Source organism: Vulpes lagopus, chromosome 20, assembly GCF_018345385.1.
Source record: "Vulpes lagopus strain Blue_001 chromosome 20, ASM1834538v1, whole genome shotgun sequence".
In the NCBI taxonomy this organism is placed as follows: domain Eukaryota; kingdom Metazoa; phylum Chordata; class Mammalia; order Carnivora; family Canidae; genus Vulpes; species Vulpes lagopus.
In genome coordinates this window covers 25,834,073-25,978,251 of record NC_054843.1, presented here as the reverse complement: position 1 = coordinate 25,978,251, position 144,179 = coordinate 25,834,073, and the positions used below count along the sequence as shown (strand labels likewise).

General features: G+C 36.2%; 1 long non-coding RNA gene and 1 pseudogene across 5 annotated transcripts; one reads left to right on the top strand and one right to left on the bottom strand.

The window, feature by feature from the left end:
• The first annotated feature begins 65,945 nt into the window (after positions 1–65,945).
• On the top strand, positions 65,946–123,591 carry LOC121479281. Of its 5 annotated transcripts, XR_005984709.1 has the most exons (7): positions 65,946–66,264; positions 77,367–77,418; positions 79,519–79,581; positions 84,813–84,860; positions 100,541–100,724; positions 105,912–106,003; positions 114,858–123,591. It is a non-coding gene; the product is annotated as an uncharacterized LOC121479281 (long non-coding RNA). The 5 variants fall into 5 exon arrangements; XR_005984708.1 differs by lacking the exon at positions 77,367–77,418 and having other exon boundaries at positions 65,949–66,264; XR_005984707.1 differs by lacking the exon at positions 84,813–84,860 and having other exon boundaries at positions 65,951–66,264.
• Positions 99,190–100,550, bottom strand: LOC121479279 (annotated as a pseudogene).
• Positions 123,592–144,179: the final 20,588 nt, after the last annotated feature.

Here is a 144,179-nt window from a genome sequence, read left to right as displayed (position 1 = left end):
ACTCAAGGAGACATTTCTGTAGATTTCCTCTGAGTGTGTGTGTGTGTGTGTGTATGTGTATGTGTGTGTATTTAACCCCATCCTTTTCATATTCCGCCCCACAAAATTTAACCAACTTCTTCCCTTAGCTGCAATCTCTTATCTTCAACTCAGATAGCTTGCTCAGTCTTGTTTGAACGCCCCCTCGACATACTCTGATCCACAAACTGCCCCAGGGAATATAAGGATGGAAACTTTAGGATTCACCTCACTTATTTTCCTAATCTCAGAGATCACAGTTGGGCACTGCCTATTGTCCAATATGTGATACTGTTTATTTTTAGTAAATATTTGGTCTAATTTTATAAATGTTTTGACAGAAAGATAATTCCCATAGAGGTTAAACTTTCATGGAGAGTAGTGGAATTTCATGTGAATGCTGATGAAAGTGATGATAAGATTTCTAGAAAAAGTAACATCACCCTAAGGGGTAAAATTAAGTAGAGAACTGAAGCAGAGAACTCTGGGAAACCAAAATATAAAAATAAAAGACACTTATGGGTGAAAGAAGCGAAGATAAATTTTACTTACTGCCCAACTTGTAAGAATATTCTATTTTAGTTATGTCCATCTTCATGAAAAATTCTATGCAGCATCCACCAAAGCTCTGTAAAGAATCATTACCCCCATGTTCCTCTTTCCAACTTCTGAACTGCTGCAAGACAGGAAGTTTAGGTTTATTTAGCCTTGAGGAAATGTAAGATTGGGTTCCAGTTTCTTCTCTATCCCTCCCCTGCTGCTCCTTTTTGAGCTATGTTTCTTCACACTGTTTGGTGCTTCATCTCAGTTCTTTTTGCCTCTAGCTCTCTGTATTCAGGATGTACAATAGCCTGCCAGGGTTTATTACTACTAAGCTTCCCTGGTGCCACACTTAAACCCATTTATTCGCTAAGAATAGTCTACATTTGTAGCATGCTTTTGCAAAAGGTTCTTATACACATTTTTGAAAAAGCAGCCTCTGACATACATGTTATTTCCATAGCCTCAAATACCACCTATATATTGAAAATTCTCAATGCAATATGTGTATCCAAGGTTTCTATCACAAATTTTAGATCCATACATCCAACAGTTTCCTGGACACTTCCAGTTAGACAAATTCAATATAGTGAATTCATCCACTTTCTTCATCAAATATATTGTTGAAGGCAATTACCATTGAATCAAAACCAAAAATTAAGGACAGGATGGGTAGGAGATTGCTGGATTTCATTACACACATTTTTGTGTTTGTAAAATACATATATGCTGATTGCTTTTATAGAATTTTAAAAACACTCATGGTGGACTATGAATAAATAAAACAGTAAGTTTTTTTCATCTCAAAAAAAATTTAAACATTAAAAATAAACAATAAAAAAGGAAAATGTCATCTCCTACCTTGAAAAGCAAACATATCCCAAATGAAATTAAGGTCCTGGCCCTATGGGAAAGTACAAAGTATGCTACACAATGTTGAACTTGAGCCATATGCTGGCACAAAGGGAGGGGATATTTTCTTTTTCACTTAATGTCTACTCTTTCTCCTTCCACAGTAGTGTTGCGTAAAACAAATCACTTCTGGGTTTTCGGTTTTTTTTTTTTTTTCATTCAAATGTATAGGCCAAATTAAATTCCATGGCAAGGAGACGAATCTTAGCATCTTTTACGTAGTCTTTTTAGTAATGCACTGTGACAAAAAAAAAATTTTAATACTTAAGGAATAAATTATATGACATGATTCTTAATGAATGATGGGCAATGATGAAAACAATCCCTAATGTATGATGAGGCTGACTGTTTTCCCTTATTCAGTTTATGTAATTAAATTTAAAACATCTCTGCAAGGTGAAGGAAATTATACTTTTAATTTTTTAATCTAATGTTGAGAATATTCAATTAAGGCTGTCAACATAGCAGTTGATTCTGTACCTGCTATTTGGAGACCTGCTATTACAGACCTAGAAGAAAATTATGCTCTGGTTAAAGAGGCAGATTTGTATTATTAACTCTACAGAGACACAAGGGAAAGGTTGAAGATTCAGTTGAATAATTTAGCTGTTCACTCTGAATTTACTTGCTTCCAAAGACGCAGGTTAAGTAACTAAGAGTATTTTAAAGTACATGTTGCAATTGATTCTGTTTAGTTTAAATGAGACAGGACTTTGACTATCTGTACTAAATCTTCATTTTGAAATATTACTGGTGTTGTACTGCTTCAAATAGTCAAAGGAGGATGGATAGTTCATCCTACCATTTTCTCCCTATAGTTCTAAGTTATGCAAGAAGTACATCTTATTAGTCAGACCTTATGACTTGATATAGTGATATTGTACCTACTTCTTTATACTAGTTTTTTTTTACAAGCTCACATACTTGTGGTCACTCTATTTCTGACCCTGAGACTTGTCTTGCACATAACAAATACCTCCAAACTAGTTGTATTTTCTTAATGTTAACACATACTTTTTTATTAATGTAAGATTAGTGTATATGGCATTATATGTTTCAAGTGCACATTGTAATTTGACATCTGTATGCAGTACACACCCCTGTGTTCATTGAAGCATTATTTATAATAACCAAGAAATGGAAACAACCAAAGTGTTTCCTGATGATTGAATGGATAAAGTGGTAGTGTGTATGAACATATTTTCTTACATCTTTATCATTCTGAAGCCAATGCAAGCAAATCAGTATAAATGGACCCAAACATTTGCCATCTTCTTTTAAAAGTGCTTTGTCAACTGTGACATAAGATTTATGCTGACATTTTTAGTTTCCATTAGTACATTCCTATCTTTACTGTGGATTATAAGGAGCACTAACCATTTGTTTGATATTTATCTACAACATTTGAAAGTCAAGACAAGGGCGTGCCTGGGTGACCCAGTTGGTTAGGCATCAAACTCTTGATTTCGGCTCAGGTCATGATCTTAGGATCATAAGATGAAGCCCTGCATCAGGCTCTAGGCTCAGCATGGAGTCTGCTTGAGATTCTTTCTGTCCCTCTTCCCTTCCTTCTGCTCACACACTCTCTCTCAAATAAATAAATAAATAAATAAATAAATAAATAAATAAATCTTAAAAAATAAGTTAAGACCAGTTATTTTATTTTGGTTCAACCTATAAGTAAATGGCAGTAGAAGCTCATTTTCAAGATTCTAAGGATTAGAAGTATCCAAAAATGGATTTTTAAAAATACTTTTAAAAATCATCACGTATTAAAAAGTAGCTGTGACATTGTAATAGTTCAAAAATTAAATTATAAAAAGGCACAACTGAAATGTTTGTCTTCAGGTGCCAGAAGAATAGACAAGAAACAAGGTAGAGTATGGAAATAGGAACAAAATTTATTTTTATGTCATTTTTACTTGTGACCATATGATGTATTACCTATGTGAAATAAGCTAAAAGACTTGTGGTAGTAGCCCTCTATTATCAAAAGGCTAATAATGAATGATAAATGTTCACTCAGCAGCCCAATCTGTGTGACCCAGACAGTGTGTTGTCTGTTTTAATGACGATTGAGAGTCTTGTAAAAATTGCATGGATTTCATGAAACAAAGATAATTTAGTACAGAACTGGAGATCCTCCAGATGTACAAGCTGAAGGAAATATTTGAAAAGAAAAGACATAACAAGAGGAAGCAGATGACACTGACGGATGTTTTCAAAGGAACTGTCACATCATCCTGGCTTTGGTTTCTGCAGATGCTGTTAGAACTAATCCTGATGATGAGTGAATTTACTTCAGTGCTATCTGCAGATCAAGGATTCTTTGGTTAATAAAGTTTCTCTCTGTCAGTTTTGTTTGTTTGTTATTGAGCACAATGCCTTTTGCCATTTTGAAGGGAAAAAGGAAATATTGCAAATTTAGCTTAAAGTGAATGAAACACTTGCAATGCAATTATACTTTGCATTTTAGTTGATTAAATATATATGACTTATTTTGCCCCATTTATAGTCAAAGCCTGACATTTTAATATACGTAAAACAATGGACATTTAATATATTCTTCAATTGACTTCATGATATATTTATAGAAAAGGGTGTTTAGGACAAATCTGCATTAACTTTTGGACTACTTATCATATATCCATGTTATGTAAATACATTAACTATGACAATATCTTCTTTGTTATTTACTATTGTGCTCTTTAAAATTTAAGATATCAAAACATAGAAACATGAAATTAGAGCAGGACCAGTCTTAGATATACAAGTAAAGTAATATTTGAATGACATGTAGTATCTTGCCTAATATCCTGCATTCTAATTTATATTTATAAAGAACGTTAGAAAATGTTAAGTCAGAAGTCGCTCATTTTTCAAATGAGGAAATTTAGAGTCTTAAAAATCTATTTTTCCCAACCTCACAGACTGGGTGACGGGCACTGAGGTGGGCACTTGATGGGATGAGCACTGGGTATTATTCTATATGTTGGCAAATTGAACACCAATAAAAAATAAATTTATATTAAAAAAAAGAAATAAAAGTCATGTACAGTAAAGTAAAAAAAATAATAAAATAAATAAATAACCAGTAGATTGAGCACCAGAATGAAGTTTTCTGTCTTTTTTTAGCACAGTGTTCTTGCTTTTAACTCACAAACTGACTTGCTTTTTTTTTTCTTTTTTAAAGATTTAATTTATATATTCATGACACACACAGAGAGAGGCAGAGACATAGGCAGAGGGAGAAGCAGGCTCCCTGTGGAGAGCCTGATGTGGGACTTGATCCCAGGACCCAGGATCACGCCACTGAGCCATTCAGGTGTCTCTCAACTTGCTTTTCAGAAGATTCTTCCAATGATTATGAAAGTTTTGATAGGATTTGAATCTACCTACATAGTTTTAAGGTATACTTGTACGTCTTTACATTGGGCTTAGTTAAATAAAATTTTTAGGTCCTAAGAATGTTTACTACTATTAGATAAAGGGATAGCTCCTGGGCATTCTAAGTTGGAAATCAACAGATAAAATGGTGTGAGGGGAAAAATCATAGTGAGTCCTCTCTAAAAACATTTCTCGAGCAAAACAAAACAAAATAAACAATAAAAAATTTCAAGATAACTTGGAATACAAAGGAAAATGGCAAATAAAGACAGAACTATCTAGGGAGACTTAGATGGGAAATTTTATAACAATCTGAAACAATCATGAATTTAGCTTACAGTTTAGTCATACAGTAGCTTTATGTGAGATAAATTTAATTTTATTTATATACATTTTATTTATATATGTAAGTTACTTAAATATTTTAGAACCAATATTTTTAACACAGTGGACTAGACCTAAGTACAATGCCTTAATTGTCCTTACCCTTCACTCACATTTAAATCTATGCTATTTGGTGCCATACTGGAATAATGAACTCTAAACTTGTTGAAGTGTTTGCTATTATTTCTGGCAATTAAGTCGAGGAGACTATGAGAGGACAAACCTTACTTCAGAAATTTTCAAATTATAATGAACAATTTTTCATTCTTAGAACGTATACAACATTCATGTGAATCTGTGGACTAACCAGATTCTCTACAAAGAAGGTTTTCAAAATCTGTGATGAGAGCTATGACTGCCAAATAATTCTAAATGAGAATATCCTCCCAGCTCTAAAAATACCAAGAAATCCTTCAATGTTTCAGTTCTAGTTTTTCCTCATGTTAATTAGATGAGATTTTAATCTTAGGAACAACCCTACTATGTTCTATTTTTCATTTAATTGGCATATCAGATCTTTATTTTGCTTTAATTACACAAAGGAATGGCAATTACAGCTATTACAATGAAGCCTCACTCTTGGGGTCCATACCGCAGGCCCATTAGAGGTAAATCAGTTCATGAGTCATGGTATGCTTGTGGTAATTAAACTCATCTTCAATCATGTCCCACATGTGTCTTGTTCTGTGTCAAGAAAAACTCAGAATCAAGAAAAAATTTTTCACAAAAGCAAATGTCATTCAATTGTAAGACAAACGTGACCCAAAATTCACATTTTTATTCTTAGGAAATAGCCTTTCACAATCTAGATGATTGTTATGGATAAAATTCCCATCATCATGGGTCATCCTCTTGCACTCATGAGCGTCCTATTACACTTAAAATACTAATAAATTGATATATTTATTGTCTCCAGAAACTTTATTCCTACACATGACTTTACCATCCAAGTGCATAAGTAAATGATCCAGTTGTAAGTAATTTCTCTCACAATAAGAACTTTCTAATTAAAGCTACATTGAACTTACCCCAATGCAGCTAAGAAATAAAAAAAAAAATTCCCAATCAAAAATCTAAAACATATATAACCATTATTTTTAAACACAGTGATTAGTGATGTAATTTGATAAAGTCTTGGGTAGAGTCAATTATTTTTTCCTGAATGTACAATTTGGGGAATTTTGTAATAATAGTTCCTTTAAAAAATAAATTGCTGAGTTATAACATCATTCCTTTAAAGAAAGTACACACATACACAATACATTTAATTTCAAATAGTTTCACATACCTCCAACACAAACCTGTTTGGATATTAAAATTATTAAGGACCTAGCTTCTAAAGAGTCTTATAATTTTTAAATTGTAAAAGTCTAACTCTTGTACGGTAAAGCAGGCTTGGCAGATGGGTGGAGAGAGAAGAACAACACACAAAGCTGAAAGAAATGCTTGGAATGTGATTGATATTTGGACTTTGTGCAAACACATAGGGCGACGCCTACAGAAGAGGCTACAGTAAGAGAGAGTATAATAATAAATAAAGTTTTGCTGTTCTAAATTTAAAAAAGCAATTTTACAACAATCTGAAATAATCATGAATTTAGTTTACAGTTTAGTCAAGAATAGTTCACCGTTAAGTACTCTCAGATATTTCACCTGCCCTTATCACCTTAACTGGTCACGTGCCCAGAATGGGTTATGTTTATAAGTCATAAGATGCTTCTTCCATGACTTTAGTGGCCTCTAAACTCACATGAAATTTATATGTTTACATCTTGTCCAAGATGAATCACATCTGGTTTTCTGGAAACTGTGGCCAGTTTAAAACATTCAGTATGACATGAGTACTAAAAATGCTTTAACTGACTTGGTACAGAAGAAAAAGTTTTGAGAGGATATATAATTTTGATATTATGGACACTACCCAATTATTTTTGCAGTTTTAATATCAGCAAAAAATACTAATGCTGACATTTGGATATATGTTACCGTGTGGCAGAGCTGTTTCAGTTATGTAGTGGAGAGAATTATTTTTTCTCTTATAACAAAAATAGACTTCATTTTAACTATCAAGGAGAATTAGCAAGCAAAGTTTTCAGAGACTTGATATGATGGAAGCTCTCATTAATAATAAGAAAACTTATACCAATGGAGTTATAAGAAATCAATCCTGAGCCAAATAGCCTTGAAGAGCTAAAATACTTAGATGATATATTTCTTTTTTTTTCTATTCAGTCCATATAATTCTTTGGAACATGTTTCCTATTTCATGATTCATTCTTGTTTATAGTGTTTTATGAGATAGGGATTAAAGACTGAAGAAAATATCATAGTACTGATACTATTCAGTTTGGTAGGATAGTCTGCATTAAGAAATATTCCCTGGGATCCCTGGGTGGCGCAGTGGTTTGGCGCTTGCCTTTGGCCCAGGGCGCGATCCTGGAGACCCGGGATCGAATCCCACATCAGGCTCCCAGTGCATGGAGCCTGCTTCTCCCTCTGCCTATGTCTCTGCCTCTCTCTCTCTCTCTCTCTCTCTCTCTGTGACTATCATAAATAAATAAAAATTTAAAAAAAAATTAAAAAAAAAAAAGAAATATTCCCCAAGATAAAGGATCAAAGAAAATAGAAATTATTTTCTCATACCTTTAATAGTTGAAAGAAGGGGCTATATTTTAGCTGGCAGCTCTCCTCTGGTGGTAATTCAAGGACCCACACTCCTTATACCTGTGACCCTGTCAATTCAGATGTAGGGTCCTTCATTTTGTGTATTTGTGCCGTGGACCACCTTGTACTCTGGTAAAGCCTAAATATAACATTTTTAAATACTTAGAAGATATGAGACTATAAAGGTAAGCAATTAAATTGATGTAATTTATTAATATGTGTATAAAATGAATTTATGACACTGTAAATATATGTGCTTTTTCATTAATATTAACTAGATCTAGCACCACAGTTCTAATAACCATGTTGGTTTTGAAGTAGTGATGAGGGTAAATGATATTTCAAAATATATGAGCAGTAGAAATAAGAAGATATAAAATATATGTGATTTTGACTGGCAACTGCATCACAAGTATTAGTACTCATGGGGTTATCATAACTGAAAAGAAATACTAACTTTCAGTTAGAAGCTAACTAAAAGATACAATTTGTTCCCATCCAAGTTCATGAATTCACTGAAATCTGTCTATAAGCCCCCAAGGGCTAAGAACCTCCACCCTAATCTGATCCAAAACAGCAGGAAGGAAAGTGAGCATAGAGCAAGTCTTCCATCTTTCATACTTAGACTGGTATATTTTAATTTATTGATTCATTGATTGAGTCAACACATACCCATGAAATTTACCATGGAACCAGCATGGTCTTAGGTACTGGGAATACTGTACTCAATAGCTAGATAAAGTCTTTCCATTCATGGAGATTTCACTCTTGTAGGGGTAGAAGAAGAGGAAATAAATGCACAAACAAGTAGCTACATAATAAGTCTTATTGTATGTAAGACTTATAGTATGTTAGTATAGTATCTGAAATTAATAAATATTTATCTCAAGTTCCTTGAGTCAAGTCTTTCTATGTCTTCTTTTAAGTTATGCAAAATATTCAGAGGGTCACAGCTATCAAAAAGGGAATCTTGGTTCTGAGACCAGAAAGTGCTGAACATAAAGAAGTCTACTAAACTCTTAGATATAGACCTATACAAGGGCAGTGAGAAGGGAAGGCACATATTTTGTAAAAAAGATTTTCTAGTAGCCTACTCAGTTTACAGACCTGAAAAGGGGGAGTGCAATGGGTCCTGTTAAATCTCTGGCTCTTTAAAATGGTCTTTCTCTTATGTTTTCTACCTTTTTAATAAATGTGTTTGTTTTTTTAGTTTCCATTCCCTTTTTAATTTATTGGTAAACTTAATAAAATGTATCGACAAAATGGGATTAAAAATATTATTATATTAATGTAGTATAATGGAACAAGTATTATTATCTGGCTCTTGAACACGATTATTTCTGGAAACAAGCTGGCTTTTTATCTACTAACAATACATTAATGATTCATAGGCATATGAGTTGCAGAGTAAGCAGGTAAGTGCCTGAGAGGACCCAAAGAAAACCTGGCGGTAAAACCTGGAGGAAGAGAATGATTGTCCTCAGAAATATAAAACAAAATTTCTAAGTGTGGGAAAAGCTTGCTTTGGGATTTTAGGGATGAATATAGTATTTCAACAGGTAGAGATATTTAAGGAAATGGCATCCCAGAGAACACTGTGAACCAAGGAAAAGAAGAAACCATGTTCTGGAAATGATGAATGTCCTGGGTTGACTGTAATATAAGGGCTTGTGAAGGAGAATAAAACAGAAGACAAGCCTGGAAAAAGTTGTAAGGGTCACATCTTGGAAGACCTTGATGTTCTGCCAAGATTTTGGTAGTTATATACACAGACACAGGAGTGTCCATGTGTGTGTGCGCGCACACACACACACACACACACACACACCTGGTAAGAAAATAACTTGATGGTAGCATGAGGAAGAGAGAGGAGGGAGAGCTGGTCTAGAGACCAGCTAGATCACCACTGTGAAATGAAATCCAGGAAAGGGAATAAGCTCCTAAAATAACACATTAGTTATAAAGAGGGAACTGGGTGCATTAATTTGAGAGAAGAATTAGATTTAGAAATAACAGGTCATAATGGTCAATCTGTTTTCAGGAATAAATGAGACAGAGGAAATTGAAGGAGAGTTTTCTGCTTGATTAATCTAGAGGACAGTGATGCTGTATCAACCACAGTGGAAAAACAAAGGCGGACAGGCTGATGGAGGGAAAGAAGTCAATAAACTCAGTTTGAGACATTTTAGGTTTGCTGTATGAGCAAGACATGCTTTTTACATTCAGAGAAATGGTTGAGGGTGTAAATCTGAAACTTAAGAGAGGCCAGGGTTTGGGTCATAGGTCCCCTGGGAACTATTTGAGAAGTGTGAGTAAAATCAGTTAGGAAAGGACTGTCAAATGGAACATAAATCAATTGTAAATCACCTAGGAAAACAGTTCCACTGAGCCATCATGACCATCTCATACTTTGTTGTTTTTTTTTTTTAATTTAACTGATAAATGAAAAAAAAGAAACATCAACAGACCCATTCAAGCAAGGTTTTAAAATATGCCCTGCTTTATTTTCAGGGACAAAATTAAAGGAAGATTTATCTTCCATTTCATGTATTTGTTTCTTTTAAAATGATGACAAGTATGTCGTTCTCAATAGTTTCACTTAAATATTGAAGAATAATTGAGGGTGTTGGTGAGTAAATGCCTCATAAACCTAAGTAGGGTCACATGTCCATTCCTGAGCCAATCGTTGACAAAAGGGATGGGACTCCCTCTTGGACCATCATTCTCTTCCTAGAGGGAGAGTGGGATTTACCTCATCAAGATACCTAGCTGTATGTGTGTTGGGTGTGCAGTAGTAGTTAGCTGGAAAAAAAATTGGGAAAGTACAAAAAATAAGGATATCATGAGGGCAAAAAGTAGTGTCTGTTATATCATGATGACATAGTTAAGTGAATAAAGAATAATAACAACAATAGCTTGCATCTCAACCTTTATTATTGAATATTATTCTAAAATGTATTATTTCTTCTTACTTGAGTGAATAGAATTTATAAAGGATTTTGTCCCCACAGTTATCAATTTGCATTATCATGAATCATCATTACAAAAAATAATGTAAAAGTATAGAGAATTGAATTAATATAATATCACAAAATATATTGGAAGGTGTTTTAATGAATTTTTGTGATATACTTAGAATATTTTAAGAATGCAAGTCCAGAAGGAAATGATATTATTTGTTCTGTTCACTGGTGAATACCCAGTGCCTAAAACAACACCTTATATACAGTAGGGGCCCAATAAATATCTATGAAATGCATAAATGAGGAAAATATGTATATCATCTTAGTTGTGATTTTTATCCCTCTCTGAAAAAAGAGAATTCTCTTTAAATATTCTATATCAAATTATTAGTATTTAATTTGCACTGATTCTACTATTCCCTTTTGTAATGTTCTTTCTAAATTTAACTATGTGTGACTTTCTCATTTGCCCTTCAACTTCATCCAAAGTTCTGGGTTTAGTCATATTGGCTTGTTTCTCCACTTGGGATTCAGATATCCTGGTATGATTTATTTTGAATGGGCAGAACTATATTCTTTTTGATAGCCAATTTCCTTGAACTCCACTTTCTAAGAGAAACCCAAAGATTCACTGTACTAGTTTTTAAACTTGATACAATTAGCTCCCCAAAGTTAATTTTCCTAAGCTTACTGACATTTCCATTCCCTTCCCTTAGGGAAAGGAATTTAATTTCAACCATTTGTGATTGGTTCTTTAAAGTTTCCTTCTACTACTAAAAGCCCATCTAATTTTTTCCCTATGAGCAAGTATTAGACCTGATGTCTGCCATGGAAAATGTTACTTTTATCATAGAAGACCATTCTATGGAGATCTTTTGCTTCCAAACTGCTCTATCATTGAGTATTCTCATTTTGATATGTGCCTGCCAACTCTTATCTTGAAAATCACTATCAGTTGGCTAAAGAAAACCTTATTAACCTTCTTTCCTGGTTAAGTGGTTTACATATTTATATTAGATTTACAATATAGTTATTTTATATGTTCTTTCCATCTTGACTCTAATGCATTTTTTTCCAAATAATCCCATTACTATGCCTTTATTCTAGGTTTATGAAGGCTTTAATTTCATAAATAATTATGAATGCTCTCTCTTCCCTAGGCCAGTCTATCAATTCCATGTGCTATTCTACTACTTGTCAGATATTTTCATAGCATCTTCTCTCTGGCCCTGCTATGGGGCCTCCATATACTCCTAATTAATCCTTTCATTCAAAAGTCACATCAGACCCTATTTGAATAGTTTTATGATCATTTCATCACAAAAGAATATAGCAATGTAATAGATGAAGAGATATTTTAAATGTACTATGTGATGGTCATTGAAGCATATATATGTCACTGTTCATTAAACATAAAAACATTAAAGAAAGTAAGCAAATAATTGTGATAGAATAAGAATAAAAATCTTTAATTCACTTTTTTTAGAAAGAAAAAGGTGATAAAAGATTTGGTGAGAGCCTATGGAGGAGTTAAATGAATAGTTGAATCTACTTGATGAATTAAACAAGGAGATACTGGATGACTACATATGATAAGAAAATGAATATTTTATAAACACTGAAAAATGCCTCAAATTAATTTTCATTAATTCTTTTGATTTCATTAACTAATACGTTTTGAGTGTACAGGTTCAGAGAACACAGGGATAAATAACATGTAGTCTCTGCCAAGAATGAAATTACAGTTTTGGAATGAGAGACAGTTTATGTAAAGCTTTGTTTTCTTTCTTTTGCTGTATGTCTGTGATAGAAATCATAATGAGTACAATGGGGATGCAAAGAAAGTTTGGTAGAGAAGTCAGTTATCCTTAGTATAAGAGAAAATGAAAAAAAATTAAAAAAAAATGAAAAAAAAAAGAAAGAAAATGATTCAGGGGCAAGAATATCTATGTGTAGGTATTTGTAAATAAGATTGTGCTGACTACACAAAGGTAATTGTATTCCATTGCTGTAAAACATCTCCAGCATAGAGTGAGAGAGGATGGTAAAGATTGTGGACATTTTCACTGAAAGTTCACCTCTGAAGTACAGAAGTATTTGGTTTCTTATACAAGGATGCCCAGGCAAATCACCAGGACACAGAGTTGGAGGATGGCTAGCATGTAATTGGGTCAATGGACCATGAGAGAGTGAAAGATGAATTTAAAAAGAGACATTTGCAGTTGCAAGACCACTGAGTTGATAATTTCTCTCAACTTGAAGGGCCATAGCTGATAGAATGGGTCATGAGTATGTTTATGGTGGGGGGAAAAGTCAAATGATATTTCCTTTTGGGCTATTTCTTCTGTTTATGATGCTTGTCAAGACACTTCCTCAAAGGTGTTTTTGTCTACCCCAGTATGTCCTAAATGTTCTACTGGGTATCCTCAAGCTAACTACAATGATATGTTTTATTTTATTTTAAAATTGCATACTAAATTCCTTAAAAGGAGAATCCAATATTTTTGTTTGCTTCAATAATTTTCTGAAAGGTATGTGTTTGACCTTTATGGAAGGTCACTAAGAAAACTATCTTATGATAGCCACACTCATACAAACACATTCTAGTCTCTCCAAAATTAAAAATGAACTCTCAGTGCCCCTGATCTCCACTATACTCCCATCTGTCTCTAACTCTGTTCAAAGCAAACCTTCTCAAAAGATTTATCTGTATTTGTTGTCTCTCCTTTCTCAACAACTATTTACACACCAGTCCAGCTTCATTCCCAAGCATGGCCCCACAATACCCTTTACCCTACTCTTGCCAAGGTCATTTACAATCTATAAAATGCTAAATCCAGAAGATATCTTCTGTCCTCATCTTATTAGGTCTCCTAGTAGCATCTGACAAGATTTATCATTACTTCCTTTTTGAAACAGTTTTCCTCCTCCTGCTCTCACTATCTCTCTCTCTCAAATAAATAAATCTTTTTAAAAAAAAATGAACATAAATAAATCTTTTTTTAAAAAAAAGGAAAGAAAAAAAAAAGGAAAGAAAAAAAAAAAGGAAAGAATTGAGAGTTGAAAATATACACAGTTTATCAAAACAGGTTATATTTAAGGCATAAATGACAATAGAAAACCAAGCAGACAGCCCACGGTTAAGAAAGTGGGAACAACTGGTTTGGGAAGCAAATAACTTCACAGCCGAAAGCAACAAAATGCCAGCTGTAACCAGCTCAGGAAATAATGGCAGGAAAGAAAAAAAAAACTAGTCTGGCTTATAGTCGTTGGAAATAGAGTGGCTTTTCTTCATCAGACTTTAGACTGATGGGGAAGTTAAGAGAAAAAGAAGAATGAGAGTTTGTGCCAGATTGAAACTATAACTCAAAAAATTTTCTTCAAATATTTGATAGAAAACAGTGTTTAGAAAATAGTGTTTAGATAGCAAATGGACTTTTTTCTGCTGCATTTTATTACTTTTATAGAAGGTTGACCATTAACAAATCACCATTGTATATGATAGGCATTTGAAAAGTTTCAAGAATCAGTACTTTATCTTGATAGTTTTATTACATTGGCTAATTTCACTTTCTTTTTGGAAACCTTAAAACTAGGTACTTTTGACGAGAATGCCACTTCCAGGTAAAACAATTCATTTATTCAGTGAATAGTTTTGTGCATCTGCAAGGTAACAGATACAATAACTGGCTCTGAAGACAAAGATGAAAGAGATGGAAGCTTTGTTATGAACCCCCTCGTAGAAGAGGAAATCATGATGTAACAGATAATATTGCAGTATTGTATAAAACACAAAGGATAGAAAGAAGCAGTAGAGTGTAATGGCAAAGCACATGGACTCGGGAGCCATTTCCTTGTGTTTAAACCCTTTTTTTAATCATTCTTTTACAATTTGGGTATCTTTGGACTGATTAAACTATTTCTCGGTTTCCTCATTTATAAAATGGGGACAATAATAATGCAATTGCCTTTTATAATCTAGTGAAGGTTAAACATGAATCGATATGATTCACATGTATGTAAGTCAAGATATGTAGAGCAGAGTGTCTGATGTATATTAGGCATTATGTAAGTGTTAGCTAAAGCTACACACACACACATACATACACATAAATACGTAAGCAGTAGTGCATGAGGAAAGGAGAGAATGTTGTTGGGAAGAATATGTCAGGTAAGGCTTAACCAAGGAGGATTCCAAAGATGATTGCAAACTGGTAAGAATGAGAATTTGATCTAAAATCATTCTAGGTCAGGACACCTGGGTGGCTCAGCATTTGAGCATCTGCCTTTGGCTAAGGGCATGGTCCCAGAATCCTGGAATAGAGTCCCACATCAGACTCCCACCATGGAGCCTGTTTCTCCTCCCTCTGCCGTGTCTCTGCCTCTTTCTCTGTCTCTCATGAATAAATAAATAAAATCCTTTAATAAAATAAAATAAAAATAAATAAATAAATAAAATCATTCTAGGTCATAGAAGTTATTTTTCAGCATGAATAAATAAATAAATAAATAAATAAATAAATAAATAAATACTTGAAACTAGTTTTGCTAGGGGAAGAGGTTGATATTTGCGTATCAAGTTTTTTTCTCCTAGTATATGTAGTAATGTATATTGCATCTGGCTCTTATACTGGGAAAATCTAAGGTACAAATTAATTAATGTTTCACTACCCCCCCCCCATCTTTACAATGGATTGGGATCCCTGGGTGGCGCAGCGGTTTGGCGCCTGCCTTTGGCCCAGGGCGCGATCCTGGAGACCCGGGATCGAATCCCACATCAGGCTCCCGGTGCATGGAGCCTGCTTCTCCCTCCGCCTGTGTCTCTGCCTCTCTCTCTCTCTCTGTGACTATCATAAATAAATAAATTAAAAAAAAAATAGAATAAAAAAAAAAAAAAACAATGGATTTTTACTCTGCCTCCAAACTTCAGATTCCCTAATTAATTTAATCAGATATTTCAATGTTTTGGCCACCTGGCCAGTATGTAAGTAAATATACTTACTTTCCTTTTAAATATGTCTGGTTACTAATAAACCATTAAGAGACAAGACTGTCTTTTGTTAAATTGATTAAGAATTGGCTCCAAGAACTTCAAACGAAGCTTATTAGATTAAAAGCTCTTGAGGGCTACTATAGTACGTTTTTTTTTAATGTATATTTTTTTATTGGAGTTAGATTTGCCAACATATAGCATAACAAACAGTCCTCATCTCGTCATGTGCCCCCCATCAGTGCCCGTCACCCAGTCACCCCATTTCCCCACCCACCTCCCTTTCCACTTCCTCTTGTTCATTTCCTAGAGTTAGGAGTCTCTCATGTTCTGTCTCCCTCTCTGATATTTCCCACTCATTTCTCTCTCTTTTCCCCTTTATTCCCCTTCACTATTTTTTTGTATTCCCCGTATGAGTGAAACCATATAATGATTGTCCTTCTCAAATTGACTTACTTCACTCAGCATAATACCCTCCAGTTCCCTCCACGTTGAAGCAAATGGTGGGTATTTGTCACTTCTAATGACTAATATTCCATTGTATATATAGACCACATCTTCTCTATCCATTCATCTGTCGATGGACACCAAGGCTCCTTCCACAGTTTGCCTTTTGCTGCTATGTTTTTCATCATGGTAGTCGATTCAACAAACACCCACATTATATGCATTTTAATGTAATAGCTGCCAGGTAAACCTGGAGCTCCATGTGGAATAGGTGTTAGAAGAATATAGGTCACACTGTACTGCGGTCTGGTGTTATGCTGATGGGTTTCATATTTGAGTCTTTCACTACTGTTATCTTTCCTCAATTATTTCCAGTAATTTCAGGGATCGTGGGATTGGGGCATAGAAAACTAAAAGAACATGGACCTTAATTTAGACCAACAGCTGGTGGTTACACATGTAATTAATGGGGAAGACTGTTTACTGGTATTTATTTAGAACTGATCCCATCCCTGCCAAAGAAAATGGCAGTGCTGAAACTTCACATTTTCAAACAGCGAGTTCATTTGGCTGCCATGAACTTGCGGCTGTAACAAATTTATCTCAATTTTTCTAATTTCTTATACTGCATATGTAAGAGTCAGAATTTATACAGGGCATCGAGTTTTATTTTCATTTGATAATAGCCCTCTGGTTTTGATACAGATTAAATGAAATCCATGGCATATACTCTGGGATATAAAATTGTACATCTTAAAATATATTTAATTTGTGTTTTCCCACACTGTTGAGACATTTCAGTGTCCTAATAGATACCACAAGTTAGTCTAATGAAGTCTGTGGGTGACTTCCATGCCATAGTCTATGGAACTCTGACATTTCATAATTAACCAAAGTCTGGGGATTCAGTTCTAAGTTGGTCTTTTGCCCAAGCATTCAATTCTTGAATATGATTAAGAAGCTGAATTTTATTTTTGAGTCCTTGGCTTCAGTTCCTTGAAGCCATGCTACTGAAATAATTTGGTCTCTGAGCATTTCCTTGTGGAGGGAATAATTTCCATGAAATAGTGTTTTTTTAGAGATTTTTCAGTTCAATATTCTGTATAACATAATTCTCTCTACATGACATTCCTTTGCCTTTGCACGACTGGTTCTTTATCTTCCAGGTTTCGGCTTCAATATTATTTCATAAGAGACTTTTCCTGAATGATCTATGATCACAACATTTTCCACCTCAAATTATTTTTAAGTCCTACCATATTTGTCATATATGATGTTTAACATTAACATATTTTTAAATGCCCTCAATACATGGAAACCATCAACTGCTCTTATTGTTTTTGCTCTGAGTAATTCAGCTAATCGTCTATTGACATTTTGAAGTTGTTTCCCTTTCCAGACTCTGTGGAATGTTAGGAAAGATTAATGAAAACCAAGAAAATTTGTTCCAATTTTCTTAGCTGAATATATAAGGTTAAAGGATCCAAACAGCGAGCATTTATTTATACTTAGTTATATATTATAGTTTATAAGATTTTCAAAAGAACAGATCTCCAAAGCCCCTAAGAGTATTTTGTGAGCACTGTCTTTTTCCCCCTTCTCTCACCAGAAACTTAATGCAACTGCCTACCTTCTCTGCTCCAGAACTCTGGGTCTCTACTCTTGATTTTCACACAGATCTCTCAAATCCAGCATGTTCAAAACTAAACCCATCATACCCTCTCCAATTCCCATGCCTACAGAATCCTCCTCTGCTAGGCCATATATTGATTATTGGTATCATCTTCCATCACTTCTGGGCCAAGATCTGAGAATGGTGTGGAATTCTCTCTCAATCCTCCGCTCCATAAGTCATTAAACGTCTTTCTCTATATTTCTACAGACATAAGTACTTATCTATCTGTACTAGCTACCATGTATACCTATCTGTATGTAATATCTATCCTTTTATCACACATTTGTTTACCTATTTATCTGTTTTTCTCTTTAATAAAATTGGAATCAGGTCCTCCCTCTCCATCCCCTTACCCCACCATCACCCACCATTGCCACTGCCTGAGTTCAGGTCATTTTTTGGTCTAAGTTATCAAAATCAACCTCTTGCCTTGCCATTTCCAGTTCATTCCATCATCACAGAGTGATTTCTTTTCTAAAATTCTATCCTTTCTGTCTGAACTCCCTCTATGGTTCTTGAATGCCTTCAGGATAAAAACTAGCCTCTTAAGATAATATTTACAATCCTTCATGATATTGCCCTTGCTACTTCTTAGTTATATTTTTTCTTTCTCTCCACTTTGAGCTTTACATACAAAAATGTAGAGCAGCCTCAGCAGTTCTAGCAGAGCAACACCTGAATGTACTCTTCTTTTCCATGTCTCCTGAATGCTTGCACATTCACTGCTTTCTCTCAAAAATGATCTCAGTGTTTTACTTATCCCAGTGCCCTTCAAAATTTAGCTAAGCTATAGTTTCACCTAAAATGAGTTTTCAAGCCTCTCATTTTAGGTAAGTGCTTCCTGTTTCCATGGTGTTGTGAATAGTCCTGTCAGTATTCATTACTCTGTTTTTTTTTTTTTTAATTTTTCTGCCTCCTCCTCAAGGGTATGGGCTTGTTTAAGACAAAGATTATGTTCTTTATCTAAAGCTCTGGTAGTTAGCACAGTGTCTGGCCCAAGATTTTTGTTTAACACTAGATGAATGAAGAAATAGGCATGGAACCAAGAACAATAGATTCTATTCTGCAGCTAGAAAAGGCAATGTAAAAGTGGTTGGTACATAAAATTTGGCCCTGTATTCTGCTTTCTATGTGTCAGGATATGTTCTAGGTGTTTTTCATGTATGAATACATTTGGTCAGTGCAATTATTCTAAGACATGAGTACTACTTGTATCCATTTCCATGTTAGGAAATTTAGACATAGAAAAGTTTATGTGCCTAAGATCATACAGTTTCTTAGTCTGTGTTCCTCTGGAAACAGAGCCTGAAGCAAAGGGTTATGTGCTAAAATTTGATTAGAGAGTGCAAAACCAAGGAAGCAGAAGTTAGGGAAAAGGACTGAGACTACAAAGGGGAGAGTCAATATAAGGTAGCATGATCAGCACTTGGTGTCAACTGTTCTGGCTCTCTCAGGACCATCTCTGGAGAGCCTTTATCATGAATGCATTTCAGGACTGTCTATCTATTGAAGGAGGGGAAAGGGGAAGAATTATCCATGGGTTCATGTGTCCAGTGGGCTAAATGTTTTTGCCACATTTATTTCTGGACTGGGCAAGCACAGTTGTCAAAAGGATCCCCTGGCATTTTATGTCCTTTCCTCAACAAGGGTACACCAGAGGAGGCACGGGGGTGTGCAAGCAAATGATTCAAGGTAGAGTTCATTTATTTCCCTCTGGAGCCGTTTTGAAGCTTGTGCAAAGATTGGTGCAGCAGGATGATGGATGGAATGGCTGGCAAAGGCCCTGGAGAAGGAATGGCAGAAAGAATCTGCGGAGGTGCCTATGAAAAGTTTTATGTGTCCCTCAAATAAATGGTGAAATTCTAATTCAGATGCTAGCGATCTGACTCTAGGTCTTATAGTCCATGCCACCCTTCCATCTGGGCAACAGAGGCCCTTGTCCAATGCTTTAGTGGGACATACCTCACAGAGATATAACAGAAACAAAATTATGAAAGAACACATGGATGCTTCTATTTCTGATACATCCACAAGTCAAAACATCTGCTTTGTTGAACATATACTGCTAAAGCCCCAGGAAAATACTTGTCCACACTTTTTTTCAGAGTCCTTCACCCAAAGCCATGCTTGAGGGTTGTTGGGCTGCTGACACAAAAGAGTATGAGGGGTAAGTAATCTGCTGAAGCACATAACCAAGAGAAAAAGATTTAAAAATTTGCCAAGTCTTTCAGAGAGCATGACCACAACAAGTTCTTATCTGGTAAAATATCATTTCTGAGTGTTCTAATTCATAATATGGAGGGGGTATTCATAAAGAAAGATTGTAATAATTTTATGTGGTGTGTAAGGTTATTCTCTACATGGCCATCTGGTTCCTACTGAATGTTAGAATTATAGATAGTTTTATTTCTAGAAACTAATTTAGTAGGATTCAATTAATTTTTTAATTAAATTAAAAAACTCGGCTGTATATAAAATCTGGACCTGAAATTATTATATTCATCCAGTATAATTTCTATTTGCCCATAATTTTAGTAGATAATATCAAATGTTTTAGAGAAAAATAACTTTGTAAAGTACATATGAAAGGCAATTAAAGTTAATTTAATTTTTAAATTTGCTTTAATGTATACTTCTTGATGAAGATAATTCAACTATTGTGAACTCTGAATATAATTAAGTGTTATTATTTTAGTTCTTTACATCATTAGATATCATTAGAATATAAATTATGTGAAAATCTTGGTAATATCACAATTCAGGATTTGCTGAAACAAAGGCATAAATAAATGTTTGGAATACATATATAAAAACTTATGAATTATGTATTATTTTAAACTTATCCAGATACCTTCAATCAGCAGAATATTAAGCCATATGCATTAATAATTGAATTTAGCAATCTATGGTATTTGGCTGACTCAATCACTCAAAAACCATAGATTTAAATACATCTTCAAGTTTGTTATTATTAATTGTATGTGATAAAACATTGTACTTCACAGTTGGTCAACTATGAAATATAATTTTTCAGGGGACCTGGTGGCTTGGTTGATTAAACATCTGCCTTCAGCTCAGGTCATGATCCCAGGGTCCTGGGCTCTCTGCTTTGCAGGGAGCCTACTTCTCCCTCTCGCACTCCCCCTGCTTGTGCTCTTTCCCCTTATCAAATAAATAAATAAAATCTTTTTTAAAAAGGAAATATAATTTTTCAAATATTTAGACATAATGTATGTATGTGCCCCCATTTCCACTCTTGCCCCAGACTTCACAGATATTACGGTTGGTTCTGCCCATGTTATAGTAAATGCCTGTATTCCGCTCTACCGTACCACACTCCACTCCACCCCACTCCACCCATACAGTACCTACTCTATCTACTCCACTCCGATACTAAACTGCTTCCCTAGTATTTTAGAGATTGGTCCAATTGAGCAATTCTTTCTAGTTACACAGTTATGAAATTGACAAAACTAAGGCATCGCTCTAGTGCAATTAAACTATTGACACTGTATTTAAATAGATAATATTTAACTATCCACATACAAATATGAAAATAATTACAGATGATAAGTACTAAATATTCCAACTTATAGTATGGTACAGTGTGATACTTTCAGCTCTTGAGGAAAATCCTATTTGAATGTCAGTCACCTCCTCAGTCTCCCAACAGGATTTCATTTAAGTCATCTTAATTAATTCCTCCTGTAAGGAGGAACCCTGCTTTGTCCTCTTCCCTCACTGAATGAATAACTCAGGTAAATTGCCTCAGGTAAATTTCACAAGGCATTTGCTTACTATGTTATTTTTGTGTAAGACAAAATGTTTTCTGGACATGTAGAAATTTTATTAGGTAGTGTTAAAAATATTTCTAAAGGGTTGTAGTTTTACTGGTTTTTATATATTCTCTTTTGAATTGATTTCCAATAAGGAGCTTCTGGGGAGGCAGAGGTAATTAAAAGTTATATCACTTTTACCTCAAATGCTATCCCGTCTCTATTTTTCCCTGATGAAGACGTAGACCCTGGGCACACTTTTCAAAGAGACTCCGTTTATTTGCTACCAAGTTGTTGTTTTTATGCTTTTTCCCCCATAATTACAATTTTGGCATGTTATACTCAATAAAAATTCGAAGATTATAAAATATTCCATTCTTGATCTTCCTATGAAAGCCAAAGGGAAAGATATAGCTGCTAAGCAATCATCTTGGGAGAATACTGTTATGATAATAAACTCATCTTTAGCCATGAAGTAATTTAAATATATTTTGGTTTTTCCTAACAGTTATATTTTCATCTCTGACTCCATCATAGAAATCTCCCATGATGTATATTTCGGTATTTTGTATTTCTGTATGGTAAAGATCTCTTTATTTTTTATCTTTTATATATACAAACTAAAATAAAACCTCCCTATGATTTTTTAGTTCTTGCAAAGTTATTTTGCAAAGTTATTGCAAAATAATATTTGGTTATTCAAAACTCTATTCACTTATAGGCTATCAATTTATTATATCCTAAGTTAAACTCAGAAATGTAAATACAGTCTTTAATATATTCTCTGAACTCTTCTATCAGAAGTTTAGTATAATGTAGGTTCATTCAAATGAGATAGCAAAGCCACTAATAGGCTAAAGTATTTTTAATAATAATCCAAATATTCACTCTCAAGTATCCATGCAAATGAGACTAAAGATTGGCCTAGTAATTAAATATTTATTTTAAAAATCTGCTCTACTTTTTATGATGCACAGATGTATTCTTAACGTTAAATCATGACACGGGAGGAGGAAAATCAGGTATCCAAGCTTGGCAGATTTCTCAATGCCAAGCAACTCTATGTCTCCGAAGATGGTCTAATGAACTTGACCTAAGCCAGATGGAATCACCAGGACAGCTGGGGGGACAAGCATACTGGTGAGGGCAGAGAATCTCTCACCCTTCTGGCTGAATTGGTTCCATAACTCATACTTGAACTATAATTATTTGAAAGTTGAGTAAGAAGTCATGACATCCAGACATCATATTTCTTACAAAATCCTCTCTGGTGCCAGAGGCATATAGAAATTTCCTGCTTCCAGACAGATTGATGCTCATAATCATGACGATTTGTGACACTTACTTGACCTCTTCAAGCTACAAATAATCAGAATATTTGACCTAAAATAAAAACTTTTCAAAGTAAATTAATAAATTTCTTTGGAACGCTTAAGAGTAATGAAATGTGTGTGTGTGCATGTGTGTGCATTGTTGCTACTGCTCTATACATCTCATTTATTTTTAGGTTGTAAGATAACCTCTAATACTAATAATATTTATTTACCTTAAATAGCTATTATTGCAATTATCTAAAGTAATCCCTTTATCTGTGAGGAAAACAGCTGCAGACAAACAGATTATGGTTATATGTCTTAGAAGTGGATTGTTCTTTAAAAGAACACATTTTTTTGAGAGCTGGCAATCTCCTGCTAAGGTCAAATGAGTTTTAAAGTCAAGTGGTAAAATTAAATGGCTATGATGTGTTTGGAATGCAAGTTAATACTTAGAAATTTACAAATGAAAATATTTTAGAAGAAATCAGCTAAAATCAGGAATGTTTCATTGAACTCAGATGTAAAAGAGCAGGCAATGCGAAGGGCAAAACACTGGAAGTAATATGTTGTTAGGGTGAAAGAGCAGTTTTATTTACAAGGAGTTCGGAGAATATGACAGTTTACTCAACTGTGATAGATTATTTGTGTTGTCATTTCCAATGCATGATAAATGCAAAGTATTTTCTAATCCGGAGAATATGGAACATCTCAGAATTTCTAGCTACCCCATCATATACTGAGTTCTGGCTACACTGAAAATACCCACCAAATATCTTCTTCTATACCTTTGCACAGAGTAAACCCTTGTACTACCATTTCCTCTTTTTCTTTCAGCCTAAAAAATGTCTTCTCATCCAGCAACAGCAAATCTACCTTGACTTCTCCAGGCAAAGTGAATTCACTTTTCCATTAGTCAGATTATATGATATTATAATTATTTAATCATAGGTATTAAACTCATTTTTATCATACTTCAAAATTATTTGAAACCCCAAACCTCAATATCAAACCATGTATTCCATGACTACAGAAAGCATTTGTGTTCTTTTTTATATCCTCAAAACTTCCATAATACATTTGTATGTAATATTCTTGAATCTCGTTTGTTGAATCCTTGCTGTGGTGTGGGTCTCCAATCATTTTCTTTGTCTGTGTCCCCCACTCTCCCACTATTCTCTCAACTTCCCTAGCTTTCCATCCACACCTTCACCCATGCCACTACTGGATGTGACTCTTATTTCATAAGCTCATATTAAGTTGTCCACTTGGAAGATTTTTTTTGAAACTCAGTTACAGGAGTGCCTGAGGTGGCTCAGTTGGTTAAGCACTTGCCTTCGGCTGAGGTTGTGATCCCAGGGTCCTGGGATTCAGCCCTGTGTGTGTGGCTCCCTGCTCAGCGGGGAGTCTGCTTCCCCATCTCCCTCTGCTGTTCTCCTTGCTTGTGCTCTCTCTCTAATAAATAAATGACATCATAAATAAATAAATAAATAAATAAATAAATAAATAAATAACAAATAAATAAAATCTCAGTTACAAAATTTTGTTATCTAGCTTACTTTTTAAGATTGCAGATAAGACAGTTTTTTAAAAGGCAATAAGGCTATCTTTTAAGAGTCTATAATCTAAACCACATTTTCACATAAATATTTTACACTATATATTACAAGGAAAGAAAAGCAGGTGAATCCACTGTATTGCTGAACCTCCCCTATCTTCCTCCAAAATATCCTGAATGGGATTAATCAATCAGTGCCTGAGACCCTCAGTGCACCCACAGAGAAGTAGGAATGCACATGTCAGTTTGCATACTAAATTTCTATAAAATGTAACTTCTTTCCTTTTTATCTTAATGTAAAATAAATATAAATAAAAGTTTTATTTTTATGTCAACACATTAGAAGCTATTAGTTAAAAATGTTCTCTCTTAATATTTGCATTATGCTCCACAAAGGATATGATAGGGCTATGTTGAAAAACACCCTTAACTATATAAGAAAGTAGAATGGAGAGGCACCTGAGGAGCTCAGTCAGCTAAGCGTCTGCCTTTCACTCAGGTCATGATCCTGGGGTCCTGGGATTGAGCCCCATGTCAGACTCCCTGCTCAGCGGGAGTCTAGTTCTCCCTCTGACTCTCCTGCTTGTGCAAACATATGTGCGTTCTCTCACTCACTCAAATAAATAAAGTCTTTTTTTAAAAAAAAAAAAAAAGTAGAATGGAAGAGAAATCAGAGCAAACACAATTTTCCCCAGTGTTTACTTTTTATTTTCTTGTGGCTATTTTTTAAAACAGCTTTATTTGAGATACCTTCTATACAATTCACCAATTGAATGGTTTTTAGTATATTTATAGAGTTGTTCAATCATCATTACAATCAATTTTAGAACATTATCATCATCTCACAGAGAAACTCCGTACCCATTCATAGCCACTCCCCATTTTCCAGCAACTTCTACCCTCCCCTGTCCCAGCCCTAGGCAACCAACAATCTACATTCTCTTTCTATTTGTCCTTTCTAGACATTCCACATAAATGGAATCTCAAAATATATGCTCTTTAATGAGTTTCTTTTAGTTAACATGTTTTCAAGGTTCATCCATATGTAACATGTATCCACATTTCATTTCTTTTTAGCCTAATAATATTCCATTCTACAGATATACCATTTATGTAGCAGTTGATGGATATTTGGGTCCTTTACACATTTTAGCTATTATGAATAATGCTGCTATGAACATTCATGTACAAATGTTTGTATGGGCATATATTTTCATTACTTTTGGGTATATATACCTAGGAGTGGAATTGCTAGGTCATATGGTAGCATATGCTAAACCTTTGGAGGAACTGTTAGACTGTATCATTTTACTTTTTTCTACATTTTTTTCCCACCAGCAATGTATAAATGTTCCAATTTCTTCACATACCCACCAACATTTGTTATAATTTTATTATAGTCATCTTGGTGGGTGTGAAGAGATATCTCACCTTGGTTTTGATTTGTATTTCCCTGATGGCTAATGGTATTGAGCATCTCTTCACATGCTAATTGCTAATTAGAGTATCTTTGCAGAAATGCCTATTCAGATACTTTTCCCTTTGTAATTGGGATACCTGTGTTCTGATTATTAGGTTTTAAGAGTTCTTTATGTGTTACAGATACTAGTCCTTTATCAGATATATGATTTGCAAAATTACTGCTATTCTGTGGGTTTTCATCTCACTTCCTTGATAGTGTCATTTGAATATGAAGCACATAAATTTTTACTTTTGTTAATATCCAACTTATCAATATTTCTTCTTTTGTTGCTTGTCCTTTTGGTGTCATATTTAAGAAGCCACTGTCTAATCCAAGGTCACAAAGATCTACACCTAGGTTTTCTTCTAAGAATTTTACAGTTTTAGGTCCAGTCATTAGGTCCTTAGTCCATTTTGAGTTAGTTTTTGTATCTGAGGTGAGTCTACTTGTTTAAAAATATGTAATATAACTAAAAATATATATTTGGCCTTTGTCCTTGGTTCCTGGCACATATCTTCTAAGTCTTGAAATCCCCTGAGTGATAAGTGTCTTGTATGCTTATAATATGACTGATAACTGTGGTCCCTTGGGTAACTTCAGAATCAGGACCGGTCTCCAAAGGACCGAGGCATGATTAGAGAGTTGTAATTTTCAGCCCCATCTCACAAACCTCCAGGAAGCAGAGAGGGGCTAGAGACTGAATTCAATCACTAATGGTCAATAATTTATTCAATCATGCTTGTGTTATGAAACCTCCATAAAAACCTCAAAGCAATGGTGTTCAAAGAGCTCTTGAGTTGGTAATATATTGACATGTTTTGAAGGTCCTGTGCATGAGAGGACATAGAAGCTCCTTGCACCCACACACACTGCCCCATACGCTACCTCATGCATCTCTTCTATTTCTTTTTCCTGAGTTGTATCCTTTATAATAAGCATAAGTAAGCTTAAGTAAATTGTTTTTTTGAGTTCTAGCAAATTATTGGACCTAAGGAGGAAGCTGTGGGAACCTTCAAATTTATAGCTGATTGGTAAGAAGTACAAGAGACCTCTGGAACCGTTGACTGGTGTCTGAAGTGGAGGTAGTCTTGTGAGACTAAGGCCTTAACTAGCAGTGATGGCACTAATTTCAGAAACTAAGTTTCAGAATTCAGTTGAATTGTTGGACACTCAGCTGATGTTAGAGAATCAAAGAATCACAGAACTGTAATGTTTTGTGTTTTTTTTTTTTTTTGAGAGAGAGAAAGAGAGCATATGCACACACGCACATGCGTGCACACATTGGCACGCATGAGTTGGGGAGGGGCAAAGAGGGAGAGAAAGAGGGAATCCCAAGCAGGCTCCATGCCCAGTGAACCTCCCAGGCACCCTGCAATGTTGTTTTGACTGTTATTAGGCACTTGACGGGATGAGCACTGGGTGTTATGCTATATGTGGCAAATCGAATTCCAATAAAAAAATACAAAAAAAGAAACTTATTTTCCTCCTCTCTCTCTCTCACTCTCACTCCCTTTCTCTCTCTCTCTCTCTCTCTCTCTCTCTCTCAAAAGCAAATTAAGTACTATAGTAGAAACAATAGTGCTTAACAAAATCCATTTGCTCTCCTTTACTTCCTAACCCCAATGCAATTAAGGGCCAATGGATCAGAGAGCAGCTCAGACCATGAAAAGCCCATCTATTGTTTCTCAGTCTCTCTTCCCTGCTCTTCAGACTTCAGAAGATCTTTCCCAAGATGTCATACTGGCCATCAGCCCAGTCCCTAAGTGATTATGTGAGTAGAGGCCTTTGCTGACCTATGTTAGATATATAGTATGAATAATAAATACACCTTTATTGTGTTAAACCACAGTTTTTATTTAGTTTAATTTGTTTCGGCTGTCACAGAATATTGTAGCCTATCCTAACATAGGTCCTTCTACTAATAATTTTCCATTAGCTTTAAACCCTCAAGAGGTAGAACAGCTTTCATGGGGTAGTTTAGTAAAACTGCTTGCCTCTGCTTATTTAACAGAATGACCTTAAGAGTATGATAATTTTTAAGTTACAAAATATCTTACATAAGTAAGATAAATTTTCTTCCTGGTATTCCTGAGTTAAGCAGAGTTGTATTAATATCCAAACTTTACTGATAAGGGAACGGTTTTAAAATGGTTAAGGAAATTAACCACTTAACATTGCATACCTAGCCAGCAGCACATTTGTCCTACAAATTTTGATCTATTTCCTCCTGGTGAATAAAGTTTTTGAAGCCCTGGGGTTTTCAGGACTTCTAGGACCTTTCTTTCTAAAAAGTTTACTTATGATTTTCTGTTTCTGAATAAATTGATTTTTCATGTAGTTTGATCATTTATTTCAAACAAATAATACATTCAATCACAGTATGGGTCCAATAGATAATGACTAGGTTATCCTCAAGCTTTTTTCAAAGGTTATCTGTGAGGTCTCAAAGAATCAAATGTGATCATGGGCCATAGGTTGGTTATCATCATTCAGGACAGGTGGTTTTGCTTTTTGTGGGTTTTTAAAAAAATTATGTAACTTCATTTCTTTTACTGTACTTGTCTGGTTTTGGTATCAAGCTAATGCTGGCCTTATAAAATGAGTTTGTTAAGTGTTCCCTTCTCTTTAATTTTTTGGAGGAGTTTGAAAAGGATTGGGTTAATTCTTTTTTGAATGTTTCATAGAATCACCAGTTGAAGCCATCTGGTCTCAGGCTTCCTTTGTTAGGATATATTGCATTACTCATTCAATCTCCTTATTCCTTATTATTCTATTCGTATTTTCTATTTCTTCATGATTCAATCTTGGTAAGCTGTTATGTTTTTAGGAGTTTATCCATTCTTTAAAGCTAACCAATTTGTTGGTATATAATTGCTCATAATAATCTCTTATAGTCCTTTGCATTTCTGTGGTATCAGTAGTAAGGTCTCTTTCATTTACAATTTTATTTAGCTCTTTTTTTTTTCTTAGTCTAGATAAAAGTTTGTCAGTTTTGTTGATCTGGGACACCTGGGTGGTTCAGTGGTTGAGCATCTGCCTTCGGCTCAGGACATGATCCCAGGGTCTGGAATCAAGTTCCACATCAGGGCTCCCTGCAGGAAGCCTGCTTCTCCCTCTGCCTATGTATCTGCCTCTCTCTGTATCTCTCATGAATAAATAAATAAAATCTTTTTAAAAAATTTTGTTGATCTTTTCAAAACACCAATTCTTTGTTTTGTTGACTTTGTGAATTATTTTCTTATCTGTATGTATGTACGTATGTATGTATGTATGTATGTATGTATGTATTTTTGAAAGATTTTATTTATGTATGTATTTGAGAGAGAAAGAGTGAATGAGCAGGGTGGAGGGGCAGAAAGAGAGGAAAAGAGAGAATCTCAAACAGACTTCATGCCCAGCCCAGAGGCTGACATAGAAGCCCGACAGAGGGCTCGGCTCCATCTTGTGACCCTGAGATCACGACCTGAGCTGAAGTCAAAAGTGTTTGCTCAACTGAATAAGCCACTCAGGCACCCCTGTTTATCATTTATTTTTACTCTAATCTTTACTATCTCCTTCTTTCTGCTAGGCTGGGTTTTAGTTTCTTCAATTTCTAGTTCCTCAGGGTATAAAGTTAGGTTGTTTACTTGAGAGCTTTCCTTTATTTTATGTATTATGACTATAAATTTTCCTCTGACGTATAGAACTGCTTCTGCTGTATCTTATAAGTTTTAGTATGCTGTTTCCAAGAAATAGAAAGTATCCAAGTTGGAAGGGAAAAATTAAAATTTTCTGTTTGCAGATGACATGATCTTATGCATAGAAAACCCTAAAGATTCCACTAAAAGACTGTTAAAACTAATAAACAAATTTAGTGAAGTTATATTATGATATAAAATCACCATACAAAATCAGTTGCATTTCAATATACTAACAGCAAATGACCTGCAAAAGAAATTAAGAAAGCAGTCCCATTTACAGCAGCATCAAAAACAATATACTTAGGAATAAATTTAACCAAGGAGGTGAAGCATTTGTATACTGAAAACTATAAAATACTGATGAAAGAAATTAAAGAAGACACAAATAAATGGAAAGATGTTTCACACTCATGGATTGGAAGAATTAATATTATCAAAATGTCTGTGCTATCTAAAGAAATCTACAGATTCAATGCAATTCTTATAAAAATTTCAATGGCATTTTTCACAGACTAGAGAAACAATTGTAAAATTCATGTAGACATACAAACGATCTCAGATATCTAAAGCTATCTTGGATAGAAGAACAAAGCTGGGGCATCATACTTCCTATTTCAAACTATATTGCAGAACTATGGTAATCAAAGCCACATGGAACAGGCATAAAAACATACCATTGGAACAAAGTAGAGCCACAGAAATAAACTCACAGACATATGGTCAACTAATCTTCAATCAGGGTGCCAAGAATACAAAATGAAAAAAGAGTAGTTTCTTCAGTCAATAGTGTTGGAAAAACCTAGATACCCACACGTAAGAAAAATGAAATTGAAAATTATCTTACATTATACACAAAAACCAATTCAAAATGGATTAAAACTTAACTAGAAGATCTGAAACTAAAGTTCTAATAGAAAAAAAAAAAAACAGGAAAAAGTTCCTTGACATGAGTCTTGCCAGTGATTTTTTGGAAATGACACCAAAGTGATAAAAGCAAAACTAAACAAGTGGGACTACATCAGACTAAAAAGCTTCTGTTTGGCAAAGAAAACAACGAAATGAAAAGACACCCAACAGAATAGGATAAAACATTTGCAAACGACATATCTGGTAATGGGTTAACATGTAAGAAACCATTGCAACTCAATAAGAAAAGTAACCATATTCTTTAAAATGGCAAAGAATCTGAATAGATGTTTCTCCACAGATGACATACTACTGTCCAAGAGGTATATGTAAAGATGCTCAACATCACTAATCATTAGGGAAATGCAAATCAATACCACAATGAGATCATCTCACAACTTTTATAATGGCTATTATTTTCTTTAAAGATAGTAAGCCGAAAATAAAAAAATAAAAAAAAATAAAGATAGTAAGCATTGGCAGAGGTGTGGAGAAAAGGGAACACTGGTACATTTTTGGTGGGAATGTAAATGAATTCAGTCATTATGGAAAACAATATGGAGTTTCCTCCAAAATTAAAACTAGAACTGCAACAAGATCCAGCAATGCCATTTCTCAGTATTTATCCAGAAGAATTGAAATCAGGATCAAAGGGACACCTGCACTTCCATGCTCACTAAAGCATTATTGAGAATAGCCAAGACATAGAAGCAAGTCAAACGTTCATAGCTAGATGATTAGTAAAGAAAATGTGGTATAATTATGCTAAGTGAAATAAGTCAGAGACAAATACCACATGATTTCACTTATATGTGGAATCTAAAAGACAAACAACAAAACACCAGAAACAGACTTATAAATATGGAGAAAAAACTGGTGGTGGCCAGAGGGGAAAGAGGTAGAAGGATGGGTAAAAAACGTAAAGGAGATTAAGAGGTACAAACTTCCAACTACAAAACAAATAAGTTACGGGGATGAAAAGTACAGCATAAGGAATACAGTCAATAATACTGTGATAACATTGTATGATGACAGACGGTAAATGCTCTTATTGTGGTGAACATTGCATAATGTAGAATAGTTGAATCACTATGATAGGCACCTGAAACTAATAGAACATTGTATGTCAACTATACAGTAATAAAAAATTTAAAAAACAAAAGAAAGAACAAACACAAATGTAATACATACACACAGTAAAATATTATCAAGCCTTAAAAAAAGAAGGAAATTCTGCCAATTGCAACAACATGGATAGACATGGAAGACATTATGCTAAGTGAAATGAGCCAGACACAGAAAGACAAATACTATATAATCTCACTTATATGTGGAATCTAAAATAGTCAAATTCATAGAAGAGTAGAATGGTGGTTGCCAGGGGCGAAGAGGAGGGGAAAATAGAGAGGTGACAATCAAAACATACTAGATTTGTTTCACAATAAGTTCTGGAGACTTCTAATAATACAGCATAGTGCCCTAAGCCAACAGTACTGTATTGTATACCTAAAATTTGCTTGTTAAGTGTTCTTATCACATGCACATAATAATAATAATAATAATAATAATAATAATAATAATAATAATAATAAAAGGTTAGGAGGAAACTTTGGGAGATAATGGATGTATTGTTCATGGCCTTGATGGTGATGGCTTTACAAGCGTCTACTTATCCCCCACTTCACTGAGTTATGTATCTTAAATATAACAGCTTTTTATATGTCCATCATACTTCCATAAAGTGATTTTAAAAAATAAATTATGCAGGGGCACCTGGGTGGCTCAGTCCGTTAAGCATCTGCCCAGGCTCAGGTCATGATCCCAGGGTCCTGGGATCAAGCTCCATTTGAACTCCCTGCTCAGTGGGGAGTCTGTTTCTCCCTCTCCCTCTGCCTCTCCACTCCCACCTGTGCTCTCCCTCTCTCAAATAAGCAAATAAAATATTAAATAAATAAATAAAAAGATGGGTTTGTGGGATCAAGTTATGTATAATGTAAGGCAGAGCATTATTCCACAAAGATGTGGGTTCCTCTTACTCACCCATCCATTCAAATAGTGAAGAAACTAAATGCAATTAGAGACAGCCCTTTCCAGAAGGTTGAATATTAATTGTGTAGTTATAAAATATTGTGTCATCATCTAATATTTGAAGAATTAAACTCCTTGCCAAATATTTAATATTAAATATTTAAAATATTAAATCTAATTCTTAAAGGCTTTCTCTTCTTTTCCAAAGAGATGAACAAGGTTGACAAGAGGCACAGCAATTTATGTACTGTGCTGTTCTGAAATTTATTCAATACTGAATTACCATGTGAAGACAGTGAGTGGTAAAGGGTTTCCAAGCAAGGAAGCCAACTGTGTTTACAATTCTCTCACTTAATGGACTAAGCAAATGTATTCATGAGCTTAGTCCCTGAAAATACAAGTGTGATGCATTGCATCCAAAAATTATATACAGTGAGATATTAATAGTTTGGGACTCACTGAATTAAATAATACTTTTCTACTGAACTGCTTCTCAAGATGTTTAATGTGCTATGTGTGTTTTGAATCTCCCCTAAGAAGATAAAGCCTAAAACATCTAATGTTATTTGACAGTACAAACTTATTTTTGTGGAGTATTCATGATGGAACAGAATTTGAGGAATGTAAATGTATTGAATATAACTGAGGTGGGAATACGGTCACCTTACATACTCACTAATTCTGAAAACTGGCAAGCTACTTGATTCCTGGACTTCTGCTAACGGTACTACCTCTGCCTGTTTCATGAGGAGGGTTAAGGAGATAATAATATCCACATAGAACTGTTCATATGCATTATTATATGCTCATTACCAAGTATAGTGCTGCTATATAGTGAATATTCAATAAATATTTATTGGACATGTCAGTAAAACAGCATGTTTATATACATAACACATAACTAGATAATTATAAAGTACTTGACAAATATAAAATAGTATCTCATAATATTAGAATGACTCATCTTGACTTGAAAATAATTTCTAAAGTTTCATCTCTGCCATTATAATTTGGGGTGACTCATGATTTTTTTCACTGTGTAAAGAGGCATATAATTAGCCACTCCTAATGACTATTATTAGTGTCAAGTCTTACATTAGCAAGAATCTTGGAAAGAGAACAGTAGTTGAATATGAAAAAGTATAGGAAAATTATGATAGGAAGAGACCTATATTATAAAATGCTATTAGTATGGATCTTGTTTAGTTTTTACATGGTCTCTGTGTAGCTCAATAATAACTACAAAAAAACAAGATGGAACATTTTTGTGGCAGGTTACTGATGATGACATAAGTATTTTAAGGTACTAAGAATGAATGGAGATAGTTACAGTAACAAAACTTATAGTCAAAAGGGTGACATTTAGGTCTGGATTTTTCTAACATGGTTTTTCATTAGAACTCTTAATGCTTTTACTTTCCTGCACTACTATTGTAGCCTCCTTTCTTCCTCTAGCTACTTAATATATTTACCTGCACTGTTAGATCTCTCAAACAGCATTTATTTAAATGATCTTGACTTGTTTCAATTAAAAAAATAAAATTATGGAAGATAAACCCTGAAGAGCCTATGTTTTGAATGTTTGACCAGTTAGAGGGTTTTCATAGTCATCATTTCAACCTCAGGAAAACTGCCTTTCAAGTACTTTATATGACGTTCCTGAGAACTTTTTGATTTTGACCAAATTATTGAATATATTGGTTACCAGTTCAGGAGCAGGTTTGTGAAGGCAGCATGGCTTTATTCCAGATATAAATCCCCGAAGAAATCAGCCATGTGTGTTAGTTATACCCACAGGGATGTAACTGATGGAAAACTTGTAAAGAAACAGACAAAAATTGTTTTTTGAAAGTGAGAACAAAAATTAACATCTGACTTTAAAGATACATTTATATTTCATTACTTCAAATAAATTATAATTCATGAGAATGGAGACGGAGAGCTCCAGAGAAGAGGAAAAATAGTATCACATTGTTTTTTCTGGTCTGAAGCCGAAGTACACTTGTGCAGCTGTGGAAAAAAAAGGGGGGGGGGGCGTTCAAAGACTCTCAACAGGCATGCTTCAATAAGACATCCTACTGTTCTAGAAAATGCCTCAACAGAAAGGTCAATTTTTAAGAAATCATTCAAAGGAATAAGCCAAACTTAAAAGAAATTTGTCTGGGATCCTAGGTAACCTTACTTTGCCCCTTCTGAGTTGATTCTGTTTCATGTCAGAGACACACTAGACAAGTGGATGTGAAAGGGAAGGGCATTTGAGCTTTCTTGGCTGATCCACCACAGCCATTCTTAGCAATGCTTCCTCCATTGTCAACACTTCAAACAGAAACCATAATATGAATATCACCAGTGAGAGATTTGGAAAATGCACCACATCAATGACTTACTCTCCTGCCTCCCTCCCCCAACACCTGCTACCCTCCCCACCCACGACAACATCAGAGTTTACTATCACGATACTGTAAGAGAAGTTTCAGACAAATTAAGAGTCCCCGCCAAGCCTCATTGTTACCGTATCCAATGGCATCCTGGCCTTTTGCAACAAAGCCTTTAACAATGAGTTTTGAGTTAGCATTCCAACTCCTGAAAGCATGTTAGGGAATTTTATTTTTTATTTATTTTTAAAAGGTTTTTAATTTTTTTAAATAATCTCTACACCCAACATGAGGCTTAAACTCACAACCCTGAGATCAAGAGTCACATGTTCCAGCAACCAAGCCAGCATGTTAGGTAATTTTAAATAAAAGTCAGTTACCTGTTAAGTATTCAGTACATTCAGGATTTTCTTTGAATATTCTTCTGTCTACAGGTACAGCAGGTAAGAAACTACAATCGTACACTGATGTCAAAACATTAAGAAAAAGGAAAGAGAAATTTTCATTGGATAACAACACTGTGCTTCAAAAGGAAACACATATTCAGATTGTTAAGTCACTGCTATTTCTACTGCATCATGCTTCCCCCTACCACAAAGATGAGTTTTCTCTATACTATTATTGATACTGGAAAATTGCCAACTACTTTGTTCTTTTGGTTCATTGAACTAGGAGTTTTATATGCATTATTTAATATACAATGATTAAAAACTCCCTGTTTTATTTTAGCACCACGGCTCTCCTCTTAGGGTTTGCAGATAGATATACATATCCAGAATCTATATATCTACATATCTTTATTCCAGACAGCTCTGCTCCCAGGCCCATCCTTTCTCCTCTCATTCAAGAAAGCAAGCTGAGAAATTCCAAAAGTCGGTTCTGGAAAGGTTCAAATGAGATGCCATATCATACCAGGACAATTTGAACAAATTTCCAGTCACTTTCACTGGCTCTACCCTTTTTTTTTTCCCACTCTTGTCCATCCAGCATACCATTCTCAGACAGATAATTCAAAAACCTCACTTTCATTGCTTAATCACTTGATGAAGAACCGACCTGGACTCTCATTTCCTACCACAGCATGTTCACATACATCAGCCTGACTTCAGCTCTCTGCATAAATAATGTAGCCACAACATATGTCCCACTCTTCTAGAACAAATGGCAGTCTTTCTGAATGAAAAACGTTCCTCGTCTTCTCCCTTTATCAGTTATATTTATTTCCAGTTCTGTGATTTAGCTTTGGCTGCCACTCTCCAACCTAGATGCTTTTCTTTTTGTTCTTGAACTAAATAAAACTATTTTTCACGACTCCTCTCTTCTGGAAACTGGGGAGAGAACCCCTCTCTCTGTTATAATTTCACTTGGAGTGAGTGACATACGGCTGGTCACTTCATTTTTGACTAATGTTGTCCTGACCCTTAGTTTTCTTCTTCTGTACTTACCGTAACCTGTTCATGGGACTATGTCTAGCCAATAATCATGTTGTTGGTTTGGGTGCCTACCACTGGCTATCTAATTAGAAGGATCTCTATATGTGTTTATTTTTTTAAAAGATTTTATTTATTTATTCATGAGAGACACAGAGAGAGAGGCAGAGACGCAGGCAGAGGGAGAAGCAGGCTCCATGCAGGGAACCCAACGTGGGACTCAATCCTGGGTCTCCAGGATCAGGCCCTGGGCTGAAGGCGGCGCTAAACCGCTGAGCCACCCGGGCTGCCCTGTACGTGTTTTATTTTAGCAAAAATATTTCTTACTCAAGTGGAAAGTAGAGAGAAAATCTCTCTTTACCTCTCTGCCCTGCCCCCCTCTCTCATCCTTTCTGTCTCTCTCTCTGGACAAACTGCACAGATTTTGAGTGAAGGCAGACAAGAGCTACCCATGTGGCTTCCCACTAGTTACTGATGAGTTACTAAAACCCATTTCCTCCTGTGGATAACAAGAATGTCATCTAATTCATGGTTCATGTAAGAAGGAAATAATACAATATATGTGAGGCCATTAGCACTATTCCCACCATAGAGTTCGTACTTGGTAAATGGTGTCTTTTTTTCTAATTTAGGAGGGAAAATCAGTCTAATGATTAAAAGAATAAACCATAAGAAACACAAACCTAGCTTCAAATTCTAGCACTATCATCTATTAATTTGCTAAGTTCTCTTAACCTCTCTGTTCCTTACTTTTTCACTCTCAAACATTTGGGTAATAATTTCTGCCAAACACTGGGAAGATTGAGTGGGTAATAAAGACATGACCAATATGTGGACAAGCATGATGTGTGCTTACTGTGATCACCAGGTAAATTTAATGGGATACTGGGAGACAATATACCTTCTCTGATCCCTGGAGGGAACACTCAGTTTCCCCTGCTTTTCCTCTCATTACAGGGGATTCAACTATGACTATAAATTGAAAACACAGACTCAATTCAGTCACCAGAATGTTTTGTCTGATGTAATAGTGAAAACTACAAATATGATTTAACATGTAACCTAACCCTCAACCATCCGGCACCTGTCTGAGGCTGGAGCTTACAATGGCTCGAGGGCTCGAAGGTCTTCTCCCTTCCCATCCACCCATTCTCTCAGGCCTCAGCTGCATTCCAAAATCCCAGTTGAAGAGAGTGAAAAGAAGTAACATCTGAGGTCTTTCTGCTTTCTGGTCTGGCAGATAGTTAAGGCTGGCAGCAATTAGTAGAAGGCCATGCAAATGTTTACAGCTGCCCCTTGTCTTCATAGTTGCTTTACGGAGTTATTTAAATCTTCTCGTTGGCCAATCTCTCTCATGATTCTCTTGGTCTCAGAAGATACATTTCTATTGTAGGGCCTTGGCTCCTGCCTTCGCTACTACTTACCAACTGAACCTCCTTCCCCTGGAATCTTCTCATGCCTCCAGAAGCCCCAAGACAGATCTTGGAAGACCTAAGATAATCCTATACCAGGGCTCTCTTCCAGATGGCCCACAGCCACCTCAAGCCTCATTCCTTGTTTCAACAAACCAGATCACCTCCCTTCGATCCTGGTTAGCCTCTCTTTAAGCTTACAGAAGTAGGAGGTAGATCTAAGCCAGAGTCCAGTGCAGCTTCCTCAGGCATGAGTCAAATATCAGGCCTTTGTGGCCTCCTTGAGTCCTTATCTTCCCAACCACAAAAGGATGGGGGACTCATAGCAAGGGGACTTCTGTCTCTGAAGGGGTTTATTTATGAATATTTTCTCTCTAACCCACTTTTAGATCTTTTTCTGGCCGAAGGATCTAAGACATATGGAATAGGTTCCTAGAGCTATTTCCAATGCCCTCATATGGCGGGCAAGTTGCTTCACACTCACCTTGGTATCCCAGCAGGTACTCTGACATCTGCCTTGTTGTACTCTAGTCAAACTGAGGAAGAAGGAAAACTGAGGAGGAATCCTTTATTATTCATAAAGCATAGAGCACTGGCACTGGGACTGGCTACAGAATTTCCTAAGCCAGACAGATGGGTATTCAGCTCCTCTTGTTCACAAATTATTAAGGATTTCAGGATAATGCTAGGAAAGCGTAAAACCGCCCGTCTAAGCGCAGGGCCCTGTGTGACGGCACAAGTGACATGTCCATGAAGTCAACCCTCAAAAACACGTGGTAGAAATAGTCATTGCTGTCAGTCCTTTGGTTCATATCCCAAATAATCCCATTCTGCTCAGATGTGCCTAAATGGTCCTAGCAGCACTGAGACTTTATTGATAATCCATTACCAAAGACCCCACTGCGGCACATTTGTGCACAGCTCAGAATAGATTTCATGCTGAAACAAAAACCAGTCAATTTAGATCTGAACCGACTTCCCCCAAATTTACTGGCTACTTCCCTGATAAGAAAAGGGGGCTTATTAATATCCTCTGTAATTGCTTCTTCCCAATTCCAGTCAGTTGCAGAAAGCAGAGATGTGTGTGAAAGGCACATAAAGCACCACTACCTATATGGTAGGCTCTTTGTTTCAGCTTTGAAAAAATAATAACAGAGCAACAAGACAGAAAAAGAGTCCTCTAATCAGAAATATTGAGGATGAAAGCACAATGTGCCATCCATCAAAGCACCTAATGCGTGTCATTATTTCCATTAAAGCATTTTGTATTGGGAGAAAATAAGACATTTCTTGGAAGGGGACGGTTTGCCTCTCTAATTCAATGGCACAGAATCCGGCATCCCCGAGGTAAGGTGCAGCAGGAGCTCAGAGTCGGCGTGGAGATGTAGCCACTGCGGAGACCATCCATCTCCCTGACACGGGCAGGGCCTCATTGTGTGGCTGCCAGACAGTCGGCTGAGATGACAATGTCACAGAATACAGAAAAGCAATCCATGTCGTTGGACTCGTTTCTGCTCTTACCTATGAAGAGTTCCATAAAGCAGCTCGGGAGAGCATTATTCCGAGGCAAAGCAATGGAGATTGGGTCCGTGGCTGTCATAACCAATGCAGGTGGTCAAGGAGTTAAGTGAACACCACACAGCAAGCGTGCGGAAGCTCTAGGTGTTAGCAGTGATGCGGGCACTGCATCTTTTTCAGAGCAATATTTTCTGGTGCAGATGCTGAGTCAGATCAGCTGCCTCTGGAGATTGATGACACCCCAGCCTCTCCCATTCCTTGAATCCAAAAAAAAAAAAAAAAGAAGAAGAAGAAGAAGACCAAATGTGCCTGATAAGAAAGACATTACTTGGTCATCATTGAAAAGTAATTAAAATGACGGTGTATATATGGCTTCCCCCCTGATCAAAAAACAAGAAAAATACAACAAGTAATCTGGAAAGGCCAACCCAAGGAGGACTTGAAGGGCTTTGCATAGATCAATATAGCAAAAAGGGCTAGGGGATGGTCTTTTGTGGACGTGGGACAAGGAAATAGTTTAGGCCAGTCTCAAATAAGGGGCTTCTGGGGCTAGATCAAACCTGTCCCTTAGCACCCCTCACTGCCATTATTTGGAGGATCACCTGGTTTACTGCTATGCTTTGGGATATATGATTTGACCTGTGACTTCTAAATCTGCATAATATGATTTTTCTTAAAAGGATCTCATACTATAGAAGAAGCCACACCTCCCACAACTCCCCCACCTGTTATTTGAAACAGGACTTCTTTCAGGAAAGAGAGCAATTAGTGCAAAATCTATCAGAAGGCGTCTCAACCTGTCCTCCAGTCTCCAGCCAGGAGCTCCCTGGAAGGAGGCCATGCAACTCTCATTATTTGTTAGGCCACGGCCTATTTTTCCAGCCTGTTGTATAAGACAAATCCATTGCCTCATTCCTCATAGCCTCTCTACAAAGGAAAAAGCAGACAGATCTTCCCAAACTCAGACAGAATATTGTGCACAGCCAAGTGGGCTGAAAAAGCACGCTGCCAAATTGGCTAGCACAGTCCCACGTATCGGTCTCTTTCCAGAGTTTCAGCAACAACAACAAAGATGCTGACCCCCAAGAAATGAAAAAGAGAGCTCATATGCTTCTATTTGGACAGAATTAGGGCCCTGAAAAGCAAGCAAGAGATGTTGCCATCAAACTTTTCAGTGCTCTTCAGAAGGATCACAGCAAGGCCCGGTAACCAATATTAAAAAAAACAAAATGAAACAAAATGGAAAAGGAAAAATTATCAAGCCTGAACTATAAATCAGTTAGGTAGCTGAGTGCAGAAATGGTGTAAGTCCTCGCCACATAGAGGACAAGGCATTTACACACATGAGGGGGTCATAGGTCAAGCTCTGCTGCTAAAGCATTACCATTTGTCACAAGCATAATATGATCGTTAGAATCCTAATAAACAATTAATAATAGCTACTACTCTTTATGAGTTGACCAAGTGTGACGCACCATGATAAGCCCTATATCCCTGGCTTATCTCATCCTCACCCCAACCCTGAGATTATTCCAGACCCACAGCTGAGAATACTGAAGTTCAGAGGAGTTCAGATTCTTGCTCCAGCTAATAGTGGCGGAGTCAGCCCTCGAGGTCAGTACAGACCGATGCAAAGGTCTTCCGTGGTAAAACCAGTTCCCATTCACTTCAGCTGCTCTGAAAATCATCAGCTTGCAGGTGGTCAAGGAGTTAAGTGAACACCGCACAGCGAGCGTGCGGAAGCTCTAGGTGCTAGCAGTGATGCGGGCACTGCATCTTTTTCAGAGCAATATTTTCTGGTGCAGATGCTGAGTCAGATCAGCTGTGCTCTTTGATCCTCATTGGTTTCATCAGTACTTGTGGTATGTAATAAATTTCTATAACAGATGATATATTTGCCCTCAGAGAATTAAAAATCCCAAAGAGGATCTTCTAGAAATGAATTTAATTTGGGGGGGGGGTGGATATCTTTGAGATGATCAACAATTAGGGAAGAACTGGAATAGAACCACAGCACTTCAGGTATTCCCTCATCCACCCCAGCAGTGGATCAACCTCTCCCCCTCCCCCCTTCTCTCTCTCTCCCTCCCTCCCTCTCTCTCTTCCTCTCTTCCTCTCTCTCTCATTCATTTGTTTGATCACAGCACTCCTATGCCCATGCTACACAATGTGAAGGCTGACTCCCATCTGCCCTCTTTTCTCAGAGACCGATAGTGAGGCATTCAGACTGCAGGGATCACACCCCCAGTGGCTGCAGGGCCTCTGGTGGCAGTCAAGAGATTGGAAACTCTACAATCTCAAAACACTCCATCAAGCCATTCAGCCAGTGGCATTTCACATAATGCTACATGATTAAAGACCATGAAGGTTAAACATTCTAACCAGACACATATGTCTAGCAATGGTCTTTTGAAAACCCCCATTCTGAGGAACCATCTGGACATTCCAGGTGATCTCCATGCCTACTGATGGGGGTCTACTCCATCATACATAATAGTTTGTGTAATCCAGCAGAGAGTGTATTTGATGGCCTCTTTTGTTTTAGCTTCTTTAAGAAGAGAGCCAAAGATTGGCTTCACTTTCATCAAAAGAGTATTGTTACACATAGATAAGAATGCCCTGGCTCTTTAAGAGTTTTAGAATTTAGAACTTGTTCCTGAGTAGTGTAGGGATTTAGATTCTAAGTGAGACTCTGAAGACTAAGGATAACTCAGACAATGGATGCTGAAATGACACAGGGCTAAATTTTAGCTGAATGTAGGGAATACCCTTCTAACAGCAAGAATAGTACAGGGTTTGAATAGATTCCCTGGCTCTCAGAGAGTGAGATATTCATAAAATCTGAGTCAGACAAGATCTTAGTAATTGTCTCTCCAGCACACTCTTTCTACAGAGGAGGAAAAGTGCCAAAGGCTGGGGGCTTGAAGGCGGGACCTCAGATTCCTGGACTTTAGATTTACAGGACAGAGCATTTTCCTCAAAAACAAACTGGATACACTCAAACAGAGGCTTGATTAAACTTTGTTCAGAATGTTACAGTTTAGATAGCAGAAAAGGGTTCAAGGAATATTTTCAACTCTCATAGTCTATGATATTGTAGCTAACTACCTGGGATAAATGGTATAATGCTGGTAGGTGATGATACACTAGATAACTTTAAGATTTCTCCATCATCCTAACACTGTATATAGACAGAAGCACCATCTGTTATTTTTAAAAAAGAATACATCCAAAAAATCACCTAAAGAGAACTCCTATCTGTCGGTAATCTATCTACCTGTCATCTATGTATGTATGTATGTATGTATGTGGATATATGTATATTGTGTGTATATATATATGTATATATACACTTCATGTGTGTATATATATTACATATGCATTTATATATGCATTTATATATACATATTCATATAACTTTGCTTTTCTACAGAACGTTGCGAATACAGAAGCAAAATATAATGTTATCCTGATCATTTTATTAAATTACCTAAATAAACATTGTGCTAATAAAGAGTGCTACCCCAATTCTCTTTTAGGAAATAATTTTTTCACACATTTGTTGTTTTAGTACATAGTATAAGATCTTCCAAAGAATGTTTAATTTGAGTGAAAACTTACCTGTTAGACACAAAATGGATTTTCATAAATTGTCTCTGAAATGCAATGCCTTGCAATGGGCCAGAGCATTCATCGATTTAATATTTGAGGTTTGGAAACTGAAAAACGAACTCTAGAAGCCAATGCCATTTTATCATGTTCAATTTTGCTGAGTCATGAATATAAAGGTCAGTATGCAAAAAAGGAATCACTTAAGCAGATAAATGAGATTGTCCAACAAACGCTTTTGCTGAGATTCAATTGAATTCAGCCAAGAGTTTTGAACTTCTATTCTTTCACATTATCAGCGAAGCAGTATTTCTCATTAAGCTTCTGAGGGACCACTTAAACATTTCAATAATGCTTTATTCCATTTTACATGGACAATTATATGCCATATTAGCAGTCATGAATCTGAGGTTTCCTGAAAAAAATAAATAAACAGTCTTTGTGGAAGTCCAGGGCCTGATATTAATTTTGCAATAAAAGAAAGAAAATTTTTGAATAAAAATTTAGAATCAAATATAATCTTGCCAGTATTCAGTGTTTTATTTAAACATACATACATATCATCTACTATCCTTTCCTTGAAACATTATTTATATGACTATATTTTTGTCCATAAATTTTGAATGGACAGCAAAATCTTGCCACTTTTAGAATCAAATTCATTCTGACACTAGAACACTGACTAAACCTGTTATTTGTCCATTTTCACTTAAATTTCTTTTTCTCCATTATGCTATATTCTCTAAATTTCACCTTCCTTTTTTTCATAAATTGAGCACAATACACTCTCCAAGCTGTCACTGAATATTAAATTCCATATATTTTCAAAAATTTTAATTGTCCTAGCTCTAGTCAGATTTAATGATACTTTAAAAAGGAGTTACAATAACCCTAGCAAAATGCCCTGGGTTAAGCACAGAGAAAGAGCCCAGAGTCATAGATCTGGGTCCTGAAATGGCTGATCTCAATTGCTTTGTACCCTCCTCCTGGTTCTTTTTCCTAAGCACTGTTGGTTGTCAAAATCACCAACATTTCCATTTATATTCTCACTTATCCTGCCAGCATGGCTAAGATGTAGACCATTCTCTTTATCTTAATTCACTTCTTTGCTTCCGTTTCACTATGCAATGCTCAGATAAAGTGTGGGCTACATCAAATTCAGAACAGAAAGCCTGTATTATTGTCCTCTTTATTCTCCCCAGCTGAGAGATAGGACCTAGATCTAGATATATTTGATATTTCAGAACTCATTCAAAACAATTTAAAGAGTCAGAATTTGTGTAGTCACCGAAGAAATGTATTTTGTAAGTGACAATTATAAAAGCTATGGAAGTTCATTCTCTAGTTTTCTAATTTTAGGAAGGAAAGAGTTATTATTTACTGTCTGTAATGACACAATTTGTGCAAAATAAGAAAATGTTTTATGCATTTGACTGTGCTTATTTATTCTATTGTGGCTTTCTTTCTTTTGGTATGTTTCTTTTCTTTGCACAGAGAGAAGTAAGGATCAAATCATTTGGAGGGTTTTTTTTTTCCCTTATGTTTCATATCAGATGACATTGTATCTGAATAGAGCTGGATCCCAGTTGTTATTCAACCAGTGAGCCAAAGGATGTTGATAATAGAAATTTCCCCAATTGGTTTCTTTGTTTTTAAAGTAGAAGGGTAATTTAAAATAAAACTAGTTTTGTTTTAGTTTTTGAAATTTCAAATAATTACTATGCTATAAAATAGAACTCAAAATAGTTAATTTAATTGAGATGTCTAAGCCTAACACTACTAGACCTTTCAAATGAGCATGGCTTACACTGATACACTGATAATGATTTAATAATATGTATTATCTCCCTCGAAGTTGGTATACTTACATAAACAATGGTTCGAAAGCCATAAGCCAAATTGAAAGTGAACCAGTACAGAAAGTGCTGAATGCGTCTATTATGCATTATTTTAGCTAGGGTAATGAATATTGTATTATCTCTTAATGTCGAGGTAGTTTTGTACTATTGTGGTGTCTGTTATTCTTAGAGAATCCTTAATGTAATGAAATGGAGCTAAGCTTAAACTCTATTTTGCTGGTTAGGTCATTATTTTTCCTTTTTGCTTGCACTTTGGATTATATAAAACCCTGCAGAGGCGAGAAGACACTTTAAAGATACAATAGAAGCAATGCTAACTTTAAAGTGAATCTTTTCCTGGGTGGAACACAAAGTGTTTTCACTCATGATTTCTAATTACAGTATAGGTGACTCAAGAATTGCCACATATTTCATTCCCAGAAAAGGCACCATAAATAAATACTCTGTAGATGAGGAAAATTTAGGGATCATAAGATTAGGTGACTTGCTTAGAACTAAATATATATATATATATATATATATATATATATATATGCATGTATGTATGTATATATAACTAAATATAGGTATATACACATATAAAACTAAATATGTATATAACTGAACATATATACATAACCTATATATATATTTATTTATTTATACATATATAAAAGGGAAGGGAACTAAACATTAATTGTCTAGTATGTTCTAGGATTGAGGCAAATAGGTAAATGTTTTATAAATAATACCTCATTGACCCTCCTCCATGTTTTTCTAAGCATCAAATACTTGCAAAATTCCAAGCCACTGTTAGCAAATCAATTCTACCATAAAGATTATTTCACACTCATACCTCATATAGTGAGCTATACTCCCTACCAACCAGACAAAAGCATGGAAGCAGCATCTACTTTGACTTCTTTTCATGACTGACTTGGGAGCCCAAAATCTTTCCAAGGTCACTGAGTAACTAGTGTGAATTCCACTTTCATACTTTCCGGAGATCTAGTAGCCCCTCCCTTCTCTCTCCATTCATGCCCCTGGTTCTTTCTCTACTGCCTCCTTTTGTCACTGACACACTTAGCAACAGCTGCTCAAATGATGCCCACTTCAGTTCATTATTTAACTCCCTTAACATCTCTCTGTAATAATTGTGTTTATTCAGGAGTTTCATCTTTGAGGATAGTGGATTAATTATAGTCTATGCAGGCACCATCTTCCTAAAACTGCCAATTCATCACCTTGCTACACATGGTTGGACTCATTTCCCAACTGATTATTATGCGTGATCACTAGTGGTGATCATTTCCTAACTTGATTTTCTACATTTTCTGGAAGTAGTTTGCTTATTCACTTTTCCCAACATCTATCCTTACACAGATGCAGATAAATTTGTATCTTGCTTTATAGGCAGATATGAATATAATTTATAAAAAGACCACCTTCGTAGTTGAACATTACTACTTATTTTGAAATTCAAAAATATGTACACATTTCATTAGTCATTTTTTTTCCTTATTTTACAACTACATTTTATGTGCTTAATGTTGACTCAATCATGATTTGACTTATCAAATCAAAGCTTAAAAAATATATTTCCTTTTGGCCAAAATCAAACTTTTGACATTCAACTTATCACCATTAGAGCTCTACAATGTTTGGAAATCCATTTTAGACTGATCTCTTTTTTGTTTTTAGCAGGTATCATTTTTTTTTTTTTAAATCTACACCTTTCAGCAGAGTGGTATGCAATAGACCAACATCTTGGTGCTAAATTGGTAAGTTGGTAATTCTAGAAGCAGTGTGCTTTATTTGATAACAATTTTTAAAGTCATAAGCTGATATTTCTCTATGTCATTTGCTTTCTTCTCCTAATGAGATTTAAAAATTTATCATCTTTTTTATATCCGTGATTTGTTTTCTATTTCCCATGCTATATATTGTCACTCTAATCCATATGTTTCAATGACAGTGTTTCCCAAAGATGTAGAAACTTTAATTTGGGGGATTTACGATTATATTTTATTTAAGTAAACCATAAAGAAACTCCTACGGTTCATTAGTCATCCTCCCCCTTCTTCTTATCCCCCCTAGCTTTGGGAAAAAGTAGTGCAATAATACGGATTATAATTAGATAAGGATACATGGGGACACCTGGGTGGCTCAGCGGTTAAGCGCCTGCCTTTAGCCCAGGGTGTGATCCTGGACTCCTGGGATCGAGTCCTGCGTTGGACTCCCTGCAAAGCAGCCTGCTTCTCTCTCTGCTTCTGTCTTCTCTCTACCCCTCTCTGTGTCTCTCATTAATAAATAAATTCTTTAAAAAATAAAAAAATAGATAAGGATACATGGGTAGAATATGCTATTACTGAGTAATAGTTACATATTATTTCTTTTTGACCAATGGCTAAAGGAACATGGAGTGATTCCTAGGTGAAAGACCAGATAAATCTGCTAGCTATCATTATTCTAGTTGGAACAAGCTCCCTAAAAAAAACACTCCCAGCCACTTTCCATTGCAAGGTAGCATACTGAATACAAAGAAACGTATTTTATAAATTGAGTCCACTCTTTCTTTATATTTTGCTTCTCCCGTTGTTGTTCTTATTAATATTATTTTATCATAGGATGTTCCAGTATTGAATTGTAATCCTTTAGAGGAGCTTGAACATAAAGACAATGATATTTAATACCTTCTGTTTTTACTAATCTTATAACTGAGGTTGAAGTGCAACAAGTTTAGTTTAAGAATAATCAAGAAGAAACGTATCAGACAATTGGAAACAATCACCCCTAAAGATTATGTAGAACAATGTTTTATATATTCTATAAAAAGTTTACAATATTACTTGCAATTTTAAGTACCAATATACAAAAGACCCAGGCACAATTGAGCTATAACATTCAAATTGCAACAGTATAGTTACATTACATTTTGTTGGCCCTTTCATATCACTCCAAATAAATCCACATTTAACAAGGTCTCAGAATGATGGTTTTTTTTTTCAAATAACATAAATCCAGGAAATTCAGAAAGTTGCACTTAGCTTAGTTTGATTACAAACATCTGTCATTGGCATGCACTAGGCACTGCTTACCTATGTCTCCAATTTAGCACTCTGTGGTAGTTGTAAATTGCCCCTCTAAACAATCAGATAAAGCTCAATCACCTTGAAACATTTTTTTTTTCAGGTTTTGGTTTTAAATTTTAGTATAAGCCAACTGTATATTTTTCAATAATTTGACAATTTAAGCTAAGCAAAAGTTCTACTTGGGGAAATGTTACTTTAAGGACACTCCCATTCTGATGTTAGCTATTAAATTTTTACTAAGGTGTTGTCAGTTCCAGTTCAGTAAAATAAGGTTTATACAACTTAAACTCCTAGTTAAGTAATGTAAAACATGTTGTTCAGAATTTGTTTTACTCCAGTAATATAATATTCACAGTCACCCTGAGAAATGTGTTCTTTGATCCCCATTATAGAGGTAAAGAGAGGCTTAGAGAAATTAAGTAACAGGCCTCAAGGCAATACCAGCTGCTATGGGCTTACCCAGGATTTGATTTCAAGCCATTCTGACTCCAAAGACATAAATCCAAGTTAAATGCAACTGATGGCTCTGCTTTCTTCTACTCTTCTCTGTCTTTGAGAGCTGGTCAACGATGTAAGACCTCTTCTATGTACTATCATCTATAGAGATTTTTCTCTTCTAAAATATATCAAGACCATAGACTATTTTATGTTTTTTTAATTGAAGTTTTGTTGACATACCACGTTATGTTAGTTTCAAGTGTACACCATAGTGAATCAACAATTCTATGCATTACACAGTGCTCAGCATGATAAGTGTGGTTATCCTCATATCTATACAATGTTATTATAATACAATTAACCATACTCCCTGTGCTGTACTTTTCATTCTCATAAGTTATTTATTTTATAACTGGAAGTTGCTTCTATAGTTTCAAAGCCTAGGCCTTGCATATAATAGAACAAGATAAATTTTGCTACTTGACCAAAATGCTTTTTTTTTTTTAATTAGTTTATTTATTTGAGAGAGAGCACGAGCACACGTGTGAGCATGAGGGGGGCAGGCACAGGGAGAGAGAGAGAGAGAGAGAGAGACTGTTAAGCCAACTCCCCTCTGAGAAGGGAGCCTGATATGGGGCTTGATCTTATGACTGAGATCATGACCTGAGCAGAAATCAAGAATCAGATGCTTAACTAACTGAGGCACCCAGGTGCCCCTTAAAATGCCTTAGTTGCTTAATAATTCTAATTTTTCTTAGCAGACACAAAGTGACTTAAATGCCATCTAGCCACTGTAAATGAATTTCAGTAGCATAATAATTCCAGGCCTACTTACTTTTATTCTCTATTTTTTTTTTTCAAAAAAATTTAAGCAAAAAACCGAGCTAAATTGGAATTAAATATGGGGTGCTTTTTTTCTTTTTCCTAGTGCATAAATGTGTCCCTGATTCCTGAAAGGATGTAAAATATTACCAGAAAGCTAAGAGAAGAAGAAAGTCACCTACCTATTGAAGACTAAATATAACTAACTCATTTAAGAAGTTTACTAGGAGGTTTTGTTTTGTTTTTCATAGAAATTAGATGGGTGACTATTTTTGCTGTAGGTGGTATCCTGGTGCTTTCCAGATACTTTTGTTAGAAGGGAGGCAACAATTTATAATTATGGAGTCCCTAGATGTGTCTTTCAGGAGAGACACAGCATGGAAAACCTGCTAGCACTTGCTGTGGGTTAGGAATCACCACAGACCTTTCAGCTGCGGTTTCTAACTGTGGATACCTTAGCAGGATGCCAGCTATTTGGTTCCTGGAAAATGTACTATAAGTTTTAATGTTTTCATTCTACCATTGACATATATATTGGAAATTTATTATTTGTGAACCACAAGAAAGAATTGCATTTTATAACTGTCCAGATAAATAAAATTAAAACATAAACCTCATCCAAAAAAAAGTGAGACTCTTTCTTAGCCAAAGAATTCTTTCAGCAGTTGGCCTTAGAAAGAACAGGATAATGTTTAACCCATAATCATGCTTTCAAAGTTGCCAACTGTCCTGGGCCTTTGATCATTCCAAAGAGAAATACTTTCTTGTCTGTTTGAAAGAGAACCAGATACTGTGTACTTTGGTTACAGACCCTATGCTTGGTCACTAGATTCATAAATGAAGTTGTTTAAAATGCAAAGAAATGACCAAAAAAAAGCTACTAGAATTTCAGGAAGTAGTAGAAGAGAACCGAAGAGATTTAAAAAAATAAAAAGCATACTTTATGAATGAGTATCGTAAGATAAAAACTTACAATATACTTATAACTCAAAAAATTTAGTTTGCTCTCAGAAATATTAAACATTAGGTTCATTTATGTCACTGAGAAAGAAATCTCCATGATTATTCAGGGGATAATTTTGGTGATTGTGTGGAAAAAACTACATTTATGAGGGACAATTAGGAAGGAAAGTTTTATAAATACTCGGATTTCAAGAGATATTGAAGTGAACCGTCTGTTTGGATGAGCATCAGAGAATTCTTAAGGGTACCAGAGCATCTTGTCAGTGAAGCACAATACACAGACTTAGATACTGCGAAGAATCTAGTTGCTTTGAAATCTCACTTCCTGAATAAAACTCCATGAAAATCTTTGACTTAACTAGTTTTCAACTTTTAACACTTTGCTATCCTTCAAGTAGAATTTAGTTCTTCACTGGAAAAATATTAAAAACATTCAAGTTTTAGAATAATTTTGCCTCAAAGATAAAAAAAATTCATAAGATGAAACTGGTTAAACTTTGGAAGTTGAGGCAAGTAGAAGCCCATTTTAGGGCTTAAAAATAGCATAAAGCAGTCTAATATAAGTTAACTTCTAGACATTTTCATCTCTCTAGGTTTTATTTAATTTCCTCCTTTCTCTGACCATCATCTGGGTGGACATTTTTACAAGGCGTTCACTTATATGTCTATTCAAAATACAGCTATATTTAATTTGGAAACAAAGAGGAAAACCTGTAGGCAAAACTATAGGCAAAAGATATGGTTAACGAAATTTGCCATCAATGTACCCTAGAATAAGGGTTTGGGAGAGATTTTTCTAGAGAGGAAACAATGGAAGAGCTAAATGATTATAATCTTGTATTAGTGGGTTCTACTAAACATTTTTAGTAAATTGAGGTGAATTTCAACCTACTATTACTATATAATAATTAGAGGTTTCAAGATAGTTCTAAGAAAAGCTTGTTTTCTATTAGGTTCCTGATAGCTATTGCTACTTAACAAATAACTCTGAAACTTTGCAGCTTAAAACAACAATCATTTTATAATACTTCACAATTTGTGAGCCAAGCATTTAGTCAATGCTCAGCTGAGTGATTCTTCTGTTACATATGGTGTTGACTAAGGTTACCCAGTGCTATTCAGCCAGCAGATGGGCTTGTCTGGAGGGTACAGGACAGCTTCAGCCACATGTCTAGTGCCAGAAACTGGATGTGTATGCCCTTTCAAAATTCAGATATTAAAATCCTAACCTTCAATATTATGGTATTTGGAGGTGAGGTATTTGGGAAGTAATTAGGTTATAAGCATGAGGGCCTCATGAATGAGATCAGTGCAGGGTCATAAAAAAGACCCCGGAAAGCCCCTTTGCCCCTTCTACTACATGAGAACAGTGAGCAAATGGCTGTCTATAAACCAGGAAGTGGATCCTGGCCAGGCACTGAATCTACTTGTCACATGATCTTGGAATTTCCAGCTTCCAGAACTGTGGGAAATAAATTTTGGTTGTTTCTAAGGCACTTGTTCTATGGGAGTCTGTCATAGCAGCACAAATAGTCCAAGATATCTGGTGTCTTGAATGGGACCGCTGGATTATGGGTTCAGTTGGAAGTACACCACCCAAGCATAGCCTCCCCGTAATGGTGCCCTCAGGGCAGTCAGCTTTCCTCCATGGTAGCTTATGTTTTGAAAAGAAAGTGGTCTAGGAGACAAAAGTTAGGAGCTTCCAATTTCTTAAGGCTCCCCTAAAGTGGCACACCATCATTTCTGCCATATTGAATTTGTCAAAGATTCAAGGGGAGAGGACACAGATACCTCTTCTTAGTGGCAAGTATTTTGGAAATTTGTAATTTTTATTTTACCATGCTTGTGGTTACTAAAATCAAGTAAGTGTCCCTATTCAAAATCTGTATATTCTTAGGAATGTGCTAGGATAGGGAGTCACAAGTAATGAAATCTATTCCTGAATATGAACTTTTTTCATTTTTAATCATTTATAATTCCATAATGACCAAATACAAATGAATAAAACTTTGTTTTGCTCCTCAACTGTGAAAAAAAAAAAAAAAGAAATTTAGACAAGAGAGGAAATCTGAATATGAACTGGGTATTAGATATAAAGTGAGTACTGAAAAATTTTTTACACATGATAATGTCACAAAGGTTATGTAAGAAAATGCTCTTATTGTTATTTTAAAGAAATATAATGAAATATTTAGTAATTAAATAACATTCTTTTGGAGACTTGCTTCAAAATACTCCATCACAAAGGTGACTAGCTGGATAAAATTAATATAACAAGATACTGATGATTGTTGATGCTGCTAGTGAGCATATGAGGGTTTATTATACTCCTTTGTATATGCTTATAAATTTTCTAATGATACAAATGAAAAGAAATGCTTTGTTGTTCTAATAGTGAGTATATTTCATAGTTACCACTGATTCATTGCCTAATACAGAAATATTTCAAAAGTCATAGTGCAACTTTAAAGATAAAGTTCTTCTTGAGTCCTTTTTAATTTATTATGCACAATTTGTCTCAGCAGATAGCTCTGGATCTTGTCTATTAAGATACTACTAAGTCTATTCTCGGCAGTTCACATATTTTAATTTTCATCATTAATATAACATAATTTTCTTTATAGGTATTTATTTCTTCATCACAAGTATATCTTGAATCCCTCCTATTTGCTATTTCCTTCCTTCTAAAAATCAGGAGAAGCTTTGAGATTTTTAGGGTACAAAAAGGAGCTTTCTTCCTTCCATCCCTCCTTCCTTCCTTTCCTTTCTTCATTCTAAAAAGGAAGAAGCTTTGAGAAACCATGGAGAATAGAATGATGGATGGAGACCAGAATGATCATGCTTTCAGTCTGAAAATAATCTTCTTACAATGTGAAGAGCAGATTCAGGGTAGAGGAAAGGAAATGTATAGATTCACAAAGGTTTCAGTGGACATAGAGACAGTTTAAGAAAAATCAACAAAATTTGGTGAGAGATTAAATATAGAAAATAAATGAGAGGAATTGGAATTTAAGTGCTTGCCGTTCACCAATATCCATTATCTCCTGTTTAATAACACTTATTTTAACTGAGAAACACTTATATGTGCCAGGCACAGTTCTAAATACTTTACAAATAACTTTCTCTGAAGCAGATGAGCTCATTCACCTTTTCCCATATGAGGAATCTAATACAGAGAGAAGCAGAATAACTCATTAAAGATCACACAGTTGGTGAGTGGGATATAAATCCAGTCTGCCCTAAGAATCTACATTTTTAATCCCAAACCTTGCTAGCCCATTCAAATTTTAGTTAGGCTCATGGCCAATCAGCTAGACATTACAGTTCTCAGATTACAACTCCCTTACAATTTGATGTGTTCTTGTGACTAAGCCCAGGTCAGTGGCATGTGAGCAATAGTGATACATGCTACTGTTTGACCATGTGTTTTATTCCCCTGCCTTTCTTTCTTTCCTTTGAGAGATGGTCAGCATTGGAAAAACTGCCTTGAACCCAGAAATGGAAGCCATTACTGATGGATGTTTCAGCTTCCCACTGGCTTGTTGGCAAAGGCCCTGGCCAGTGTCAACACTGGGAGTCTCATCTATAACGAAGGGCTGGTGGAACCATCCCAGCAACTGGGGCCATATCCACAGGAGGTCCTGCTCCCACCACCACTGCTGCCCTGTGTGAGAAGATGGAAGCAAAGAAGAATCAGAGGAGCCCAATGATGATGTTCACTTTGGTCTTTTTGACTACACCTCTTCTATAACCTATTCAGTAAAAAAGCTGAACTTAATAATAATAATAATAATAATAAAAGTTTTTTGAAAGATTTTATTTAGAGTGTGCACGCATGCACATGTGGTGGGGAGGAGCAGAGGGAGGGAGAGACAGAAAGAGAAATCTCAAGCAGACTACCGCCTAGCTCTAGAACTGGAGGCAGGGCTGATCTCCACCCTGAGATCAGGAACTGAGCCAAAAATCAAGAGTCGGTGGCTTAACCAACAGCCACCCAGGTGCTCCAATAATAATAATAATAAACAGAAGAGGGGGCAGCCCAGGTGGCTCAGCGGTTTGGCGCCGCCTTCAGCCCAGGATGTGATCCTGGAGACCTTGGATAGAGTCCCGCATCGGGCTTCGTGCATGGAGCCTGCTTCTCCCTCTGCCTGAGTCTCTGCCTGTGTGTCTCTCATGAATAAATAAATAAAATCTTAAAAAAAATAAACAGTAAAAAAAAAAAAAAAGCCTGCCCCCATAACCCAGGACCACTTATTTAGAAACCATGTGAAAGAGAAATGCATTTTTTTGTTACCTAACCTGTGCTAAATTAGTTACTATTTGTTGCATCAAATTAACCTGTCTCTTCCTTAAAGTAAAAACCATCATAGATAACTGCCTACTTTCTGGAGTGTAGAATTGGAGGCATGATGAGACAAATCGTTAGGAGAGAAAACAAGCAGGTTTGGAGAAAAAAAACCATGTTAGTTACACATTAAGTTTAAGATAACGCTAAAGCATTCAAGTAGAGATGTTGAGTAGGTAGCTATATACATGGATCCAGAGCTTTAAAAAAAAAATAGAGCTGAAAATAAACATTGATACAACTCTGAAATCAGCTGCACATCAGTGAAAATATATTTTTTTCTGAAATAGTCCATAATAATCTCAAGTGCTACAAAGAGGCTTTTTCCTAGCATTTTACTAACTTCCCAAGTTTATATTGGAAAATATACTTTTAAGTGTGAATGTTTAGAATAGATGATCCCTTGAATCTTACATTTGTGAAACAACACTTATCTACAGCCTCTAGAAAGTTAGCTTAGTAATCTTGTATCAGAAAAATTACTTGGTTTAGGGAGGTTGAGGTTATTGGTAATTGTATTAGTTGTCTACTGCTACATAACAGATTACTCCTAAGCCCAGAACCTTAAAACAACAAAATATTTATTATGTTATAGCTTCTGTAGGTCAGGAATCTGGGCACATCTTAACTGTGTGCCTCTGGCTCAGGGTCTCTTGTGAGGTTGCTGTCAAGCTGGAGGTCAAGGCTGCATCTCAGAACTCAACCGGGACTCAAAACATCTTCTTCAAAGCTCACTCTAGTGGTTCTTGGAAAGCTTCAAGACCTTGCTGAACTGAGGACCTCATTTGTTTACAGAGCTCCCAAGGCCTCCCCCAAAGGATTGCTGACAGCATGGCAGCCTGTTTCTCCCAGCACTGCAGGCCATGAGAGAGAGAGAACACTGCAGATGGAAGGCATAGTTTTTTCAAAACCTAATCTTGGAAGTGCTATCTGTTATCTCTAAAACAGTCAAATTCATGGAAGCAGAATGGAATGGTGGTGACAACAAAGTTGCTGTGGAGGGGGAAAATGTGAAGATGTTGATCAAGGGGTAAAAAATGCATTCTGCAAGATGAAGGTGTTCTGGAGATCTAATGTATAACAATATGACTACAGTTAAATACTGCATTACATTCTTAAAATTTGCTGAGAGAAAAAAAAATTGCTGAGAGGGTGGACCGTTAGTGTTCTCAGCATATACATACACCAAAAGTAACTATGTGAGATAATAAATATGTTAATTGGCTTGATTGCGGTGATTACTTCACCACACGCATATCAAAACATAAAGTTATACACCTTAAATATATGCATTTTTTATTTGTCAACTATACCTCGGTGAAGGAGGAAAAAAGGATAGCAATAAAGAAAAGTGAATTATTTAGCCCAACATACTCAGGGAAGCAGGTAACACAGGGCTGAGGGCTAGGAGGCAGAGATTATTGGGGCCATTGTAGAGGCTGTTTAGCATGTAACCAAGAGTGATCGTAATGACATTAATGTAGATTTTGTGAGGGTACTTAAATTCTCTCTTAGAACTTAAGTTCTAAGTTTTTTGTATGTACATTAAATTAACATTAAATTTAAAAATTTAAGTTTATACACACACACATATTATGGTAAGTATTCTATGGAATACAAAGATAAATAATTTATGGAACCTGAACTCTTAACAGTTTCTAGTACAACATGTGTGCTATTTATTCCTTGTTTGGAAACTTATATTATTTCTGGAGTTCAGTTAAATATATATGTATACATATATTCCTCATGTGGCAAAGTGGGGTATGAAGAAATACTGTATTCTTTCTTACATAGAAATAAATGAAATAAAGCCTCTGTATTTAACATTGTAAATGTGCCAGAAATAATAAATACTATTAATGATATGTTTTAAAATTGAAATTCTTAACTTTCATCAATAAGATATTTTTATTCTTAAAAAATGGAAATTGAGGGCAGCCTGCCCAGGTGGGCTCACTGGTTTAGCACCACCTTTGGCCCAGGGCGTGATCCTGGAGACCCGGGATCCAGATCGAGTCCCACATCAGGCTCCCTGCATGGAGCCTACTTCTCCCTCTGCCTGTATCTCTGCCCCCCCTTTCTCTGTGTGTGTGTGTGTCTCTCTCTCGTGAATAAATAAATAAAATCTTTAAAAAAAAAAAAAAAAGAAATCCTATTTAAAAAAAAAAAGAAATCCTATTTTAAAAAAAAAGAAATGGAAATGGAAATTTTTCTAAAAAAATATGCAAAGGTAAAATGTAAAATACTTTTACATTTCATATTTATTATAATCAATTTCAAGATAAGAGAAGTGATGATAAGCTTCTGCAAAGCTTCTTGAAAAATTCCTTGCAGATATATCGTTTAAGTATTAAGATTAATAAAAAGCAATTAAATTAAAATAATTAACACAAAATACAGTGTTCATGCTCAGTAGGGTTACTTTATAGTAGATTTTAATTGAAAATTGACATCTTCTTACCCAGCATACTAACCAAAGGCTTTTATTTCATCTTGAGAAGATTATATATCAGTATAAATCCAGAGATTAGAAAACTCTTTGTAATTACACAAATTGCCTCTCTAATATCATGTCAATTTAAATGTTACATAAAGATAGAGCAAGAAAACTAAAAATGCTAAAGCAAACAATCATTGAACTGCTGGGAAAAAGTCCATAGAAAGGGCATATTGTGTCCTCTACTAAGAAAATATCAGAGTTTCAATTCTTTATTGATCAACTCATTTCCATAATGTGAAACCATGTAAACTATTGAACTAGATGGAGAGGAATAGATAAATTCAGATGTTGCAAATAAATGATTATGCTAATTCTCAGATTCAGATACAATTATAAAACATTTTTATACTATTATTGGTTTATTCCACATTTCAAATTAAATTTCTATGATGAGGTAAATGTACTTCTCATAGCACATAGGAGTTATCCTTATATGTCAGTACTACTGTTGGCTAAATCTGGTCTATCAATGATTATATTTAAAAATACTGCTCTACAATTTAAACAAAAATTGATTAAGAAATACTTGGGTAGATACAGTGCTGACTGGTTAGATAAACTGCCTACTAACTGAGTAGGCAAAATTTCCTTGGATAGGTAGAGAATTACTCATATTTTGTGTAAGATGAACATTAAAAAATTCCTCATTATTTTGATATGTAATATCCACTATTCAGTCATCTATTAGATTCCAACAAACATCAGTTAAGCACTTATTATGCAACAGATAATGTAATAAGCACTCTGTGAAAGACAGAAATAAATAAAAAAAATATGTACGAAGGTAATATTAGAAGTGATCCATGAGGCTGACTACAGATAATGTCAGGGAACCTAACCTCATATACTGTCTGATAAACTGTGAAGGCTATTTATTTCCCAATTTGAAACTTATATTACTTTTCGGAGCTTAGCTAAGAAATGAATAAGGGAATCTCCCTGTGTAAGTCAGCACTTTAGTTCCCTTTCTCCTCCTAGAAATCATGCAAAAGCCACAATGATAATAAAGACCTCTCTGCCATTTTCAGGGAAACTAGGAAGTAAAATTGAAATGCATGTATTGAGGAGAAGCTACATAGAAGAAATTGCAGAGAATAATATGGGAATTCTAGAATTGCTTAGTGGCAGCATATACCAGAAAGCATCAGCAAAATTATATTTCCTCTGGTGAGTGGCTCTTTGTGAATTGTGAAAATATACCCGTCCTCTGCAGTAACAGGAGAAGGAACAGGTCTGAGCAGCTCTCATGGCAAACCTGCCACCAACCCCAACCTGCAGTGGTTGAGATGAAAGAAGCAAAGAAGGGAGAACTAACAAAAATTTCCCAGGAGAGAAATTTTGGCAAAAAGTAGTCTAGAAAGATATTTGTCAGCAGGAGAAAGAATCTGGAATTTGAAATTTTAAAGAATACTCTGGAATATCTAACCCTACAGAAACTTTCTGTAAATACCTTGTCCAGAAAAACTTCAATGCATTCAGTGATGAGAAATACAAAAGGACCGAGAAGAACATCTATACAAAAATAATATAGAAAATGAAGCATAAAGCATACCAGAGAGTAAACTTGTTGCCATGGTGCCTATAAAAATTATGAACAAATATTTCAGCATAAATTGAAAAACAAAACAGACATTAGACTAGAAACACAAATAAAGAAGTCAGGTAAAAGACATCAAGAAAACTTGGATCTGAAGTGATCTTACTTCAGAAAAGAAGTAGAAAAAGACCATTATAAAGTAAGGGGAAATTTGAAGTCCACAAAGAAGGATAGTCACTAAAAAGAAAAAAGATATGAAAAAGTAAGATAGAAAATAAAGAAGTCAAAAATGAAAACATTAAGAGTTAAAAATAACCTAAAATATTAGCTATTTAAATTAGGTGGAGGTCTCTCCAATATATATGCATAGAGTCCCTGATGAAGTCCCTTTGAGAAAGCAAAACAAAACAAAACAAAAACCAGAAAAATATATTCAAAGGCATAATTTCATAAAACTCATGAAAGATCACAAAAGAAAAATGTATGATTGTGTTCATGTGAGGAATCTAAGGTAGTCAAATTCACAGACAGAAAGTAGGGTGTTGGATGATGGTTGTCAGGGATGGGGTAGGAGGGAATATGGAAATTTTTGTTTAATGGGTACAGAGTTCCAGTTTGGGAAGATGAAAAAAATTCTGGAGATGAATGGCGGTGATGGTTGCACAACAATGGAAATGTATTTATTGCTACTGAACTGTACACTTAAAAATGATTAAATGTGATGTTATGTATAGTCTACCACAGTAAAAAAAAAATCATGAAGGAGGATTTATCTTTTCATAACAAAAAGGAACAGTGTGTGTCAGAAAATATTGACCTAGAACAGGCCAAGACATAGTCCGTTAAGAACACTGGACTTTGAAGATACAGACACCAACAAAAGTCTCACAGGACTTGGAAAGGGAAAAACAGATCAAGCTGATCTCAAATTTCTCCCCATTAACTTTCGATACTGGAAACTACCTAAAATATAGTTAAGGAGAGAAAGCATGAACCATGGATTTTACATGCAGACGAGCCATACTGATTTATCAAAATTGCAGATAATTATTTTAAACATGCCAGAAACATGGAATTTTATTTTCAAGAGACCTTTTTAAGAAAATTGCCAGAGGGAGGGACTGACTAATTAAGGAAAGACTGGTGAAAACATGACAAGATAACTGGAAGAAAACACTAAATGCATTTAACTGCAAAACAAATGCAAAGATTACAGTTAAAGTCAAAGCAGGTGAAGTTATATTCCCTGTCAAGAAAAAAAAAAAATGAATAGGAAAGAGAAGGTAGGGAAACACTGGAAGGAGAATTTCTTGATGGTCTCTTCTGATATATCTGGGGGCCAAAGAATATCATCTATAGATGAAAAATAAAATACAAATATGTAAAATATAATATTTGTAACACCATTATATATGTACATTTGCCCATGGTCACAATCATGCAAAAAAACAGTTGTTGAAACAATAATATTTAATTTGCAAGAATCTGCAGTTTGTCTGGATAGCTCTGCTCAGGAGGAATGTCTGTGGGCCCCAGTCTCCTCCATATGGTTATTTTCTTTTTGGGGATAGTAGACTAGCTAGTCAGGCATGATTTTATGCTTGGGCAGAGCTTTAAGAAATCCATGAGTCTCCTTGAGTATCAGCTTTGAAAAAAACCCTCGCGAAATGGGTGAAGGGGATCAAAAAATAAGAAACTTCAGGTTAAAATAAGTGTCCTAGAGATGTAATGTACAGCATGGTGACTATAGGAAATAATATCATATTGCATATTTGAAAGTTGCTAAGAGGGGCAGCCAGGGTGGCTCAGCAGTTTAGTGCTGCCTTCAGCCCAGGGTGTGATCCTGGAGACCCGGGATCGAGTCCCACATTGGTCCCTCTATGGAGACTGCTTCTCCCTCTGCCTGTGTCTCTGCCTCTCTCTGTGTGACTCTCATGAACAAATTAAAAAAATCTTTAAAAAAAAGTTGCTAAGAGGATAAAAGTTCTCATCAAAAGAAAAAAATTGTAACTATGTAAGGTGATACATGTTAACTAGATGTGTTGTGGTGATCATTTTGCAATATATACAAATATTGAATCAGTATGCTGTATACCGAAATAATATAGTGCGACATGTCAATTATACCTCAAGTTCTAAAAGATTAAATTTTTTAAAAATCCCTCACTTTTCTGAGCTCATCTCTTTCTTGTAGTACCTTATCACTTTATCATACATAGCTAAAAGTCACCAAAATATGTTTCTGACATTCGGCCTGACAGCATCTTGCCCAACCTTCCATTCTGCCTGAGATCACAAAAGCTTTGGGGACACTTAAAAACTTTCAATTTATAGTAAGAGACAGTTTTACCAAATATTTTGCCACTAACATTATTCAGTGCTTGGCTAAATAATCCCCCCTCAAGATGTCCACATCCTAATCCTGGGACTTGTGAATATTTCACCTTGCAGAGCCACAGGGTCTTTGCAGATGTGATTAAATTAGGGATCTTGAGATGGGGAGAATTTTCCAGGTCATCTAGGAATGTCCAAAAGTAACCACGAGGGTCCTTCTAAAATGGAGGCAGGAAGATCAGAGTTAGAGACGGTGGTTTGATAAGAGAAGCAGAGAGAGACCTGAAGATATTACTCTTCCGGCTCTGAAAATGGAGAAGGGGGCCATGGCCCAGAAATGTAGGCAGTCTTAAGAAGTTGGACCAGGCAAGGGAACAGACTCTCCCATACAGCTGCCCTTAGGAACCAACCCTACCAGAATCTTGACTTTAGACTAGTGAGACTGATTTTGAACTTCTGACCTCCAGAATTGTATGGTAATAAATGTGGGTTGTTTAAGTCACTAAGATTGTGGTAATCTGTCACTGTAGCAATAGGAAATCAATACACAGGGGTTATCCATTTCCCAAATTTGTATAATAATTTATCTTCTCACCATTACTTCAACCTATTGTAATAAATATGACACAAACACTCATTTTCACAAAAAAATGAACTGGCCATATAGAAAGTTTTTCTGATTGTCTCATCTTAAATACCTGAAAGCTAAATATATTATTTATATTTGGCAAGTCAAGTAATATTAAGTTTATATATATTTAACAGTATGAGGGTAAAGAGTAAAAAAGATAATCATATGTTGGAAGAGACAAAAATATACTAATGTCATTATTATAGGAAACTAATGGGCACTATCTGAATCAATAAAAAAGGGGAGTCAAAATTATAGGAATAGGAATAAAATTCAAATATTCCTAAACATTAAATACACGTGCAGGCATACACCACATATACAACACCCCATAAATATACCAAAATGAAAGAGATCACTCAGTGAAAGTATACAAAAAAACACTGGGGGGTATGGGTGGGAATAGAAAACATAACAAGATAATATGAAAATTTAAAAATGGGCAAGAGTGTACCATGCAAATGCTAAATCAAAAGAAGCAGAGGCAGGATTCATTATCAACTAAGATGGAACACATAGTGAAAACATGAAGTGTTACAGAAGGGGGAACTTTACAATCATATATGATACAGTTCACAATGAAGATGTAATAGTTATGAATATGCATGTCCTAAATAGCATAACACCATTATTGAGAAGTCAGAAATTATAGAATATTCAAGCATAAATGTACTAAACACACCAGCAGGTAGACCCACAATTATTCAACTTAATTCAATCCAGCAATATTGATCAAACCCCCACCAAGCAGTGGGGATATAGCAAAGAAATAGACAAAGACTCCCTCTTTTGGTGTGTTTCATTTTCTAGTGTGGAGAGATAAACAGCAAGTGGAAAAAGGAAAATATACAGTATAGTAGGACATGATTGGTTCTACGGAGAAATTAGAAGAGTGCCGGGGTATGGGTTTCCCTGTAAGCAGAGGAGGCAAGAGAAACCTCAATGAGAGGGTGATTTTGAGCCATGTCTTGAATGAGGTTATGTGGTTCATGGAGTATTGAGAGAGGGATCGATGGTAAGTAGGTAAAATAGGCAAGCAGTGAAAAATCCACTTCTCACTCTATGCCTTTTATAAACGTTGAACGATGTGGTTATAATATCTTTTCAAAAAGTTAAAATATGATCGAGAACTAGCACGATTTGGAAAAACAAACTGAACCATGAGATTTGGGTTCAGGTTCAGTTACTAACGTGCCTATGATTTGGATGAGCCACTTAGTCCTCTGGGCTTCCTTTCCAGATCTGTAAAAAAGGTGGAGGCGATCCTCAAATTCCTTCCTCCTTTAATATTCTGTGGGTCTATGATTTAATACAGTGTTCATCAAACTGTGGTCTAGGAAAATAGTTTTGGAGTCTAGCCATTAGTCAACCTGTTTATCAGTACCCTGTCCTCAGCTTCCCTGCAACACACAAATAATGAATAGCTGTTTTTTCCAATCTAGAATTATGTAATTCAAGTCATGTAAAGAATAAATATTAGAAAACTCAAGAAATATCACTTTTGCAAAGACATTCAAGACTAAATGACAACAGGAAAGTTCCTTAAACCCAGACGCCACACACACACACACACACACACACACACACACACTCCAAACTATCTGGGTAGGCCTCATCATCACAACAAAATTATAATTATATTTTAATATATATATATTTAAATTTATAAAAGGTGCCTTTTTACTCTTTTGGAGATTGTGATGTGGCCTTTGGGTAAGCCCCAGGACATTTTCTGTTCGTTGTAAAATTAAGTGCAATTAAAAATATGGGTGAAATATTTCTTCCTCTAAGTGGTTTGGCAATTCATAAGGTAGTATGATTTATGTTAGTCTTCTAGCAATATACCTAAATTCTCTCTCCTGTCTCTGTATTCTATAGAATTAACTCCTTAGAGTAAGATCTCACTCACTTCCTTGATAACTTCCAGAGCACATACTAACTACAAAGCTCTATGCAAATATGAACTTAAATACAGTTCTTTTTTGTTTTAAGATGTATTTATGTATTTATTTGAGAGGGAGGAAGAGAGAGAGGAGAGCATGAGATCAAGGTGGGGACAGGGTGAGAGGCAGAGGGAGAAGCAAACTCCCTGCTGAGCAGGGAGCCTGATGTGGGGCTCAATCCTGGGACTCTGGGATCATGACCTGAGCCAAAGGCAGATGCCTAACTGACTGAGCCACCGAGGCACCCCCTCAAATACAGTTCTATCTTGACTTACCTATGATATGAGGAAAGATATGAGGTGGAAGGTCGGGTGCAGCCCTCTCGGTGAATTATCACTTCTAAATTTTCCTGCCTTGATGTAAATGAGCAATCAAGAAAAATAGGCAAAGGATACAAAATCTCTCCTATCAGGTCACCTGGGTGGCACAGCCATTAAGCTTCATCCTTCAGCTCAGGTCATGACCTCAAGGTCCTGGGACCAAGCTCCGCATGGGGCTCCCTGCACAGCAGGGGAAACTGCTTCTCCCTCTGCTCCTCCCTCTCCCCCTCCCAATTTGTGTTCTCTCTCTGTGTGTGTCTCAAATAAATAAATAAAATCTTAAAAAAAAAAAGAAAACCTAGCACAAAATCTCCTATCCACAAGGTCAAGAGCCCTTCCCACAGAGAATAAATGTCCTATGCATAAGATCATACCATTTATACAAGAAAATATTTTCATGGCCCAAAACTCTAATAATGGTATTTTTGTCTTCTATCCAAGGGGGGATTTGATACCTGGCTATTTCCCTTAACAACAAGAGAAGGATGACTGTGACTCCTATAAATAGTTTTTGCCTTGAAACGCAGGTTGAAAGAAGTTTCTTAGGAATTAGACCCAACCTCCAGTACAGTCTCTATATATGCTCTGGAAACTCAGAATGTGGCTGCTGTGCCATTTTGGTAATGGCTTACTATGTTTCATTTTTCATTAATCTAAATGTTTTCTTTCTTTTCCCATGGGGACTCTCCTGAAACTGTGGTTTTCTTGTCTAGGAAATGATAAAACCAGTTACAAATCTTGCACCAAAGTCAGAATCAGCATTTCCTAGAGAAATGGTCCCATATATTTCCACTCTCACACAATTATAAGTTGATGCACTATTTTATTCCCCATGCATGAAAGTATGTGTTTGGTGATTTTTTTCATCAGTATCTCCTATAAAACTGCACAACTTTCTAAAATCCAAGTGGCAGAATTGAACATTTTTTAGCCAGAGAGGGATCGTGTTAATCAAAACAAGATTCAAAACAAGGGCAATAAAATTGCATTTCACTTCTTTGTAGGTCTGACACAGCTGCCTTAGCACGTGAGCCAACAGAAATTTGGGCTGCACTCCTTCTTGGAGGAATTCTGTCCTAATTATACTCAATTATCATGGATATCACCTGTTTTGAATTTCTTACTCCTTGACTAGCTTTTTTCCATTAGAGAATTTGTGTTTGTATGTAGCTCATAAAAGATACATGAAATGTATCTAAATATTCTCTTTATATTTGTTCCCCCATTCTTTTTTATTGTGTTAAAATACCATGTTATTCCTGTGTAAATACCTATTACAACCATACCCAAACTAGAAAAATGTTTCATGTTATTACAAACAATTCTAAAAAATGAAATACTAAAATAATGATTTGGCAAATTGTTGTCCTCTCAAGTTTATATGAGATTTTCAGTAAAACTAAAAAAAAAAAAAAAAAAAAAAAAAAAAGCTTCAATTTGCTCAGTTATGTTTTTCTTTTTCTTACTCCCAGTATTCAGAAATGTCAGAAAATTGAACTACAAAATATCTTTATTTGGATAAGTAGCTTTGTAGGAAAAAAAATGTTTTAAAAATCACAATTTGAATTAGTTGTTCTTGGGAAACTGAAATCCCACCAATCCAAAAACTAGTGTTTTCATTCCTGAGAAAGAGCTAAAACTAAAATGTTATTTTACAGTATTAGTAAAATTGGACAGAAGTTGATATAGGAAACAAAATCAGCCACTTTCCAAAGTGGACCAGAAGCAAACACAAGAAAAGTTGAGTTTTAAAATATTATATATTATATTAGATTCATAAAGGAATAATGATACTAGCCTGTGATAGAAAAATATATTATACTGAATATACACCTAATGCTTCCTTATTTTCCACTTCAATAAAAATTTTTCCTGGTTTCACTGGTCAATACTTATTTATGTAGGAAATCTTTATGATGTATATTTTCAAGGAATATTTAGATTTAAACTTGGTACTCTGGTACCTCCAGAGGTGATATAACCTTTGAGACATTGGTGCATCAATATCTTTTAATCACTTAAAACCACTGAATACTTCCTGGGATCTGAGATTTAGAAAGTGATGAGCTGGCTTAGCAAAATCATAGCTAATCATCAACCAACTGTTCTTATTTCACAGGACACATGAATTAGCAAAGTCTTCTGGGGATTCCACATTGTCTGAAAGAGAATGCATTTTGCTTGGAAGGACTTTGTGCTAATCACGGAGTTCCTAGGGCAAAGGGAATAAATTCTGGAAACTTCTTTGCCTTTGAAGTTTAAGAAGTGATCTATTGTGGGAACTGAGCGGCCCTAACCAGCCAAACCAGAACTGTTTCTAAGACCTACATAACCTCTTCCAAGGCTACTTATTTCCAATTCAACTGTTAAATTCAAGACTCTGGATTATGTACAGTGGAAATGCATGGAAGAAAAAGCTACCCAGAAGGACCTAATAGTCCCTGAGCAGAGGTAATAATTCTACATAAACATCTGGATAAATACTGAAAACTAACTCACCTAATCTGGAGCCATCATCATTCTACTTGTGCCAAACCTGTGCTTTCTCATGCATTTCCTGTTTTAGTAATGATACTTCTCAATACAGATACATAGCAACTGTCCTAATCCCTTCTGTCTTTACCTCTCCATCTCTGCTACCTATGTTTTATCTCAAAACCTAACCTCATTTTCCCCTCTAAATAACTGTCTAACTGGTTCCCCTAATCCCATAGCTTCTTCAAAATGACATTCCTACTATGCACATCTGATCGTATTCCTCATCATTAACCAACAAGCTGAATTCCAAACTCTTGTGTATAGAAGGTAAACCTTTTTCATCTCTCTCCTCATGGCCAGTTCCATATTTTCACTTCTTCCTCCATGCAACTTAAGTTCCGGTCATTCTGATTTATTTAGTTGTCCTCAGATATGTGTCAAGCATGTGACTTTGCACATATTCATCTGTCTGGACTGCCCTGTGCCACCCCACTCTATACCCAGTGTGGCTCACTGTGAACTTTTGTTCAGTCTTCATCTAAGTCCAAGCATTTTTTCCCTTTGTAATATATATCATAATGCCTCAGATAATAATGTAGCCATTATTTATACAATAGCAGCTGTAGTTCTATAGATTCAGAGCCTTTTCGACAAGATATATTTGTTCTCATGTCTGTCTCACTACTAGATTATGAAGATCTTGAGGGTAGAGGCAATATGAGTGGTTTTTCCACCTTAACATCCCAAGCTCTTGCTGCAATACTGGACATATGATAAATTCTTGATAAATATTGAATTAAAAATATAATTATAAAGTAATAACTCAAATGGCATGTGGAAAATCCTCTAATAGTTATACCTTAGTTGACAGAGTGTTTGTCAGGCTAAGAAAATCAGGAAAGACTTCACAGTATAAGGTATACTTGATAAAACATAAAAGAATGCATAGAATTTATAAACATGGAAACAGAAGGGAGAAAATGCTTAGGTTAGGGAACTGCGTGATCAATAATGAGAAGCTGAAAAAATATCTCCTGTGTGTGAGGAACTGATCTGAATAGAAAATAGGCACAAGATAAAAAACTGTAATAAATAAGATAGAAAAGTCAGCTTGGAGAATACATTGGTAAAAGTCATGAATATCTGGCTAAAGAGTATAAATTCATGTTTTTTCCCCAGGAAATAAAATATTTAAGGATTGTTATCTTCACACACACACACTGACACACACACATATATATACTCTGTCAGGAAAATGAATTTTAATAAATTAAGGAGAAAAGTTAGCTTAGGGAAAATATTATGGAAATTCACATACAATTGTTTTTCTCTTGAAAAAAAATACATTTTAAAGGGTACTGCCTTCACCATAGCTATAGCTATAGATGCAGACATAGACATTGACATAGATATTCAGACAAATTTAAAGCCAAGAAATGAAATAGTAGAACGTTGACAAAATGTAGAGGGTCTTAACAACCTGAATTTGGATGGCTATAATTCAGAGTGCATAAAATTCTAGGAAAGGCAATATGCATAATTCAGTATCTGGCTAGAGAGAATGGAGGTAAGGTAAAGGGAAAAGTCAGAACAGAAAGAGATGAGTCAAAATTCCCACTGATTAGGCATCGTTTATTTATTATCCAGAACAATTAATTTCCTGTCTTTGCATCAGCCAGACAAGCTTACTGAAGGTGGGGTCATTCATTATCTCTTTTGAAACCCCACCACTCAACAGAGAGTGTAGTCAGTTTTGGGTAATCAACAAAATTGAATTGATCTGACCACAGATGGATACCTTTTGCCTACAGCTGCTGCCATCTATGGCATTTGACTGTTTTCTTTGAAATTTGCATCCCCTGGGCCATGGCAGAGGCATGGCTATGTTAGACTTACCTGTCTATAGTTTTCTTGTGAGTGCTGGTCATATATCAAATATATACACTGTGCTTTTCAAAGACCTGAGACTATCACACTTAGCTTCAGTGTTCTTATATAGTTCAATGGCCCCTGCTGTTTAATCTTACTGCACATGGAAAAAAAAAAAAAAAAGAAGTGTGCCAGCTTGAGGAAGCAGTGTCTTATTGTCACAGTAAATATACTGGTTTATGCTAAACTTAGTGAGATGTACCATGTTTGCCAACAAATTATTCTTAGCAAAAATACCAACACTTGTGCATCCATCTAAAGCTCCAAAAAAAAAAAAAAATACTGTATTTATCTTTCAAATAGTGAAATGCAAATTTAGAAAACCAAGGGAATTAAGACACTGAATCTTTTATGCCCTCTTTATTATGTTTTCTCTTTGTGGAAAACAAGCTGTGCAGTATAAAGTATCACCTCGAGAAAAAAGGAATGCCAAAAATATGTGTGGCTACCACTTTAAAGAATGCGAGTTTGTTCCCTTTTCTTTCCAAACGATGTATATTATAATTTAGACATCTAGAGAAATTACCTCCTCGACTATACCAGTCCTGAATACTGCCTGTTATGTCTAGAATAGCTATTACAAAGCTTTCTAAAAATCCTTGTAATTTCTAGGGGGATATAGGGACTATCTTTAAACCAAGTATTTTGGCTTTTCTCCTTCTCTTTCCTCTGCAAATTATAAAGAACTGGAGTGCATTTGGCCAATAATGATCTAGTTTGAATTTTTTTTAATATCAAAATTGTTAGGGAATTTTCTTTCTGTGATGTAGGCATTGAAAAGAAACTTGTGAATTACTACTGTTCTTTTCTGTGTCTATACATGACAGATCTACTGTTCGTATGGTTAATTCAGTCAAAGAAACCATTTGATCTGAATTTTTGACTGAATGACCAGCGGTTTGACTGAGTTCATAGCCATCATGCCTGCTCTGGCCGCTCATGTCCACCCGGGCTTTGTTTGTGTGCTGGCAGTCTCTGCACAGAGAACACACAGCATATGCCAGGTGGCCATGTGTCTGAGGCAGAGGGAATAGAGAACAAAGCAAAAAAAAAAAAAAAAAAAAAAAGGCTTCCATTTGGACAGAGATACTTTAAGCCATCCGACTGCCAGTAACATATTAAAGAGAGAAGAAAATGCAGTGATGCCTGAATATACTCAACAGTAAACAACTTCAAGCCTGAGATTCAGATCACAAATCTTTCTCTGCTGCTGCTGACAAGCTCAGCTTGAGCATGGCTGTAGGAGACAAAGAAATCTGCTTCAAGAGGAAAATAGGAGAGCAGATCCTCACACTAATTTTAAAATATCTCAAATGCATGTTTTAGGAAACTGCTATATCATAATCATTGTTTTCTTATGTCAGAAATCTGTTCTATTGAAAGTGGGAATGAGGGAAGAAGGTTCTAGAATGACAAAACCAAGAACTTCCTGTCTCTGTCCTCCCTCTTTAATTCTACCCTCCTCTTGGTATTTACCATACTGCTCACAACCGTCTTCCCCATGAACTGAGGAATAGAGTGGGCAGATGCTAATGCCATCTCACAAGTGTTGGAGGCTCCAAAATATTATTTTAGGAAGGGCGTAGGATGGTGTGGGTTCCCTAAAAGTTGGAATGGGTAATTTCTCTAATAAATACTATATTGTCCTCATCCGCTGCATCATGATTTAGGATAATAAAATGTCTTGACTGCATCATTTTCCTATCACTCATTTATTGAGCAGCTGCTATGGGCTAGGCGGTATGCTCAAAGTCTTACCTTCAGTTCAGTATTTTCAGTCTTCCCAACTGTAGCTACTAACTGCTCCATTGTATTCATCTTACAAATAAGAATAGTGGCATTCAGAGCAGTTAGTTGATGTACCCAAGCTCACTCAGCTAATTAGTGTGAGAATGATTTAAGTCCAAAATCATCCATCTTTTTTGTTTTGTTTTGTTTTGTTTTTGAGAGAGAGAGAGAGAGAGACAGTGCATAAGCAGAAGGGGAGGAGCAGAGGGTGAGGGATAGACAATCTTAAGCAGACTCCGCGCTCAGCACAGAGCCCAACACAGGGCTCTTTCTCACATCCCTGAGATCATGACTTGAGCTGAAATCAAATGTCTGACACTTAACTGACTAAGCTATCCAGGTGCTGCAAATTTGCCTGATTCTAAAACCTGTATTAATCATACTACACCAAGCTACAACGCTACACTACACCAAGGTACACCAGGGTACACCAAGCTACTACAACTTATGTACACCAAGCTACATAAATAAGTCAGTTTCGCAAGTCTCCCAGATGCCCTGTCTTCTACAACCTACATCATTTAATCAAGCCCAAATGAGTCTTTCAACGGAGTATTATCCTATTTCAGATACTAGAACACAAAAACTCTTAGCAGCCAGCTGGCCTAAGGCTCAGTCAAAATTCAAGCATATATATATAAATATACTAGTCCAAAAGCTCTTGAGCTGAACTCAAGAGAATGTAGAGTTAGCTTCACCTTTCCTGAAAGTGTCATGTCGTCTTGAAATTTAAAAAATGGGCGCAAGTTTGAATGGATTTAAAATCACAGGACTTTGTATATTTGAATATTTTGTTCCTTCTGCCAGAAATGCATTTCTCTCTATTACATCCTACAAATTCCTTCCATTTGAACTTTCATAATCTAGTTCTGATATATGTTTTTAGATACACTCCAATTCCAAAAGGGAGAACTCGCCGCTCCCTTACTGGTGCTCCAATAAGCACTGTATTTGCACCTGTAATTAGAGCATTTTGTCATGTTCTACTGGATTGTTATTTGTCTCCGGGTGTATGGCTCCTCCAGGTAACCTGGGATCTCCCAAAGGACGCATTCTGCATCCTGCTGACCTTTAAGCTTCTAGTATCCAGGTCAGTGTCCTATCATATAGGTGTTTCAAAACCCTTGCTGAATGGGTAATCAAGTAAATTAGAATGAGAAGCCATTAGAAAAAATAGAGGTGTATATGTGTTTGTGTGTTTAAAAAGCAGTGTGGAAAAGGAAGAAATGCTATTTGTATTACAGGGACAAACTTGTATTACCTCTTATCTGGCTTTTAAGGGGATTTTGCTGAGCAAAAAATCCTATATTTGTAGAAAAGCCTTACCTGAGCCGCCAGTACCATCTAAGATTATTAAAAGAAGGATTTTAAAGATTTAATTTACTTTTTGTCATGCACTGCTTGCTATTTGCATTCCACTCTGGTTGAACATTGAAATGAGACAAGCCTTTATCACCTTTGTGTCTGGTCACGTCTGCTTTCTAGTCTCCCTTGCTAGCACAGCGCTGCAGTACCAGGCTGTAAACACAGCAGCAAAATGGTTCAAGGAAAGAAAAAGAGAAAGAAAAAGGAAAGCTGCTTTGGTTCATAATTGGATGGAAATATATGTAATGTAAACATTTCTATTGGTAGCAGACTTTTTATAAAATTTTTCTTTTCCTTATAATTAAATTTTCTAAAATGTAGACATTTGGCCTTAAGTATCTCATGGATGTAATACTGGCACCAGATCAGTACAGCTTGCTTGCCAAGCTTAAAAGGGAAAATATAATGGGAAAATACTATAATTTTATGGTTCTTGTAAAAATGAGGAAATCACAACCCACACAAAACCCCCAAATAATGTGTCCCTAAATCTGCCCATAGAGAGACCCAGATATATGTTTTCAGTTTTGAGGATGACCCTAGAAACCTATTTGGAGTTTATTTTAGTTTACCCTAACATAACTGTAGATCCATCTCAGCAAACAGATGTGCAGAACATGAACTTTATGTTCATTGGCTCAGGAAATGGAGCCGAGAATTTAAACTAATTTCCATTTTTATTATGTAGTATGACTTTTGCTTCTTTGTTCTCTCATAATCAACTTCAGTCCCCCTGAAAATACCTTAACTGATAGCTTCTAACAGGGTTAGATTGTGTGAGTGGAATGTAGACTTGTTTATGACTGCCTTATCCACATATGCACCTGACATACTGTCTCTCAGTGGAACAACAAATTGGATTTTTCAAGAGCAGGAGAAAGGTACAAGCTCCTTCTAATAAAGTAAATATGATACCACTTGTGTGTGGCGAATCTTTTGAACCGAGTTAAAAGTGCATTTTTGAGGCATCAAGCATAGGAAATTCAGCATCTATAACCTTGCTACAGCATAAATTGCACTGAGCTACCAGGTGGTGATGAAGAAGACCCCGCCTGAGCACACGCACAGGCTCTCCTTCCTTTGCCCACAGAACACATTTCCCTCTCTCTCTGACCTCACTGTGCTTGTGTTGGTTAATCTCATTTGTCAACTTGACTGGGTTGAGGGATATCCAAAGAGCTGGTAAAATATTACTTCTGGGTGTGTCAGTGATGGTGTTTCCAGAAGGGATTAGCATTTGAATCAGTAGATGGAGGAAAGCAGACCAAAGGCCTGCCCAGTGCAGGTGGACATCATCAAATCCATCAAGCGCCCAAGTAGAACAAAAAGGCAGAGGAATGGTGAATTCACTCTCTCTCTACTTGAGCTATCACCTCCTGCCCTTGGACATCTGTGCTCCTGGTCCCTGGGTATTTGGACTCAGACTGGGTCTATACCATTAGGTCTCCCACCCCATTCCAAGCTCAGACCTTCAGATAGGGACTGAATTATACCACCAGCTTTCCTAAATCTCCAGCTTGCGGGTGGTAGGTTGTAGGACGTCTCAGCTTCCATAGGTATCAAATTCCTAAAATAAGTCTCTCTCTCTACATATATATGTGATATATATATATGTGATATATAGAGAGAAATAGAGAACCAATAGGAAATATATATGTATATACATATATATATGCATGTCCATATATATGTGTATAATACATATATATTCCTATACATATATATATACATATATACATATATATATATATATTTGTCTGGAAGACCCTTACTAATATAGTGCTCCTACAGATGATAACTGTGAACTGCATGTCCTTGGCTCTCCTGCAGGATGACCTTCAGTTAGGTTTGACTATTCAGATCATCTACAATAGAAGAGGGTGGGGAAAAGTAGGAAAAAAACAACTGCATTTATCTTCCCTCTCCTCCTTGCTCTGATGCCTGCCAAAAGTATGGCAGTGGCTGTATCCCTCTACCATTAATGTTTTCATCAGAATGTTTCTCCATGGTCTTCACCCCACTGGTCCACCATAACTGTGTCTTTCCAGTGTCCCTTTGGCCTTTGGAACGGCCAAGGCTACCTAATATTGCTAGTGTTTCGGTACCTCACCAACTCTTGTTTGCTCTCTTATTTCTGCTACAATTCTATATGTCATTTCTCTATTTAAAACTTTTCATATGAACTATCTGAGATGAATCCATTGTCCCGTTAGGACCTTAAATGACAAAGAATACAACCATTCTTCTTTGAAGTTAAATAGTCACTTGAATAAAATAACCCATTGGATAGCCATGGATTGATTCATTGGCTTACAGTAGGAAGAACACTGTAAACAAGGTAGTCTAACTGCCTCCACATCTGACATTCATAGCAAAAACTGATAGAACATAAAGCAACTAAATTCTGCATCTTCTAAGGAAACTAAAAAGGCTATCAAAACCTTCTAGATTCCTTAAGGAATCTGCTAGACTGAGTGTAAAGTATTTCATATCACAAAAGGGATTGACTCATGATTCTCTGGGTAAGACACAGCATCAAATCAAAGAGGGAAGGGGATAGAGAAGACCTAATGAAACTAACATCCTTGAACTCAAAGTAGCAAAGACAGGCTGGATTCCGGGACATCTTAGCAAAAGAGAAAGTTTTCTATGACATTTTTGTGACCAGAAAATGAGGAAGTAATTCAAAAAGTATCTAAAAATACTTTAGAAAAAATACTTTAGAATACTTTAGAAAAAATACTTTAGAAAAGACAAAGGATTTAAAGGGGCTCTCACTAGCCAAATATGGCTATTCCGAGCTCAAAATACATGATAGTAAACACAATGAATAAAATAAGAATCCTTATTTTATACTGAGAAAGAAAGAAGGGAAGAGAGAAAAGAAAAGAAAAAGAGAAGAGAAGAGAAAGAGGGAGGGAGGTAGGAAGAGAAGAAAGAAAGTAGGAAGGAAGGAAATGAATCTTCCCTACAGTAGAAAACAAAATAATAAATAAATGAGAAAACAAAATATTAAACAAAATAATAATCAATGAGTACTAAAATAGCAAAGCATTGATCAAGAAGACGTTTCCAGAGGAAATCAAAGGACCTCACCACAAATTACTCGTTAGTTACTAAGCTAGTAACTTTTGTAAGTTATGGACCTAGAACTACTAAAATCACACATGATCATGTCAATTATTTTTCATTTTCTCTTCTAGTATCTTAGCCTACTCCAAGGATTTGGCTAAAGACTGAATTTGCCAGTCATCTCTTAAAAGACTAAGCTTCCATATTGGAGGAGCTTAAATCTCTGACAAGTAATCTAATGAATTGATTAATTTATCTCATAATTCCACCAATTCTTAAAGCAAGATTTAGATGGCCCATTTGAAAGAAAAAGTCTCCTTAATTTTGAATTCCTTCTTTTTTTAAGATTTATTTATTTATTTATTCGTGATAGGCAGAGAGAGAGAGAGAGGCAGAGACACAGGAGGAGGGAGAAGCAGGCTCCATGCTGGGAGCCCGACGTGGGACTCGATCCGGGACTCTAGGATAACGCCCTAGGCCAAAGGCAGGAGCTAAACCGCTGAGCTACCCAGGGATCCCATATTGAATTCTTTCTAATGATAACTCTATCTACTTACTATATTCTCTAATCCCTAAAACGTCTAATTGCTTCCTGTTGAGAGGATGGGTCCCTTTGTTTTATTTTCATTTTCCATCAGATACAATTCGAAGCAACTTTTCTCAGCCTCCATGGTGAACTTTGTCTCCTTACAGCAATTTAATTTTTATTTATTTATTTATTTATTTATTTATGATAGTCACAGAGAGAGAGAGAGAGAGAGAGAGGCAGAGACACAGGCAGAGGGAGAAGCAGGCCCCATGCACCGGGAGCCCGATGTGGGATTCGATCCCGGGTCTCCAGGACCACGCCCTGGGCCAAAGGCAGGCGCCAAACCGCTGCGCCACCCAGGGATCCCTCCTTACAGCAATTTAAAGCAAAAAGACTGCAAATATTCCTCATAAATAACTATACATACTATTTGCATAGTGTACATCAGCCAGCAATTTGGGATTACTATCTTTCTGAGTTGTCTAAGGCTGACAGCTATATCCTGATGCCGAACAGTATCTGCTTTGGAGATTTAGCAAAGGGTAAGATGCCCCCTCTAGAATGCAGCAAAGTGAATTTCTATAGGAATTTTTCTTTCAGGCTATAACATTATTTCATCACTCATTCATTTTTCCATTAATTCTCATTAATTAAAAAAAATCACTTATTTGGAATACTTTCAACTCTTTTTGGATTATAAAGGCAAAACAATTTCTCATACTTGTGTACTTTTTCTACAGAATTCTATGATCTCATTTCACCTCATGGTGCAAAGCCTCATGAAGTCTGTGCTAATTTTGCCAATGGTTTCCACCCAGATCTAATCAGACAGGGTCGCTAGATGAATGGTCAAGGGATTTTTCTAACCTTTATCACAGTGGAGTTTCCAGTTCTTCCTTAAAATGTGTATGTACTTCTTCCAAAATTCTGCTTGCTTAACAGGTTCGTGTTTATTCTGTATGGCGAACCTAAGGAAGTAGAAAAGCCAGAATTACATTTCAGACTTTTCCAACTGTCAGTTTTGTACTCAAACAAACGAGTCATTGCTGTCCCTCAGAAGGAAAGCTGCCTCTCACTTAGAAAGAACCTTCCTCTTGGAAGATTCTGTATCTTAAAAGGTTGTTTTGAAATGTTGATATACATATAAGTAAAAAAATTCTCCAGGCAGATTAAATGCATATATAAATTTATAATAGCCCACTGACTCCAGTTGGCAGAGTTATAGCTTTAGGATAAGTGGCAAAACACTTTCCAAAGAAGTTTGGAGACTCTTTTTTTTTTTTTTTTTTTTTTTTTTTTTTTTTTTGTCTTTCTGCCAAGTCTTCTCCACTGAATCTCATGCACTGACTAATGCATATGCTTGTTTGTGTAAAGGTTCCATGGAATGGTCTTTATTAAGCCTGGTAGGTGAGAATACTGTCAACTAAGGCCTATTGGAAATCTTGACCTGGACAGCTTTTGGCTTCTGCTATATTTCTAGTGGCTGTCCTGCTGTATATACATCAACATTAGCAAAATGGGAGTCCTGCAGCTTTTAATTCATATTCAGTAAGCTCAGATATGAAATATGTTTTATCATTTTAAATGTTCATTATGAAACAATACACACATACTTCTTATTGACCCTCCCACTTCTATCAAGCAATTTCTTTCTTCTCCAGGATCAGTATTCACTGTAATTATTATTCATTGCCGCTTAATATTTCATTATATAAACATATTTAATGTATTTATTTTTCTGCTTATGCATAAACGGGTTGTTTACTGTTTGGGAGCAGCTATAAATAAAGTTAAGGAATATTACCGTGCATGCTTTTTGTTGCTATAAGCATTCATTTCTATTGTGTATACAACTCAGAGAAGAACTGATTATGCGTATATTTAGCTTTGGTAAATACTACCAAATAATTTTCCAACAAAGTGATTTTCAATTGGGGTATTAGTTTGTATAATGTTTGGGAATTCTACTTGATTCATATCTTCTCTATCATTTAATATTTTTAGTCTTTTACAACCTTAGTCATTCTCCTTGGGATGTAGTGTTATTTCATTGTGATTATCATTTGTGTTCAGTTGAAGCTCACTAAAAAGAATTTTTCTCACTGAGTTGTTGGCATTCTTCATATATCGTGCAAAGAAGTCCTTTGATTTTACATATATACCGATATGATTATTTGTATGTAGTCATACATTGTAACTTATAAATTATAAGCTTATGTATAGTTATTAAATTATTATAAAAAGTATAGTTTTAAGTTACATATATAACATACATATAATTATTCTCTCTCATTTGGTAATTTCACTTTTCATACTCTTACTACTACTATCTTTTAATGAATAGAATTAACTTATTTAAATGAATTCTAACTTATTAATATTTTCTTCATAGCTAATTATTTTTGTTCCAGTTACAAAATCCTCCTACCACAACATCCATGAAGGTATTCTCCTATGATTTCTTCTAGAAGTGTTCTTCTTTGGCTTTTCACATTTATGTCTAAATTCCATTGCCAATTCAACTTTGTGAATGGTGTAAAGTACAGACTAACTTATTTTTTAGCAGATTTATTTATTCATGAGAGACACAGACTGAGAGAGAGAGAGAGGCAGAGACCAGGCATAGGAAGAAGCAGACTCTTCAGAGGGAGCCCAATGTGGGACTGGATCCCAGATCCCAGGATCACCCCACGAGCCGAAGGCAGGCACCCAGTCGCTGAGCCACCCACGCGTCCCTAACTTATGTTTTTTTATTTAAATTCAATTTGCCAATATATAGTAACATCCACTGCTCATCACATCATGGGGTAAGACCAACTTATTTTTTAAATGGATATTCAGTTGACTCAATAATTTATTAAAACCACCATCTTCCCTGAATTAAATTGCTGTGGCATCTTTGTGATAAATCAGGCGACCCTTTGTGTGAGTCAGATTCTGGATATTCTATTCTGTTCTATTGGTCTGTTTATTTTTACATCAGTATCATTCAATACCACCCTGTTTTACTTACTGAACCTTTATAATGAGACTTGATCTCTGGCAGTACAATTCAGCTAGATCTGTTCTCCTTTAAAGATTGCCTATTCTAGGTCTTTTGCATTTCCATACACATTTAGAATTAGCAGACGAATTACCCATCCTCCATAAAAAACAAACAAGCGGGGATACCTGGGTGGCGCCGCGGTTTAGCGCCTGCCTTTGGCCCAGAGCGGGATCCTGGAGACCCGGGATCGAATCCCACGTCGGGCTCCCGGTGCATGGAGCCTGCTTCTCCCTCTGCCTGTGGCTCTGCCTCTCTTTCTCTGTGTGTGACTATCATAAATAAAAAAAAAAAAAAATTAAATTAAATTTAAAAAAAACAAGCAAACAAAAACAAGAAAAAGGAAATATCCTTCTGTTATTTTGATTGAGAGAAAACTGAATATATATATCAATTTTGGAAGAACTCACATTTGAATAATATTGAGCTCTACAATGCAAAAGCATGTTCTATCTAACTAAATATCTATTTCTTTGGATTTAAAAAAAATTTTCAAAAAAATAAAAATAAAAAAATAAAAAATTTTTCTTGGCACTCTTTTTTGTTATTGTTTATAATGCAGAGGAGTAGGATGTTTTTCATTTAAACTATTTCTAAATATCTTGGGGCTTTATTTGTGCTATTATAAATAATATGTATTAATTTCTTAATATTTGCTGCTAATTTATAGAAATGCAATCATTTGTTGTACGTTGATTTTATATCCAGTGAATGACTAAGTCGACATTATTCCAATCATTTTTTTGCAGATTCTTTTGAATTTTCTAAGTACATATCCTTGCCATTTGTACATAAGAACAGTTTAAAGTTTTTTGTGGGCTTTTTGTTTGTTTTTTCTTTTAGAGAGGGGAAAGGAGCAGAGAGAGAGAGAGTCTTAATCAGATCTCACAATGCTTAGATCATGACCTGAACCAAAATCAAGAGTTGGACACTTAACCAACTAAGCCACCCAGGCACCCTTAAAGTTCTGTTTTTTCAATCTCTTTTTAATTTCTTTCATTGCTTTATTTCATTGGCTAGGCCCTCTAATACCATGCTGAATAAAATTAGAAATGATGACCATTGTCGCTTTGCATCCCTGGAGAAAAGTTAGCAATATTTACTACAAATTAACATAGTGACTATAGGTTCTTTTATGGATATAATTTATTAGATTGATAAAATTCCATTCTACTTCTTTAAAAAAGATTTGTTTATTTATTTGAGAGAGAGAAAGAGAGAGAGAGAGAGAGCGCAGGGGGATGCTGTAGAGGGAGAAAATCTTCAAGCAAGCTCCCTGCTGAGCATAGAGCCCAAGGCAGGCTCAATTTCATGTCCTCGAGATCATGACCTGAGCCAAAACCAAGAGTTGGAAGTTTAACCAACTAAGCCACCCAAGAGCTGTGAAGTTCCATTCTACTTCTCATTTGCTTAGGAGTTTTTGTGGTGACTGAATATTGAATTTTATCAAGTGTTTTTTGTAAATGTATTAAGATGGTCACATTGTTTTTCTCCTTTATAGGGTTAATGCTGTGAATTACACTATTGCTTTTTGAATATTAGAAAACAACTTTGCAATCTTCTGGTAAGCCACACTACATTATTACTTACTATGTTTTTAAATATACATATACAGATTAAATTTGCTAATATTTTTCTTAGAATTTTTTGCAAAGGAATTTCTCCCAAATTCATAGGAGAATTTGGCTACAATTTTCTTTCCTGGTAATATCCTAATTAGGGTTTGCTATTAAAGATATGCTGGCTCCATGTAATTTCTGAAGCATTCTTCAGAGAGCGTGGTGATTAACAGCACGGTCTCTAAAGTCAGACTGCTGAGTTCTAATTTCAGCTCCATGATTTACTAGTGTAACTTTGACCAAATAATTCTAGGGAATGGTGTCAGAAGTCTCAGATCACATTAGCTATGTAAGCCTAGAAAAATTATTTACTATATTTAATTTTTAATTCATCATATTAGAATTTACCTTTACATGTTAAATAAACATGATAATAGTACTTACTTTATAGGGTAGTTATGAGAACTAAATGGGATGTTCTATTAATATATTGAATATGGTGCCTGACACAGGAAGCACTCAAATATTAGCTACATGTGTAGATGATAAATAGGTAGACCAATAAGAGATAACACACACGCACACACAGACACATACGAACACAGTTGCCCATGTCAGTTGGGCTGAAAGTGTATTTTTAATCTATCATTTTCATTACCAAATCTGGACTTTGGTGTCACTGCCCATTCTTGTTCTCTACCTGCCAACCCAATACTTAAACACTCTCCTAACTTTAATGAAAAAAAAAAAAAACAACTCTCACTTTCAATGTACCTAACACTGTTTGTTTAAGATGGCTGTTAACTCTTCCTTGATTTATCTATTGTATTAGCCAATTTTCTCTAGTTTAACAGAACTAAAAGGATGCATATGTATAGAGAGAAAGAGATTCATTATAAGGAATTCATAATAAGCAAGTATGGAAGCTGTCAAATCTACATTCTGCCCAGTGGGCCAGCAGGTAGAGGTCCAAGAAAGTCAGTGTTCCAGTTTAAGTCAAAAGATCTTTTGGTGTAGAATTCTCTCTTGTGTGGGGGAGTCTGGTCTTTTTGTTCTCTTTGGGCTTTTGACTGATTGGGTAAAGTCCACCCACATTATGGAGGGTAATCTGCATTATTAAGGATCCACCAATTTTAATGTTAATCTCATCCAAAAACACAGACACTTAGAATAATGTTTACCAAATATCTGGCACCCTGTGGTCCAGTCCAGTTGATACATAAAATTATCATATCCATAATATAAAACCATGCAATTCTGATTTCAGAAAAAATCTTGTTCTGGATTCTGATTTTTTATTTTCAGACAAATAAAATATATTTATGAGTTTTTTAATATTTATTTTTCATTTTGAGGGGGATTTAGGAATGTAAGGAAGTTAGAATTTGTATACTGAGTCCACCATTTTGAACTGCCAGCTTCTGTTTTATAACCTTAATTGGGGAGGGAAAAGTTTAAAGGTATAGCACCTGAATGATTATTACAAAGGTGAGGGTGGTTGATAGATTCCAAAGGGCAAAGCTTATTGGATATTTTTATTTAGGTAAAGGAAATCAGGTTTTAACTGTATGAAGCCAGTTACACATAGCTAGAGGTTCAGCTGCAGTCTCCATGTTGAAAATGTAAGCTCCCCTACCTACAAGGTGTCCTTCTGTGGAATGATGGGCAATTGAGCAAGATGAGACAGGTGATGATCATTTTGGGTCACAGAATGACCATTTGAGGTCCTGCTCAGGATAAGACTGGAGTTTTCTTTATTCCCTTGTGGTGTAAAATTAACTGCCACAAACTATGACTCAAATGTAACAAGGTTATAGTTTTTCTTATTATTATAATAATTACTTTTATTTCTTTTAGCAAATTGTGAGCTAACATGGACCAGTTCAAGCATACTCATAAGCAAAGTATTAGATTTACATGAATCAAATGTCAATTCCAATCATCTCTGGAATCTCAACATTCCAAGTAAGATAGAAATTCAGGACTATGTAAAGTTCTATCTCTGTAGCTTCTGATATTGCTAAGAGAATAAAACACAGATAAGAATATTATGTTGAATTCCACTTTAAATTTATGAAAAAATTTGGGACAATAAACATATGTATGTATATCATACATATACATAAGGGAAAGATTTTCATTTCGTGAAATACTCTTTTACACATTTGACTTAAATTTTGTCATGTACATATATTATGTTTTTCAATTAAAAGTTCAATGACTTTAACAAGTCATTTTGTTATAGAGTTAATATTTTTTAAAAAAGAAATAGAGGTGATTCTTCCTTCTGTGAATGAACAGCTGTGGCCTAATAAGATATTCCCTTACATTTCTACCAAGAGAAACAAGAAATAGTAAAAGGAACATGTGTGAGGAGACAATACAAGATTCTAATTTCAGACACCACTGGTTGCCAACCAGTAACTATTTTCTAAGTATGAAGTAGGCATGTAGGTAATTTTCATGACTCCTGAAGAAAACTGAAATTACGGAGTTTTTAATTCCTAGAATGGATTCAGAAGACATATGCTTCTTTAATGCAATTGAGTTTCTGTGGTTAGAAAGGGAAAGTACCTACTGCAAGGTCTAATTCACATCCCAAGCAGATAATTTATTCATCTGGTTGGATCTGGCTTCAGTTATTGAGAAATTACCAAAATTTAGTACTTAACACTTCCAAACAAACAGAACTTTGCAATTGAATTCACTCCTAAGTTTTAGTAGATTTGCTTTACTAGGAAAAAAAAAGAAGAAGAAGAAGAAGATGCTTATATTTTAATGTTATTTTATACGTCCTCTTTATTTATTTATTTATTTTCTGTCTAGCTTACCGGAATAAATGTCTCTTAAGATAACCAATGACTTTTCAGAGCTAGACCATTTGTCTGGTGTTTATAGGAATTTCACTGAACAAAAATTGTCCCATAAATTTTATTGAAATCTTTCCAGAACCAATAGAAACAGAGACCCCTCCTTTTGCCTAGGCCTCCAGGATTCCGGTATAAAACCGCTGCCATTTGCACTGTACGCTAATGACAAGCTGGATGTTGGCATGAAAGCCAATATGTTCTTACACTGCTTTCTGAGACAAGTAATAATCAGTCTGTCATCAATGTCATGCTGCAATCAGGCTTTGACAAGGTTTGCAAATAACTTGAAAGGAATTGCTTATCCCTGAACGCTGCAGATCAAAACCAGATCTGAACAAAAGCTAAAAGTCTGCTGCGCGTCAGCTGCAGTCTCTGGGAACGTGCTGTGCATAAGCGGAGGGAACACCAACCCTTAATCTCCCCCTTCTCCTCCATTTTTAATTTTTTATTAAGAACTCTCGGCTACCAATCCTGGAAACTCACTATTTGAAACCGCGGTGGAGCCACCTAGAATGCCCAATGTGATTGGAAGTACTAGTTGTATTACTCCTGAAAAAGTCTGGGAAAGTAAACAACACTTGCATCCTTGGGGTGGCTTGTTTTCTTACCTCATGAGCTGCAGGCAGGATTTCTGATCAAACTCAGTAATGCAGTCAGTGAGGAGTCTATGTGCCTGTGGGGTGGAGACACAAATTGCCTTTTTTTCCTCTCTTCCCCTTCTCAATCCTTCCCACCCCCTAGAGGAAGTGGCATGTGTATTGTTTATTCACAGCTGACCCTGACTCTTGTCAACTGGTAGGCATTTGCAGTCATAAGAAACAAGTGTAATTTATACAACTTTGAGAATACTTACATAAGTTCAACTTATAAAAGTTTGAGGCCCAGAGCTTTTGGGAGAAAACGAAAGATTTTTTGAGATGTGTCACTTGGCCACAGGTCTGCTCAGAACTCCAAAACTTGTTTGTTCTTCATGTGCGTGTAAATAGCTGGACAGTCACATGACACGTGGCCTTGGGCATTCATGAACTATGCCCGAAATATGAGCATAGATTTGAGATGTGAATTAATTTTTTATTTTACTTTAGCATAAGAGAAGAATTTGATTCAGTTGTCTTGTTCTTCTTTATTTTTTAAACAAAGATTTTTATTTATTTATTTTAAAGATTTTATTTATTTATTCATGAGAGACACACACACACACAGAGAGAGAGAGAGAGGCAGAGACACAGGCAGAGGGAGAAGCAGGCTCCATGCAGGGAGCTCGAAGTGGGACTTGATCCCAGGTATCCAGGATCAGGCCCTGGGCTGAAGGCTGTGCTAAACCACTGAGCCACCAGGGCTGCCCTATCCTGTTCTTCTTTATAAGGAATCCTGAAAATCAGGTGTTACTGAGGGGTCAAGACATTCAAAGTTAAGTGAAGAGAAGCAAATGCATCATAAATGAAAAGATCACATTATAAAAAGAAGGAAGGTGCAAGACATATTTAAGATCCTATTTCAACTGATTATACTTATCTAATACCATGGACCCACAGAGTCCTAGAAAGAACTGTCCAATAAAGTGTCATTTAATAAATACATGCCAAGCACCATAATACCGGTATCATGTGAGTTATTATGAGAGATAAGCATGATGTATAAGAATGAATCCCTATTTTTTTCAAGGAGCTTATAATCTGGTTAGAGAAAAGATACTAGCGCACATGGACATGTAGCAGTAATTTTTTGAAAGTGAATAATGTAAATACTGAAATATGAGAGAAGAACCACTCGTGAACTACACTGAGGACTTGTAACAAATACCCATAAGCAATTTCTTTAAGCCACGTTTGTATATGTCCCAATTTTCCCAGTCTTCTAAGCTTACCTGTTACCATTTAACTATAATCCAAAACTCATTCTCAGGAATAGAGGAAGCTCGGACCCCATCTCTGTTTGAGTTCCCTACAGCATGCGCTGCACTTCCGTGTGTAGGCTGTCACTTGTCACCTCTTGATTCTGATTGTAGAACTGGATTCTTCAACAGCTGCCTCTGTCCATCATTGTATGTCTTTGCTGATCCTGTTGCATATACCCCATTTCACTCCAAGCCACGACTATATACCCATATTTTGGCTTCCCTACAGCAGTTTACCAACATTATATTGATTTAACAAATTGAACTGAAGTTTTAAGGACTGTGTCAAGGAATTATAATGCAGAAAAAAAAATACCCTAAAATTGGTTATAAAGTAGCATGTCTCTTGGAGTGTACCACCCATGCCTGCTTTTTTTTGTCCAAGCTTTATTACAAGGCCCTTCTGTCTTCCCCTGGAATCAGAGACTCGTCTCTCCCAACTACCTAGATCTCCAACTTCCCTTTTCAGGTTTCGTCAGTGAAAAGTCCAACATCAGTTAACATGACAACACCTCAGGTATGTGGCCCTGCTCAGAATGAAGTCAGACTTCTATATAATTGACAAAGTCCTTTAAACTCTTTCTACTAAGTTTTGGAACCCAGTATTTTAAATGACAATTTTTAAAATAATTGCGTTCTGGAAAACTCTACATTCTTATTCAATGAGAAAGTTCAGTGTAGCAAATTTTGTGTGCTATTTAACAGAAAAGTTTTTCAGTTCCCAAGATATAATATTGAGGTCTGTAAATTAACATATATTCTTTCCCTATTTCCCAGATTCATATTTGTTTCCCTTTCTATGATAATAGGAAAAATTAAGTAACCTAGAATTCTCAGGAGAGAACCTTCTCCCTTAGGGAAAATTAAACTATGATTTCAATTTTGTTATTTTGAACAAACCATAAGGAGTTAACATTCTAAGATATTAAGTAGGAGTCTTTTTAATTTAAGTATTTTGCTTCTCAAGTCTATTTCAAATGGCTCAGCATACAGCATCAAGAACAGAGATCTGTGGCAGCATATACTAGTGCCCTTCTGGTGGGTTCACGTTACTCCACTAAATCATGTGTCTGACAAATATTTCCAGAATGTCTACTAATGAAGGTGCTGTGCTGGAGCTGCTGAGTCAGTGATGAACAAGAAAGTGAAGGACTGACCTTCAAAGAGACTATACAACAATCAAAAAGACAAATGATGACCAAGGACAGAAATAAATAATAAATAAAAAATTTACACATTGCACTGAGTGCAAAGAAGGAGATAAGACAGTGTTAGGATAAATGGAAAATAAATTTGAATGGTTCTTAAACATATGAAAACAGCCCAACCTCCGCAAAGAGAAAAACATATAAATTAAAACCATGGTGACTGCTTTTGTACTACTTATTGACAAAGATTGGGAGTTTGATAGCATATTCTCTAAGTAAGAGTAAAGGAAAGGGTATTTTGATTGTGGATATAAATCAATTCATCCCGTATGGAAAGTAATCTGACAATATCTCTCAATATATATAAGCACATCACTTTTGGGGACCCCTGGTGGCTCAGTGGTTGAGTGTCTGCCTTTGGCTCAGGTCGTGATCCCGGGGTCCTGGGATCGAGTCCCATATTGGGCTCCCCGCTGGGAGGCTGCTTCTCCCTCTGCCTATGTCTCTGCCTCATTCTCTGTGTCTCTCATGAATAAACTTTAAAAATCTAAACAAAAAAAATTTTTTTTAAACTACATAACTTTTGACCCTTATTTCAGAAATAGAAACAAAACCTATAAATTTTCTCATTGGTACAACATGTGCTGTCATGTACAATGTTATTCATTGCAATACATTTTTAATAAGCAAGATTTGGAAAATATTAAAATATCCATCAACAATATACCAGTTTAACAAATTATACTACATATATATAAATTAGATGCAATGTCGCCATAACAGAGAATGAGAATTCAGTTTTTTGTTTGTTTGCAGATATGAGCCAATTTATGAGTGTTAAAAATAAAAACCTCATTAAGACTATACAGTTTATAGACTAAGCTACAAAGAACATGTATATTTTTGTTTGTATATACCTAAATGTCCCTTAAAAGAGTGGAGTGGGAGGAAGTTTTTCCAATGTACATATTTCCTTTTATACCTTTCTAATTATGAATTATGTGAATATATTATATGTTTTTAAATATTTAGATTTTTTAAGTAAAGGTAAAAGTTCCCAGTAGTGTCAACTATGAGATTCACATTACCAGGTCAATAAGTTATAGGGTCTGAGAGCAAGTTCTTCAAAAGTTCATCATACAAGATCCAATTTAAAAAAATACACATTAGGAGCACCTGGGTAGCTCAGTGGTTGAGCATCTACCTTTGGCTCAGGTCATGATCCCAGGGTCCTGGGATCAAGTCCTGCATCAGGTTCCCTATGGGGAGCCTGTTTCTCTTTCTGCCTGTGTCTCTGCCTTTCTCTGTGTGTCTCTCATGAATAAATAAATAGAAATAAATAAATAATAAAAATAATACAAAAATACACATTAGAACCTATTAGGTTCAAGGTTCTGTCCTCTTGAGATATAAAATTAAAATATATGAGTGCCTGGGTGGCTGGGTCTGTTAAGTGTCTGCCTTCAGCTCAGGTCATGATCCCGGGGTCCTGGAATCAAGCCCCGCATCAGGCTCCCTGCTCAACAACAAGCCTGCTTCTCCTTCTCCTGTGCCCCTGCTTGTGTCTGTGCTCTCTCTCTCTCTCTCTCTCTCTCTCTCTCTCTCTCATTCTCTCTGTCAAATAAATAAAATCTTTAAAAAATAAAATAAAATATATAAAATATAGACCCTGTTCTTAGGAGAACATATTTCATTGGAGGAACTGGATGTTTCCATAAAAGGTAAATGGTGATAAATATAATTAGCAGGTTTACTATCCTCTCAAAATTCTTCCAGAGTTACCATAAAGTACTGGGTTCAAATAATTACTAAAAATTTCTAGTATATGATTTATAAAACACCGTTCAATTTGATGTAAACCTCTAAAGTATTATAGGCATACCTTTATTGGCTTATATATGATGAAAACTATTCACTCAAAGGATATGGAAAAGGAATTCTGAAGAACACCTATTTAAACACCGATTTAATTAATTTATTATCAAGATCGCCCAAAAACTTCTTCCAGTCAGAAATCTAATGTTTCCCATAGAAATTACATAGAATAGACTCTAAATAGCATGATCAGGAAATAAATTATTTAAAAATAACTCAATCTGTTTATTTTCTGTTATCAAGCATTTCATTTACTACTCATAATTTTTATTAAATGGTCTTGAAAGTACAACAATGGACTCAAACTATGTGTTTTTTTGTTATTTTTTTTAAAATGTGCAAGCTCAAGGTTAGTGGAAGATTTATAATATCCCCTAAAACTAAAGGAAAAAAGTAAAAACAGACATAAGGATTTAAAACAAAACTACAAGTTTACAAATTTGAATATCATAAGTGATACAATAGTAATGATATGTGATCAAATAAATCACTTATATTTCCCCTTGTTTTGAGAGATGGATGCAGAATTTGTGGAACCTAAAGTATATATAATGAGGGAAGGGCTTTTTTAGGAATAATAGCAATATATTTATAAATGCAAATTTAGATGCAAGGCCTTGGACGGGCCTTTGCAAAGTGAGACTATGAAGCCTAAGCAACTTTTGCTTCACGGAAATCCACTCTGCTTCTCTTACCAAATAGGATCTTTTCTTCAACTTCATTCTTTCAGTTTAGTCTGAATATTTATTTGGGGGAAAGGATGTAAATATCAATAAAGTCATTGGTGATTAAAAGAAGTTTTCTGTCTTGCTGTCTAGATTACACTCTGATTGTTCTAGGTTTCCTTCATTTAAGAGAGTAAAGCTAAATCTGCCATATCAGATTCAGAACAGACCAGAAATTTCCACTTGCAAAACATAGCATCTTGCGATCCAATTACATACTGTTCTTTTAGCCCACGTGTGGAAATTCAACAATGATTTTTTTTTCATTCCTCGCAAGTGGTTTGCAGTAGCAGCTCTGACAAATTCGCCCACCATCGAGCATCTATTAGAGTGTGGGAGCCCACAGCCCTCTCCCTTCTAAGTGTATGCCTCCTTGCAGTCTTGACTGCAGAGGTATGCTGAATTTCCCGACAGTAAGAAAAAGGCAGACATTTCTAAGTTTTCTCTGTTTCACTCTGCTGGGCGCAGGGGCTGGGGGAGAGAACCAGCTTCCACTAATTCTGGTAACCATGTTATCTAACTCTCAAAACAGTGAAAATGACGGGGAAGAGTGGAGGCAGAAGTTCTGAGAAGCATCCCCTGGTTATTGTTGCTAGGGCAACTGCTACTTGGCATCCTCCAAATAGTCATCGTCTGTCACACTTGGGGTATAATTCACAGACATACAACACATCTGAGTGGATTGGGGGGGAAAAAAGGCAGGGGAGGGGATCAAGATTCATGTAAATAAATGAGAGAATTTTAAATAGGCACATAAACAAAAGTGCATGCCTAATATTTAGAGAGAAGAGAGAGGAGACAGACGTAAGAGGAATTCAGTTTTGAAAATGAGGGTCACTGCTAAATATTAGTGTTTTTCTTCTTGCACAAATTAGTTAGCCTCTACCCATTCCCAATAATTGTCTACCCATCTGCCTCCTTTTTTAAAAATCCCTTCTTCCCTCCAAATACTAGTCTTCTGTAGCATGACATCAAATCATTTTTGCAAAGATGTTGATGTCATTTTCCTTCTCACAACCCTTAAGAGAGCAAAGAATACTTAAAAATACTTCTTCCTTGTTTAGTAGAATGTCTGACTCAGAGGCAGGCCTGGCTTTGTTATAAGAGAAGATAAAGCATTTATTACCCAAGTAATCATTCACAAAAACAGACATGAGTCCTGAAATACCCTTGGTTAAGTCTAAGTTATACTTTTCATTTTTCTTATTTCTTCATTTCTTAGGGCCAGAGTGTCTGCTTAATCTTTTGAATCACTGTTTCTTCTTCTGAACATTACAGAACGTTATCTTATACATTGTGAAAAAAGAGGCACTGCTGTACAAATCATAAAGCAGAAAAGAAAGCCTTACAATATCTATCATCAAAGTCACATAAAACCCCAACAGTTTCAACCTCCTCTTAGCATTCACTGGTGTCAGCATCATAAAAAATGTGCAGGAAACTCATATCAATGTATCAATCACATTTACAAAATGAGCCTAATAGCAAATGCATTTTTGGAAGCAAGGGGAAGAAGGAGAAAGATTTTAGCCAAATACACTGAATGAATTTAAAAAAAAAAAAAGGCATGATGGATTAAAGAAGATGAAATAAAATTAAAAAAAAAACACCTGTTGTAATGGCTTCACCAAAAGCTTTTCTTTTCCCTTTAGAGAGCATTGCTAAAATTCTCCTGTGAAAGCCAAATATATACTTTCATCTAACCAAAATATTGAAACTAGACACCAAGAAAATAAAAAACAATCATTCAATTACTAAGCTTACCATTGCACATTGGTTCCACCAAATTGGTCAGGCTTCAATATTGTTTTACATGTTTCTTTTTATTCACCCAAATTTTGTGAGCCAAAGCACTCACTTCTTGCAACTCTAGGAGGATAATCACATAATGCTAGCCATAATAGAAATGATAGTTTACTTTTGCTAAGCATTTATTATCTGCCAGATGCTATCATATAAACTTTATAGGGATTACTTTAATTAATACTCACATTACAATTATGAGGTAGACACTAGATCAAATTATTCTTATTGTACAGATTAAGGAATTAAAGCACATAGAAACTACATAACAGGCTCAAATTTCAACAATAAGGAAAAAGTAGGACCAAGATAGAAACTGTGTTTTACATTAGTGTCACGTATTGCAGGAGGTTGGTTGGCTGTCCACTCTCTATTTGGGCCCATGATCTCTTTTCACCTGGAGTAATTCCATGCATTTGGGCTACAGCTTCCCTACTTGATCCCCACCTTTTATACAACAGATGCTCCTGACTGTCCTTCTTTCTGGATCTTTGGTTCCCACCTCAGACCTCTTATTATACTTATATTTGCCTTTAACACTAATATTGCAGGTTGAGGCAGCTAATTCTTCCCCTTCTCTGCTGGCATCATTTTGCCAAGGCAGATATCTAATCCTTGGTAATACCTTCTACGAATCTCTGCCTTGTCCTTTTGGTTTAAACAGCTGGGATATTTTATCATTTGAATTTGCATTTCCTCTGCTCAACACTTAGGGAGTTGGTTGCTGCACCTTCTCTCTCTCTCCGCCACACACATACAGACGCACACACAGGAATACACTACCCCTTGAGAATTCTTCTGCTTCTTTTCCGACATGCAGAATAGAATTGTCCAGCATAACATAACCTGTACCCTGATAGTAAGGATCAAACGCTCATGAGAATAAAGTCCGAACATCTTGAGAGCCATGACTTGAGTTTTACTGATTTCTGTGTCTGCATCTCAAATAAATACCTACTGCTGTTCCTTATGCACAAAAGATTTCAATAAGTGATTGTAAATTAAGTGGGATTGTATGCCAAGAAACTAGCTTTTTAATTTACATTAATGAGTATACTAATCAGGATAAGCTAGGCTGTGCACTAACAAGCATACCCAAATCTCAGTGGCTTTTCATAAGAAAAGCCTATTTTTTACTCACCTAGTCCATGCCTTGCAGGGCAGCATGGAGACTGTGCTCATCATAGTCATTCATACTACAGGTTAATGGAGCCTCCATCTCAACACACAATCCCCTGTGGCTGAGACAGGGAAAAGGGTCATACAGCAAAACACATAGCTTCTTTAGGTTTCTGCCCAGACACTTGATGGGATGTGCACTGGGTGTTATACTACATGTTGGCAAATTGAATTTAAATTAAAAAATTTTAAAATATTTCTGCCCAGAAATGACATCTATAATCTCCTCTCACATCAAAGTAAAACAACATGGTCATCTCAAATTTCCGAAAGTACAGGGAAGTGCAACCTCTCAATACTGCCACATTCATTGGGGATTATGTTTCAAAATACTAATTTTTGCAGAGACACAAACATTCTGTTCATAGCACTTGGATTTTTTTAAAGATTTTATTTATTTATTCATGAGAGACACACACACACGGAGAGAGAGAGAGAGAGAGAGAGAGGCAGAGACACAGGCAGAGGGAGAAGCAGGCTCCATGCAGGGAGCCTGACAGGGACCTGATCCCGGGTCTCGATTCCAGGTATCCAGGATCAGGCCCTGGGCTGAAGGCAGCACTAAACTGCTGAGCTACCCAGGCTGCCCAATAGCACTTGGGTATTGATCATATTTCATAGCATAAGACATGGAAAGGACAGTGAATCAGTGAATCAGGATGCAATGCGCCCTAGCTAACATGTCCCTTAGGGAGACAAGAATATATTATCTAAATTCATTTCTTCTCTGAACACTTACATCTGTGAACTTTATGATGTCAAGTGTTGTCTTTAGCCTAGTCTAACACCTCTTGATGTGTTTATGTCCAAAGAGGCCAAGAGTGTATTTGAGAAAAATCATGTGTGCTGATTGTTTATAATGTGTGTATGTGAGTGTTGGTGTGTGTACATATATAAAAGGATACACACATACAGAAAGAGAGAGAGAGAGAAAGAAAGCATGAGCAAGTGCTGGATAAATCCAAACTATAATGCCACTCATAAAATCTCCCAATAATAAATACAAATTTTACTTACTTTCAAAAAGGTGTTATCAAGATGCACTATGTTCAGATTTTATAGTAGGAAAATCATTTAATCAAAGATCATATTCCTACCTAGTGTCATGATTCCCACATGGTGTAGAGAGTCAGTGGTTCCAAGACTATCTTCCACAAAAGTGAGCCTGCTACATGGGGTAGGAGACAGGGTAGAAGACCCTTCTTTCATTCAATCAGTACTGGCTTTTATAGACAATAATGAGAAAGCACTACAGATATTCTAGAAAGGAGAAAAAACTACAGCCAGCCTGTAGTTACTTTTATACAGTCAGTCATAGTTATTTGATTTTTCCATGGCATGAAATCTCTTTTGAGTATCATGTATGCTTCATAGATTATTTCTGAAATGTACACCAGGAAATTCAAGTACTCTAGTAATGATTTCCAAACAATAGAGATTCTTCCAAAAATGTTACTGTGTCCTGTATATTGTCTTACAGTATATATCACACTGTGTTTACTCCTGGATATCCAAATATAAGTGGGGTATTATAAATGGGACAAAATTGAGAAGCATCTAGTTGTATGAAGAATAAGAATTCTTTGGGGGGGGGGCTGGGAATCTACTATTAAGTAACATGGACAATGCAACTGTGAGTTTGACTTAGTTATAAGACCCTAATGGTTAAAAGGGAATAGAGATTCTGAGTACAACATGATAGTTGTGAAAATCTGATGCTGGCCCAGGCCCTTGATGTATATCAATAGCCAGGGAGGGAGTAAACCTTAAGGTATACTAAATGATGGGTTTGCTGAACCCTATCACATACCCAGGCCCAAGGAACACTGTGTTCGAACCTCACAAAACAGGAGACAACTTTTCCTTATAATCTCCTCTATAGTCTCCACATAGTTTTGGGGTCCCCTAAGGCTGAAGGAACCACTAAGAGATAATACCTCTGCCCAGAAAAGCAACAAGAGAGATTACTACACTCTGAAGTGGAACACAAGTCACTCCAGTGCATGGGACACCAAGAACAGGACTGAGAGTGGCTACTTTGCTGACAGACTGGAAGCAAAGAGAATCCAGCATCTCCTTTCTGAAGGAAATGTACACCAGGAAATTCAAGTACTCTAATACAGTTATTCTCCTTTCTGAAGGAGATGCTGGATCTGGGTAGTAAAGAGCAATGAAAGTGTTCATCACATGCAGAGAATAGCAAGTACACCCACAGTGGAAGAACTGGAGCTGTTGCCAGAGGATAAACTACTCTAGAGGCAGGAAAAGTGAGGACCCCTAGCTTTGGACAGTGGATGTAGCAGCAAGGAAAGGCTATGCCATGCAGAGCAGTTTATGGCATCTTCCAATTATCTCCACATATGTATTTAAACATTTGGCAGATCCTTGGAGACTAACATATATGAGTCCAAAGTCTTTGCAAGAAGCTAAAATATATGTGTTGGTAGTACATGAAGACAGCCTTCTTTCTTAATTAGAAATGTATATGACTTCATGTGTTCTCATACACTGTTGACGTTGAGAGCGTTCAAATTTCTTAGTGTCATCATTTTCACACTCAGAGTTAATTTTGTATTAAATTATGCTGCATGTTTGTTAATGGCAGTTCAAGAGGCAATATGGCTCCCCCCAAAATTTTTGCAAAGCAAACCAGAGGATGGAAAACTTTTGAAAAGCCGAATATTTGAAAACTGTTCTTAAACATGTTATATGGATGGTTCTTAGATTAAGTCACAGGGACCAATCCTTCCTTACCAAGTATTTCATGCTTTCCATGACTGTTTCAATGGTCTTTTGTCCTAATAATTTATTTTCTTAAATCTTGACAATCCTTTGAAAATATAATTACTCTGAATTTCTGCAAAGGAACATGTCAGGTCAACAGTTATTCATGAACTTTATTTGCTCTTTTCTTTTCTCTGTGTGTGTGCATGTGCATACATATGGTTGCACACATCAAATACATTTAGTAACATCTCACAAAGGAAGCCACAATTCCAAATAAGGGTATGGGAAAAGAATTTCTGCATCTCCTCTGAAGTGAGAGCTTGACGATAAGCCCTCTCTACAGCATGAAGTTATTTTCTAGAGGATTTGCACATACTGAGATCTCAATAAACCTTTGTTGAGTGATGAAATCATATTTTCATATATCTCATTAAGGATTAAATGTAAAACTTACCTGACCTGTTATCCAAGTTGAAAAAATTGCTTCTACGATTCCTAATAGACAAATTAGTCTTTAGAACCAAGAAAAATAATAGGTCTCACTAAAATCTTAAGGCTTTTTATTTAAATTGTATATCTTTATCTGGAGAGTTCCTAGTTATACGGAGTTGAAAATTCACCTCTCTGAAACATCACCCTTTAAGCCTAATGATTTTCTGTGAAGCTTCACAGAAAAAGTTTACCATACCACGCAACCTATATAAGATAATTTCAAATATTTCAAAGCAGTCATATTTGTGCATTATATATATACATAGAAATCAGGTATTATATGCACAAATATCTTAATTAATTATATGCATATTAATATATGATATAATGCATTATACAATAAAGTAGTATTATGCCGAGTTTATACATAAACGTGCAGTTTAATATCTCCAATTCAACCATTCTTTCATTACCCTTCACCATCTAGGTCATTCTTCCCCCTATTTGTCATGACCTTGTTAAATTGTGATCCCTAGAATTGAATGCAAAGTTCCACACATGAACTAATCAGTATTCATGGTTTGCTCTTTCAATAAATACTTAATAAGCACCTATTATAAGCCACTTATTATAGCAAAGACTAGTGGTTAAACAAGACATGTAGTCTTTACCTGCCTTTGGAGGCTTAAAGTCAAAGATAGTGTTGGGATTGTAGTAAAGATAGCCATATTAATATTAAATTACCACTGTGGTAATTTTACATTAAGAATAAAGTGGATGAAATGTCTTCCTTTGGACATTATAATTATATTACAAAAATATAAAATTATGTGAGTATTTTTAACATCCACACCAAAAGCTTAATTAAAATCAGTGGTCATTCATGTTTTCATATAATTTGCTACTAAGGTCAGTTGTACAGATAGACACATTTGATATTGAATTTCTTAGGATGTGTGAAAAAAGTGAAACCATAAAAGGAAGAGCCTAAGGAAAAAAAAAAAGATAAAACATCTCCAGATTTCTAAGAAATTGTAAAAGAAAGCGTACGCCTAAAGAAGCAAACAAAAATAAAAGCCTGGAAGTCATTATACTTAAAAAGTAAAGAATTTTGGTTTTCCTTGAGACAGCACTGCACAGAGGACAGAGTACTGAAATAAAAATTAGACAAATGGATACCAATCCAGATGGTTTAGGCTAAAATCACTTATTCTCCTTAAGGCCGGTATCCTTATAAGAAATATGGAATTTAAAATGTCCCTTCTTCCCTAATTATCATCCTGAGTGCTAATTCATTTGGTAGCATTTTGAGAACAATATTAGATAATGCATGAAAGTGCTTTAAAAAGAGTAAGCCACAATGCCAAGGTAACTATTTGTTTTGTACAGAGAAAGAAGAGAAATTGTGACTAATCCCCAATAGGGAATAACAGGTATTGACTGACTTCCCAAACATCAACAGCTATAAAATGGTTTTGTCATGCACAGACAGTGCAGAGCCATGATCTTTTAAAAAATGAACACATGTTAAGTAAACCCAACATTTACCTTAGCTTCTATCTGGGGACACTTTCTAAGCTGGAACACACAGAAGTAAAGACAAACTGTATTGCTGGGCAGACAAACCAATCTTTTCGTGATGATTTGGGGCTGCTGAGGGGGCTGAAACTTATGAGACAGAACACTCCAGAGGAGAGACATACAGAGAGAAAGAAATCAGAAATCTGCAGGGTTCTTTTTTTGATTCTTTTATGAAACACTAAAGTTGCATTTGCTCGAGGTGTGACACCTTGGGATCTGAAAGAGATCTGAATGGGAGCTGAATGAAAATTCTAGAGGTTTCTCAGTGCTGAGAATACTAAGCAGTCAGAGTATATAAGCCTCACTGAAAACTAGAAACTTTTATTTCTGACTTCAGAAAGATCAAGTTTTAGGAGTAAGGCCATTCCAGACGTGCCCAAGCTTTGACAGGATCAAGCTGACCTGTGAACAAATTAATCACTTGCCAAAACAAAACTTCATATCCTTTAAAAGAGGCCACATAATTTGGATTTCAGCAATATAACATCCACAGTACCCAGGATAAAAGTAAATATACCAGACATGCGAATAAACAGAGAAAAATGAAGGGCAGTCAATAGACACAGATACAGAGATGACACAGATAGTACAAGTATGGAGACAAAAACACTGATGGAACTACAATAAATATGTTCAAATATTTAAAGGACAAAGTGAATATAATAAATAAGCATATGGAAAAATCTTAGTGGAGAAAGGACAACTATAAAATAGATATTCTAAAACTGAAAAATGCAATATTTGAAAATTTTAAAAAAACACAGTTGAGCACTGCTGAAGAAAATATCAGAAAATTGAAGACAGGCCACAGAAACTATGCCAACTGGAGCAGAAACTATAAGAGAATGAAAACAAAAAAGGCCTCAGTTATCTATAGGTCAATATCAAGCATTAGGGAAAAAGGTGTAATAATGTTTTTTTAAAAAATCAGCCCATATCAGCAACATAAAAGAAGCACAATCCATATAAACATTAAAAAAGCACACTTAGGTACATTGTCAAATGGCTAAAACCCAATGATAAATAGAAAAATCTTAAAAGCTGCCAAATAAAAAAGACATTATATAACAGGAAAAACTAAAAGAGAAACCACGGACTTCTTAAATAGAAAATTAGACATTTCAGAAGACAGTTAAACAACACTTTAAAATGCTGAAATTTAAAAAATGTCAATCTAGAATTCTATGTATTGCACAAAAAAGTTTATTTGAAAATTCTTAAAGAGAAAATAAAAACATTTTTGTTAAACAAATGCTGGGAGGATTTATCACCAGCAGATTTAAAATTCAATCACTGTGAAAGAAAGTTCTTTTGAAGGAACAAATACCATATAGACACTCAAATTTATGTGAAGGAATAGAGTGGGAATGATTAATATACAGTTAATATGAAGTGTGCTTTTACACTTTCTTAATTTTTAAAAGACCACTGTTTAAAGAGTAATAACAATGTATTTTGAAGTTGCTAATATATTTAGAAGCAAATGGTATGAAACAGTAGCACAAAAATAGAAGCAGGTAAGGACAAATGCATTGTCAATATGTTTTACATTAAATATGAGGTGCAGAATATTACTTTGAGGTGGGGGTGATAAGTTAAAGATTTACCTTATTTTTAAAATAAAGATAAATGAAGGAATTGTATGTACTTAGGTACATACAATAAGAGATAAAGTGGATTCTATATATAATGGTGGTTGTATAATCGGACAGAAGGCAATTTACTTAATGAAGCAGCAAACTCCTGATGCCCGTGATACCACACTATGGGGAAAAAAGAAAGAACAAATGGTACCATAGAAAACCAATAACAAGATGAAAATTTAAACCCAATCATAATCATAATTATATTATTTGGGAGGGATCTGAATACACATTTATGGCTTATAAGAATTTCATTTTTCTGTTTTCACGAAGGAAAGATCTCAAGCCTTTTTGATTGAGTTTCACATTAAGCAGTACTTTATTTGCTTAAAACCTAGACATTGTTAGCTCAGAAAGATCTACTCTGCTGTATAGATCTTGCCATTTAAATTCTAGGTTTGGGGGATCCCTGGGTGGCTCAGCAGTTTAGCGTGCCTTTGACCCAGGGTGTGATCCTGGAGTCCCAGGATCAAGTCCCACATCGGGCTCTCTGCATGGAGCCTGCTTCTCCCTCTGCCTGTGTCTCTGCCTGTGTGTGTGTGTGTGTGTGTGTGTGTGTGTGTGTGTGTGTGTCTCATGAATAAATAAATTAAATCTTTAAAAAATAAAAAAATAAATTCTAGGTTTGGAGGGTTTTTTGACCCTTGGTAAAATTTTATCCAAGAAACAGAGTAGATTCTATTTCTTGGATAAATATATTTTGATGATGGATGAAGATATTCAAAAACATGAACCATTAGAGAATGTAAAAGGAAATTTAAGTTTTGGGGCACCTGAATGCCACAGTCGGTTGAGCTCTGACTCTTGGTTTGGGCTCAGGTCATGATCTCAGAGTTGTGAGACTGAGCCCCAATTTGGGCTCCTCATTCAGCAGGAGTCTGCATGGGATTCTCTCCCCCCCCCTGCCCCTCCCATGTGTGCATGCATGCACATTATGTCTCGCTCTCTCTCTCTCAATAAATAAATCCTTTTAAAAAAAGAATGTGATTTAAGTTTTGGTGGTCCTCACCTTTTTTTTTTTTTTTTCTTTTTTAAGATGTTCTTTAAAGACCATAGCAGAATAAAAAGGTCACTGGCTCAGGGTCTCTCTGAGATAACAACTGATGAAATTTAAAAAAAGAAAAAATATGAGCCTGAGTGGCTCAGTGGTTGAGCATCTGCCTTCAGCTGGGGACTTGATCCCGGGATTCTGGAATCAAATCCCGCATCGGGCTCCCGACATGAGGACCCCGGTTCTCCCTCTGCCTATGTCTCTCTCTGCCTGTCTCTGTGTGTCTCTCATGAATAAATAAATAATTTTTAAAAGAAATCTTTAAAAATAATAAAAACCACACAAACAAGATCAGATAGCACCATCCCCTGCCCTGCCCTCAAGGTCAAAATTATAATACTTTTGGTAACAATTCAGAATTCCTCTTTATCTTCGACTGGCCCCATCAGTGAAAGTTTAAAATCATGATATCTTTTAGACGTCTATACTTGTGTATATAGATACATAAACTTGTATTAGATGACAACTGACTTTTTTTAAGTCCAGGTAGAGAAAGAAGCAATCTTTTAAAAAAAAAATACTTTGTTTATTCATGAGACACACAGAAAGAGGCAGAGACACAGACAGAGGGAGAAGTGGGCTCCTTGCAGGTTGCCCCATGCGGGGCTGGATCCCCGGACCCGGGATCATGCCCTGAACCAAAGGCAGATGCTTAACCACTGAGCTACCCACGCATCCCAAGAAGCAATCATTTTTAACTAAAATCCTTTTATGCTTTTTGATTCTGTTCAACTTGCTACCATTTGGCAAAAAGCAAAAATATCCATGCCATCCAACCCAAATCTTATTTCTCTATGACTGTAGTATATCTTCCATTAAAAATAAAAAGATGAGGTAGTCAACCTGGGGAACACTTTGACATAGCTTTCATTGGGAAGCAGGGTGATGGGAAAGAGAACACCATATACAAAAAGGTAATTAAACATATAAAGGTTTTCTTAAAAAGAGAGAGAGATGTTATTTTCAAGAAAAAAAAAAAAAAAGCACAGAAAGCCCTAAGTCAAGCCATAGCCAAAATCATGTTCTATCTAAATAGGTAAATTTTCTTTTTTTCCTTTACTTTTTTAAAAATAAAATCTCTCTCCAAGAGGGTCCTGGGTGGCACAGTTAAGTGTTCCATTCTTGGTTTCAGCTCAAGATTGGTTCTCAGATTGGTGAGCCCCACTTTGAGCTCTACACTCAACCCATGGGGCTGCTTGAGAAGCTCTCTCCCTCTCCCTCTGCTCCTCCCACATGCCCTCTCTCTCTCTCTCTCTCCCTCAAATAAATGAACAAACTATCATCACTTTTTTAAACTCCCCCAGACTGGGCATCATCTTCAGACTCTTCATCCCCTGATTTCTTAGGTGGAGAGTCTGCAGAGGTTTTCTTTCTGGAGGGTTTTCTTGTTCCTCCTCTTCTTCTTTGGGAGGACGAGTCTTTTCCTTTGATGCCTCTGAAGCTGTGAGGTGACCTACTTTCCGTTTGCCTGTCACAAGGCCTAGTGTCCCTGCAGCCTTTAGTCTTGGTTTGGGCATTTTCTTTTCATTTTTCTCAGGTTTGGGCTTCTTTTTTTTTTTTTTTCTTTTTTAGGTTTGGACTTCTTAACCATCTTTTTGTTTTCCTTTTTCAAGCTGCCATAGTCAGTGCCATAATCATCTTCCATTAGGAAATCATAATTGCTGCTAGAATCTTTCTCCTGGAATTGTGCCCCATCCTCCTCTGTTCTTCACTGCCCACATCTTCCATGAGCATCTCTCTCTGTTTGGAAGCTGTTTTAGAGGCTGCCTGCCCTTTCTTGCACACATTCTTATGGGCTTCTTTTTCATCATCCCTGGCCTCTGCTGAGTGAGAATCATCCTTGGTCTTCACATCTTTTTATTCTGAGTCTTCACTATCTTCCTGTGAATTCTTTCCTATCACCTCTTATTTTTAGCTTCTCCAGGAAATGACTGAATTTTCTTAGCTGTAAGGCCTAAATCTCTTCCATAAACCTTCTCAGTATCATTAAATCCCTGGCACCAAATAATCAATGACCTTTCTATTTCTCACAGGCAGAGACATTTTCTCTGTTGAAACAGGATTGAGTCAAGAAGCCAAAGACCAGGCCTGTCACCCATCCCTACACGCAGTCAGCACATCGCCTTTCAACTTTGGCCCATGGAGCTGCTGCTGCCAAACCCCAACCTGCTGGCTTCTCAAATTCTGCCACTTCTTGGTTCAGGGCCCCTTAATCAGGTGAGCCCCCAATGCACCCCTAAACTCTGCTCCCCCATCTCTTCAAAAAGGATGCATCAAACCTGCCCTTATAATTACATTAAATGCTAGTAGATTAGACATTCCAATTAATAGATAGATAGATAGATAGATAGATAGATAGATAGATAGATAATAGATAGATAGATAGATGATATATCCAACCAACTAGAAACACAGAAAAATGTTCAACTCCTAATATGGCACCATTCGAAGAAGAAACCAAATAGACACTTAGTGTCAATTTGACTTTAGACACTCTTCACTCTGACAGTGATGTATTATGACTGAAGCCAACATACATTCTGTATATTTTCTGCTTTATAGGACCTCAGCTCCAATATCCAAGTGCTTACAGGGTATTGTATTTTCAAGCATAAACAGTGCCTCAAACCAAATGACTAATTTTATAGCGAGAAGTATGGCAATGTGCAAGCAACAATGGAACCCACTGGTCTTAATGCATACGTCACCACCAGAAGCTGCCAAACTGACCTTTCAGTAGAGTAGCTTATTGAAGTTGCAACTGAGGCACAAGTTCAGATATGGTAATATGTGAGGATGCATACCACCCTCAAGGATACAATATACATTCTTTAATTGGCAACCAATTGATGGTTCTGTGTCTTGACCTAATAAAAATCTTGGGTCTACAAATCAAAATGCAAAAGTGAAAATATTTACCTAGTTACCATCACTTTTCTTAATTTGTGCTTCTGGTCCTGGCAACACTAACTACAATAAAAGACCTTTGGAGATCCTGGTTTTCCAAAAGGTTAACTCTTCTTTTTTTTAAGATTTTATTTATTTATTCATGAGAGACACAGAAAGAGAGAGGCAAAGACATAGGCAGAGAGAGAAGCAGACTTCATGCAGGGAGCCTGATGTGGGACTGGATCCCAGGACTCCAGGATCATGCCCCAAACTGAAGGCAGGTGCTCAATCACTGAGCCATCCAGGCATCCCAGGTTAACTCTTCTAACTGGTGCCACCGAGAGTCTTGAAAGGTTCTATTAAAAGCCCCTCCCCAGTCAAACTTACAGACAAAACTCGTAGGTGTCTGTATTTGGCCCTCTTTGTTTTTCTAGATCATGGTGCTCTACCTTCTCAGAAAATGGACCACAACTACAAAACATACTCGCCTCTAGTTGAACCACAGCCCCCATATGTGACAAGCCCTGGACAGAGCCCCTTGAAAAAACTGTCACCTCCTGCTTTACCTGGCCAAGAGCCACCCTCCCCCATGGGTACAGCTTCAACCCTCACACATCCTTAAAATCTCGTAAAAGGCCCAGCCTAAAAGAAAGTCAGGGCCTACATCTCTTGATATCTAGCCCCTATCCTCCTTTGGAGAATGAATAAACTCTGTCCTGCTTATTGCTCAACTCTTGGTGCAATTCTTTGCCACCTGTGTCACTGGCTACCCTAAAAAGTCTCAATAGATTTTATTCTCTGTAAATTGTATGAGAACTTTGAATTCAAGTGCCCAGAAAAAGGCAAAAACATGGAGGTGCCATGGATCTGAGGAGTAGTGTCCCCAAATATCACAAGGAGCTAGAGCTACTGTTATACAGTAAAGGAACAAATTTAGCACTCAGATGGCATACTTCAACGTTTTTTGGTGCCCCATTTGCACAACCTTACTACTTAATGAATAAGTATAGCAGCCACATCCAAAGAACAGTATGGAGACCAGGGCTCTCAGTACACTCAGATATTAGGTTCTTCATCATGCCACTAAGTAAACTTTCTAAATGAGTTTAGTTTTTAGTCAAAGGTGAGGGAAATCTAGAATGGCTGGTAGAGGGTGAAGATGATGAGTATCAGTTGTGGCCAAGAGACTGCTTCAGTTCATCTCACTAAACTTCCTATGACACATTTGCCAGGGAAGGCCCATCAGAGTCCTAATGGATCTGTTCCCAGAAATTTTATGAAGTAAGTGGATTTAAGTGGCACAAAGGATGAACTATAGTGGACTCAGTCCTGTGCAACCCAGCACACCAGCCCTTTAGTACTGAAGGAATCATTCTTCTAGCTGCTGGAAGTGTTGTTAGCAGATAGCTGTCAGATGTAAGCTCTCTCTGCAAACTGCTCTCAGCTAGAAAGAGCAAACTCATTCAAGGCTACATGTCCTCCTAGTACAACCTGAAACAAACAACTGATTGATAAGGGCCTTAAAAGTCGGGTCACTTTATTTCAGTTCAACTCAACTTTGAAGGTCTATCCCAGATTTTGATATTCCCATCTGACAAGCTGGTGCGTGTGTTGTAACTGCATTTTAACCCAACTTCTCCTAACTAATCCCACTTGCACCACTTTCACCGTAAGTAGGTTTAAATCCCAAGAGAACACTCTGCTATAAACTTTCTGCAAGCTAATCTGTCTCAGAGTTGGATCTGTAACTCCCATACACAGAAAAATACAAAAATTTTGATGAAAAGACAATAAAGAATATCTAAATAAGTTAGCATAGATATTAAATTAAATATTGCATGGGTCAATACTGCTAAGATATCCCATAGTGTCCTATGAATCAATGTGATTCCATTAAATTTTTCTTGCAATTTTTTTTGTAGAACTTGGGAAAGTGGTTCTAAATTATATATGTAAATAATAAGTATTTAGATGGTCTAAAACAATTCTGACAAAGGCAGATTTGAATAATTTATATTACATGACTTCAAGACTTAGAATAAGATGTATTAATCAAGACAATTTAGATTTGTGTAAGGATGAACAAATAAATTCAAAGAAACTAAAGAGACTTAGAAATAGTCCTAATACATACACTCAATCAATTAATTTTCAACAAAGACATTAAATACAATATAGTGGAGAATAAAAATCTTCCTGCCAAAAGATGCTAAAACAGGCAACATTCATAAGGAAAAAAGAGACCATCATTCCCTAACCACTATTTTACTACATACAAAAAATAAAATCTGAGATGGAGGGTAGGTCTGAAAATACACACCAAAATCATAAAGCTTATAGAAGAAATTGTTGGAGAATCTCTCCTACCCCTTTAACTTTCTTAGATAGAACACAAAATGCATGAACTACCAAAAAAAAATGGGATAAATTGGATACCATCAAAATTAAAACAGCTGCTCATCCAAAAACACCTGTTTAAAAAAGTGGAAAAAAGGCAAGCCACAGCCTAGGAAAGATATTCAGAACACTTACATCTGGCAAAAGAATTGTGTCCAAGATATATATAGATCTTTTACAATTAATTAACAACAATAAAAGAACCAAAAAATTTTAAATGAGCATAAGACTTGAATAAACCCCATACAAAGGAAAATAAGGAAGATATACAAAAGGCAAATAAACACACACACAAAAATGCTCTGTATCATTAGTCATCAAGGAAATGCAAATTCAAAACACAATGAAGTATCACTTCACAAACTATAATGGTTATAATTAGAATGTTTGACAACCTGAAGTACTGACATTTTGGAGGAACCAAAATTCTCATACATTGCTGGTGGAAAACTGGCTATTTCTTACAAAGCTAAACAGAGATCTATCCTTTAATTTAGCAATCCCATTCCTTGGTATTTGCCCAATAAAGCAAAATACGTGTCAAACAAAAGATTTCTTTAAAAATATTCATATTTATTCAGAATGGCTCAAAGCTGGAAATAATATAGATATTCATCAGTAGTAAAATAGATAAACATGCTGTATTCATACAATGGATTACTACTCAGTAATAAAAAGAGTGATCAAAGAACTTGGATGATTCCACTTAAGAACTTGGATGGTTCCAAAAATGTTCCCCACTTACATGAATTTTTATAACAGACAAAACTAATGTCACGATAGCAATTAGACAATAGTTGCATCTGAGGGTTTAATTGACTCAGGAAGGAAAGGAAGAAAGTTCCTGGGGTGTTGAAAATATTCTACCCTGATAGGGGTGTGAGTAGCATAAGCACATGCATTTGTCACATACTCTATACTTAAGATGAGTCTATTTCCCTGTATAAAATTATACCTCAAAAAATTTAATAAGAGGTAGAATTAAATGTTGAGAAGTCACTAAGAGGCAACACATTGGAATATTTCTGGGCAGGTCAAAGCCAAATCATAAGGGGGTTGTTTTTAATGACCATGTAACTCAACGTTGTCTTCTTTTCCTCCTTATAAAATATTTTGTTTCTTGTCAGTCAGCAGATAACTATTTGATGAGCATCCACTATATACTAAGCATAGTAATCTCAGGTTTTCTCTGCCTAGTAGGTCACAGCAGATAGCTAGCTAGTTAATTAACTTACATGAACTTCTTAATATTTGTAAGAACATTAAGAAAATTAATACGGAAGAATAAAATCAACTGTTGAAAATTGTTCCATCAGTGATGCAAGAGTTGGGGAGATATTTTTCATTTGGGAAATTCCTAGCTCTCATGAAATAACTGAAGTCATATTCTTCAAGTTGAATCCTTTTCAATCCTCAAAGAGTTTAATGAAAGCACAAAAACAAAATAAGACTCATCAAGAGTAGAGTTTTATTTCACTGTCACGTTGAGTATGCTTTCCTGGAAGTTTAAGCATTATGGAAGAACTTGATAAATATGGAGATTTTGAGTCCCTATCTTGAAAACTATTTTAGTAAATATATGCTGCAGGGTTCTTAAAATAGTAAAAAAACAAACAAACTAGCTTTTAGACATAAATACAGAAAAAGTCTATGAAAAAAAAAGAAAAGTCTATATGGAAGATTGTTATAGACTGTGTCCCCACAAATTTCTTATGTTGAAAGCTAGCATCCAATGTGGTAGTATTTGGAGATGAGGCCTCTGGGAAGTGAGTAGGTCATAGGGATAGAGTCCTCATGAATGGAATCCTTAAAAAAGACATTGCCCTTTCCCTCCACAAATGGACAAACACAAAGACACTGAAAAGACAACCATATAAGAACCAGGAAGCAGAATCTCACCAGCCAATCTGCCAGTGCCTTGATCTTGGACTTCCCAGCCTCCCGATCTGTGAGAAATAAGTTGTTGTTTATAAGGCACCCAGTGTATAGTATTCTGTTATAACTGCTCGAGTAGATTAAGACAGAGATCATCGCAGACAAAAACCATGGCTGTGTGAATGATTTTTCTCTTCCTAGGATTTACATCTCCCTCTTGGTTCTCTTTTGTCTCTATTTTAGCCTCCAGGGACACCATATTGTCTCCTTGAGGCAAGACCCAGAAATGGACAAGAACTCCTTTCCCATCTTGCTGCTTTCTTAACAAAGAAAAGGTAAAATTTGAAAATTACTTTAACTAAGACCTAAGGAGAAAGTAAAGGGAAAAAAAGTAAAGGAAACTAAAGAAAATGCAAATTTAGGAAATGCTCAGCCTAATAAAATACAGATTTCTGATTCAAACATAGTTAAATCGAAGCCACAAGTTAACTGGTCCAATTTACCAACAGTCAGGCCAGGGTTTTGCTCACTTCCTTCAACACATTCTACTGATTACAGATTCATTTAGGTTTGGGGGGGGGAAAAACACTCCTTCTAAACTTACAAATTATTACTTATGGAAGTTAAATCTATTATAAATTCTAATTAGATATCCCTATTTTTGTTGTCATCATCGTTGTTTTTAATACAAAGCTGAGATAACTGGGGAGAAGCAGGGTTAAGCAGACAATTTTGGAGCAAAAAACACGGTAGGGAAACAGGTCAGAGTCTAAGCTTTTAGCAACTCCTTGCGTGCCATACTGTAGGCCTGAAGTGTCCTATAAAAAGCAACTAGTCCTTTTTTCACTCAGAGTCTTTCTTTAGTCCCCCATTTAAAGACTCTCCCTCTCTTCTCTTGGCTTTTTAATTCGCTTTGTATGGCTTCTTCTGAACAGTGACTGAGTTGGCTGGTCTGTGACTTGGCTATAAATTACTCCCCTGTAAGTTTCCTCTCATTTGATTGGCTTCAATCTCTATAGTCTAGCCTCTTCCCAGATCTTGGCCTAGACTCCAAAAAGACTGCACTACAGCTTAGTCTGTGCTGAGGGGCTTCTCCTTGTCTGAAAGTTGACTCAGATGCATGAGGAGATGAAATACAGAACTCTGTATGAGCAAATCACTATCAGGGCACAGAGTATGTGAGCAAGGGTTGTGTCGGGGGATTCTAAGTTGAAAAGGAATAAAGAAAGGGAAGAGACTGTTAGAATTTTGTCTGACCCTGAGAATTGCATCTGCTTACAGCACATATCGAATTTTTTTTCTCTGATGACATGAATGCCAGTTTCTGCCCTCGAGAGTGTTTAAGTTATCTTGGTTCCCCACACACCTCACTGCTTTTCCTCTATGATCTTGAAGGGACCTTCTTTTGCCCCTTCCCAGGATTTAATCCTTGGCTTTCTGCTCTCCTCTCTGAGCTCTATTTAAATCATTCTTCCATTTATACATTTTAAAATTCTGTCCCCATGCTTTCAATTTCTAACTCTGTTAGTGTATGTTCAGCACTCTTCCTCCCGCTATTTTCCTTGAAAACAAACGTCACTTGACCTATGGCTCCCAATAGCTACCTTCCTCCTGCTGATAGAATTATTTGCTGACAAATTTATTGGAAAGACAAGAATTATTTGCTGACAAAATTATTTGAAAGATTTTACATCCAAAGCATATGTTTTCTTTTTGTAGTTTCTTACATACTGCCATCTGGTTTCTGTTCCTGCTTTATCTCCCTCTACATTCTCTCTTAGACCTCCTTGCTGCATTAAAAACTAGAAAAGCTCCTTCACTGCAGACCATGAAAATCTTTTAATAATTTCCCTTCTTCCTGAGTTGCTTAAACCAAGTGGAGCTGGGATATATTACAAAGAAAAGGAGTACTAATAAAGCTAGGTATGAATTGGAAAGCTGCCTCTCTCCTAGTCCAAGTTAACATGCCTTTATTGAGGTCTTACTATATCCCAAACACTTTATATAAATGCTAGAGAAGTGAAGGGGAAGGGGAAAAGATGGATTGTTGAATTCCCAGATGATAACTGAGTTCTTGAAAAGAATTCAAGAAATTATCATGTGCATTTTACCTGGGTGAACTTGAGTTCTAAAACTCCATTTGCAAAGGCCTAATAGAAATATCTTTGCCACAATCTTCATATCAACAAATTAAACTCATTAGCCTTCTTTCAGTTGGTCCTGAAAACTGATTTTATGTTTTACTATGCAACTGCTTATCACATTTTTATCTTTCTTACATCCCTTTATTTTTAGTTAATCACCAGCTACATTTTCTGAAGTCTGAGTACTACTACACTGTAATGCCTCTCCTGGAATTGATTTACCTGAGCTGAGTTTTGCTTTTTAAGTCTTTGTAAGAACAATGTATCATCATGTCAGGAAACTGAAATGTAACATTAAGATCATTAGAAAATACAAAGTGGGATATTTCATGCTGAAAAAGAAATGATCCACCCAAGAAAAAGACATAAAAATTGTGGAACTTTCTGAACCTCACAAAAGAAGAAGCTAACATTTTGACAATCATCATGGGAAAGTTAGCATACTTTTTTCCAGAAACTAGCAGATAAATTTACAAGACTAGGGAGAATTTAAGTAACATAAAAAGTAAACATTACGGCATTCAAAAGGCAATACACATCCAGTTGAAATTCATGTACAGTATTTACAAAGAATGACCACATATAAAGCCACAAGGGAAGGCCCCAAAAGTAAAACTTAAGAAAAATTGGGCACTTGGGTGGGTCAGTGTTTGAGCATCTACCTTTGGCTCAGGTGGTGATCCCAGGGTGCTGGGATCGAGTCCCACATCGGGCTCCTCGTGAGGAGCCTGCTTCTCCCTCTACCCATGTTTTGGCCTCTCTCTCTGTGTCTCTCATGAATAAATAAAATATTTTTTAAAAAATTAAGACAATTATTTTATGCATAAAAGTTATATTCACTATTAAAGCAAAAAAATAGTTAAAATTCAATAATCTTTCAAGTAAAAGAAACAAAAAAAATAAAAATCTGGCAAATTAGGGAGATAAAATTCTGTTATTCTGATAGTGAATATTTATTAGAAGTCCAAGATGCACATCGTGCTGGAAAAAGCTAATGGAAAATATTATACATTTTCCTACTAAAATCAGAAACACAATGATAATTTCTTCTATCGCCACTACTATCTATCATAATATTAAAAGTCTTAGCCAATGCAATAAAACAAGAAAAGAAATGAAATTGGAAGATAATTTATATATATATATATATATATATATATATATATATATATATATATATATACTACTAATATATATTAGAGGGGAAAACTAGTATCTTTATAATAGTTAGAACCAATAAGTGAGTTTAGCAATGTAGGAGGATTAAAGTATAATGTATAAATAATAATAGCTTTTCTAAATCCTCCCAATATAAGTAAAAAACAATCATGTTCATGGTAATAATAATAAGTATAAAGTGCTAAAGAATATACTTCATAAGAAAGATGAATATTCAACTTATGACAGCAGAAAAATTTCAGAGTAAATTTTCAGAAAACAAAATTTAAAAATACGCTAAAACTTATGAAAATAAAAATTCAAACATGACCAACAAAAGTTAAAACTGGATTATATGAAAAAAATTAGGTTAATAACAAAATGTTAGATAAGGGATTTGGGGAAAATAAGAAAAGGCTTAAATAAAATATAAAAAATGTAAAAAGCATATTTAAAGATGGAATAGAAGATAGATTTTAAAATTGAAAGAGGGGATCCCTGGGTGGCTCAGCGGTTGAGCGTCTGCCTTCAGCCTGGGGTGTGATCCTGGAGTCCCGGGATCTAGTCCCACGTCAGCCTCCCTGCATGGAGCCTGCTTCTCCCTCTGCCTCTGTTTCTGCCTCTCTCTGTCTCTCTCTGTGTGTCTCTCATGAATAAATAAGTAAAAAAAAATTTAAAAAAAGAAGAGGGGCACATAAAAAAAAAACTCAGAGTTTCTCTTCAAAAAAATAATAAATAAAAAAAAATAAAAATTGAAAGAAAATATTTTGACCTCTAAAGAGAAAATTATAAAAGCATACACAATGGCATAATTACTCCGTAATAAATAAAGAAATATAGCATCTTCATTGATGGCAAATCTCAACATAGTTTTTTCTTAACTAATATAAAAAGTCATTACAATATAAATCAAAATAATCAATATCTAATAGGATTTAATAGAATTCTGCAGGCTGATTCTAAATTTCATATAAAAGATAAATTTGTAGGCATCTGGAAATGAACAAAAAGGACAATCTGTACCACCAAATGTCAAATATACTTTTAAAAGAACTGTGATATTTATGCAAGAATAGAAAATGAAATCTATAAAACTAAATAAAACAGTCAGAAAGAGACTCTTAATTAAGTATTTGAAAAAGATGGCACTACGTATCAGTGAAGAAAAGAAACATTATTCCACAAATGGTCTTGGAAAATCAATTGAATATTCGGACAAATAAGCTAGGTCTCACCTTAGGCTTATCATAAATATAAATTTTAAGTGGAATCAAGAAAAACATAAAACAAAATATTATAAGACTATGCTTTCTCAAGTGTAGGCCAGGGTGTATAAGAGAAAAAAAGGAAGTTATAAATAAAAATATTGTTACACAGACTAAACCAGAATCAATAGCATGAATTCCACTAATATAGCATTAATAAAGTTAAATGATAAGTAAAGATGGAAGAAGAATATCTGCAATATATATGAGCTAAAATTTCAAAAATCAGTAGTTCTCAAATTCTCTGTAGCAAAGAGTCATTTTTTTCTATTTTTGATCTTTAACAGACAAATGCATTTATAGAATACAATAAAAAATGAATTATCAGGAAAATAAAAATTTAAAATATATATAAGATGTTAACTATTTTTCTTAAATGAGGTTGAATAGTCATAAAATTACTGGGCTCACTGACTTTCAGTTTCTCCACCTACCATTTTGTACACCAGAAATAAATCATTGGTGGAATAGCACAGGTCCAGATAAAACAATCTAAGCTGGTCAAACCTTAAGATGTCCTATAGATTAGTATGAAAATGGCAAAAGGCCAAAACCAAAAATGATCCAAGTTTACTAACATGGAAGTAACAGAAAAGCATAAGTATACATGAAAATAGGCAAATAATTCTTGGTAATCAGGATCTTGCAAATTAAGTGAACAAGACCTTTTAAAAGCTTGATAATATCAAGTCTTAAAGGAAGTTGTAGAGAAAATAAGCATCCATACATTGCTGATGAGAGAATAGATTGGTAAGAGCCACTTTGGGAACTCTTTGATACTATCTCTTAAAATTAGCCAGATACTACCAAACCAAAACTCTGTAATACCTCATGTTTAATTCATCTTATACTCTCATGGAAAACTTCTATATTTTCTCCAGGATACATATACAAGGATGTTAGTTTTGTGATTGTTTATAAAAGCAATACATTGAAGGGGAAAAAACACAAAGGTTCTCAATAGGGGACTATGAAACTTTTATACCATGGAAAACAGATTAAAACTTGTTAGATTAGGGATCCCTGGGTAGCGCAGCGGTTTGGCGTCTGCCTTTGGCCCAGGGCGCGATCCTGGAGACCCGGGATCGAATCCCACGTCGGGCTCCCGGTGCATGGAGCCTGCTTCTCCCTCTGCCTATGTCTCTGCCTCTCTCTCTCTCTCTCACTGTGTGCCTATCATAAATAAATAAAATTAAAAAAATTAAAAAAAAAAAACTTGTTAGATTACATTGACACTTTCTTTTTGAGGATGAAAACAAAATCTCCATAGTACTCTATAGGCAATGCATATAAATACTTAGAAAAAGTATTAAAGTTTTAAAGCAACTAAGTCAGCATTTCTTTTCTTTTTTCTTAGCTTCATTGAGGTACAATTAACAAGTAAAAGTTGTATTTATTTATGGTGTAAAACATGATGTTCTGATATATGTATACATTGTGAAATGATCATCACTATCAAGCTAATTAACATGTCCATCATTTCTGTTGATATTTTAACTCCATGAGTTCTTTGGAGAATTCCTTTATATAACATTCCATATAAAAGCTGTCTTTAAAACCAATTATCACGAAATATGTTATTTTGTCATTAACATGTATTGACCAGTGCTATGGGAGAGAAAAAAATAAAATGATAGTGTAGAGAAATGATATAATACATAAGATAAATTCATGAGTGAATGCTGTAATATTTCACAGAATAAAGAAAGAAATCGTATGTAAGCAGCAGAGAAGATTTTATTTTGTTTTGAATGGGAAAAATAAAAACAAACAAGATAAGTGTAATGCTAATAATGTAATAAACAGAAAACCTGGATTGGGACAAGGTATAGGAAAACGTAACATTAAACTGGTAACCAACTTATAAATAATCTGAGCAAATGTGCAGTGTAGTAAATAATAAATAATAATAAGTAGTAAGATATAGTAAAGAATAAGGAAAAGATAAAAGAATTTCCTAAAGGAATTATTGTGGGATGAGACCAACTCATTGAGGTATTCAGAAATTCATTCAGACATAGTTACCACCCAGACACTTTTGACAAACACATAATTGGAAGAATCCACAATAGACCAACTGCAAAGTTAGAGGATTATATTGAAGATGTCATCCTAACTTCAGCCAACACCAGAGGCATCTTACATATTTATTAGTGCTATCACAGTCCTTCACTACTACACTATTATTTCAACTCCATTCAACAAATAGAAATATTAATGATAATAAAAGACACCATCTATTTTAGTGTTTCCCATATGCCTGACACTGTAATAAATAGTTCAAATACTCATTTAATTCTCATAAAAAGTAAAGGTAGAAATTAACATCCTGTAATCATACAGCTAGTAAGCAATGGAGATATGAATAATTCAGGGTTTTTTAATCCAAAGCTTATTTTTAATTGCCATTTTGATACCTCTTAGTTTTATTAATGTTTGTACAACACTATACAGCATTATTGCCTTTAAAATAATTTGTTACATGGTATGTACCCAGCCCTACTGAGTGTACTTATGAATTCTGAGAATTAGTAGCCCTACCTTCAATGGTATACATACACTGATGCTTAAAAGTTTATGATTAAAAGAATTTGAAGATAAAATGCTGGTTTAATGGTCTTTGTCTTCTCCCCAGTCTCTATCATAAGACAGGATGATAATAGCCTTTCATCATCTCAAAGGAGTGCCAAAAAAAGCAGGACAAATCCTAGGGGCTAGAGGAATTCAGGAAGGGGAAAATTAAAATAAATTTAAATGTTCTGTGAAAACTCATAAAATGGGAAACTTATACAAACTATTCATGGACCAAAAGTCAGTTGTATTTTGCAAATTCATAATGCTTCTTTCTCCCTCACCATATTAGTTTCCTAGGACTTCTATAACGAAGAATCACAAGCCAGGGAGCTTAAGCAACATACATTTATTTTTGGCAATGATGGAGGTCAATATCTAAGATCAAGATGACAGCAGGGCTTATTCCTTTTAAAACCTGTAGGAGAGAATCCTTCCTTGTCTCTACTAGCTTCTGGTGTTTGCCAGCAATCCTAGTTGGTCCTTGCCCTGTGCTTATCTTTGCCTCCATCTTTATGTGGTCTTTGCCTCTGTGTGTTTGTACCTCTGTCCAAATTTCCCTCTTTGGTCTATCTTCCTCACTACAGCTCTTCTGCATTCTCCTGGTCCACCTGAGCTACCCAAACAACCCCTAACCAGGCCTGCCTCCTTCCCCTCTTACCCGATCCAGTCCATTCTGACACATTAACCTGTCGTCTTTCAACATGTCAGTATGATGTCTCACCACCACCACCACCCAAAAAAAAATCCTAAAGTGGTTTTTTTTTACACTTAAGCTGAAATCCAAACTCTTGTTTTAAAAGATTTTATTTATTTATTCATGAGAGACACACACAGAGAGAGAGAGAGAGAGAGAGAGAGGCAGAGACATAGGCAGAGGGACAGCCTGATGTGGGACTTGATCCCAGGACCCTGGGATCAGGACCTGAGCCAAAGGCAGACACTCAACCGCTGAGCCACGCAGGTGCCCTGAAATCCAAACTTTTTACTGCTTCTCCAACTCTTTGCGTCTCCTGGCCTCCACCTGTCTCTTTCACATGATCTTTAAGCCATTCTTTCTTCACTGACTTTTTAGTATTGCTCTGAAATCCTGTTTCTTGCATTTTAACCTGGATAATTCCTTTTCATGCTTGAGTCCTTAACTCAAATGTCACTTCCTCAGACGGCTCCCCACTGACTCAGTCTAAATTAGCCTGCTATTCTTTCTTATAAATAGTTCTTTTCTCTCCCAGTGCTCACCATAAATAATATAATATACAATTTCACATTTATTTTGGTGCTTACTTTTCTTTTATCACCCATACCCACCACCTTGAAAGCTTATAGAGAAGTAGAGAGTTATTTCTTTATTCCCAGAACTTAAGCACAGCACTCAGAGGGCAGCAGATGCTCAACAAACACATATGGACTAATTAGATAACTGAGTAAAATAAGGATGGCAAATAAGGAAGGATCCCAAAGCTAAAAATGACCATGAAGGAAGAAGAGAAGAAAGAGAAGAAAGAAGAAAAAATTGAATTGAATGTAAAAAAATAAAAAATTTGGAAATTTATAATTTACGTATAATTATACAATTATACATTTGGAAAAATTTATAATGCTCATTTTATAAAAGCAAGGAAAATATTTTCTACAAAATATTTTGTAGATAAGCATGCCAGGTCATCATTCCTTAATTCCTTTTTTTTTTTTCAGAATTATGAAGACAGAATAGTGTTTTAAAGTCTTTTCTCTAAGCAGATTACTATCACTATGATATCATATGTTAATACAATTTAATATTCAACTACAAAAACATGGGCTGCCTTATTTGCACTATGCTCTCTCACAATATAACAAATGGGATTTTCTTTCTCCATAAACCTTTTTGAACCACTGAAAGAATTTCACTTCTTCTGGATGTGAGGTGAGGCCAGATGGTTTCTGAATAGTTTTAAAAAACAACAACAACAACAACTAGAGAATAAAAACAGAAAGCAAAGTAATCACTTGTGTTTGTAATTTATGTGATATAACATAAATAATGGTAATGTGCCATGTTCTTCCCACAGGCATCATTTCAAGGCTGAGAATGAGGTTCCAAGGTTGAAGAGTCAAATATTGGTTCTCTGTGGGCACATGAAATGAGTTTTTCTTCCCTACCCTGTCTTTTCATTATGTCTGTATCAGTGTCCTGTTGCAGAGAAAAGAATCTACTCTAGTCAATATAACCAGAAGGGATTTACTTGAGAACGTTAAATGCCACACAAGATCATTAGGAGTGCTGAAGACCCTGACTCTTGATGAGGTTTTCAGGAATCATTCAGAAAGCTACACTGCAGAACTGGGCTGTCCTTGCCACTGTCCAGAAGCTGTAAGAGCAGGAAACTGCATATGACATCAAGAGGATGATGCTACAACATCTGCCAGCTCTAAGGCCACACTACATGTGCCAATAGCTGCACCAGTAAAATGGACTTCTGGTATCCTGATTCCCTAGCCATATGACTTAGTTTGAAATAAAAATTTTGTCCTAGTTCATCAAATCAAAGGACTTACAGCACCTATAGAAATATACACACACATACATAACTATACATATATAAATTACATCTAGGAATTTATATATATACAATCACATCCAGAACTATACGACTATAAATTCCATCTAGGAACTGTAGTTTGTTGTTGATTTTTGTTTGTTGGATATACTAAAATGGGGTTAGGGTTTGGAATGTCTGTTGAGAAAGCTCATTCACAGCAGTCATCATACAGAATATGCACCTTCCTCTTTTCTACCAGTGAAGAGGGACTACACAGGTGACTTACGACAATAACAAACAAGATATGGATGTTCTGGGAGATATTTGATATATTTCTGTTTTACTTTCCACAAAGTATAGGCCTTATTTTAGAGATTCAAGTTGATACTTCGATATTTATAAATAGTTATTAAATTACATTATTGATTGCAATATCAAAAATTTATTGGCTTTTTAAAGAAAATATGAAGTTTTTAACAGGTTAATTCAAAACAGTTAAGCCTCAGTGCTATTGACACTTTGGCCAGATCATTGTCTCTTTGAGAGGCTGCCCACATTGTGGGATATTTAGCAGCCTGTGTGGCTTCTACCTACAAAATGCCAGTAGTTCCATCTTCCCTCAGGTGTGACAATCAAAACTGTCTCCAGCTATTGCCAAGTGTCTGCTGGGGAGAGCACAAAATTGTCCTCAGTTTTGAACCTCTGGTATATGTGGGATCACATATGAGAGAGACTGCCAAATCCCACTTCAAAAAATAGAAACAAAGAGTAACATCCAGAAAACATAATTTTTATCTCTTGATCATTTTCTATTCTAAATTTTAGAAATATGTTTTCCAATTTTATGTTTTTAGAAAATATTTTTAAAGATGAGCCTCATCCAAGTTATTAGCACCTGTTTGTACATTTTCCCCTTTACACAAAGTAGTTTCCCTACATTATGAGGTAATTCAACATAATATAAAGAAGTACCTTTTAAGTAATCCTATTTTTATATGCAACTATAAATTTGAACTGTGTGGATTTTGCATTTTGTATAAATTTTAAAATAGCATGGCTTCCCTGTTTCTTTAAATTCATTACAATTTTTCATTTATATCACTTAATGCCAATAGTGATGTTAACCTCAAGAAACCAAAATTTTCACTTGTAAAGATACCACTTTCTCACAGAAATGAATCTAGCTATTAAAATGAAATGGAAAAATACTTATTTCTGGCAAATGTGAGAGAAATAGTTACTCATTAATATTGCTTTGCAATAATAGTGATAATGAGGTAAATTATATTTTTAATTCTATCTTCCAGTCATCATCATGTAAGCTCCAAGTCAGACTCTTGCCCCATCCTTAACGAGAGAGAGTTATGGTTCTAGATTTTCTTCTGCTTCAACTTTCTTCAATTAGTAATCATGGCTCAAAATGGCTGGGATTTTCAATGGAATGGATTTTCAATGGAACCTCCAGAAAGAGGTTCTCGAATTCTCAACTCTGGTTACACAATAATCTCTTTGATAGGAAACACTGATGTCTAGATCTCATCCTGAGGGCATCTGATTTAATTCATCTGGGGTGGAGCCTGGCCATAGGTTTTCTTTTAGAACTCTCTGGGTTCATCTAATATACAGCCAACGTTGAGAAACATTATTGGAGGACAATAGAGCTCAACTCTGAGAAAATTATATATAGTTTGAAAAAGTCCTTTGGATAATTTTCATATAACTTCTTTATGGGAATACCCTAAGAATGAGCTTCCCATGAACCAAGGGTCTTCTTTTCTTGTCTTTTCTCTCTTTTTCTTTCTCTGCTCCACTTACCCCAAAGATGGAAGCCTGAAGAAAAACAAGACTCTCAATGCAGAGTCAGAAAAATTTTGTGTGGCATAGGATGCTTTCTTTAGTCTCAGGGTGAAATCTGGGAAGATGAGGCCTAGTGTCATGATTGACCATAAAGTTCCAGGGAAAGTGTGGACAAACAAGAAGCGCAGGGCCCCTAAAAGTAGACTGGGAAAGATTTTCTGACCCTGCCTCCAGGATACTGGACTGTCTCTGCCTCAGTGGCCTGTGTACCATAGACACCAAAGGTCACTCTGAGAGCCTGACCTCACAGCTGCTAGGCCAGCTTCAGTCCTATATAATGTATGCTCCAGATTACAGAACTTCTTCCTTGTAGGACTGTGTGGCCATAAGATGAAGACTGCTACATGCCTTTTCTTATCTGTGAAGTAAATAGACTAAATAGCAACTAAAATCAGTTCCTGATTCAATAATTTATAATCCTTCCTTGCAAGATTTTCTGCCAAGTGATTAATTACTGTTATGATCATTGAAAACCCAACGACATATATAACGTTAAACTCAGAGGTTTTGGATATTGCTTTGCCTTCAAAGTCCATCAAATTTTCCTCCTCTACTCTCAGCTCTGTTTCACCTTAGCATTTCCTTTTCTGAGATAGTTAGGGTGATAGAGTATTACTCTTTCTATAGAGGGAAATTAATGGGCTTAGTGTGAAACACAGAAGACAGGGAATAATAACAAATATAACAATAAATAACAATTTAAGTAACAGAGAAAAGAGAGAGGAGGAGTGAGATCATAGACATCAAATGCACATAATTTTTAAAGATGGGAACCTGGAATAACAAGGTGTCAGTAAGGTCAAGTAGATGAGGATCTGGTGTTGGTCTGTAAATGGATTGCACACTCTCTGCCAGCCCCCAACCACAGAGAGCTGCCACATGCTCTCCTGCCACTTTGACAACTCCCCTCAGCACTTCTCCTCCTGCAGAGAGTCATGAGTAATAACCCCAAAGCCCCTGCAAAGACATCCCTCACCCCCACTGTGGGCAGGTGCAGTCATTCAAAATACACACAAATTCCATGGAGAAAAAGACATTATGACGGCATTGCAATCGATCTCCTCACTGCTAAAGAAGTTAAATCCACATGACCTATATTCATGTACAGATTAGCTCAGATGGAAAAATGAAAACCAGTGACAGTGAATCATGCAGCAAATACACAGGAGCTCATAAATAAATAAAATCCCTGCGGGTAGGAAACTCAGAGTGGAAATAAGAATGTCTGATAAAATGAAAAAAGAAAAATTGGAATCAAAATATCAAACTTTGGGGGAGTGGGTATAAAAGTCTTTCTAACATCTGAAATATATCTTTGCCCTGGATGAATTAAATCAGGGAGGTTGTACCAGTAAGCAAGCAACAGATACAATCTAAATTTGGGGAGCTGAATAATTCTGTTCTGATTGACTCTACAAGAGAAAAATAGACTAATTACTTTTAAAGTTCAAAGATTAATAAGTAAAAAAAACAACAAGAACAACAACAACTACAACCCTTTATTTTAGCCCTCCAGTCTTGGTCTCTAATAGCAACCACTGTTACAAACTGGTTTCCAAAAACATATATGCACCAAATATATATTTTTCTGCTACAGACCCCTTTCTTGCTCTAGAGTCCACTTAATACCAGCAAGCTTTTATATCACCTTGTAAATGGGCTGAAACGGTACTCCAAATTGCTAAATCTGCTGCCTTCAGAATCCAAAGAGGCCTGTCCATTACTGTGTTGCTTGTGAGTGGCAGGGGTTTTAAGAAGCAATCTTTTACTTTTACCTTAGAGAAGAATGTTTCCAAGTCCTATGAAACCCAAAAGACTTTGACTACTCTGAAAGGGAAAAAAATCATTTTGCCTTGTATCGATAAATATTCCTTGTTATATATATTTGCCTTTTCCCCTAAGAAACCCCCAGTTAACATTTTTTTGTGAAGACTTGCAGCATATTTGATCCACCGACATGAGATTTTATATAATACTGTTTCAGGATAAAGAAAATACTTTAAGCTAAAAGCTGCATGTAAATGGACACAACTGTGAGATCCGCTTATCGTATCATACGTTGCACCCCTCAGAATCTGTCAGCCTGATATTTCAGCATGTTGGCTTCTTAAAAATACAATTAGCATTATTCACTTTCGCCAAGATATAGAAACAACCTAAGTGTCTGCTGGTGAATAAACAGATAAAGAAAATATGACATAGAGATATACACACACATAGATCTTCCTTGACTTACCATGGGGTTGTAGTCCAATAAACCCCTCATAAATTGAAAATACTGCAAGTTGAAAATGCATTGAATACACCAAACCTACCAAACCAGCAGCTTCGCCTAGCCTATCTAAAATGTGCTTAAAACACTCACATTAGCCTACAGTTGGTCAAAATCACAGGACACAAAGTCCATTTTGTAATAGACTCTTCAATATCTTATGTGATTTCTTGAATACTGTGCTGAAAGTGAAAAACAGAATGGTCGTGTGGGTATAGAATGGTTATTAGTGTATCAGCTCTTTACCCTAGTGATCACATGCCTGCCCAGGAGCTGTGGCTGCTGCCACTGCCTGGCATCACGAGAGAGGATCATATCACACATAGCTAGCCCAAAAGATCAAAATTCAAAATTTGAAATATGGTTTCTACTTAATGTGTATTGCTTTCACACCATCATAAAGCTGAAAAATGTAAGTCAGAGACTTAGCATATTATTCAACTACGAAAAAGAAGAAAATCCTGCCATGTGCATACAACATGACATGGATCTTAGGGGCATTGTTCTAAGTAAAATAAGTCAGACAGAGAAAGACAAATATGTATCACTTATATGGAGAATCTAAAAACATTGAACTTGAGGCACCTGGGTGGCTGCTCTAAGAGATCAGCAGACAAGATGAGGAGTCAGCATGCTAGTGGGAATAATTAATGTTAACAATCAGGAGGAATCCGGTCTTCTGAGTGCTTCCAGGCACAGTTTTAATGAAATAGGCACAAATAAAGAATTCCAGGATAAAAAGCGTTTGGTAACCAGTAGCTCAGACAGCTCATAATTACAGGTCTGAGCCACCCCTCCAGTAAGACACCTCTATAGCAGAAATGTTAGCCAAGACTGAGGGCAATATAGAATGGATTCTTGAAGTGGGTATGATGATTATCAGTTATGGACTCTAGACCAACAGCTTCATTGAGAGCTATAACTCAACCAACTAACTTTCCTTTTGTAACTTTTCCTAGGAAATTTGACCAACTATAATCCTTAAGAAGCATTTACCAAATGGGAATTTGCCATAAAAACTAAGCCGATTTGAGCAATGCACAATGACTATAGTGGATAGTATGGTATATCACCCAGATCCCTCATCAGGGCCAAATAAAAGCTGTGGATGACATTATAAAGCTGGATATGATAAATGCTGATAGTTTTAGCTCTACTTCAAACTAGAAACTACCCTCGACTACAGGGACTTCCCTCACTTAAATTTCACGTTCCCTTTCCAGGAAGGCCATGATCAATGACTAAGTAATGCAGAAATACAATCCTCCTCTCCATTTTGCCACATTTTGGTGTAACTCTAAAGGACCAGCTCAGGCCAAAGTTTTCTGTAATATCATTTAAGGTCTCAGTTATAATCCCATGGCAGATCAGATTCTCCTTCTTCCTAAACCTTCCATTCTCAATTCCTCACTCTCCAGCAAACATTCTGCACACGTTCCTCCTCAGAGTATGTTTCCTGGGAACCTAACCTAAAACATCATGAGTATGTCTCTAGTCAGTAGAAAAATATCTACCTCACTACAATGCCTAAGTGGGGTGACTGGGTGACTCAGTGGTTGAGCATCTGCCTTTGGCTCAGGTCGTGATTCCAGAGTCCTGGGATCAAGTCCCGCATCAGGATCCCCCCAGGGAGCCTGTTTCTCCTTCTGCCTATGTCTCTGCTTCTCTTTCTGTGTCTCTCATGAATAAATAAATATTTTTTAAATGTCTATATAGTTTTCTATTGTATCTATAATTTATAACAGCATAATTTACCTAATTAGTGAGTTAGAAAATTCTTAAGGCAACCAAGACTAGATCTCATGGTGATAGCAAGTGTAGATTATAAACGTAACCAGTGAGCCAAAAATTTAGCCTCTTTATCACTGAAGATGACTTACTGTCATTCACAGGGCTTGTGGTTTATTTAGAATAACTGAGTCAAAAAAGAAACTGACTTTATTTTTTGCTGACAGGCTTACATGGGAAAATCACTGATCCCGTGTGGTAATGTATTTCTTCAATGTTACTTTATTACACTGATTGACAGCTGACAGTTAAGTGTGTGTGAGTGAACAGATGAGTAAGAATACAGCAGTACTTGGAATCTAAAGGAGAAAATGTAAAATGGTAAAGTCATTCTAAAGAACCAGGTTAAGGGTTTCTTTTTAAATGCAAGTTTTAAGCAGTCAGATTTTTTATTTATAGCTTTTATTTAAAATCTGTTCTTTAAATATTTTACCACTCCTGAAAGGTCAGTGACATCTATATTCTAATTAGAAGTATGAGAGAGACACAATCCATCTTTGGAGGCCTTTACTGCTACTCAAAACTTCCTTTGTCCACAGACAGATAAAGTTCGTTCTGTTCCCTTCCCCTCCCCAATAGAAGGTTGAGGTACATTTTTTTTAAAGGAGAACACACACACACACACACACACACACAAAACAAGGGGAAATACTTTTAGTTGCTACAGACCATATTTTTCATCCAGTCATGTGTAAATGCAATGCTGCAACGGTGGCATATTAAGTATTTGTAAGTCTTTGGTAGATCACACTAAAAGGACAACACTAATGGGGAATTATCAGACCCAGCTGGTAGGTACTAAAGTTGGTAGGTACTAGACAAAATGTAAAATGATAGACTTTATGCCGTTGGGACTTTTATAACTGTGAAGCTTGTTCATTCTTAGCAGAGAAATCAGGTACAGCACACCTGTGATGCTTACCTTCTGTGTTCATTCTTGATAGTCATCTTCACATTAGCTCTCACTAGATCTTAGAACTCAGTAGATCTTTTTTTTTAATTTTTATTTATTTATGATAGTCACACACAGAGAGAAAGAGAGAGGCAGAGACACAGGCAGAGGGAGAAGCAGGCCCCATGCACCAGGAGCCCGATGTGGGATTCGATTCCGAGTCTCCAGGATCCCACTCTGGGCCAAAGGCAGGCACCAAACCGCTGCGCCACCCAGGGATCCGAACTCAGTAGATCTTAACTAGGTTTGGATTTCCTGAAGACACTTTCCCTGCATCCCTTTCAAGTAGAGGCTATATATTTTTTCACAAGCTAGGTACATCAGGGTTCAGAAGTGAGGTCATTTCTTCGCTTTGTAAACTCTGCACATCCAGGGTCACACTGTGACTCCCAGACTGTTAGTTCTCCACCTTCTCATTAACACTAATGTTCTTTGAGGCTCAGATCCTCATCTCTATCATCTACCGGCTTCCAAGTCACTTCTCATCACTGAATACCTCTGCACATGGCTGACATGATTGCCCAAGTTCCCCCATCTTGGGTGATTTCAAAAGACCATATGGCTGATCATCTAACCAGTAATGAGGCCCCTTGCTTCCTTGTTTTCTTCATATTCAGAAATTGATTCTTCAGATCTCTCTCTGCAACTCATTCCTATGGTCATAATCTAGAACTTTTCATACCCAAATGCTCCACCTCCAAAATCATAGATTCAAGCATCTGCTCTTTCATAATGCCTCTCCTTCAGGTGGTTACTTTACAAACTATTTCTGCTATGCTTATATTCTTTTATTTGTCCTTTTCTTTAAATATCAATCAGTTTTCCCTTTTACTTTATTCTTTTTCATTTCCTTCCTTAAATATTCTTGCCAATCACCTTAATTCTCTGTACCTCTATCGCTTTCCTACATTGACCTGCCAGAGCCTTCATCCTGGATCAACCCTCCTATTTTCTTATATAGTGTCTGCATGTAAGCTGTAGAATGATGCTAGAGAAAGGGATAATTTGATTTTGTTAGATATTTACAGTCACCAGTAGAAAAGTGGCTCTAAAAAGAGCACAGAAATTTCTGATCAAGTTTATCTCCTAAGACTTCTCTTTGTTCATTCTTCTCTTGTGCTCATTTACTCATACTCAAGGAAATTTTATCTTTCTCTCTATATTTACATAGATCAAAAATTATTTTTATAGAGGTGATTGCCATCTCCAGTATTTTTCAGGAATGAGAGGGTACAAAATAAAGAGTTCAGTCAAAGATGTACATGAAATCATAGACACAACTATCTCCAAAGAACCCCAAAATGAAAAGTAAAAGTATGAGTGGCATATGTGGCTGGAGTTTGGTGTATGTACTAATAATGACAATAAAGGCTGGAAATAGTATTTGCCTCTGACACTGTCAAAATTCACTTTTTAGAAAAGGCTTTCCATTTTCCTATTTTAAATTTGAATGACTACTGTTGGTGATTTATGTGATGGTTTTGAGAATGTATCATTGATTCTAAACTAAATCACATGTGACACAGATTTAAGATATTACCTTACATTTTTCTTTTTAATTTAGAAAAGTAAACAATAGTTAGTTTAATCCCTGCTTCAACATTTTTAATCCCTGTACAATCTTGAAAGTGTAGACAATGTATTGTACCTCTCTGAGTCCTGGTTTCCAACTCTATAGTTAGAATAATGGGAATGCTAATACCTCCCTCAAATCGATTATTGTGAGGGTAAAATATAAAAGTCTGTATCATTTAGGCATTCAATAAACAGTAGTTCTTAATAGATTTAATACTGAGCTTCTGCTTTTGAGCCTTCGTTACAATCACAGGTATAATTACCCTGTTTAATTTTGCAGAGCCAACTACAGTGATTTACAAAAACAAAATGAGATATAAATGAGAATTTTATCATCATCATCATCCATAGAAGATAGTGGTTTCTAAGGTCATAAGGTTATTTCATCAGAGGGAAGTAGTCAGGACATGAGTTCTAATCTATTGCAATGAAGTGGTGAGAGTTCAGATGCAAGAGATGTAAATGGTTGTCTATGCTTGCAAATCTCTTGGTTAAATTTCTGGGATAAAACTTCACATTTAACTGCGCCCACTTATTAAATAGATACCTGGTAAGAAACATGTAAGCCTCATCTAGCAGGCTGTTTTGGTGACTCCATAATATAGATTATGTTCTTATGCTTAGTGTGAAACTTTTGTGACCATGAACTTTGCCCTCTAAGAATACATGGTCTAATGAGGAGAAAATCTATAAAGAGATCAATGCAATTTCAACAAAGAAGGTGCTGAGATACGGGTATGCATAAGATACTATGAGAGTATACAGCAGCAATATTTATTTATAGTCAAATTATCACATCACATTAACTTACAGATGAAGAAATTAATAGAAAAAACAAGCAGATATCTGTGTAGATAATAACAAAACCACCATCACCTTAACTTGTTTCTATCAGCAATAAAAGGCTACTGGGATAGTCACACCAAAATTTCTGTTTTCTCAGAAAAACAAAAATGTGTTGATATCATTATAATCTTTTATTATTCCTCTATACACCTTTGAATAAATAGGATGAAAATCTGTTTTCCAAACTTCCAGCTAATATGATTTATATCCCTAGTTTGGGAAAACAAACCCAGCTTTAACCAGAGCTTATTCTCCTACACTCTCCCTCTTTGAAATATGAAGAGAAATTCCAAGCAAGAACAAAACAAAAATCAGGCCACTGTTAATAAATAATTATGAGGCTCACCCCTATTTTTTTTCCTTTTAATGTTAATTTAAAATATACTAGGCATTGTAAAGCATACTAGTAAATACAACATTTTGAGGAAACTTTGGACTGAAATAAATAATATTTTATTCGAAACAAAAGGATAAAAAACAGATGCCACAGGGTAATTTCCTTTTATCCTGGGGGTAAGAAGCAGTCTATTATTTTGGAGTAGAAAAGATAGTGAATGGGATGTTCTAAGCCATACTATCTCAGTTTATCTCATGAAATCATTACAGTAAATAAATTTAATTATTTTTTCCAAAGCCAACCTCTTAGCCTTCCTGTAGAGTTTCATGCTCTTTGTCTCTACTTTTATTATGAAAAAATAACAGTTACGACACCATATAATAGCTAATAATATTGTTACACTCCCTTATTATTCCTTAGGTCAATGAAATGTAACAAAAATTAACATTCATTCAAATCAAAAGAGACTTTACATGAGCATTTTTTTAAAATTCCTTTTTTTGTAGTTTATCTTAACTGAAACCTTTTAGAATCCATCATAATATTAAGAAAAACAACACCAGGAGCTATGTATGTGTTATTTTTGACTGCATGATGCCATCTAAGTAGATACTTGAATGAAATAAGGGAGTGCAGCTTGTTCATTTAGGGGACAAATGTAGATTAGAGCTTCTTATTATGGGAACCAAAAAAATATACAAGTATATATATAATAATTTTCAAATTAGAAAGCAAATACAAATAAGGAACAGGTAAAAGGAAATTTCAGTATTTGTTAAGAAATGGGAATATCCATATATCTAAATAGAGATTTAAAAGTTAGATCGTGAAAAAAATTACATTGTAGATAAAGCAAACTTTTATAGAAGTAATAGTAGAATTAAGTATACATAGATACAGGGGCATGTGGGTGGCTTAGTTGGTTAAGTGTCCGTTTCTTCTTTTCAGCTCAGGTAATGATCTTAGGGTCCTGGGATCGAGCCCCACATTGGGCTCCCTGCTCAGTGGGGAATCTGCTCGTCTCTCTCTCCCTCTGCCCGTTCCTCTGCTCATGCACATCACGCATGTGCTCTCTCACTCTCTCTCTCTGAAATAAAGTATACATAGATACAGAAAAGTCATATCAAAATTGAATAAAATTTTCCTCACATGAATGTATATATACACATATAAATAAAATAAGTAATATATAAATATATAAGTGGATATAAGGAGCATATTTTTGTGCTGTCAGAATTAATGATTACCTTCCTAATAAGGATATGAGATTAATTCTTAAGGATATATGTACTGATTTGTTTTTAGACCAATTTTCTCTTATCCTCTTGACAAATTTTAAAATATGTTATTTTTTTCATCTTTAAAAAAACATGCAGTGTGAGGGTGAAAGACAGAGAATCATGTTCTCAGCAGCTGTGCAATGCTAACATGTTGTGAATATTCAACAAATATTAAGTGACATTGAAATATGAATTGATGGATAATGAATCACTTTAGGGAATTATCCTGCCAAAATGTTTTGGAAGATCCATGAAATGTTTGACAAATCCAAAGGATCCCAAGATTTGCTTTTGCTGAGATTTATTTATTTATTTGGGGGGATGGGGAGACAGGTTCTGATTTTTCATCTGGCTCATTATGTCCTTCTGTTAGAGAGTAATTCACGTCCAAATCATATTACTTTAACTTTTGTTCAGCAATTGATTTCTTAGTGGTTATATAATTGGAAAAACAGGACATCTAGAAAAATTGCCTCTTTTTATTAAGTACAGAAATAAAATTGATTAAGCAGAAACTTAATTATAGTAATGGGATTGACCTAGAGGAAGGGAATGAGCACCAGGACAGGACACAAATATTGCATTTACAGAGTTTATTACTAACAATGTTATCTTATTAGCATTTACTTAAATAAGGGGGGAAAATTAACAGCATATATTATATATATATAATATATGCTGTGAGTTTTATATATATATATAAATATATATTATATATGCTGTGAATATATATATATATATATTTTCCCTACTTTTTGGTTACATTCAAATGAACAGAATATAGTGATTTTAACAAATGATTTAAAAATTATCTCACCTTAAGTACTAAGAAATGTTAGCTTGTTTCCTTCCATTTTAATGTCCCTGACACAATTTTTCTGTGTCATCACATTTACTCATCATTATAGTTATGTAAACCTTCTCACAATGCCTGTAATATGGAAAGTGTATGGATTAATCAAGATTCTTAAAGTTGCAAATTACAAAAGCCAGCTTAAGGAAAAATCCCTGTATTAGGATACAGGGGTCTCTAACAGTAATTTAAAAAAATAATTTAAAAAAATTAAAAAATTAAAATTAAAATTAAAAAATAATAATAATGCAGCCAGATGTCAGGTAGGACTGGAAGGAGCACTAGAAGATTATTAGTTCCTGAGACCATCCTCTCACCATCTTTTCTTCATTCTGCTTCTCTCTGTGCATTTTTTTGTCTCTCTTTTGGGGCAGACATTTTTTTCTTCTATTCAAGTCACTTGATGGCAGAAGAATAGCAGAGGCACAAGTATATATAGTACATTTCAAGCCATATTGGAGAGATGAACTCCCTTGATCTAATTCCTAATTCTCAAGAACATAGTCCTAGAGCTGGGTGCCCAATCATTTCTCAATTAGTTCTGGCCAGAGACTCAAGATGCCATTATATAAATATGGCTGCTACATGCTAACAGTATGAGTTTGAGAGGTCTGAAGTAGGTGATAGTAATTAAGTACTTCATTATGAGTTGGGCAAAACCAATAGGAGTCTACTACATTATATAAGTGAAGTTTTATCTAAGACTCTCCTTTTCAAGTACTTTACTCTTTATATTCACTGTAATTTTTAGGACAATGCTGTATCACCACTGAAAATCTAGTTTTTAAACCATTTCTTAAGTCCTCCTATTAATGGAGAAATGACCACCCAACAAAGCCACCCTAGAAAGAATATTGATAAACTGGAAAACTTACAAACCTATCTACCTGAGGTTTCTGGAGACTGAAATATGATAGGCAGCTTCTGAAGCACAGCCACAACAGGGAAAGCAATTAGACAAATTGAGCCCCTCAGGTTTTTCTGCAGTTTTGTTTTAAGGGAAGCCTCAGTCACAGTGGCAATGGTGTGGTGTAGGAATGGTTCAATTAAAGAGAAAGCCCACTGGCTTATAGACTGAAGGAAATAAGGCAAGAAGCACAGGACGACTGGAGTTACCAGAGAATAAGAGGAGAATAGAAAGAAGAGAGCCAGAGTAAGAGGATCCCAATTTCTGTGCTTAACCTCAACCCAAATCTCTGGCTGACCACTAAACCACATGTTGAATGGGATAAATGGAAAGCAGCTCAGAGCTATAGTTTAAGGAACTGATCTGAGATCTAAGCTGCCGTCCACCACAGACATGCCTGTTTGCCCTTTGAGTCTTACCAAGTTAATTACCTGCTAAAACAAAAGCATCAACACTTCTTGGAACAATATAACAGAATCCAGATTCTCCACAACCTAATATTCTGAATGTTTGGGATACAGTCCAATAATACATATAAATAGCCAGGAAAATGTGATCCAGTCTCACGGGAAAAGGCTTAAAACAGATGCCAACTCTGAGGTTAGCAGATGTTGGAATTCTCAAGACAAGTTCTTCAAAAGAAGCAGTTATAATTATGCTCAAAGACATAAAGAAAATTACACTTGTAGTGAATGAGAACATAAGGTATTTCTGCAATTGCAAATTAGAAATTTTAGAACTGAAAACTTTAATACTTGAAACAAAATGTCCACTGGATAGGGTTAAGAGGAACAGAGATAAGAGGGTCAGTAAATTCAAAAACCTATTCTTAGAATGCATCCAATTTGAAGAAATACTATCCTGTACAGCATACTTATTAATTTAAAAGGAAAAAAAAAGTGTGTAATGGAGAAAATGGCAGACACCACTTCCATCAAGTGATAGAGTGAATATCACCATTAATAAGACCCAGTGACAACTTCTTCCTCTTAATATGATCTGCTGAGGAGAGTGTAGCATCACTTCTATGGTTTTCTTTCTGGAAATGAATAACCTAAATTTAATCGTGAATAAATATCAAACAAAGAAAAATTGGGAGGTAGTCTACAAAATAACAGTACTCTTCAAATGTGTCAAGGGCAAGAATGACAAAGACAGAGGTTTCTTCCAGAATGAGAGAGATTAAGAAGACATGACAACTAACTGTAATGTGTGACTCTGGATTGCATCGTGGTCCAGAAAGAGGATGTCAGTAGTAGAACAGTTGATAAAATTCGAATAAGCTCTGTAAATTAGCTGATAGTATTTTACCAATGTTAATATTGTGATTTTGCTAATTATATGTGGTTATGTATGTATTGTTAAGAAATCTGTTTTCACCAAATTTATAATTTCAATGCAATCCCAATCAAAGTCCCAGCATGTTTTCGCACAAGTTGACAAGCTGATTCTAAAATTTTCGTGGAAATGCAAATGAACAAGAATAGCCAAAGCAATTTTTGAAGCGACAGAAAAAATTGGAGAATTTAAATGTTCTGATTTCATGACTTACTATAAATATACAGTAATTGAGAGAATGTAGTAGTGCAGAAAAAATAGACATATAGATAAATGGAAGAGAGTCCAGAAATAGAACCAAACATAATGGGCAAAATGATTTTTTAAGTATAAAGGGCCTTTCAGTAAGAAAAAGAAATGCCTTTTCCAAAATAATGTTGCAACAACTGAATATTTGCATGGGAAAACAAGTAAACATTGATCTTTACCTAAAACCATATTGAACACTGAACCTGAAAGGATCTCTAGACCTGAGTGTCAAAACTAGAAAACTTCTAAAAGAAATACGGGAAGAAAGTCTTTGTGTCCTTGAGACATGGAAACCTATCTTTGATAGAATGCAAAATGCTTGAACCATTTTTTATTATGTAAGTTAAACTTTATCAAAATGAAAACAGGCAACCCCAGAATAGGCATAAACGAGGAAGTTGCCCCATCCCAGACTTTTTTGTAATTCTTTCCATCTTCGAGGTCTAGATTGCCAAAAACCCAATTAGATAGATGCTGCTAAAGTGTTTTGCTTGTTATTCACAAGAAGTAATGTCTCTTGGGCTCGGTTTACCTGTACATTATGATGCTTCACACTGACAACTTCTTTCTAAGATTAATGTTTAGAAAGGATTCTTTACACTCAATACACAGAACATTCTCACTAAGGTGAAACCATATGGGAGTCATTTGCACTAAACATAGAGACTGTTTGACTACTTAGCATGACCAATGTGCCTGCCTTGCGGTACAGATAAAAGTTCAAAAGTGAGGGCTAAAAGACATTTTCAAAAAAGGGGAGAAGGATGTTCTCCTCCCCCAAAAACCTAGGAATGCATCACTACGTGATCTCAGGATGGTCTGAGTTAATGTTAGGAGAGTGACAATGTGAGTTAGGTCTTTACACAGCTAGCACGTACGCTTGAGAGAAGATTTCTGGCAAATGGCAACATATTGAACAGAATCCCCATTACATCTCTGACACTCTCAAGGTATTTTTCAATTGTTTGGCTCAACAACAACTCACAAAGCCTTTTGCACAAGCAATTTTTCAAAGCCTTGTAATGCTTGTAGACGTGTATTTAATTCCCATTTTTTATTCTCTTTATGTTAAGACACCAGAACACAGGAGTTTCTGTTTTTAAATAAACATAATTTGAATGTCACAGAATCCTGCCGAGTATTTCTTAAAGATTTTTCTCCCTTGCTTAAAAGCTTTACACTGTTTTCCTAAGAGCAAACCTATTCCAACATTAAAAGGTTCCAATTAGATATGAAACTCCAAACCCATGAATTTTGAGAGGGTTCTGAACTTGCCAAAACAATTTCTCGTTAGACTTGATACTTGGATTACACACTCCCACTGCATATTTTAAAAGTCTTTACTATAAAGGTTTCCTATAACAAAAGGGAGATGAAAAGATACTGTAATTATTCACGGAACATATTCAAGCCATCACTGCTGATGAAATATGATATCTATGACATTCTTCCACTGTAAATAAGGCAGTGATTCAGAGGAGTGTTATTAGCTACAGAAAACCCATTCTTATCCTTATTAACACATAAAACAATAGCTTTCATCTCCGAGTGCTCTGCCTCTCAGCCTAAAACATACTAAATCTAAACTCTCTGGGAATAAAATTTAAATTGCAGACCGGTTTCAGCTTTTCAGACTTTCAACTCAAGTGGGAACTTTGGGTGCCTTAACTCTAATGAAATGGCCAAGGCTATAACCTTCGCACCTGGAAAACAAGCCCATGTTCTAGCAGCCTGATGCTGTTGGGTAGGGGGACCTGGGCTGTGGAGCTAGGTTAGAGGAAGGCTGCTGATCCCTCAGTGAGGCCTGGCCTCATCGGCCTGGAAATTGTCCCAGAAGTTTCTTGTGAGGCCTATGAGGCATGGATGGCCCTCATCTTTCAGTGCTGTGGAAAGCTACCTCAACTCTGAACTGGACACTGAACACAGAAATTAGAGTGAAGAGCTCTTAATACCTAAAGGCAGCTTGCAGCTTGCAGAGTGAGTGCTACCCTCGCATTCATTCTGATAAGCCATCCCTGAGACTGCTTGTAAACATATTCTGGGAATGACAGAAATGCTGGTAAATGGACAAACACCCGATGAGAGGAGTTTCCCCACTCTCTGTGTGATGCATTCCAGAGGGTCTGTCTTTGCCACTGGCAATGCTTTAGAAAAGGAGTCATGCACACTTTGCATCTCTTGCTTTAATAAGGTCTCTAAACTGCCAGGGCCATTATTAAGGCTTTCAAAAGTGGCATGAGTAGCTTCAGTGCCCTGAGATCTCTCTGGATTTCTTACAGTGAAACTAATGTCAAAAAAAAGTGGCGGGAAGATGGCAAGTTGACACTCATGCCATTTCCTGTTAGGCCATCAGAACCTGCCACTACATGAGTTTTCTTGCAACCGATGCTGTTTTATGCATCATGACCTTGTCGGACTTAGAAAACCTGCATCCATTTTAGCCACTTGCTGAAAGCACACAGAACTGCTGAAGATAAAATTTCCAGGAATATATTAAAACAAAACTGCAAAGTCAGCCAAATTTCCTACACACTTGGAAAGCCTGTAGAACAGCAGGCCAATGTTAATACGCAGAGAGAAGGGAAGACAGTATAACTAAGTAGAAGCTGCTGTTTTAACGTCAAGGTTTTGAAAATTAGGGGAATGTTTCCATGAGTGCCAATTATCTTTTAGTGACCACAGTTCTTTCAACTCACCTTCGGGTTATTCTTAACGCTGAAAATTAAGATCGCAATTTGCTGAAATGTACCAATTTTACTCTTTTACTCTTTTACCAAAGTGAAGAAATAATTTGGTAAATAAAGTTAGGGTTTCTGAGAAACTGCCATGTGTTCCAGTTTAGGAAAAAGTCCCCCAAATTGAGAAATACCGTACACGTGTGTGAAATAGGAGATAACATGCAACGATTTCTGATACCAAGAAGTAATTTGTGACTTGTCTGATAGCTTTATGTCTTGACCCAGGCACTGAATTTATATTAACTCATTTCTATCTACTCCTCACTCATTTCCAAATATTCTCATAACTCAAAAATACCTTCCTCAGTTATCCCCACACCATGAGTGACCCAGCTCTTAGTTTTTCACCCGATCACAGCTAAAACTGTATTGTAGGTTTCTCACATAAGCTCACTGTTTAGTTCAACTGATACTGTTCTTGGCAAATAGTGGTCCCAGAAAAAGTATGTATTTATTAACAGAAACAAGCTCCATTCCTCACAAAATTTATTTTGATATTTAGACTAAAAAAAATTTTAATGCAAAACATATTGAGTTATTCTACAGATAGGAATATATTATCAGTTTAATACCTATTGTTATTGGCACAGCCTATTTAATCCCTTTTATTTCTATCTTATATCTTTCTTGAATATTATGGCAGGTTTGGGGTATATACATAAATTGCTCAACCTATCCGAAATGAGTAACTCTATTCTTCCCCCCCCCCCCCCCCTAAAAGCCCACACCAGAGCTAGATACTAATTCTGTTGAGCTGGACTAAAATCAAATTGAGGAATTTGGGGTCTCCTTCATGAGCAATGGCCTTTGCCACTTAAATTAGCATTAACAGAACCTATAGATCACTTGACTTGATACTCCATTTTTAAAAAGAATTATTTTAAGGAGATATTGAACCTGAACCAAAGGAAAATTATCTATTAATTACCTCACTATCATTTGTAAGTTAAGGATTTAGTATCTTCACCTACCTAAATAGTTGAAATACTATGTGATTAAAAATCTTTCAAAAATTTTTCTATATAGTGGGAAGAAAATTCTGGAGAAAAAAAAAGAATCTTTCTTTAGTTAACAAACAACATAGATTAGGAAAAAGGATTACTGTTGAATTCAAACTGTAAAGAATATTTGCACCACTGTATCAATATTCTTTATGTTTAAGGGGTTAGTGAAAACAAGACATTTTAGGAAGCAAGGAATCAGATTTGTGAAATTTGGTTTTTCTGCATGTAAGTAAATAAACAAAATAATAAAAATTGTCCTAATCGTGAATGGATTTACTCCTCTAGATGTCACATTATGTCTAATTGATAACATTTCAACCAGGAATGTTGAAATTGCAAACAATGTCACACAGAATAAGCATTCATCTAGGAGTCCAAGGGTCTGTTTTTTAACCCTGGTTCCATCACTAACCAGTCATTGAGTTTATAGTCTTTAGTCTCTGGCCCATAATCTCTTCCTCTTATTGAGTTAGCTATCAGATCAACCTTAAAGTTATCCTTTCTAGCCTTAAAACTCTCTGATCTTTCAGAAGACTTCAGTTCGGCTGGTAACTAAGGGCTCTTTTTAATTCTGGCCAAAGATTATGTTTAGGAAAGTGTCCTCCTTTCTTTATAACTATTACATTCACTAATATAACAAAGATGTTTTCAGAGAATTTTGTCTGAAAATAGATAATAATAAAAAAAACAAGATATAAGAAATAGATTTGTTTTGGGGTCACCCATCACCTACACTCATGAATATGTGTGTTATGTGTGTGCATTTTATGTGTTTTCTGTTTGTCTTCTTTGTTTTTTCCTTTTTCTGCTTTTTAGCATTTCTTGCTTTCAGAAACTTTCAAGTGCCAAAAGAACCACATTTATATAAAAAGATTTTTTTTTGGAGCATTCTCGCCAACCTTGATTTGAAGCTGGAGTTTACAAAATCTTCACAGAGCCTATTTTAATGAGGTTTCCAGCTTTAATAAAAGGAGTGTGGTTGCTTAACTGAAATGACCTGCCAAAACTTTCCTAGGTTCATCCATGGTTACACTGAATATTAAAAATATTGAATAATAGATTGAAGCAAGAGCATAAGCTTTCATCTAAAAGGCAGAGCGGCTGCTCCAATCCTTTATATTAAGAACAAATCATCTCAGGGCATATGTAGAAACAACTAATAATTCTCATTAAGTAACATTATTTACTACAGGTATAATTTGTAGTGGTTAGCATTTTGCAAAATTGAACTTGCTTCAGTTTTGATTAAAAGTATTTATTCAGGGTCTGTGAATAAAAGGGCCCTGATAAAAATGGAGAAGATTTTTTAGGTTGCTAAAACAAACTAGCTTTTGTTCTTCAGTCTTTAAAAAAAAAAATGAAAGCATATTTGTTTCCAGATGGAAGATAATTAACACAAAAAATTTGCTTTATCTATAAATATGTTTCCTTCTTAAGTTTCAGTAAGTTCATCAAAATATACAAATTCCCTTGAAACAAATTAAAGTAAAGCTGGTATTGGAGAAAAATTAAGTAAGTAAGAACCAGTTATTTCCCTTCCTTTTATCCAAATCATGGGAAAGATGGGTATTATAAGTTGAGAAATTGTCTCTTTGTCATTCTCATTATTTCTTTGTGCAAGATGTTTGTTCCAATGAGGATCAGGCTGTCTATTGACAAAATTATGTGACAATCTGCATAATTATATTGCATATATGTGAGACTAGTTATGAATGACTAGATTGTTGCTCAAAGTTAGAATGTCTTTATTTCAGAAAAGCCAATGACTACGAAATGAATGGGATTGTTTGTGGCAGCAAAAATATGTCCAAATTGCAGAATTAGATGGCCTGCTTAGAAAGGACTTAGGCTGAGTAGTGTTATTTACCTCTGTCCATTAATGACAGGAGCTACATAAAAGAATCTGCATAAACACAACAGTATAAGTCACCACTAAGTATGGTGTAACTTAAATTATTTCTGTTCCAGTGCATTTAAAGTGTCAATTAATTGCCTCCATTTCAAATGCACACCTTTTCCCCAATTATCAAATTAAAATTTGCGCTGAATCAATGAGCACAATGATAGTTTAATTATATTAAACCACATGAAATAAACAGTGAGGAAGTGTTTGTGCAGATGGGCACCTGAGTCTGTCACCTCCAGGCATAGCCAATGACAAGTGTCATTCTCTTGGTAAATAAAATTGCTTTATTTTACTGTCACTGTAGCATCCCTACTTATAAAGACAGGAGAATGGGTTGAGATAGAGAGATTTGAGGGGAATTACAGAAGGAGAAATTGCAGACGCAGATGTATTTTTTTTCTAAGGGCACCAGGTGTTTTAAATGCCACCAGAAGGGTGCTCCAGGCAATTCCGTGCTGTCCAAGATAGCTTGGCATAGATTATCTGAAAGCTTTTGTGTCTTTTCAGCTTTTGATTAAAGGCCAGTGTCAGGACTCCTCTGGGCTTTTGCTTGGTACAGTAAAGCCGAGGGATTTTTTTTTAAGCTGCTGCCAAAAAGATGCCAGTTAGGATAATTACATTTCAATTTAAATTGGTAATTTTATGAAAATTTAAACTAGAATATGTGTCACCCAAATCTCCTCACTTTCATTCCTCCCAAACATGCATACACACACCCCTCTTGTTTTGGGGGAGACAATGACAGCAGCCCACCAGAACCTTCCCATGACCCAGAGATATGTGCCAAGAATTAAACAGATGAGAGAAAATTGAACAGAGCCTGTTTTCTCCGTCCAAATTTATTTGCTAGCTTGGATTTATCACTAGTGTACACTGGAACCATCCCAGGGCATCCTAGCTTCCAGTATCTTTTTCCCGTGGACCTCGGCAAAAGAAGCTTTAGACCATAACTGTAGTATTTAAGACATTGTTTTCCATTCACAGTCAAGCTTTGTATTTGTTAACAGGATGTAGAAAAGGAATCAAACCAACTTAGAGTCTCTCACCCTCTTGGTGAAAGGCGTGGGGACACAAGTGGCTAGATGAACCCTGAATTTTCTGTCTGCCACTTTCTTTTTCCAGGACACATACGCAAGCTTGGCAGCACCAACAAAGTGGAAGTAATGTTCCTTTGTTTAGAATGCAGTGTGTACGAACATTTACATAATAAAATACACACACAAATAACAGATGGTGAAGAGCCACTCATTTCGCCACATGTTGTAAGCACGATACCGTTCCTTGATGATCTCATTTCTCTTACTTCTGCCTACAGATGTCTACCAGCTATTTAACCTCAGGGGTTATTCAGATGGTTGAAAGGTTTGAAGACAGGCACAAATCTGTCTCCAGAATTTTCTTCTTCCATCAGGTGTAAATGCCCTTTCCGGGTAGAGTTATCAATCCACGAAAATGCTTTCCTCTGTCTAATCGACTGAATAATAAACTCCTTGCTCATGACACTTGTTGGGCAGATATTGTCCACAAAAGAGAACAATAAATACTGTCAATATGCTGACTCTGAAAGAGGTCTTTCCCCTCTAACCTTTTGTTCTGAGCAGAAAGTGGCTTATTAATACTCTTGGTTATTAAATGAATAGCCTTCTTTTATGGAAGTGAAGAAGGACCTTCTGAAATGAATGGGAGTCTCCCAGATGCTGTTTGCTCACATGTCCTATCTGTAATTAGAGTTAAGCCTCAAATGTGGTAATAGACATGTTGTATAGATTTAACTGCCACTTCCCTCCCTAATTTACACTTCGATAACACTTTTCTTCCCAAAAGCACAAATTATATTCCTTTTAATTAGCTCCCAATGTACTTTATTAAAGTACATTGAGAATGCACATTATTAACCTAATAATATATGAATGCACATTATGCAAAAGCAGATAATCATTAATTAAATATTGCAACATGGAAGGAGACAGCATTAGCATACCCATTTTACAGAAATGAAGGCATGTTACATTATTTGCACAATGACAGAGTCCATGTTGATCTGTCTAGTATTCATTACTTCCAAGAGAACACACCTTTGACTAAATTCTCTTATTACTTCTTAAATAAAGGGAATCATAATTTTTAAGCCACGATTGTTTAAAAAAAGAAAAGGACGGTAATGCTTTTAAATTAATTAACATTCTACTTTAAAGAAATCTCATGTTTTGACAAGTATATACATATATGATATATGATATATATATCATATTTAATAGCTGGAGTTGTGTAATATGGATTTAATATCAGCACCAATCTAAGCCAACAAATATGGATATTAAAAATAGTCTCCAAACATTGATATCTTAAGGATAGAACAATGAACTTTATTCAAAATAGCTAAAAACACTCTTATCCTCAGAGAATATTAGAAAATAATATTCAGAAAATTGGGGTGCCTGAGTGCCTCATTGGGTTAAGCATCTGCCTTCCGCTGGGGTCATGATCTCAGGGTCCTGCTCAGGGAGCTCCTTCCACTCCCTCTGCCATTCCCCCCACCTGTATTCTCTTTCTCTCTCAAATAAATAAATAAAGTTTTAAAAAATAATAATACCTAGAGACAGGCTTAGTGACTGCCTGGAATGTGAATGAAAACAATTAAAAAGGGGGGAGGGGCAAGATGGCGGAGGAGTAGGGTCTCCAGGTCACCTGTCCTCAGCAAATTACCTAGAAAACCATCCAATCATCCTGAAAACCTACGAATTCGGCCTGAGTTTTAAAGAGAGACCAGCTGGAACGCTGCAGTGAGAAGAGTTCGCGCTTCTATCAAGGTAGGAAGACGGGGAAAAAGAAATAAAGACACAAAAGGCCTCCAAAGGGGAGGGGCCCCGCGAGGAGCCGGGCTGAGGCCGGGGCGAGTGTCCCCAGGACAGGAGAGCCCCGTCCCGGAGGAGCAGGAGCTGCACCGACCTTCCCGGGGGAAAGGGGCTCCCCGGGAATTGGAGCAGGATCCCCAGGAGGGCGGGGATGCCCTCGGGCTCCCTGGGACAGTAACAGAGGAACTGCGCCCCGGGAGATGCGCCGAGCTCCCTAAGGGCTGCAGCGCTCGGCGGGACCCGGAGCAGCTCGGAGGGGCTCGGGCGGCGGCTCCGCGGAGGGGGCTGCGGGGCTCCGGGAGCAGCTCAGCGGCGGCGGCTCGGGCAGAGGAAGAAGCTCCGCGCGGAGGGGGCTGCGCGGCTCCGGGAACAGCTCGGAGGGGCTCGGGCGGCGGCTCCGCGGAGGGGGCTGCCCGGCTCCAGGAACAGCTCGGCGGCGGCGGCTCGCGCAGAGGAAGAAGCTCCGCGCGGAGGGGGCTGCGCGGCTCCGGGAACAGCTCGGAGGGGCTCGGGCGGCGGCTCCGCGGAGGGGGCTGCGCGGCTCCGGGAACAGCTCAGCGGCGGCGGCTCGCGCAGAGGAAGAAGCTCCGCGCGGAGGGGGCGGCGCGGCTCCGGGAACAGCTCGGAGGGGCTCGGGCGGCGGCTCCGCGGAGGGGGCTGCGCGGCTCCGGGAACAGCTCAGCGGCGGCGGCTCGCGCAGAGGAAGAAGCTCCGCGCGGAGGGGGCTGCGCGGCTCCGGGAACAGCTCGGAGGGGCTCGGGCGGCGGCTCCGCGGAGGGGGCTGCACCGCCGGGAGCGCGAATCCAACAGCGCAGGCTCCGGAGCACAGGGCGCCGGGACACAGCCCAGGATCCGGCCTCCCCCGGGACAGGCAGAGGCCGGGAGGGCCCAGGACAGCAAGGACGCTCCTGCCTGGAACTGAGCAGATCAGCGGCCCCGCCCCGGAGCCCCCAGGCCCTGCAGAAGGAGAGCCCCGGAGCTACTGCGGGGGCTGACTCGAGGGTCCCAGAGCTGCCCCCGCCACTGGGGCTTCCTCCCGGGGCCTCACGGGGTGAACAACCCCCACCGAGCCCTGCACCAGGCAGGGGCAGAGCAGCTCCCCCAAGTGCCAACACCTGAGAATCAGCACAGCAGGCCCCTCCCCCAGAAGACCAGCGAGACGGACCAGTTCCAAGGGAAGTCAAGGGACTTAAACTACACAGAATCGGAAGATACTCCCCCGTGGTTTTTTTTGTTTTTTGTTTTTTTGTTTTTGTTTTTGTTTTTTTTTTGGTTTTTTTTTTGTTTTTTGTTTTGTTTTGTGCTTTTTTTTCTCTCTTTCTTCTTGATTTCTGATTGCTTCCCCCACCCCCCCTTTTTTCTTTTTTCTCCTTTCTTTCTTTTTCTTTCTTTTTCTTCTCTTTTTCCCCTATTTTTTTCTTTTTTCTCTTTTTTCTTTTTCTCTTTTCTTTCCTTCTCTCTCTTTTTCTCCTTTTCCCAATACAACTTGTTTTTGGCCACTCTGCACTGAGCAAAATGACTAGAAGGAAAACCCCTCAAAAAAAAGAATCAGAAACAGCCCACTCTCCCACAGAGTTACAAAATATGGATTACAATTCAATGTCAGAAAGCCAATTCAGAAGCACTATTTTACAGCTACTGGTGGCTCTAGAAAAAACCATAAAGGACTCAAGAGACTTCATGACTGCAGAATTTAGATCTAATCAGGCAGAAATTAAAAATCAATTAAATGAGATGCAATCCAAGCTAGAAGTCCTAACCACGAGGCTTGACGAGGTGGAAGAACGAGTGAGTGACATAGAAGACAAGTTGATGGCAAAGAGGGAAACTGAGGAAAAAAGAGACAGGCAATTAAAAGACCATGAGGATAGATTAAGGGAAATAAATGATAGCCTGAGGAAGAAAAACCTACGTTTAATTGGGGTTCCCGAGGGCGCGGAAAGGGACAGAGGGCCAGAATATGTATTTGAACAAATCCTAGCTGAAAACTTCCCGAATCTGGGAAGGGAAACAGGCATTCAGATCCAGGAAATAGATCCCCCCCTAAAATCAACAAAAACCGTTCAACACCTCGACATTTAATAGTGAAGCTTGCAAATTCCAAAGATAAGGAGAAGATCCTTAAAGCAGCAAGAGAAAAAAAGTCCCTGACTTTTATGGGGAGGAATATTAGGGTAACAGCAGACCTCTCCACAGAGACCTGGCAGGCCAGAAAGGGCTGGCAGGATATATTCAGGGTCCTAAATGAAAAGAACATGCAACCAAGAATACTTTACCCCGCAAGGCTTTCATTCAAAATGGAAGGAGAGATAAAGAGCTTCCAAGACAGGCAGGAACTGAAAGAATATGTAACCTCCAAACCAGCTCTGCAAGAAATTTTAAGGGGGACTCTTAAAATTCCCCTTTAAGAAGAAGTTCAGTGGAACAATCCACAAAAACAAGGACTGAATAGATATGATGACACTAAACTCATATCTATCAATAGTAACTCTGAATGTGAACGGGCTTAATGACCCCATCAAAAGGCGCAGGGTTTCAGACTGGATAAAAAAGCAGGACCCATCTATTTGCTGTCTACAAGAGACTCATTTTAGACAGAAGGACACCTACAACCTGAAAATAAAAGGTTGGAGAACCATTTACCATTCAAATGGTCCTCAAAAGAAAGCAGGGGTTGCCATCCTTATATCAGATAAATTAAAATTTACCCCGAAGACTATAGTGAGAGATGAAGAGGGACACTATCTCATACTCAAAGGATCTATCCAACAAGAGGACTTAACACTCCTCAATATATATGCCCCGAATGTGGGAGCTGCCAAATATTTAAACCAATTAATAACCAAACTCAAGAAATACCTTGATAATAATACACTTATACTTGGTGACTTCAATCTAGCTCTTTCTACCCTGGATAGGTCTTCTAAGCACAACATCTCCAAAGAAACGAGAGCTTTAAATGATACACTGGACCAGATGGATTTCACAGATATCTACAGAACTTTACATCCAAACTCAACTGAATACACATTCTTCTCAAGTGCACATGGAACTTTCTCCAGAATAGACCACATACTGGGTCACAAATCGGGTCTGAACCGATACCAAAAGATCGGGATAGTCCCCTGTATATTCTCAGACCATAATGCCTTGAAATTAGAACTTAATCACAACAAGAAATATGGAAGGACCACAAACACGTGGAGGTTAAGGACCATCCTGCTAAAAGATGAAAAGGTCAACCAGGAAATTAAGGAAGAATTAAAAAGATTCATGGAAACTAATGAAAATGAAGATACAACCGTTCAAAATCTTTGGGATGCAGCAAAAGCAGTCCTGAGGGGGAAATACATCGCAATACAAGCATACATTCAAAAACTGGAAAGATCTCAAATTCAAAAGCTCACCTTACACATAAAGGAACTAGAGAAAAAGCAACAAATAGACCCCACCCCCAGCAGAAGAAGAGAGTTAATTAAAATTCGAGCAGAACTCAATGATATCGAGACCAAAAGAACTGTGGAACAGATCAACAGAACCAGGAGTTGGTTCTTTGAAAGAATTAATAAGATAGATAAACCATTAGCCAACCTTATTAAAAAGAAGAGAGAGAAGACTCAAATTAATAAAATCATGAATGAGAAAGGGGACATCACTACCAACACCAAGGAAATACAAACGATTTTAAAAACATATTATGAACAGCTGTACGCCAATAAATTAGGAAATCTAGAAGAAATGGACGCATTCCTGGAAAGCCACAAACTACCAAAACTGGAGCAGGAAGAAATAGAAAACCTGAACAGGCCAATAACCAGGGAGGAAATTGAAGCAGTCATCAAAAACCTCCCAAGACACAAGAGTCCAGGGCCAGATGGCTTCCCAGGGGAATTCTATCAAACGTTTAAAGAAGAAATCATACCTATTCTACTAAAGCTGTTTGGAAAGATAGAAAGAGATGGAGTACTTCCAAATTCGTTCTATGAGGCCAGCATCACCTTAATTCCGAAACCAGACAAAGACCCCACCAAAAAGGAGAATTACAGACCAATATCCCTGATGAACATGGATGCAAAAATTCTCAACAAGATACTAGCCAATAGGATCCAACAACACATTAAGAAAATTATTCACCATGACCAAGTAGGATCTATCCCTGGGACACAAGGCTGGTTCAACACTCGTAAAACCATCAATGTGATTCATCATATCAGCAAGAGAAAAACCAAGAACCATATGATACTCTCATTAGATGCAGAGAAAGCATTTGACAAAATACAGCATCCATTCCTGATCAAAACCCTTCAGAGTGTTGGGATAAAGGGAACTTTCCTCGACATCTTAAAAGCCATCTACGAAAAGCCCACAGCAAATATCATTCTCAATGGGGAAGCACTGGGAGCCTTTCCCCTAAGATCAGGAACAAGACAGGGATGTCCACTCTCACCACTGCTGTTCAACATAGTTCTGGAAGTCCTCGCCTCAGCAATCAGACAACAAAAAGACATTAAAGGCATTCAAATTGGCAAAGAAGAAGTCAAACTCTCCCTCTTCGCCGATGACATGATACTCTACATAGAAAACCCAAAAGCCTCCACCCCCAGATTGCTAGAACTCATACAGCAATTTGGTAGCGTGGCAGGATACAAAATCAATGCCCAGAAATCAATGGCATTTCTATACACTAACAATGAGACTGAAGAAAGAGAAATTAAGGAGTCAATCCCATTTACAATTGCACCCAAAAGCATAAGATACCTAGGAATAAACCTAACCAAAGAGGTAAAAGATCTATACCCTAAAAACTATAGAACACTTCTGAAAGAAATTGAGGAAGACACAAAGAGATGGAAAAATATTCCATGCTCATGGATTGGCAGAATTAATATTGTAAAAATGTCAATGTTACCCAGGGCAATTTATACGTTTAATGCAATCCCTATCAAAATACCATGGACTTTCTTCAGAGAGTTAGAACAAATTATTTTAAGATTTGTGTGGAATCAGAAAAGACCCCGAATAGCCAGGGGAATTTTAAAAAAGAAAACCTTAGCTGGGGGCATCACAATGCCAGATTTCAGGTTGTATTACAAAGCTGTGGTCATCAAGACAGTGTGGTAGATCAATGGAACAGAATAGAGAACCCAGAAGTGGACCCTGAAATGTACGGCCATCTAATATTCGATAAAGGAGGAAAGACTATCCATTGGAAGAAAGACAGTCTCTTCAATAAATGGTGCTGGGAAAATTGGACATCCACATGCAGAAGAATGAAACTGGACCACTCTCTTTCACCATACACAAAGATAAACTCAAAATGGATGAGAGATCTAAATGTGAGACAAGATTCCATCAAAATCCTAGAGGAGAACACAGGCAACACCCTTTTTGAACTTGGCCACAGTAACTTCTTGCAAGATACATCCACGAAGGCAAAAGAAACAAAAGCAAAAATGAACTATTGGGACTTCATCAAGATGAGAAGCTTTTGCACAGCAAAGGATACAGTCAACAAAACTAAAAGACAACCTACAGAATGGGAGAAGATATTTGCAAATGACATATCAGATAAAGGGCTAGTTTCCAAAATCTATAAAGAACTTATTAAACTCAACACCAAAGAAACAAACAATCCAATCATGAAATGGGCAAAAGACATGAAGAGAAATCTCACAGAGGAAGACATGGACATGGCCAACAAGCACATGAGAAAATGCTCTGCGTCACTTGCCATCAGGGAAATACAAATCAAAACCACAATGAGATACCACCTCACACCAGTGAGAATGGGGAAAATTAACAAGGCAGGAAACCACAAATGTTGGAGAGGATGCGGAGAAAAGGGAACCCTCTTACACTGTTGGTGGGAATGTGAACTGGTGCAGCCACTCTGGAAAACTGTGTGGAGGTTCCTCAAAGAGTTAAAAATAGACCTGCCCTACGACCCAGCAATTGCACTGTTGGGGATTTACCCCAAAGATTCAGATGCAATGAAACGTCGGGACACCTGCACCCCGATGTTTCTATCAGCAATGGCCACAATAGCCAAACTGTGGAAGGAGCCTCGGTGTCCATCGAAAGATGAATGGATAAA